The sequence below is a fragment of the Mesoplodon densirostris genome, chromosome 5 (genome assembly GCF_025265405.1).
Source record: "Mesoplodon densirostris isolate mMesDen1 chromosome 5, mMesDen1 primary haplotype, whole genome shotgun sequence".
Taxonomy (NCBI): domain Eukaryota; kingdom Metazoa; phylum Chordata; class Mammalia; order Artiodactyla; family Ziphiidae; genus Mesoplodon; species Mesoplodon densirostris.
This window is the reverse complement of record NC_082665.1, coordinates 108,230,351-108,352,246: the sequence shown is the minus strand read 5'-3', so window position 1 is coordinate 108,352,246 and position 121,896 is coordinate 108,230,351. Positions and strand designations below refer to the sequence as shown.

Sequence of the window (121,896 nt, the reverse complement as noted above, 5' to 3'; positions counted from 1 at the left end):
AAGCACTGCAGCAGAGGGTCCCAGATCCCAGCCTGTGTCAGTTAGTAGTGATGGAGGTGAGCTAAGAAGTGGGCGTTTGGCTTCATGTCCACCCTCCATTCACCACACAAGGAGTGCAGATGTAACTTAGTAACTGCAAGAGAAGGCTGTGAATCCGGGAAGCAGGGGGAGGTAGTTTAACCCACTGAAGATCTTTGAATAAATCAAGAACTGGTTCCAGAAGGGAGTCTATAAGAGCTATTACCATATTACCATATGGATTACCTCATTACCATTTACATTTGCAAGGTGTACACATAGTTGTAAATGAATGCTGCCTGCATTCCAGTCAGGATGCGTGGGCTGGAAAGGATAAAACATGGATCCCGTAATGAGAAAGTACATCTTGTCATTGAAGGCAGTTTAACATATAGGGAGGAAGAGGAAGACCATATTTAGCTTTTATATTCTATTGTGGCTGAGACAACCTTGTCAGGACAAACCCTGAGATCAGTTTCCTGGTTCAAGATGAACATTCCTTGTGAAGCAATTATACTCCAATAAAGTTGTAAAAAAAAAAAAAAAGATGAACATTCCTAGGTGGGAAGGTCAAGCTAAAACCCAGATAAATATCTGAAGCAATTAGGTTATGGAGAAAGGAGCAACAAGAGTGAGGAAAGATTTCAAAGGTAGTTCAAGTCAAAAGGCACATGAAATCCTCCCAACCAGGATGTTACCTGATGAAGAAAATTCCTCAGTGGTCAGACTGAAATGTTGATCTTTCTTGCCTGCCTAAAGGAGATGGTCTAGGTGCCCTGGAGTCTATCCCAGAAAGCTGGCCACACTTAGGAGGAGCAGGCAGGCCCAAGGAGAAATGGAAAGCTGTTCAAGATTGCCAGCCCAATGGGCAAGGGGGCACCTGTCGGGGAGGATGTGGGTTGAACAAGTCGATGAGGAGGCTGATCCCCTCCTTCTGAACAAGGCCTGGATTTCCAAAATACAAATGGGATATTGGGGCGTTCTGGTGCAGTATGAATTGCTCTGGGTTGCTAAGGGCCGTGACGAGGCTGTAGGGTCCCACCAATTTCCATGCCCCCCCAGATCTGGCTGAAATGAAAGGCAGTGTCCCAGGGCCTAGGTGTTGCTGCTAAGAAAATGCAGCACCTCTCTCAGCCCACAACCTGAGCTATGGCGGAGCCCAGGTCACTGGCTTCTCAGTCTTCACCTACCAGGTGGGCAGGCCGAAGCAGGCCATGCATAAAAAGAAATCCACCAAGAGAGGGTAAGCCAGCCACCCCCTTTCTCGAGCAGAGGGTTTGCTGTTCAGTAGAAATCGCTTGCATACTCACATGTTCATTCATCCTTTGGTGACCTCTTGCTAAGTGCCAGGTGCTATGTTTGGGGCTGGGTAATTCAGACAGGCATCCAAAGGGTCCCTATTAGAGGAATTTGCCCCATGGGTGACTCGGACACATGAACAATGTGATATATACTGTAATGGAGGGCAATACAGAGGTATGATGTTGGAAGCAGTCTTCGTGTGCCTTTTGGTTGATATCTGTAAGCATCTATGAGGTGTATCCCATGATTCCAAAGTGTGAATGATCGCCCCTCGAATGACTATATAAGACGCCTGACACCCTGTCCCCAAGTATCCATTCTAGCCCCCTCTCAGTCACATCTCCTTCCGGCCTGAACATCTACAGTTTAGCCACACATGAACAGCTGCCAGTCCCTGGACCCTCCACGGACCGCGAGGCCTCGGTGTGTGTGAACACTGTTCTCTCTGCCTGGAAGGCCCTTCCCTCCTCACTCTGCCCAGCAAAGCCCTAGTAATTAATCACTCAAGGGTTGGCCCAAATGTCAAGCCTCTCTGGTGCCTTCCTTGACCCGAACAGGATGTACTCACTGCTCCTTCGTTTGTACTCCCAGAACCCATTTACAGGCCTCGGTTACGACACCTGTAAACATTGTATAATAGCTATTTGTTCCTGTGCCTTTCACCCACCTCCCACCAGACTGGGAGCTCTTCTCGGACAAGCCCCACGCCAAGGACACCGGCCACTCAACCAATGTTTTTGGACGTGGAAATGAAATTTACGACTGTGTAAACTCCCGTGCGTCTTACCTTAATAAGGTAAGGGCCTATTAAAAGTGATAGCCCAGCCTAGTCTAACAGGTGGGAAGGGCCGTTTGCCTTTCATGGCCAAACACTCTCATCCACTTATTACCTGGCCTCTACAGTGCTATGGATGGCGGGAGCAAGGGCGGGGGGCAGAAAAACAGTGTGGTAAAGTCCAATTTGTGTTTTTTTAAAGGCTATAATGCATATACTTAGATATGATTGTCTAGGCAGTAGAACATATTGAGAAACTGTTAATAGTGCATGATTCTGAAGAATGGGTAGGGCTAGGAGGTGATGTGGGGTGTTTATTTTCCGCTCTGTACCTTTCTGTGATCTTGAGATTTTTGTCATGAGTCTCTGCCACTTTTCAAAGAAAAGTGAGACAAGAAAATGAATTCTGTGACTATATCTTAAATGAACAATGAAAATCAGGTTGCAGTTTACCAAAGGACATATACTAGAGTCTCACTAGAGTGTTCAAAGCAACGTCATTAATAATAGCAAAAAACTGGAAACTGCCCAAATGTCCATTAACAATTAAATGGAAAAATCAGTTGTAATATATTCATACAGTGGGACACTGTACAGCGAAGAGAATAAACAAAACACAAGTACACACTACAAAATGGATGTCTTCCAAACATAATGTTGAAGAAGCCAGATACAAAAGAGTATGTAGCTGGTGGGAATGTGAATTGGTACAGCCACTATGGAGAACAGTATGGAGGTTCCTTAAAAAACTACAAATAGAACTACCATATGACCCAGCAATCCCACTACTAGGCATATACCCTGAGAAAACCATAATTCAAAAAGAGACATGTACCAAAATGTTCATTGCAGCTCTATTCACAATAGCCCGGAGATGGAAACAACCTAAGTGTCCATCATCGGATGAATGGATAAAGAAGATGTGGCACATATATACAATGGAATATTACTCAGCCATAAAAAGAAACGAAACTGAGCTATTTGTAATGAGGTGGATAGACCTAGAGTCTGTCATACAGAGTGAGGTAACTCAGAAAGAGAAAGACAAATACCGTATGCTAACACATATATATGGAATTTAAGAAAAAAAAAAATGTCATGAAGAACCTAGGGGTAAAACAGGAATAAAGACACAGACCTACTAGAGAATGGACTTGAGGATATGGGGAGGGGGAAGGGTAAGCTGTGACAAAGCAAAAGAGAGGCATGGACATATATACACTACCAAACGTAAGGTAGATAGATAGTGGGAAGCAGCTGCATAGCACGGGGAGATCAGCTCGGTGCTTTGTGACCGCCTGGAGGGGTGGGATAGGGAGGGTGGGAGGGAAGGAGACACAAGAGGGAAGGGATGCGGGAACAGATGTATATGTATGACTGATTCACTTTGTTATAAAGCAGAAACTAAAAAAAAAAAAAAAAAAAAAAAAAGAGTATGTACTGTATGATTCCATCTGTATAATGTACAAAACCAGGCAAAATTGATCTGTGATGCTGGAAGCCCGGAAGGTGGCTACCCTTGTAGAGCACGGGGAGGAGCAGTCACTAGACTAGAGGAGGGGATGAGGGGTCCTTCGGGGGGGTGAGCTGAAAATGTTCTGTAATCTGGATGCTAGATGCACAGAGGTGCTTGCTTTGTGAAAATTCTTCAAGCTCCACACTTATGATTTGTGTACTTTCCTGTATGTATGTTATACTTCAGTAAAAAGTAAACAAACACAAGAAATAAGCCACAAATGAGATGCCTGAGCATTCGCTTACATCAAGCTGATAATCCCTTTTAAGAGTCAGATGCCGAACTTCTAGCCTCCTAGATATCCAGCGATGGCACAGCAGCAGGAGATGGCATCTAAACCATGGTCCCTAATGGTTTTACGAGCACCTGCGTCCTGCCCGAGGCAGAGCCTGACTGCAGAGCACCCGGCGCCTCAGTGCTGCTGAGCAGCCAGAGCTTTCCTGGGATGAGATGCGGTGCTCAAACTCTACCTTTCCAGCCAAGTAGTTTGGCTTTTTAATGAGCGAGAAGGCAAAAAAGGGAGAGGAACAGGGGTGCGGAGAGGTTTTCAGGTGGGCTCTGGTTTAAATGGAAGCTGCCCTACGTCCCAGAGGTTGGGGGCCAGAGACAGACTATTAGCAAGAATCTAGGTGGGGAAGGGTCAGCAGAAGCCACCTACTTGTTTTAAACACGCTGATTGTTTGGCTTCAGGTGGCAATAGGCGGGAAGACTGCTGCAGGGTGAACGGGCAGGCTGGACGCGCCATCTGAAGCCTTGTGATAGAATCCACACTGGTGGAGCATTTCACCTGAGGGCTCTATTACCAGTTGGGCAGAGTTGATCTTCCCTTTGTCCAACTCCAAATAAATACAGCCCCCTTCACAGGCCTGACAGAGCCCGAGCTGGGGTGGGCACTCACAAACCAAGCCAAGAGCTGAAAGAGCCACCACCCGCTCTCCAGCTGCCACGGTGAAGCAGGCCCATGAGATAATGCACCTCCCAGCCCCACCATCCCCTCAGCCTGCTGGCCCAGTAGGATGGTGGGGCAACGCCACAAGCCTTTCACAGCTGGAGGAGGGCAAGTTCTAGGTTACCCTGCTACTCAGATTTCAGGGGCTCAAATCTGAGCACATCCAAGCAAGGGTTAACCCCTGGCCATAGGAAACTCTCCACTAAAGGCACGGAAGGAAGCAAAAAGAGGACTCCGAAAGGTCAAAATAGATTTTGTCAAGTCTACACATTCAAGTTCATCCACTTCCTCATTGGAGGAGGCCCTTTAGCTCTCACTCAGAACCCGTGGACGCCCGTTTCAAACTCCCTTGGTTTGTTGATTTCCAAGCACATGGTACATCGGAGGCAGAAAATCCCAGCGAACATGAGGGGTTGCTGGAAAAGCGTGTTCTTAATGTATTGAGAAGCTCCGCTTGACAACCTACTATGGAAAAGGAGCAGGAAAACTCTAAAGATCAGACATGGGATCCCCCAGAAGCCCAGCAACCTGAGGCTCTTTCATGCAGGGACCCTTCACGGGCCTCAGAGGTAGAACAGGATGCTGATGAGTGACGTGCTCAAGGAACAGGCAGCTCTGTCCTGCATGGCCAGACCCAAGGTCTAGGAGGCTCGGGAGAGGCTGCAGAGTCACCAGGGAGCAGTAAAGATCCTGTTCTGGAGCTGGACTCCTTTCTGAAGGCAATAAGAAGCCATGGGAAGTTTCCAAAGATTTTCACCCTACAGTTCTGGTAAGGGTTGGGGCTTAAGGAAGAAATTCCTCAGCAGTCAGGAATCTAAATATAACATGTGCCCCCAAGTTTTCTTGATAGTGGATGTTTTATAAAATGTAAGAATTGAGAATTAGGAGAAAGAGGTAGGAGAGAGGGTGTCCTCAAGCTCAGGAAGTGAGCCGGGAAAGGAATGAGGCCCCACTAGGCCAGTGGGTCACAGGGTCAGCCTATTGGATCAGAGGCCTGGCTTGTTCCTTCCTGACTGTGAAGGCTCAGACATGGTTTTTAAAATCTCACTTTGACCCTCTGTTTTCACATCTGCAAACTGGGTATTATCACCACCTCCAAGAAGGAATGGAAGCACTAAATGAAAATGTATGCGAAGTGTCTTAGCACAGAGCCTGGCATCTAGGGGATGCTCAGTGCAGGTAATTTCTAGTCTCTTTCTGACATGGCTCTAATGAAGACAGATTTGAGCTGGCCCAAGATAATAATTCAGAAGTCTGCCTGGATTTGCTGGAGCACATTCCCAAGGAAGCACAGTGACTCTCAGGAGAATGGCAAGGAAGCAGCCAGAGCCCCAAAGGCAAGATGAGGGAAACCGACAGAGTTGGAAGATGGCTGGAGCTAAGACTTCATGGTAAAGTGTTCCGGAGCAAGGACTCTGTACAAGATCTGTGATGGGCTCCTGACTCCACCTCTTACTGGCTATGCGATCTTCAGCAAGTTACTTAACTTCTCTGTGCCTCAGTTTCTTCATGCATGAAATAGGGATAATAATGATATCTACATCACAGGGTTGTTAGGAAAATCAAGGGGGTTAGTATAGGCAAAGCCCCTAAATGGCCTGGTGCAGTAACATGATTTTTTGGTGTCAGATACTGTCACTAAGCACACACACCTTCTCTGGAGCTGAGACAGCCCAGCAGAGTGGTTACTGGCCGGGCTCTGGAGGGGGTCCCGTGGGTACAGTCTCCCTCTGACTGTGTGCTAGCCATGTAGCGATTTATGTAACCTCCCTGCACCTAACCTTCCTCATCTGTGAAAAGTGTAGGTGATAATAATAGTACCTCCCTCAGAGGGCTGTTGTTGGGACTAAACGTGCTAATACATGTGAAGTGTTTGGAAAAGTGTCTGGCTCATATTAAGCACTCAGTAAATGTCAGCTATTATTATTCCCTGACTACAAAGAACCCTGAAGACAATATGGCACCTATTCGTTTAAATAGACTTTGAATCGAAAAGATTTTCTTTTCTTGCCTCAGTTTTTAGGGTATTTATATCTGAATTTTACAAAGGAAGGTGTGCCAACCAGATAGAATCCTTTATCCCTTGAAGACAAGAAAAACGTTGCTGCACCTTTTTGACGCAGTCCTCCAGTCCCTTCCCCTGTATTATACAAGAATGGGAAAGGACCACCCCCACCAGGGTCACGTAGCCCACACCCTCACCTCCAGACAGGGCCACACTTCCGGCAGCATTTCGATCAGAGGAAGGGGAGGCACTGTCCCACTGTGAGAGAGACTGAGATCACCATGCTGCCACATTTCCCACTGCTATCTTGCTGATCGGCTCAAGGCAGGGTTACCTGCATTATACTTTAACTCGCTTTTGGGGTTTTAGGGGAAGACTTTAAAAGCAGTCCTCTAAAGGGAAACAGAAGCTTTCAGGATGGGGGCAAGGGACTTGTTTTTCTATCCTTCTGTGTTATTCCTCTGAAAACACATTGCAAATCGAAGAACAAGGGGCTAGTTATCCTACTGTGATTGAGTTTTGCTGTTGCCAGAGAACAAAGGATAGATTGACACTAGATGAATGTTCCAGAGGGCTGGTCTCTCTTTTTCTTGTCTTTTCCAGTCCCGTTTCTCTCCTGAAGGAGAGGGAATGATACATCAGAACACAGGCTGGACAAATCCTCCAATGTAAGTAATGTTCTTAGGAGGAAAGACTCGGTGTACTAAACAAAGAACTTCTAAATACCGACCCTTAACTCTTTTTAAAGGCAAAGATAATTCAAGAAGACGGGGAGTGGGATGGGGACGGGAGCGGGGGAGGTAAGTCACTAAGAAGGAGAAGCAGAAGAAAAGAAGGAAGAAGTGTAGAAAAAAAAAACATCATAAACACTTAACAGTAAGGAACAAACTCTGGGCCCAGGCATCAGTCTGGCAAGGTAGTTCATCATGAGTTACACCCTCACATGTCACAGCAGAGGCAAGGTGCCTGGGCCCAGGGCCTGAACCCCTGTCAAACACGAGTCATATTCTCAGAGCTGGAGCAATCCTCTGAGTTCATCTACGCCACCCAGTGCAGTAGTATCTCTGCACTAAATCTTTCTGCCTAAATGCCTCTTGTCACAGGAGACTCATTACCAGCAGCAGTATTCCTTTTGGGGCCACTCCAAACATTCCAAAGCTCTTCCGAACCCGATACTGAGCTCAAAATCTGCCTCCCTGTGACTTCAACCAGTTCTGCCCTCTACCATTTGGGGTTCAAATGATATTTCCTGGTGGTTTCCTGAGCAACAAAGGCACATGCTAAGTCGGCCACTTATGGGCTCTGGAGCCTGCCTGCCTTAGTGCTTATCCAGGTTCAGAAACCTACAAGCTGTGCAACTATTGGCAAGTTACTTAATCTCTCTGTGCCTCCGTTTCTTGTCTATAAAGTGCAGATATTAACAGTAGAGACCACTTCAGTTCTATTCTTATGAGGACTAGATGAGATAATCTGTAGAGAATTGTACCTGGCATGAACAGGTTATACATTAAGTAAACTTCAGCCGTTGAAATGGTTCAATAGATGGTGGACTCCTCCAAGACAAAGACTGGATCTTACTCATCTCTGTAACTTTTTTGCTGAGCACAGGGTTTGGCCGAGTATTGAGTACAAAATAAATGTTTACCGAATGACTAAATAATTAATTGGCAAGAGCTTTACTCTGATGTAAATCCCTCCATGATCTCGTGTCTGTGACAATCTTCTCATAAAAATCCCTCCCTCAACTCCTCCCCTCCCCCCAACTAAGCTGCTATTTATTACTACTTAATCCAGAAATATCAGCTTTTCTTCCCAAGGTGGGATGGAGAGCCTTGGCTCGAGGCAAAGGTCATCCAAGTCACACTCCAGGCCTCAAGTTCAATCCCATGGAGGAAGTCGCTGTGAAGCATACTGCACTGTTTCCCTATAGCCAGTGTGATGATGCACCAAGGTTTATGTGGCCCCATGGGCTGCAGGCCTACCAGGCTGAGGCCTGAAGACAGATTGAAGCGAAGAGGAATTCAAAACCTCTTCTGGAGAAACTAGATCAGAGAGCAGGATGAGATGGGATGAGGTGTGGCAGGATGGGGGCAGACTGGGGAGGAGCTGGGGAGGAGGAGGACTAGGGAGCTAATCTGGGCCCTGAGTCTAGCCAGGGAGACAGCCCTCAGCAACACACTGGGAGCACAGCTGGGCTAGGGCTGTACTTTAGCTGCCAAACAGAAATGGCACTACCTGGAGAGGCACTAAGGGAAAACTCCACTGGAGCTGGGGTAGGTAGCAAATTGCTCTCCTAGGAAATTAAATATCATGGAACTGCGTGTTAAAAGTTCAGAGCGCTTTCCCACCCACCCGCTCACGCCCACCCCACTCTCTTGCAAAGTCTCATGCCTGGTCAGCACTGGGCCTCCGAACTCCTGGTTTCCTTTGGTGAATTCCAACATTTCTTGGCTATAAACGACAGACCAAGAACCCATAAGTGGAAGCAGAAAAGAAAGTGGGCAAATTTTTACTTAAAATTTTTTTCCCAGAAAGCCACACTGCATTCCCCATGGTGGTGGTATGAGGCAGCCCCAGAGTTGCCTGGGGCTCCCTTTTCTAGGCGCACTCCCCTGATACTTGGCGTCTTTCTTCCCCACCGCCGGCACGCGGGGGTGAAAGGCAGGGCACACGAACAGAACGAGAACAGAAGAGCTCCCTCACAAGCCCCGGAATCCTGGGGGAGAGCACAGAGCCGCCCCACGGCCTTGCAGGAGGGGGCAGAGGGGGCGGAGAGGGGAGAGGACTGCTTATTTGTTTCCTGGAACACCCTGTTAAGAATCTCAGCAATTGCAGTTAGTGCCCGGTCGTTTGGCAAGCGGAGTAGCTTCTCGTCGTTCCCAGCTGCACGGGATCTAATTCGCAAACACACCATCTTGCATTCAACACTTAAATGGAAAACAGCAGCCCCGGGAGGGAGGCAGGCGATCGAACTCTGCAAGCCCGTTTCGGAGGGCCTTATGTTTCTATTTCTAGGTCTGCGGACTGGTTGGTGCAGTCCTCGGAGAGGATTTCTTTGAGCGCCGACCCTCCCTCATTTCGGATCCAAAACCCACTCTGGCGGTTATAAACCGCAATTAGACGTGGGGAGAAAACGGGATTTGGTTGGGTCTTGGCCGGCCAGTATAAAATAGTAACTAAAATCTGTTTGAGAGCTCAGATTTTAAACGGAGATGCTGCTAATTCTTCCCCCACTGGAAACCTAGTTAAAGGAAAGTAAGGCCTCTCTTAAAGGTAACTAAGATTAGAGCGCTCGGTTTCCGTTTTCTGTGTTTCTATGGGCCGAACGCCCAGGTCGGTCAGCGAGTTTCTCTCCTGGTGGAATGACGGATTCCTGTCGCCCGAATTCTAAAATGATAAATTCGCTTGGTGCTGCAGCTGCAAACGACTGGCGCCCAGCGGCCCAGTCCTGGCAGTGGTGTTGCTGGGGGGCGTTGGGGGGAGAGAAGTAGGGGTAAATGGGGAAGGGAAAAGAGCCAAGCCTCGGTAAAAAGTTGGGAGAGCTGCAGGGAAGGAAGGAACTGCGGCTCTTCGAGGCCCTCGGCCCCTTTAAGTTCTTCACTGACTCAGCTAAGCTTCCCCCTCAGGTCGCGTTTTTTATGAATGAAAAACGTCCTTACATTCATTATATAAACAAGCCTGTGCTGATTGGCCAATGGCCCCCGGTGCATAAATTATGTAAAACAGACCCCTGAGAGGTGGGGAAGGACGCGCTGTTGACCAATGGGGGCCGGAGTTGATGGGGCGGCTTGGCTGGATTTGCCCGCAGACAGGGTAAACAAGAGGTGATGGACAGCCGCTGGAGCGGCCTCGGGCCAATGGGAACGCTACTGGGCTATAGCCGCGGGCCAATAGCAGAGGGCGGAGCGGCAGGCCGCTGGGGGCCGGGCCAGCGCTCCAGCCTGGTTGGCAGCTGCGGCGCAGAGTCCAGCGGCTGGTGCGCGGAGCGGTTCAGCGTCCCCGGAGCGGTTCGGCCCAGCCATTAGCCTAGGCGCTCAGGCCCGGTGCGCGCGTGCGTGAGCGCGCCTGCGCCCCGGGGCCGCTGCAAGGGGAGGAGAGCCGCTGCCTCAGGTGAGGGGGCGTCGAGGAGACAAGGGGGCTTAGGAGGGGGTGTCCAGGAAGGGCCCTGCCGGCGAGAGTTCACTGGCTGATTGAGAATCCTCAGAGTCGGGGTGCACTTTCCATTGGGGCTGGGTCCCCTTCCCTCCCGAGGCTGACCACCCCCTCCTCCCGTGGCCGGGTCCGGTTCGGTTCCTGGGAGGCGTCGGGCGGGGGCGGTTAACGGTTCCGGAGCTAGCGGAGAGCGGCTTTCCGCACGTCGCGGGGGAGGCGAGCGGGAGCGCGAGGTGCGGAGGCTCCCGGTTGGAGACGGAGGGGCGGGGAGTTGCGGGCTTTTCAGTCTCTGGAGACCTGAGAGCCCCGAGGGGACTTGGAGGCTCGCGAGAAGAGGCACTCGGCAGATCTTTGCAGGGGGAAGGAGGGGGCTGAAGGAGCTTAGGGGGAATGTTTGAGAGTGATGCACCCCCACCCCAGCACCTGGAGGGGTTAAGTGACATAGGCATGTGCAGCCTCCGGGGTTGGGGGTCGGCCAGGAACTTATGAAGGCCTTGCAAGTTTCAGGTTGTGGAAAGCGGACACCCAATCCCCCACTCCCACCCCCAGCAGACTGAGGGCGTCAGGCTGCATGGCGATTCTCGAGAAATAGGAGAGCATCAGAACCGCGGCCTGGGGATGGTGGAAAAGAAAAAAAATGGGTGCGGAGGGCGGGGGATGGAGAGAGATGCTGGAGCCTCGCGCTGGATTTGGGATCTGACCGCGTTTTCAGGGGGGAGGGGACCTCTGGGGGAGCCGAAGTCCTGATTGAGGAGGGGTGCCAAAGAGAGATGTTTGGAAGGGTGTTTTTTTGGGGGGGGGCGATTGGAGGCGGTTGGTAGCGCCTGGCGCCGCAGCTCGTTTTTATGAATGTGGGTGACTTTATGAATGAAGCGGGTTTCTTTCGTTGGCTCGCCGCTCCCTGCGGCTTTTTTTTCTTTCCCTTTTTGTGAATGAAGCATTGAGCTTTCTTCCTAGGACGCTGGGGTGAGGGGCCTGCGTCGGAGGCTGGGCGAGCTTTGGGAGTGGGGGCGGGGGCGCATCTGAAGGAGTTTTCTTGAATGGAGAAGGCTGGGAATTGGGTGGAAGTGTGTCTTGTTTTGTGAATGGGGCCCAGTGAGAGGGATCCAGTTACAGTCTTTACCTGATGTGGCGGCCGCGGCTCTCTCTCATTCATAAAACCGGGCCCGCTGCGCGCCGCGGGGGAGGGGCCTCGATCGCGCCGCTGCGCTGTGTTAAAGTTTTTCCTGGGGGCCCCGGGAAGCGGGGGGGGCACAAAGGAAGTGGTTTAAACTCCTGGATGAACTCGAGCCTTCCCTTCAGGCTTTAAAAAAAATTACACTTTGAACACTATTTTTCTAGCCCTTGAACTTTGAGAGCTGCGTTAAAGATCCTTGATCCCTCTTTTGGGTTCGCTTCTTTCTTTCATTTAATTTTTTTAAAGGTATTTTTGCTCTTCATGGTGAAGTATTTTTGCAACGTATTTCATCGTGAGACTCTGAAAATATCTCCCTCTCCGATCTCCTACCCGTTGTCCCCTTCTCCCAATAGATATTTACAGAATTTCTAAGGCCACAATTTATTTAATCTGACAGATTTTTGAAGGCTGCAGAGAACTCATTTTCTTGCCCCTCAACTCACTGTTGATGCCCCTCAGATTTTGTTTACGAGTTGGTGACATTTGGGAAAGAAGCTTTATTCTGAACGTTTTAGCGCTGTTTGGAAGGCACGCGGGCAGGCTAGCCGAAGTGTTTTTCTAGGAAGTTATGAAGTGTGCAGTTTTGTTCCTCTCCCTCTTTCTCTTTGACTTGGAAAATATCTTATTACTTGGACCAAAGTGCTGAGAGGAGGCTGGCCGTGAAGGGTTTCCTCGTATCCTGCTAACTTAGAAAAATAGGATATGTTTCACACAGTGTGAAAAACAAATTGGATGGAATTGCCCACTGAGGAAAAGTTCCCTATCTAAAATTTGTATACAAGTTAAAGAAAGATTTATCCTGAAGTGTTTCGCATTGCTTAGAGCTGGGATGAGTGAAATTAATGTTCCCCCATTTTGTTGAATTAACTGCGTTTTTGTTTGAAGAATAAAACAGTGTTCGGGAAAATGGCACTTTCCTAAAATTGTTAGTTTATACCTCTCAAATTAGAAAAAGTTCCTCCTCTCCATTCTGACCCCCAACCTCCCTTCCCAGCCCCAACACTTGACAGTGCTGAAACAAGTTTAATTTTATTTTTTGGTCATGTTTGAGAAAAAATGATTTCATTATAATAAACTCATTTTTCTTTCCATGGATCTTTTGCTTTTAATGCTTTTTAAAGATCTGTGGTAGAGATGCATTTAAAATATGTGCAGTGGAATTTAGTTAACTTTATGCGTTACTTTTCATAGCTACTTTATTCTTTAAGAAGTTGGAGATATCACAGACATCTCTGTAAGTTGCCACGGAGATATCTGTGACATTACAGACACTACAGCTGTTTGGACAGAAGGTTTAAGTTTTAATAAAAAGTTGTGTATGAAGATAAGTATAACACTGATCGTTGTATTCCTGGAACTATTTTTAGTGTTTTACCACTGACCTACAAAATACTTTTAGAAACAGTATGTATGTCAGATTCTTAATTGCAAATAATTTGGAATGCTTAAACCCAGTTTTTCTCCTTCCTGTCACTGTACTGTCAAAAATTAAATTATGTCTAAAAAAAAAAAAAAAAACCTAACACTACAAACGCCCTGGGGAATATTCTTATGGAGAGAATCTTGAAATCGCCCTTTTTAATGAAAATAAGGGGTTTTTTTTTTTTGGTAGGGGACAGGTAGTAATGATTAAATAAAAAGAGAGAGAGAAAAAGATTAAAAGACTGACTAGGTGAATGGATTTGGCACTAAGTACACCATGAATCTTTGATGCCCTTAATCAAGCCCAGCGTTAGTCTGTAAAGCTTACACCTTGAAGTGGGCTTTAATTACCTCAGAGAAAGGTAGTGATTTTGCACAGGCCCTAAAAGGACAAGCAATATAAAATTACTTCATTTCTCTTTCTTCCCCCCTCTCGGTTAAAATCTCCCAAATTCGTATTACAGGAGGACCCCTTTCCCCCCAGAAATTACTCAATGCTGAGACCTTCCAAAGTGACATTAGAGACATTGGAAGCACCATGGATGGTTTTTATGATCAACAAGTCCCTTTTATGGTCCCAGGGGTAAGTTTATGTGGCTTTTGGTTTGTTTTGTTTTCCCTCTTCGAACATGAGTCTTCTCCTTATTGGTTTATGGCACAACCCCCTTTGGACCCCTTTATTACACTTGAGTCTTCACTGTCTGTTGGCCTCTTTCAGAAATCTCGGTCAGAGGAGAGTAGAGGGCGGCCTGTGATTGACAGAAAGAGGAAGTTTTTGGACACAGATCTGGCTCATGATTCTGAAGGTAGTGAAGCTTTCCCCTCTGTTGTGGCTTGTTCACATGGCTCCCCGCAAAAGCTGCATGCAGCCAGCTCTTCCCTCTTCTCCCTAGCAGAAGAATTCTCCTCATTCTGGTGTCTTCTGTTTTCAATTCCAGAGTTGTTTCAGGATCTCAGTCAACTTCAAGAGGCTTGGTTAGCTGAAGGCAAGTTTCTTGGCTGTCCTATTTTCCACATAAAACATTTTACTGTGCTTTTTAATAAAACTTAAAGGTCTAAAATAAAAATCTCTTTTCCAGCACAAGTTCCTGATGACGAACAGTTTGTCCCAGATTTTCAGTCTGATAACTGTAAGTACCTTTCTGGTGGTGGCACATGTGTTCTGAAATTGTCTGGTCTTGGATCATCCAAGTCTAGAATACTCTTTCCAGTTGTAGCCAGCATATTTGGACAGTGGAATGTGTTTGGTTTCTTTTAATAATTCAAAGTTAACCCCCCTCCGAATTTGTTTCATTCCTTATTGAAATTATTTCTAAAGTGCATTTATTGTATTGCAGGTGAGATTTACTGAACATGATTTTATCTTAAAATGTCTTTTTGCCTAAGAATTTTGCAAGGCTTCAAGATCCAAATGATAAATTAATTGAAATATATAAGTTGTTGGAGCAAGCATCCATAAATCAGTCATCCTTTTACAGTGGTTTTTTGGGGTTTGTTTTATAAATTAAATCCTTGATGCAGATCATGAGCCTGACTTTTTTTTTCTTTTAAAGGTGCAGAAAATAGTTAATGGAAGATTCCAGTTAATTGTCGCTTCACCAAACATGTTGTCAGTGTTGTTTCTAGTTCAAAGTTGACAAAAGGTGGTCACAGAGTGACCTGATTTACACTTATTTTTCATGTAGTTGTCAGGACTTTATCATTCAGAGGAGAGTAAAAACTTTCTTAAAATGGTCTTTAAGTGCTCATATCACTGAGATAACAAATGCAGTGGGAGCTCAAAAGACGGCCCTCGGGGCTGGCACAGGCGCGGTTCGCATTACACTGATCTTTTGGGGCTGTCCTCAACAGGTCTGGGAGATTTTATGGTCCAGGAAGAGCTATCAAGGACAAAGCTGGCTGATGAAATTTGAGCAGCACAGGGCAGCTCTAGAGAGCATTAGTTACTGGCGAATGAGCAGGTTTAAGAGAGGCCTGGAGAAAAATGCTGCCTCTCTTGAGAGTTGCATCATAGAGAAATTCGTGTCTTAGTCATAGTTTATAATAGCAAGCACCTGAGGCAGGCAAGGATTCGATTTCTCATTTTGCACCAACACATTCTTCCCAGCTTTGTTTTATCTCGTGTGTGTGTGTGTGTGTGTGTGTGTGTGTGTGTAAAAATGCCACTGGGAGAGAGCATATCTTTTGGTCTAAGTAAAAGTTGGGTGTTCTAAATCAATAAATGAAAGACCAGAGGTACCTGCTAAACATTCTTTAATGATCGGCCTCGTATTCAAGGTGCAGTGCTGGGAAACTTTGAAAGGGAACAAACTGTAACCCACAGATGCATGGTTACCTTAGCTTTGTCACAGCTTGCTGTGAATGTTTTCTATAGGAGAGTAAATGCGTGTTAATTATTGCCCTCTGACTGCTTTCAAGTGATTGGGAAGCTTGCCACTAAAAGACTAAATAAAGATAACCTAAATCGTGTGTGTGTGTGTGTGTGTGTGTGTGTGTGTGTGTGTTTGCAAGATAAAAGACAGGATTTGTAATCCTACTTTGTTCCATGTTGACAATTTGGCCCAGCCTTTCCGGTTCTTGCTCAGAGCAGCATAAACTGCAGTCTGGGAGGTGGCTTTCTTGGCAGAGGTAATGCTTTTATGACACTTGTTTCTCTGTAACCCACAAGAGTTAAAAGGAAGGTGAGATGACTGCATACAGGTTGATTTCATGTGCTGAATCAAAGGTATGTTCTTTAGAGAAAGATGTCAGCAAACAGGATTTATATTTGGAGAGATATTTATCTGCAGGAAGAAGCTAAAGTGAAGGAATCAATAAATGTGTTTTGGCTCCTTAGAAATAATTCCTGCTCAGCAAATAGAATGTGCTAACTTCTTTAATTAAAGTGCCATACCTAAAATGGAGCTGCTTAGGGAGATGTTTCTGCTTACCAAGTGTGATGTGTTTCTTACTTTGTTTGCTTTTTGCTTTAACTTCTTAAGGTTGAGCTTTTCTGTCTTTTAAGGATAAAGCAGATGGTTGAGTAGCCTCAAAAAGTCTCTTAATAATTCTCTCCCCCTCTCTGACTCTTATTTCTGGAGATGGAGCTTCAAGAAGGATAGATTCAAATAGAAGTTAGGCAGGAACCCAAATGTGGGGAGGTGTATCCTTGAGCCATTTATCCTTGCTGTTACATGTGTAACTGCTTTGACTGCAGTTGAGACAGGCAGTGTAGACTCATGGGAGCTGGCAGAGCCCAGGGCTGGGCAGACTCTGTGAGTGCATCTCACAACCTCCTGCTGAGGATCAGCTTCCACTCCAGTCACCTTCTGGAAGAGCCCATGATTGTTCCAGGGGAGGGGGGGAAGCTCATTTAAATTTAATGAAATCTTATGAATTGGTTTGAATCACCCGATCAATGAACTATAAACCAAACTCACACTTGCTAGGTAAAGCAAACCTCTTCCCTAGGTTAGCAGAAACGTTTGTTTCTGCAAATATTCTTCTGTGGCCTGCCACGAGTAGTAGTCTGCCTTTCCTGTTGTTGATGATTTGATTAATTTTCCATCTTGTATGTGTGAGAGTTTTTGTGTATGTGTGAGAGAGAGAAAAAGAAATACCAAGTAATGTAGGCAACGTTTTATTTTAGAACGTCAGGTTTGAAGATTATGGCTTACCTTTTTTTGATAAACACTGTAAGCTCAACTTCTAAAGAGATTATATTTTGTAAATTTTCTAGATTTGGGTTTCTACCCATAGGCATCCATCTGTAAGTGTGATTTAAATAAATGAAACCACTATTCTTATAAGTCTTATAGAAATGCCTAGCCTACTTCTAGTTGTATAGATTTCCCCTTACGTCACAAAGTCAGACATTAGTAAAGTATCCCCCACCTGGAAACTCCTAAAGGTCACATTCAAGGGAATAGAAAGTTTAACCTATAGACATAGGGGTTCTGCCAATGCCATGCATCATCCCTTGATCCTGATGAATAATCCTGAAGATCCCAAATTGTTTGAGCTAGAGGTCCCTTGTAGAGGTGGTCTTGCCTAACCCTTTCATTTTACTTATGACAAGGTCCGGATAGCTGGGGAGACTGACTAGTGATTGGGGGCAAATGGGAGGGGTTAAGTGAAATGAGGGGGGAAAATGTATAAAATCATATCCTTGAAGAAGCTCTCACAAAGCTGCAGAGCCAGGGAGCACTGTCATGCTCAGGGCTGCTCAGGGCTCTCCCTCATTATTTCAGATACCTGGAGCTGGCCCTCAGGAAGGCCTGGGAGAGTGCTGGCTGCCCAGTCTAACCCACAGTTCTCTTCATTCTACAATCCCAAGAAACCAGTTCAATATCTTGGTGTTTTGAGTTTTTTCATGTAGGATTTGGAAGAAAGAGAAATTATAAAACAGAAAAATTATGAAACAGACATGTTTCCTAGAAGACATTAGTGTGTATACAGATAAAACTATGAATATATATCTTGTATATTATAAATGTGTGTGTAGCTACATGTGCCTTAACACACAGAACTACCAAACCACGGAATCTGGGTCAGTAGATAGATGTGTACTACACATTTTTACTACACATTTTCACAGAATTAGCTGCAAATCAAAACCATGGATAAGAATGGAACTCAAAGTGCTTAGATTTGGGGTAGGTATGGGTAGTCGACATTCATTTTTTCTGAGCTGACTGTTTGGGCACCTTAGGGTAATTACTAGATTTTAGCATATATAAATGGGTTTTTTTAAATGCAGATTTCAGTTCTGATTTTTAAAAATCTCATTTGTTTGAATTGTGACTGTTTTACCTGTCGGCATGTTGAATAACTAAAATATTTTATGCTGGGGAGAAGGTGTGGTAAAATCTTATTTTAAAAGATGGTCTCTGTACCAAATATAATTTGAAGAATTGTTTTAAAATCCAAATGACCTTATTTTCCCCTGGAAGTGTTCTTTTTAGATCTGTGCTTCAAAAAGAATGGGCCGACTGGAGGAAGTAAGGGTAATTTCCTAAGGACTGGCTAATTAACTGATAAAAATCGACATTTCATAAATACATTGCAGTAGATGACTGGGGAAACAGGATTAACTGTTAAGGCAGCCCTTGAGCCTAAAATACATTGATCTTAATCCTGTTTCTATATGATATTATTCATCTGTTTTTTTTTTGTTTGTTTGTTTACTGCATAGGAGGTTGATATGGTAGAGGGAGTGCCTTCCTTTGGGAGAGGGCACATGATTTTGGCCCCAGACATGATGTAGCAAAACTGTACATTTACTTGCTCTGTGTCCTTGGGCCATTTCTGTATGAAAGGAGCATCCTAAAGTCTTTTTGTTACAAAAGGTAAGAGAGAAAACAGTAGGCACTTTAAAAATAAGAGGCTCGAGGGAGTCAAGCCTATCATTTTATCCTTATCCAGAGCCGGTAGCTCTGAAGGTAGGGAGAAGAAACAAGTGTGCTAAAGCAAGAGGATGAAAACTGGAGGTTATTTGACTCCAAGTTTTACAAACCTTTCAAAGTCTTTGTTAGCTATCCCACTCACCACCTTACCACTGAGAAGGGACTAAATGATTTGAAATCCTTCCTGTTTTGATAGCCTCCAAGATCCCTAAGATGCTGGACTCCTAAGGACCCAAGACCTAGTGTTCCCATTTATCAAACAGAGCCATATGTTTACACGAAATCCCTTTTCATCTGACTTTAACTCAGTTAGGCTTATTAAAAACAATAGATTTTTTTTCTCTTCCTCTTCTATGTCTCTTTGCTCTCAGTCTTCTAATAAAACCCAGTATCCTTTCCAATCATTTGTGTTTGGCGCAAAAGACTTGGAATGGGGAATTACATCTGTGTCTGCTGGGCAGATCACTTTTGTAGATTCCAGAGGTAACAAAATCCTGGCATCAATCAAGAAATTACAGTCTATCCCCTGTTTTTCAGCATGCTTCGGCTTTATAATATTAAGACATGGGTAGACTGATAAAGCTGAGGATTTGTACTATCTGCCATTTCAACCATCTAGTAGTATCATTGTTTTAATTTCAATCCTAGAAAAAAATATTAACGCTGGTAGGGTAGGGTGTGTAATTCTCTCCCCAGAGACTGTTCCCTCCACGTGTTTCTGCAGTTTTCATGGTGGTAAAGCACATCCAGGCCCAGAGGCTGACAGCCCCCTCTCGGGCACATGGCTGCCCTTGAGGCAGCTTGGGCCCCATCTGTGCCCTGGCACACAGTGCTTCTCCACTTGGAATCCAAGGAGCTCAGAGTCTTGTCATGTTGCAGCTCCCAGCTCTTGGACAAGTGCCAGGCATGTTGATGCCAGTACCGGATTAGGTTTCTTTTTTAAAAATTCATTTTGTGAACTCATCAAGCTCATTTAACAGAGGCTTTTGTCATCAGTTTCTATCATTGTCCCATCCCTCTAAGAGGCTCAGCTTAAAATAAAGGAGAGGCAAGACACTAAGCCCCGAGTGTGTCTGTGGGTGGATGCCCGCACAGGGGTGTGTGTGTGTGTGTGTGTGTAATCACAAGGTAAGTACACCTTTGGGCTTGGCAGGTAAATGACAGATGTTAGCAACTCAGATGTTAAAGTTGAGAAGAGCCCCCTCATGAAGGAGGCTCCCTTGCCTAACAGAAAGAAACATCTAGAGGAAAGTTGCGGCCAAGGGTGAAGATTCCAGGGAGCACGATAAGATCTAGCTATTAAAAGGCCAGGAGTTTGAGTCTGATCTGCAGAGTACTCCAGGCACTGAATGGAGAGTCTGTAGTTAGAAAGATGCCGAGAAATGCTTCCGGTGTCACTATCTGAGTTCACTGGCTGTGGGAATGGGGGCAGGCAGTGAGAAGAGGTCCACATAAGACATTTTAAAATAGTCCAATATGTTTCGAAAAAGAAGAAAAACCCATGTGCTAAAATTTATCTTTCCTAAAGTAGTATATTCTTCCTTGAAATAAAGTCTAGTTGTCACACTGGCTTCATAAGATCTCCCTTAGGGTGACTATTGAAGGTCTGAGAAGAATAGAAACCCAACCAGTTTTTAGCGTTGTACTTTGCGTTGTCCTTAGAGTAGATTTCACTCCCACCCCCGCCCCCAGGTCTCCTGCCGTTCTCTTTTGATGTCTCCTGAGCATGCCCGGTGGGTATTATAAACTTTTCAGGCCGGATGCAAAGCCAGGAAAAGGAACTGTGAAACTGTTCATAATAGGTAGCTCGACCCCTCCCCCTCTGCAGCCAGAATCTAGTAGTGGGTGTCTCCAGAGACCCACTCCCTTGGGGAGGAAGCCAGGTGGCTCCCGTTACAGCCATTGGCAATGAATGGAAAAGCAAGGAGTCTGGAAAGGCTGGCTTCCATAGGGAGCTGTCCTCTAATGCAAACCAGTTCGTCCCTGAGGGCAGGAGAAATACCGCTGAAGTCTGTTTCTCTCAGCTGGTAGCTACAGTCAGAGTCTGAAGTGGGCCGCACAAGACAGATTTCTTTTGCCAGAGGGCACTTGCCGACCTCACTTGGAGCTGACTTGCACACCCTTGCGGATTTCAGCCAGCGTCTCGGCCATCTGAATCTTAGGGAGTGCAGAGCACGCCTGCAGGGTCTGAATTTCTTACATAAACACAGCGCGCTGGGCGAGCAAGCGTCCCTGCGGCGACAGCTGGGCTCTGCTCGTCGGCCCCAGCGAGCTGAGCGGCTCAGTCCCCCCACCCCCCACCCCGGCCTGAATGGAGCATTCCAAATTGGTTGTGAATGGAGGGCCGGGCTCCCTTGCAGACTTTTTCAATGAATAACCAGACCCCATTGTGCAGGCTGTGGAAAAACAACCAACTCAAACAACACTGGGACTGTTAGAAATATGCTGGTGATTGGCAGTTTGGAGAACCTCCAAAATTAGTTTCCTTTGGCTTCCCTGTTGCTCCCTGTTCTCCAAGCCTGGGCTTAATGGGGTTTGAGTTTTCTTTTAAGTGCTGACTTTAACCCTCCAACTGCCAGGCTGGGGGCCTGGGCTTAGGCAAAGGGCTGCTACTGACCCATGGGCCCGCCCCCCGCTTCTTTGTCTCCCATTTTAGACTGTAGCTGTCTAAAGGGAGTGATAATAGGAGAGGGTGGTTTAGCTTCCCTGGAGAGAGAGGTGTTGAGACTTGATCTGAGGATATTACCCTTTTATCTCTTGGTTCCCTTGGGGCTGTGGCTTTATCTCCCCACTGAAGAGTCCTGCCTCTCTTCTACGCCAGGCTTTACTCCAGGCCTGAAGAACGGGTGTTTTTCTGCTATAGCACTTCTACTTAACATTTTAACGTGGGAGGGACCTAGCTGTAATTTCTCGACTCCTTGGCCTTCTCTCTCCCGTTTAATTTCCCACTGTGGTCAGATACCTGTCATTTTAAAGTGACCCTTCCCAGACTGGTCCTTAGCTATGGGGGAGCCTCACTACGGCAGCAAGCCTCCCACGGGGTACTCATCAAATGCCTTTTCTCCTCAACATCCCAGGAAGTACCAGGAGGAACCCCAACACCAGAGTGGCCTCCTCACCCCCAAACTAGGCCAGGTTCTAGGGGTACACTTGCCTCAGTATTGCCCACCCTAAACATCTTCCAGCCTCTTGGCTAACTGCTCGCAGACATACCCCCCCTCCTCCCCCACCTCAAAGGGCTGTGTGGGCTAGACCAGGGCTGTATGATAAGCATAAAAAGGACAATCCGTTAAAAAAAAAAAAAACTTAATAGTAATGATCCGGTGCCATTTCCTCAGGGTTTTAAATTAAGAGTTCTTCGTTCCTGCTCGTCATCCTCACCACCTAACAAGGCTGTTTGCATTTGTGCTTTTGCTGTAAGGATTTTTTTTTTCCTGAAATGTTTCCCTTGCTGTAAATTGGTCTTGCAAGAATGTCTTCCCTTCCCTATTAAAAAAAGAACAGGCCTGGGCAGATTGTCCTTTTGTGAGAGAGTTTGAAACCTCTCAGGAGGTAACCCTAGATATGGGCTGTGTAAGAGGATGCTGATACTTGTGCTTCTCCAGAGGGGCTGAGGAGGACTTAGCTTACATAAACACTTCTCAGCTGAGTGCCTGGAAATGCTTTGTAATTGCCTGAAAGGGCACTTAACGAGGGTCTTTTATACTTTTCCCATAGAAAAGGTAGAATAGAAGAGGGGGGATGTCTCTTCTACTTGGCTGCCCACAGTAAAGACCAGATCCTGGAAGGCCTACCCCAAGTTTCCTAATCTGAATTTTAATAGAGAATAATTCAGTAGAGATAATGTCACTGTGCTGAGGGTACCTCAGCAGAGTCAGAACATTTCTGCTCCCCCTCAGCTTCATTCTCTTTCCTTTCCTTCCCCACCAGCCTGGGATCTTATTTCTTGGGGAATAAAGAGAAAACAGCATAGGGCTTTAATGTATTCTGTATTTTGACATATTAAACAAGGTTCCTGCTTCCCAATTTCCATTCCTGTCGAAACAAGAAGCAAACTGTTTCTCTTAGGCTCTAAATGTGTCCAAAAGCAGAGAACCCCTGTCATGTGTTTCTTCACGTCTGCCTGAGCAGTAGCATGGTGCTCTGTGCGCAGCTGACACTTGGGGGGGTGTGTTTTGCACACCACCGCTCTCTGTTCTGTTCCCTCCCCGCCCTGTTCAGCAGGCCCCAACACCAGCCTCCAGCCTGCAGGGAAGTAAGTTTGTAACATGAGTTCTGAAAGCCCCTGTGATGACCTTAGTGATAGATAGAAAAAAACTAGCTCGGGCTATTTCTCATTTTCTGATTCCTCTTTCAAACACATACACTAGCCAGGTCTTCCCGGGCTGCATCTAGACTTTGTGTGGCTAATGCTGTTCCCCAGTAAGACTGAATGTGTGAGGGGACAAGTCATAGTTTAGGTACCCTTGACACACTTGGTGCGTTTCTGCTCTTAGGAGCGTCGGGGTTATAAATAGAAGGGAATGGTTCTCTCGTATGAGAAGCCTATTTCTCTAGGGTTTGAGTTTTCTCCCGTAAGACTTTTAAGATGAACTTTAAACTTGAAGGTAAAATTTTCCACAGTGATTAAATCCCACTTCAAATATTGTTGATGCTTTAATGCCAGTTTAGACGAAAATCAAATAAACTGGGAATAAATTATAGAAGGGGTGTAAGGTTTGGTCTTGCATTTTTTTCCATTCAGGAGGAATGCGCTGTTTCCCCCTTTCCTGATGGGGTGTTCCGCTGTGAGCAGCCCTTCATGGTAGAATTTGCTGTGGCTGACGGAAAGCCCACAGTGGGGGGAGCCAGCCTTTCACCTCTAACCGAACCCGAGTTGGGAGAACAGGGCTCTATTTAGGCCTCTTTCTCAATGGTAAAAGTTAAGCAAATAAGTTGTCTATCATATTAGTTTCTCTGTGGCCTAGAGTTTTGGTATGTGGCACTGATGCAATTAGAAATATTGGTTCTGTACAAAATATTTTCACGGCAGAGCCCTGTATTGTAATACACAAGCCCTACCTCAGTCAGAGTTGGGCCAGATCTTTTCTAAGCTCCTTTTTCTCCCTTTCATTTCTAACTCTAATATTCAAGGCCTCCGGGTTTCCATTTTTGGAATTCTAAAATAACAATCCTAAATTGTTAGGATGGATGAGTCCCTGAAAGAAAATGAACTGCACAAATCCAAGCTGTTTCAAGAATAATACTAAAGTGTGGAGAGAGTGTGAACTTGAAGTAAATCTGAAACTAGTTCATCTGGGTCAAAGAAAAAAAAAAAAACCCCAAAAACCTCTCTACTACCATTGGCATTAAATTATCTTCCTTATTTGAGAAACCAGTTTTCTATTTAGAAATGACTGTTGGAAAGATGCAGTTTCAATGAGAGGCAGCTGTTCCGTGATAGGCCCTCTTTCTGACCTGCAGTTCCCCTCCCGAGTCAGGACATTCCTGATTTAGTACATTCAGCCAAGGTGGGTTCCTCTTACTAACATGACCACTTCTTTTGGGAGGAGAAAGAAAGCATTAATACAAAGAATCTTTTTCCTTCTATTTTAGCCAGACTTAGAATAGAAGCCCTTAAAAAAATCACCTGTCATTATTGTTAGTACTGGTAGAGGTGAAGAAGGGATAAGGCCAATGTCCTATAAATTCCATTTAGCAACTGCTCTTCCTAGTTGATGACCAGGGACATGGCCAGCCAACCTCTTTACCCTGGCAAACTTGCCACTGGGCCATAGGTCCCCCTTGAGGACTCTTTGACCCCTAAGCCCTCCCTGTGTATAGGCCCATCACCCTGACCTCTTCCCAGCACCCGCCCAGCCTTTCCAGCCCCTTGCTGCAGAAGAGGCAAATAGATGGCCTCGAGGACCACTTCTCTTCCTAGCCAAAGCTATCCTCGCTCTGTCTGCACTTTAGGACCTGGGCATCACCCTTGTCTTGGGTCACGGTCTCTCCGGAGGCAGAGTAAAGAGGTAGGGGAAGCCTGGAGCACCCCCTGGAGGCTAGAGTGCCCCCCACATTTTGAGTGGTCAGCCTGGGTGGTACTGTTCTACCTTTTGGGTTGCAAGTGTACATTATACAGTGACCTGCCAAACTGACTCCCATGGGCAAAATTTAGTTTTTCATCTTCTGCCCAAATTGTAGCTGGTGATTTGATTTTGAGGTACCGTGTCCTGGTTGTGCCACCAGTGGCTGCCATTGGTGGAAGAGGCAGTGGAAGAGGGGGCAGGGGAGGGAGGAAACTTGTTGTGGGATGATATCATGGAGCTGGGCCTAGCAGAAGCAAACCTCTAAATCACCCACCACCCCTCCCCATTCTATGAAGTTACTAGGTAATATAAACATTCTAGTTCGTATAAGAGCCCAGCAGTGTAAGAATGCCCCCAATAAAGCCCTTTCCTATAAAGTATAACCCCCTTGTCCAGTCAGTCCCTCTTTTCCACAGAGAAATTTAAATCCCTTTATAAGTGTAAAACCACCATTTTCATCTCTTCCTGCTTTTACCCTAGACAGAAGGGCTTTGTTTGGGGGTCTCAAGGAAGCTACAACCTCAGGGCCCCTTAAGCTGGAGCTTTGGCTTCTTCGGAGCTGGATTTCTCCATTGTTGAATCTATCTTGCGTCATATATTCCACATTCCAGGGAGCAGTAAGAGCATAAAATACCATAACACCAGGCCCATCCAAACAAAATGTAGCAACATTTCACTTTCCAGAGCCAGTGTGAACACTGCAGCTTCTTGTCATCGAAGCACCAATCTCACATACAGCCAGCCTTTCCCCCTGAGAAAGCAGCATTCTACAAGCCCAATACTTGATCTGGGACACAACCTAGACCCATGTTGCTTTTGTCAGCTCGAGTCCATAACAGAGATTTAGGGTCATCCAAGGTAAACAAAATGGAAGAGAGGCCTACAGAGCGTGGCCTCATGGTTTTAACTTCTTCATGGTATCAATTCTATTGTCTAATTTAAAACCCAGGTGGGAGACATTCTATCAATAACTCTAATTCCTGTCTCCTGGGAGAAATTCCACTGCCTTTGCAGGTGACCTCAGAAGTTTCAGATACCACTCTCTACTAATGCTATTTATACCTTTTCAAAGTTGGGCCAGTTTTTTTTAAGCTCCTTTTCCTCCCTTTAATTTCTAACTCTTGTATTCAAGACCTCTTGGGTTCCATTTTCAGAATTCTGAAGTGATCGTCTCATGTCCCTGCTAACCCTGTTTTTCTGCCACCCCATTTGTGAATTGAGAGGGGTCTCTCTGGAGACAGTCTCCATACCACCTTTTAAAAAATTTTTTATTTTATATTGGAGCATAGTTGATTAACAGTGTTGTATTAGTTTCAGGTGTACAGCAGAGTGATTCAGTTATACATATACATGCATCTATTCTTTTTCAGATTCTTTTCCCATTTAGGCTGTTACAGAGTATTGAGCAGAGTTCCCTGTGCTATGTAGTAGGTCCTTATTGGTTATCCATTTTAAATATGGCAGTGTGTACATGTCAATCCCAAACTCCCAATCCACACCATCTTTAAAGTAAGTGCCTATCATTTTTTACAGGAACTCACCAACAAAATATTCCTGGGCTTGCATCCCCCAAAGTTTCCAGCTGTAGAATTCCAAATACTTGATATAACCTCATTTACTCTTATGAGTAAGAAAGGTGTTTTCTTCCCTCGCCTCTTTTCCCACTGTAGCAAGACCTGGCTCTAGTTTTGTAGGTTATTATTTCACACTCCAGCCATCTTCATGCAGGGTCATCAAGATTTGAATCTCGCTCTTGGGCTGGTCCTGTTCCAATACCAATGTAATTATAACCCTATTTGTTGGATCTGACGGTCTTTTCCCATAGTCCATGTCATGATAAGTTCAAAGGCTTTTTTCTTGAGCTGATTATGTTACCCCAAGTTTCTAGCTCTAAATCATGAAAAACAGAGTGGGTTTTTTTGTCCACACACCAATTCCTGAAGCCTCTCTTCTGCTGACTGTAGGTTTTTCACACTGCTTGGGAGAAATCTGATTCCTGGAGCCAGATGTTCCAGGAACTAGTTTTATCAGTTCCTAATTTGGCTCTTGTGTTATTTATTGTACAGAAGATGATATTGGCCATCCATATAGGGAAGACTTCTTTAATTGTTAATTGATTAATTCTGCTACTTCGTGGTTGATCTTACATCCTGGGGCCCTGAAATATATCACCAGGGTGATAGTCAGTCCTTTGGTCCTTACTGAGAAACAGGACAAGTAAGGAAAGAATAAGCTGGAAAAATCAACATATCCCCCCCACCACCATGATTAATCTCTAATCTAAAACCCTGAGTACTACCACTGTTACTCATTATCATAAACCTTGTAGTTCTATTTGATTTCTTAAACTATGTGAATTTATTAGTGTGATGAAAACAAAAGTTACTTTAAATAAATAATATCTTGAATACTGCCACTGTGACCATTGTGAAGAGATCTTTCCCTATACCTACTGATACCAGATTCTGTCCCAGAACAGAAGCCTTGCTTTCTCCATGTAGGACTTTGCCCAGGACAAATGCAGCTATTCTTGCCATTTGAGATTCAGAATGAACCTACCCTGAAATCTCAGCCCCTGTATATGGTATGCTCACCCAGATGTTGGCTGTACCAGATGTTTGTCATATTTCCCATTAGTTATGTGGAGAGCCTGTTTCCATACCAGAGTCCTGCTGCCATTCTTGATTCCCAAAACATAAATGCACAGGGGATTCTCCAAGCCAACAGACTTGAACACAGTTTAGGTCTCCAGCTCCACACTCCTTTCTGATCTCTTAGCCTAATAAGCTAGGTTGGACCAGTTGTAGCTCCCAGAAACTCTTGTGCCTTTTTCCCCCAAGGCTCAGGGCACCAAAAGTCCAGGCCACCCATTTCAAGCTTCCTCTCCTGGCCTTGGCCCTGCTCAGGCTTTATGGGCAGAAGGAGCCAAACCAGCTACTTGGAGAGAAGAATGAAGGAGAACCTCGAGGAAGAGAACTTTGATTCCTTTTAATTCTGCCAGCTTTCACAGCTTGATGATGGCTGCATTGTGCCCTTCTGAGGACTCGGGATGAAATCTAATGAGTTGTTCATCTGTTCTGGTAGTGTTCTAAATCTGTTGTGCATATACATTCACAAGGAGTGGACATTCTCCATTTTTTTTTTCCAAAAATGCTTTGTGATCTTGAGTTGAGCTTATATTTTAGTTCCTGTTATATGTGTTATTAATATGTATATGGAACTACTGATCAATTTTACTTTTGTTAATATTTTGTACTTGTGTAATTGCTGTCTTTTTACCCAGGCCATAGTAGAGGTGGCACTGGGCAGTAGTCATGGTGATAGCAGTGGCAGTTTTCATTTTGCCCTCTCTTGGGTGTTCCCTTCTCCTTTCTAAGTGGGCCAGGGCCAAAAAAATATTTGAGAATCACTGGCTTAGATGTTAGAGTATGACAACATTTGTCCTTGTGTAATTTTAGATTCCCAGGGCTGTATTATCCAAACATGGTAAAGGTACAGTATAAACAGGGCTGTCTCCTTCCAGTTTGGTAATAGGCCAGGGGTGACTTCCGTCATGTGTAAATGCATGGTTTTGAAGTTCTTAGCACGTCTACTGACCTGTTAGTCAACCATAAGATAATTTTTTTCTCCAAGTATCTTGGAGGAGATGAGATATAATAGCTGTTTTATCGATTTATTTTTAAAACATATTGCTACATTTTCTTCATTTCTCTGTGTATAAATATTTTTTTCCAAGTTATTGGAAAGTAAGTTGCAGGCATTATGAAATTTCACCCCCAGATACTTTAGTGGGCATCTCCAAAGGACATTCTTCTACATAGTCAAGAAAATTAACTTTTATTCAGTAATATTCCCCAGCTGTCTTTTATAACTGATATTGACATTGTTATTGATATAGTATTTGATTAAGAATCACACATTATGTTTATTGTTATGCCTCTTTTATCTTCAATCTATAACAATCTGCCTACCTTGCCCCCTCCCCCCAATAACATTGACCTTTTTTAAGAAATGAAATTGAGTTATTTGTAGTGAGGTGGATGGACCCAGAGGCTGTTACACAGAGTGAAGTAAGTCAGAAAGAGAAAAACAAATACAGTATGCTAACGCATATATATGGAACATAAAAACAAACAAACAAAACAAAAAAAACGGTACTGGGCTTCCCTGGTGGCGCAGTGGTTGAGAGTCCGCCTGCCGATGCAGGGGACACGGGTTCGTGCCCCGGTCCGGGAAGATCTCACATGCCGTGGAGTGGCTGGGCCCGTGAGCCATGGCCGCTGAGCCTGCGCATCTGGAGCCTGTGCTCCGCAATGGGAGAGGCCACAACAGTGAGAGGCCCGTGTACCGAAAAAAAAAAAAAAAAAAGCGGTACTGATGAACCTAGTTGCAAGGCAGGAATAAAGAGGTAGACCTAGAAAATGGACTTGAGGACATGGGATGGGAGGGCAAAGCTGGGGCGAAGTGAGAGTAGCATCGACATATATACACTACCGAATGTAAAATAGTTGGCTGGTGGGAAGCAGCAGCATAGCACAGGGAGATCTGCTCGGTGCTTTGCGATGACCTAGAGGCAGGGAGGATAAGAGGGGAGGCTCAAGAGGGAGGGGATATGGGGACGTGTATGCCTATGCCTGATTCGCTTTGTTGTGCAACAGAAACTAACACAGTATTGTGAAGCAATTATACTCCAATACAGATTTTTTTAAAAAAACTGACTTTTTTTGAAGGGTCCTGGACAGTTATTTTGTAGTTGTTGACTTTTTTAGGGTATATTTTTAAAGGATATGTAGAAATGCAAACAACATACAGAAATGCTGGCCTTAGGCCTGTAAATTCCCTATGTTTTGGGTTTTCTCACCTCTCATATCCATGTTATTACGTTGACCTCTAAACACTGGTAGAAGAACAGAGTGAGTCAGATGGAGAGAGTTTGTGCATGTTTACTTAGTTACATGCATGTTTAGTTCCTGGAGAGAACTAAACATGCATATAACTAAGTAAATGAATCCCTCAAAAGGAGAGGGCTTTTGAGGGATTCATTACAATTTTTTAGCAAAGCTTACTAAATAGTTGATTTTACTATTTATGGATGATTTTTTGCTGTGTTCAATTTTTGAATTTATGTTTACAAAGGTTAGCTGTATCAGATATTAAAGAAAATGGCACAGTCCCCCATATCTCCACCAATTCTGCCTTTAGTACTTGTGCCCCTTAACTAAATTTGATAACATTTCAAGTTTTTATTTTTGGAAACTGTCGCCAGGCAGAATCAATGTTAACCATCCATTCAAACGGGCTTGAGCATGTCTCTTATTTGGTTTAGAAATCTAAAAGGCATCTCCTTTTCCAGACACTTTTTTTAAGTGCCAGAACCTGTCCACTTATCTCATCTCCCTTAAACCTCTTTGGTTCCCAGAACAGGGTATTATCTCCTGTCCTTGTCATTTGTTATAGCAATTGCAAAGAATATTGAGATTAGGAATATATTTTATGCTTGAAATGAATTTCTAATCTACTCAGGCCTAAAATAAAGACCTATTTCTGACCCCTTCTAGTAGTATGGTAGAACTTAAAGTAAGCCTCAGCCTGTCTACCCCTTTTTTCTTACTCACTGGCTATCTATGCTTTGTCTCAGAATTTGTCCAAAACAGGCCAGCACTAAGGAAAGGCAGCAGTATGTTGGAAAGTAAGCCTTTTGGTTTTGTTGTGCACAGAACTCAAGGGACACTGCACCTGCTGACTTAAAGCCCTCTGGTCTTTGCCAACTGGGTACCCTGACAAGTTAAGAGTAATCAGGGGAGAAGTGGCCACACCTGCTCCTTCCAGACGGCTTCTGCATTTCTGTTTTGCCAGTGTCATTTTTAAGTTCATATGTCCCTCTGCCCTCTTTCCTTGAGTTCTACTGACAGCCACAGCCAAAGAGCAGTACAGGCAGGTGTCTCGGGCTCCCCCCACCATCATTCTTTTTTTTTTTTTTTGCGGTACGCGGGCCTCTCACTGTTGTGGGCTCTCCCATCGCGGAGCACAGGCTCCGGACGCGCAGGCTCAGCGGCCATGGCTCACGGGCCCAGCCGCTCCACAGCATGTGGGATCTTCCCGGACCATGGCACGAACCCGTGTCCCCTGCATCGGCAGGCGGACTCTCAACCACTGTGCCACCAGGGAAGCACCCCCCACCATCATTCTTGAACTAAACAGTATGTATTCCATACTATGGAGGGAAATGAAGCAGGATGAGTGGCCTGAGAGAGGAGCAATGACCCAAAGCTGGTGGCCCAGGGAGTAGTAAGCTTAGGAATGGACCTTCCCTTTAGGATTATGGCTCTGGAATCCTGAGAAGTCTCTCAGCCATGACTGTACATCCACACCACGTTTGTTCATGAGTGCTGTGAGAGGCTCTGGAGACACGGGCTGGCCACCTGGGACATAGCCTCATGGACGTGCCATTTGGAGGCAGGTGTTGGTGTTCTGGTCAACCTTCCATGTACGGTAAGAAGATCGTGCCTGTCAATCGTGACCAAATAAGGTCCTATCCTGAGGTCATGCCTGCACAGCTGATTTGGGAAAGATGACTCTGTTCCAGATGCAAGTAATGAAACTGAAGAAGGTGGAGAGGAAAACCCCAAAACAAAATCAGAATGGCGGCACCCAACAGAAAGCAGGCAGAGCCTGTGTGTGATGCAGGAGAAGTAGGATGGTCTTAGTCTCTCTCCCGCGCAGACCGCAGTATAACTGACTGGCAATTTCTTTAACACTCAGCGACTACATAAATGCTGTATGTATTCACAACAAAGGCTGTGGTGAATTGAAATTTTGATGATCACGAAACACCAAAGGAAAGGCTTATTGACAAGGTGGTTTTTGTCTTTCTGAAAAAAATTCCTTTTGACTCAAACTGTCGTGCATCATAACATTCAACAAAAGTGTTTTCCTTTGTTTTGATCCTCTGTGCTGTAATAGTGAAGTTCACTGCCAGCACTGGCATGGGGTAGCTGCCTTGGACAGAATCCACAGGCCTGTACTTGTGGGCAGGAAACAGATTTTGTCAGCAGAGGGAATTATTATTTCTCTTGAATAGACTAGTTTGTCTATTTTTTTTCTATTTTGAAACAGTTGGGTTATATCTTTGAAAGACTGCTTCTACACCATCACAGAAGGAAGATTTTCTAAAGTTTGAGAAATCTAGTATTAACTCAGTGATGCTATTTGACCAGGACAGGGCTGTTTTTTTTTTTTTTTTTTTTAATAGGAACAATTGGGGCTTCCCTGGTGGCGCAGTGGTTGAGAGTCCGCCTGCCGATGCAGGGAACACGGGTTCATGCCCCGGTTTGGGAAGATGCCACATGCCGCGGAGCGGCTGGTCCCGTGAGCTATGGCTGCTGGGCCTCTGCATCCGGAGCCTGTGCACTGCAACAGGAGGGGCCACGGCAGTGAGAGGCCCATGTACCGCAAAAAAAAAAAAATAGGAACAATTGAAATAACACATAGCAATCATAAGAGTACAGCTTGATAAATTTTCAAACTATATAAGCCTTTAGATCAAGACCTAGAACTTATCAAACTACAAGGAGACTCCATGTGCCCCCTGAACAGGCACCACCCCCAGACTCAGTAGTAACCTCCATCCTGACTTTAAACACCGTAGATTATTTTTGTTTCCTTTTGAATGTTATTGTAAATGGGCTCATGTAGTGTCTGGCTTTTATTTATGAGCCCGTGTTGTTAAGTGTGATTGTAATTTCTTCATTCTTATTTCTGTGTAGTATTGAAATTTTGTTTGGGATTACATTGAGCCTATACATAAATTTGGGAAGAACTGATATCTTTACAGTATCAACCTTCCAACCTATGAACATAATATATTCTTCTATTTATTGAGAGTTCTTTGATTTTCCTCAGGGTTTTATAGTTTTCAGTTTAGATATCTTGCATATCTTTTATTAGGTGTGTTCCTAGGTATTTGATGTTATCTGTTGCTATTGTAAATGTATTTTTTGAATGTCACATTGTTTTAGTTACTGTGTATATAAATTATTCTTTTTATGTATTGGCCTTGTAGCCAATGATCTTGGTAAATTAGCTTATTGATTATTATACTTTGTGGATTCTTTAATATTTTCTGTGTACCCAACCAGGCCATCTGTGGATAATGAGAGTTATATTTTTCTTTCTGATCTTTTCACCTTTTATTCATTTTTCTTAACTTACTGCATTGGCTAGGATCAGGCTTGATTTTTGATCACTGTGTCAGATAGAAAAATATTCCAAGGAGTTCCCTAGTAAGAAAAGCAACTGTGAAGTTATTAACTTGGTTGATCTGTGAACATCGTATCTAAATTTTAGGTGGTGTTATGGTCGTCTACAAAGCAGCACTTTGTACTTTGTAATGCATGCCCACAGATATGGATTTATATCTTGTCAGCCAGCCACCCTTGTCTTTCCTACCCCTGACAAGCAGAGACTCTCATATATTTGTGCATGGATCTTTAACAGAGTTCTTATAGTCAAATAGGGGTCCAGACAGCTCACTCAAAGTGTTCTTGCCTCAGAGGTGGCATTAAGAGGGAATGTCAAGAAGCAGTTTCAGGAGTGGTGGGGCATTTGGGGTGCGAGATGGTATCCATGGCAACAGTGTGGCATCTGGCTGGTCAGTGACTGGCTGTCAAGATGCCAGGCCTTCCAAAGTGCCTGCAGCTATCTGAATGAGAAGATTTTTTTTTTTTTTTTTTTTTTTTTTTTTTTGCGTTACGCGGGCCTCTCACCATTGTGGCCTCTTCCATTGCAGAGCATAGGCTCTGGACGCGCAGGCTCAGCGGCCATGGCTCACAGGCCCAGCTGCTCCGCGGCATGTGGGATCTTCCCGGACCGGGGCACGAACCCGTGTCCCCTGCATCGGCAGGCGGACTCTCAACCACTGCACCACCAGGGAAGCCCTGAATGAGAAGATTTTGATCAGCAGGATATAGAAGGGAGAATGAGATCTTCTAGATGGAATACTAGGTTGGGAGTCAAGGACTGTAAGAAGTAGAGGCCACTGGAGTCAAGAGATGTTAGTTGCCAGTAGGAGTGAGGCAGGGATCCTGGGTATTTTGGTGGCCTAGAGATGGGGAAGGTGTAAGCCCTTGAGTGGATTCAGGTGTATCAGGTGTGCCTCCAGCTGGCGAGTGCAGAGTAAACATGAGGACATGGACCCTGATAATTGGCAAATAGTATTCCTTCATCTTCTTCTCTGGTGTTGTCTTCTTTCTCGACCTCTTTCTGTATTTCTTTTAATCCCTTTTTTTTTTTTTTTTTTCTTTTTGCGGTATGCGGGCCTCTCACTGTTGTGGCCTCTCCCGTTGCGGAGCACAGGCTCCGGACGCGCAGGCCCAGCGGCCATGGCCCACGGGCCCAGCCGCTCTGCGGCATATGGGATCCTCCCAGACCGGGGCACGAACCCGTATCCCCTGCATCGGCAGGCGGACTCCCAACCACTGCGCCACCAGGGAGGCCCTTAATCCCTTTTTGATGTAGTCTTTTTCTCTCAGATTCCCTCTAGGAAGCAATATGATGGAATGACTAACAACTGTTTAGGACAGTATCCTGATCACTTACAGCTATGAGACAGTGGCAGATTACTTACCTTTTGAGCCTTGATCTTCTCATCTCTAAAATGGAGACAGTGAAAGTAGCTTTCTCACTGGGTTGGGAAGATTGAATAATATAATGTATATAAACAAACTGGCCAAAGCCAGTGATAGGGGGTCTGTCTGGCTGCCTCTCTCTTGGTCTACCTGGTTCTTTTCCAGAGGTGTTAGTTCTTATCCATTGTTCCTTTGTTCTACAGCACTTTCTCTCAACCAGATGTAATGTGGTATTTTTGTTGTTTTTATTGAAAACAAAGTCTGTGTCCTCTATTTTTGATGTACAAAGTGGGTGAGTGCAGTATCTCCCATTCCTGTCAATGTGGTAGATCACTGAAATGACAGTGGGGGGCTCTTGCCTCCTTTCCCCTCCAATATCAGAAGCTCCAAGACCTTGAGCAATTCCTTTAACTCCTCTGGGCCTCAGGGTCCTTATCTATAAATGTAAGGGCCTGAATTAAGTGGATCGTGAGGCCCCAGTCCAACTCTAATTACATCTGTGGGAAGATGCTGAAAGTCAGACCTCTCACTAAATTATGCATGCCCTGAAGAAATGACTGCCATGTCTGTTTTGTTTACCGTCATATCCCCAACACCTTCAGGATGCCTGACCCATGGAAGACGTTCAATGAATGAATGATTGGATGAATGAATGAAAGAAATTTTTACAACAAGGAAGGCGGCCCACGTTTGCCAGGAATTGTTCTCAGGGCACTGTTGGCTTCATGGGCCCATCTTCTATAACTGAGCTTAAACTCAAATTTTCTAATTGTAGAAAATGTTTATCAACTCAAATAGTCAAGTAGCATCTCTTTTCAAACTTCCTAAGGAGTTCATGCTCCTCTTTTAATTGCAATTCATTGCCGTGCTTTATAGTCCTCAGTCTCTGTCAGCGTTTAGTAAGTTGCCCATGCGAAGGTGAATACTCTGTTTTTGAAAGCACAGTGTATAATTACACAAAATCATAGCACCATCTGCAAGGTGCTGTGCCATTTTATTTATTTCTGAAGGCAGCATCACATATCTCATTTTACAAAGAGGGAACGGGCTGAAAGCAAGGAGCATTCCTTGGACTTCTAAGTTCCTGCTTAAAATACACGACTAGGGCTTCCCTGGTGGCGCAGTGGTTGAGAGTCCGCCTGCTGATGCGGGGGACACGGGTTCGTGCCCCGGTCCGGGAAGATCCCACATGCCGCGGAGCGGCTGGGCCCGTGAGCCATGGCCTCTGAGCCTGCGCGTCCAGAGCCTGTGCTCTGCAATGGGAGAGGCCACAACAGTGAGAGGCCCGCGTAACCGAAAATAAATAAATAAATAAATAAATAAATAAATAAATAAATAAATACACGACTAGCTCTGAGTAGTGCATACCACCGTCAGGCTCCTTCATACGTCCTCTGGCCCAGCAGTCCCTTTGGAGACCAAGCCTTCGTCGTAACCCCTCACAGGGCCCCTACTGGCTTTCCTGTCAGTGATCTGTGAAACTTCCAATTCTCGCTCCTGCTCTGTACCACTCTCCTCTCCCTCCTTCGAATGGTTGATTCCTGAGGGAAAGAATACTTATGACTAACATCGTGTCTAGCCTTGAAGGGTAAATGTGGTCCCTGCCTTCAAGGTTAAGAATTCATTGGAAATATAACCCATTCAATCACTTATTATTGTAGTTGATTCAGGCTGCTATGGTACCACAGCCTGGGGAGCTAACAAACAACAGAAATTTATTTCTCACTGTTCTGGAGGCTGGAAGTTTGAGATCATGATGCCAGCATGGTTGGGTGAGGGCTCCCCTCCAGGTCACAGACTTGTGTCGTCAGATAGCTGCGCCCTTGTGACCTAATCACCTCCAAAAGGCCCTCCCCCTAATATCACATAGGGCATTAGGATTTCAACATGAATTTTGGGGATCACAAACATTCAGACCGTAGCACTCATCAGCTATTTCTTGAACTCCTCCTTTGGTTAGAGAACATAAGATTCCAGGTATAGGACAGTTTGGTGTGGTGGAAGATACTGTACAATCAAGAGCCAAAATGGTATAGTACACACTAAGAATACTGTGTAGATTTGAGGGAATCAGGACATCCAGTTAGCCAAAAGCTTAGATTCTCTTTCAAAATGGGTATATACTATTCCTGAAGACATTACGAAAGTTTGTTTTCTGGAAAACTTTGGTTTACCCTCTGGTGTTAGTCCTGTCAGCAGAGCTGGTAACTTTTATAACAATATTGTGAAAACGTCAAAACATTTCTAAAACCTGAAGTGAGAAAATTGAATAATGCCATAACTTGTTTACTCTCCAAACTTCGGTAAAACAGTGATTATAAATGATTTTCTTTAGATAAGTACTTTCCAGGACATGTAACTTCTGTTTACGCTGGGGCATCATCACCTTCCCTCATTACCTTGCCAAAACTTTTATGGCAGAAGACTGGTAAGAGGAGAAGCAATGACACGGGGGCAGTGCCGAGAACCACCAGAGCATCCACTGCGTTGGAGAAATGGTTTTCTGTGTCGAGTCGTCGATTCTCCCTTCTCGTTTACTAACAACATTCTAACAACAACAAGCTTAGCCGTTTTCTGTGTCTGAATGTCTGAAAACATTTGATAGCAATTGAGGGTTGGCTGCCATGATGTCACCATCAAAAAATCACAAGAGAGACTCTAATGACTTCTAAATATAATCTGCCAGTTCTGAACTTATTTTGCGTGTTCGGGAAAAGCAGTTGGCATTATGTAGGAAAGGAATAATGAAAACCTGCCCTTGCCAGTCAGTCCCTGGCAGGACTTTGCTTTATAAACTTGTCATCTGTGATCTAGTCCTCAGTCTCATTTGTTCACTTCTGAGTCCAGAATTCAGGGGTTGGAGGAGGCACCTGAGAAACCAGTTGGTGGGAAGATTGTTCAGTCTTACCAGACAGGAAAGGGATGATCCTTTAGCTAATTCTCCCTAATAGAATCACTAAGAAAACCAAGCTCCTGGAAGATGGCTTAGAAGTAAAGATTGAGTGGAACAGAAAACTTTAGTGGGTCACCAGAGCACTAAGCTCTGTTAGCTATTTAATGAGAATTTGGATCCAGTGGAGAACAGCTGGCAGGAAAGCTTAACTCATTCCCCTCCCTCTCCTTCCCAGATGCTGGACAGAGAGTAGCAATTCTAGCCCCTAGCTAGAAGACAACCCTTACGATGCAGCATCTTTAGAGTTTGCCCTTCTACTTTGGGTAAAACGCCCTCTCTGAAATGAGTTAGCTCCTAGATACGGCAGAAAAGACAAAACTGGTTGGGTTTTGCCACTGCATGTGAATCACCTTGGTTTGAAAAACTCACTCCTCTGCCCTCTCAGAATCACGTATGGAATGTGCAGTCGACTTCTAAACATAAAGCAACAGCTCTGTATGCTATCAATTTAGGAAAAGTAATTGGCACCATCTGTGAAAGGATTGGTTATGAGAGCCTGCCCTTTGTGGCCAGGTACTAGGAGAGGCATGGAGCCGACACGAGCACAGAGGTTTCCAGGCCTCCTTCCTGTATGCAGTTAACCTCTCCTCGGTTGTGGTTTGGTCCATCATTGTATTCCTTTGCTTTTAAAAATTTTGAAATGCCCCTAAAATTGAGTATCTCTTACTCAGAGCTAATATTGAGTTGCTTGAGGAAGGACTTTGAAAAATCATGTATTTTCTTTAAAGTCATATATTTAATTCGTATATATGCCTCTGTATTTTGCCACAGGAATTTTAAGACTTTGATAAGCTAATGTGTAATGTCTACCAGTATATTTTTGGTGTTGTTTTGTCCTTTTCAGAAACAAAATTGTTCTTATCTGCAGTCCTTGCTATTCTATCACACCTGCATTTTTCTTGAAGAACCATCACCTACAGGATCTTTAAGGGCCTCAGAGCTGCTAGGAAGCAGACCCAACACCAAAGAAGTTTGGTGAAAACAGACTTGGCTAATGTAAAGTGTCAGATGATGATTTCTGACTTTAAAGAACATTTCATTGGTTTTAGATGGTAGGCTCTGTGTTAAGGGTTGGGCTTTCTCTGGCATGTGATTTGACACGAGTTCCAAGAACAATCAGCTAGTATAGGGTTTGCATAAGGAAGCATTGTGCTCCCTGTTAATCAGCTGTCCTCTGTTCCTCCCTCATCCCTCTTCTGATTTTAGTGGTGCTTCATGCCCCACCTCCAACCAAGATCAAACGGGAGCTGCACAGCCCCTCCTCTGAGCTGTCGTCCTGTAGCCATGAACAGGCTCTCGGTGCTAATTATGGAGAAAAGTGCCTCTACAACTATTGGTAAGTGGAGCCAGAGGAAGGCTGGCCAGGAAGTGGCCGGCATGCTGATTGCTTACAGTATTATTCAGCAGATGCTCAGTGTAGCACACCCCATCTTTCGTGGCAGTGTAATGATCCTCTAGGTGTAGCCAGTCCAAATGCGGCTTTGTCTGCACGTAAAATGCAAAACTGTTAAATCGGCTCTCCGGGGGGACTGAGTTCATGGGGTACTGAGCCCTCCTAAGGGAAAGAACCTTGAATGCTGGGATATTTGATCTGTGGCTTCGAGGGAGGGAATATATGCTTCTTCATGTCTATCATATGTTAATGTGAACTTTAAGCACCAAAGAAGTAATCTTCAAATCAGAATATATGAAAAAGTCCCCATGCTTGTGCCCTTTACTTAAGACTACCCAGGCCCCAGGAATGAAGCTTTAATTTTAAATCATTCTTTGCTCTGGAAGATAAACACAGACCTGCCTGAAGGGGGGAGGAGAAGAGTTGTTAAGTGATGTTACAGCAGAAATTTATCCTCAATAAAGGTTCTAATTCCTGGGAACCCTGGAATTCTTGGAGGGGGCTGGAAAACTCCTCCCAAGGCATACTTTCTCCCCTCATCTATCCATCCCTGCCCATGCATACATGGAGAATTCTTTTAGAAAAGGGGAAAAAGGAAACCGGAAGCAGAGGCTAAAATTATCTTTGAGAAGAATCACTAGAAGTGTTAAAGTCCCTGTGACGCAGTGTGTTTGTCACTTTTCAGAGGTACAAATATTCCCTCGGGCTGCCAGCAATTTAACTATGTTAATGCTGTCATTTCCTGGCAACCACGGGCTGCAGGCTGGACCTGGTGACCATGCTAATGGCTTCATTGCAGCTAAATGGTTCCTTCTCTTTTTCTGTTTACAGTGCCTATGATAGGAAGCCTCCCTCTGGGTTCAAGCCATTAACCCCTCCTACCACCCCCCTGTCGCCTACCCATCAGAATTCCCTATTTCCCCCGCCTCAGGCAACTCTGCCCACCTCGGCACATGCCCCTGCAGCTGGCCCAGTACCAGGTGTGGGCCCCACCCCCAGCCCTCATTCACTTCCAGAACCTGGACCACAGCAGCAAACCTTTGCGGTCCCCCGGCCGCCACATCAGCCCCTGCAGATGCCAAAGATGATGCCTGAAAACCAGTATCCATCAGAACAGAGGTGGGTGCATATCTGGGCTTCCTTTACTGCCTCCTTCCCCCTCTCCTTTACCTCCCAGGGAGAGGGGAAGCAGTTAGTCATATTTACCAGGTACCTATAAAGTTCTCATTCCATTGAGGCATCTTGTGAGGTAAGACTACTAATAATATGAATAGGACCTGTTTATATATCACCCTGTACCTGAGGTACTGCAGATGGGTTATAGACATTACAACATCTTTGTGAAGTAGGTAGGGGAGAGGTAGCTGGTACTCTCCCCATTGCAGAGGCAGAGGAAGAGGGGCCTGCTCAGGATGCACAGTCCGTTGACCATGGCTCCTCATTGGATGCTGCCTGCTAGAATTGCACTTTGGTTTATGCTACCCATAAATACTTTATTACCATTTTACTTATATATTAGGGAAGATTGCTGAGTTATAGGAGATATTATTACTCATTAGATTTTTACCACATTTTTACAGTAGGGGATTACCCAAGGACCTTATTTAATAATTTTTCACTTTTGAGATAGAGATCTTGACTTCACTCCAGGTAGTTCTACATTCTTAATAAGGAAGTTGAGGCATCAGGAATAACTTGTCCGAAGACATTCATTCTCAGAAAAACTAAGATGTAAAAGGAATCTACTCTGCAAACACCAAACTTAACCTCTTAGGTCCCAGCCTTCAAAGTCCATTATCTGCAGTATTCTAGAACTTTGGATGCTTGTCACCTTCCTTTATACAGGATATTCTGCAGACCTGTCTTTTTTTTATTTCAAGTCCCTCTGGGATGAGGAGATAACATAGCGGGTAGTTGTCTGTGGTTACCAAGGGCTGCCAGGTGGTGACCGTTGTTTGCCCTTTCTGTCTTTCTTGCTCTGCATAGGTGGGTGTGGGGGAGGAGGACAGGAGAGGAAGGATGTATGAGTGTTTCTTCCCCTGGCCTGGTCCAACCCAGATGCCTGCTGGTATTTAATTGGAGGTCACTTTATTTCTAGATGAAATGCAGAAAAGTAAGCACTCTTGTCTGGTTCCAATTCCCTTCCCCCTTTGCTGTGAAAGTCACTATAAAGAACTATATAACTTGTTTGGTTAGTGTTTGTTCACCTGCTGAAGCCAGGGGCCCACAAAGGCCAATGATATAGGGGGCCTGAGGGGAGAGTGTTGACTGGGGGCTGGCTCAGTGGTGGGCCTTGGTTTCCACAGGGAGCTCATCTGAAGGAGACAGATACCACGAAGCTTTTGCTAGTTCTTGCCTTGTATTAATAGTCTTATAGTTTTTCAAAATTTGGAAATTTGGATTTTTATGTAGAAATTCCAGGTTTGTTTGAGGTTTTTTTGTTTTGTTTTGTTTTGTTTTAAGCTGGCAACTAATTCAAACTTAAAACAGCAGTAACACTTTGCAGACTAAACAAAACCTCGCTGTGGGCAGAATCACCCTCAGGCCTGCAAGCTTGTGAACTTGAGCCTGGATGCCATTTTTATTTCAATAATTTTTCTGGTTTTATGTTTTTAAACAGTATCTTTCTGATTTTCTGCAGGGATTATTAATTGAAGAGGAGGGTTGGGGTGGGGTATATGTTTGGTATTTGAAATAATTAGCAAACTTTATATTTATTACACCATATAGAAAGGAAAATTACTTCGTGTTCAGTCTGTTTTATTTCTATTTCCTCCTAATCTCTGTTTCTTATCCAGGGGCCTGTGTAAATAGATAGTGTCAATGGCTAACTAAATTGAGGGAGAAATCCCCTAGTTCTGCTGTGATTATTCATCCCCTTGCAGCCCTGGCAGACAGGAAGCCTTAGTCTCAGTGATGAAGTAGGTTTGCCTCCTCCCAAAAGGAGGACATTTGATCCCTGAGATTTGAGTGTCTGTCCTCAGGTGTCCAAAGGCAGGAGCCAGAAAGTAGGTATTTCTTATGGGGGGTGATTCCTCCCTGAAATCTGCTTGTCCACCTTGCACTCACTTCACCTTACCCTCTGCCTTTAGGAATGGTGGGTCTGAAATAAAAAGACCTCACACACACGAGAGTGATAGAGATCCTTGAGAGAATTGGGGCTGAGGGCAGGCGCCTGGAGAGGTAAAATACAAGCAAGACTGGGTGCTTAGGCTTCTACCCCAGACCACTATAGTCTCCAAGCTGAGGAGTCCCCATGGGGGGCTATTAATAATGCAGATTTCTTGCTGTACCCCAGAGATGGAGTTGTGGTTCTGGGGCAGGACCTGGAAATATTGTCACATTTTGGGACATCATGGTGCCACCCTCTCTTCTACCCCCACGCCTACTCCAACCCATCTTTTTAAGCAGCAAGTACCCAATACTCTGAGTTTTGTTCTTATTGCCCTTGTCTGTTATTAATGAGATTTGATATCTGTGTGATGCAGAATACATCAAAAACATGACAACTGATTTTGAATGTAGATACTGGATAGCGCACAGAAAATGAGACAAACTAAAATCCCTAGTCTGATTTTGTAAAAGTAATAGGAATTGTAGTCATGTATGATTACAGGCTTAATAATTACATATTCAATAACTTATGCCTTCCTGAAAGTGGGGCAGATTACTTTAGTTTGTAACTGTAGCTTGTTCTTTGCAGACTTGTAATTTAAATTAGAGGGAATATTGCTTCAAAACTAACCCCATAACAAAAATGTGATATTTTGCAGGATAGAAGGAAATATAGTCTTATTTGAGCTTTTCTTTTTTTTAACAGCTCTGTAACCAAGGCAGAGTAAAAAAAAAAAAAAAACCCATTTTACAGATAAGGAAAAAAAAATCAGACCTCAGAGCATCTAAAGGACTTCCTAAAGGTCACATAGCCAAATACAGGGTCCTACATTTAGAAGCCAAAACATTAACATATAAGTACACCATTTTGGTTATGCTTGCAGGAGGGAGGCTGCTAACAATCTACTGAAAGCTGAGTAAGGGACCTTGAGAAATCCATTTCGACCTTGAATTTTATCCATCTCTTTATCTCCTAAACTACCAGAACTTTATCCATCTCTTAAACTACAAAATCCTAGTTAATTCCCACATCACTTATCTAAGTCCACATTGTAACACCTATATTTTCTGTTTTGCTCACAGAGTGCCTTATTTCTTCAGTTGAATAGAGCAAACTCTTTCAGGTTTAAAAATCATGGCTTAGACCCCTTTCTTTAGACCACATTTAGCTCAGTATCTTGTCTTCAATGTTTATTGATAGCGATTGTTTGCTAAGATTATACTTTAAACAAGTAAAATATAATCCAGTCAAGAGTACATTCTTAATGTTTTGTATAATCTCAGTATATAATTCTTTACAACTCAAAATTCGTTTTTGGAAGATAAATACTGTGTTTGAAAGCCGTGATTTATGTTCGTTATTTCCTCCCCTCAAGGAGGAAGAAAAAAAAAAAACATGTAATTTGGCATGTTCAGACATGTTCCATTTATCCTTAAAGAGCAGCTGCTCCTTGAAAAGGAGAAGTGCTTCTCATGCAGCTTTTCCACTCTCACAGGAGTTTTCACTGTGCTGTTTACGATGTTTACATGTGCTGGGTGGAGGAACTTAGAAAATATTCCTATGTTATGCCCATAGTCCTGGCCAGATATGTTTTCATCTTTACTATTCCATTTGTCATTCCATCTCGAGTCCCCACAATTCATCTGAAGAGGCTCCACTAAGAAAAGCATCATCTAAGAATTTTGGAATACACCGCTGTCGCACTAACGTGGCATCAAGAAGCAAAAACTCAAGAAAAGACAAAATTTAAGGAGATACCCCTGATGGTGGAAAAATCCTCTGCTTCTTGATGCTTCCTAAGGGCATCAGTATCACAATAGGCTATCACACTGAAATCGATAGTCAGAACCGAGTCCCCAGAGTCATCAAGAAAGGGTCTGTTGTGTGCCACACAATCTAAAGGAGTGAATGGCCTGGTTGAGAAGGTTCCCTCAGTGGTTATGATCGAAACTTCAGAGCTTAAAGGATGAGCCTACGTTTTCTAGAATTGTGATTTAATAGAAAACTATTTATTCCCTAAAGATGCTAGATTAAGAGGTGTAATATATGCAAGGTTTTCTCTTGCTTCTACTTCCTCTCTTAAAGTCCATCCCTAATAAATTGCTGTTTATTTTTGTCCTTCGTATTTTGTAGTTTTTAGAGAGGGAAGAACTTGACAGTCACACTTGTAGCCTGTCTGACGCATGCCTCTCCATGCACTCCTATTAACAGCGTGTTATGTGTGGCAGCACAAATTCACTTTAGGATCCAAAACTGAGTTTCATAGATGCTTAATGGAACCTTCTTGGACGGACTGAATAATGTACTTCTAAATGGTTCGAGTATGGGGTTTTTTTTTTGGTTCTGAATCTTAAAAGGGCTTGTTTTCTGCATTTCCCCATGTTTACTATAGGTTTTTTTGGGGGGTGGGGGGTTGTTTTTGGTTTTGTTTTTTCTTTTTTACCTTTTATCAAGCTAAAGGAAATTTCCTTCTTTCCCTAGTGTACTGACATTTTTTAATATGACTACATACTGAGTCTTATCAAACACGTCTGCCTCTATTGAGAGGATCAAACAAATTTTCTCCTTTAATTTTTCAGTGTTATGAATTACATTGAGTTTTATGAAGCCAACCTCATATACTTGTGATAAGGCAAAATTATTTGTTATGTATTATCATTTATACATTGCTGGGCTAGGTTTTCCAGTATATATTTAGGACTTCTGCATTTGTATTTATGATTGAGAATAATGTATACTTTCCCTTTCTTATATTGTCTTTGTTGGGTTTTAGCATTGAGGTTACACTCACCAAATGAGTAGAGGTATTCTCCTTTCTACATATTCCAGAATAGCTTGTGTGAATTTGGGGTTTTTCATTCCTTGAATTTTTGGAAGAATTTACCAGTAAAACCATTTGGGCCTGATGTTTTCTTTGTGGGAAGATTTTTAAATTACTGGTTGCTTCAGTGTCTTCACCTTTTATGGTCTTGCTCTGGGGATTCCTATTTAATTGAGTGAATTTAATAAATTATTTTTCTAGGAATTTTTCTGTTTTACAGGTTGTAAAATTAATTGTCATAAAGCTGTTCGTAATGTCCTTTTAACAACCTCTATAGCATCTGTTTATCCATTTTTCATTTTTGATACTATTTATCTAGACCTTCTTAGTCTTAGCAGATTATATCACTCATCTTTTCAACAAATCAACTCTGGCTTTGCTCGTTCTTTCTATTAGATGTTTTCTATTTCATTGATTTCTGCTCCTACTAAAATGTTTTACTCTATTTTCTTTGCTTATTCTGTTTTTTCTAACTTCTTTGGTTGGATGATTTGCTCATTATTTTTTTTAGCTTTCTTTCTTTATACTATAACCATATAACCAAATAAAGGTTCTCCTAAGGCTGGGGTGACCATACATTCAGTTTTTCCTGGGTCACTTATGGTTTATGAAAGTAATTGCTAACAGCTTTCCTTTTCACTCCTCCAAATATCATGGTTGGGACAATCAATTATTTGATCTCCCTTCCCAAGTCCTGCTTTAGCTGTATCCCACAGGTTCTGATTTGTGGTATTTAAAAAATTCAGTTCCAAGTGTTTTCTATTATTTCTTCAATCCTGGAGTTCTTAAAATATATATTTCTTGATTTCCAAACATATGGGAGTTTTCTAGCTTCCTGGACTATATGACTGTTATTTAAATGTCATCAAGAGGGTATTTAAAAACAATTATAGAAACAATTGTACAAATAGTATAGGCCAATGGCTCTGGAGTTGGACAGACTAACAGCCTAAGATTGAAGCCCAGCTCTGCTACTTCCTATCTAAGAATTTTGGAATACACTGCTCTCTCACTTACATCTCTCCTATCTATGTGACCTCAGGCAGGCATTTAACTTTTCTAAGCTTTGGTTTCTTCATCTGAAAATGGGAGAATACTAGATCATTGGGTGAATTAGATGAAGTCACATTGGCACAGGGAAAGTACTCAATAAATGTTTCCATGACAATTTTATTTCAAAAATCACTTCTATGGGGCTTCCCTGGTGGCGCAGTGGTTGAGAGTCTGCCTGCCGGTGCAGGGGACCATGGGTTCGTGCCCCAGTCTGGGAAGATCCCACATGCCGCGGAGCGGCTGGGCCTGTGAGCCATGGCCGCTGAGCCTGCGCGTCCGGAGCCTGTGCTCCGCAACGGGAGAGGCCACAGCAGTGAGAGGCCCGCATACTGCAAAAAAAAAAAAAAAAAAAAAAAAATCACTTTTATGTTCCATAAAGAAAACTATCCTAAAGGAATCTTTCTTAAATGATGTAGATACTACAACAGAAACTTTAGTTGGTTCACTGTTTAATGTTAAGTTTTAAAAATGTAAAGCTCCCTGTATCCCTAAATCTTTTCATCATTAGACTTACTAATGTTGTACATGTAAAACTAATACTTTCACCATCTAATCTCCTGGTAACATCTTGTATTTACATCACCTTTTTTCTTCCATGTTAGATCTTGAGAAATCAGATAAATACCTAGGCCTTTAAAGGACATATGTTGTTCGTCATCTCTTTATGTTTTACCATAGTTTAGATAGGCCAATTTGAGTTTAGGCCAATATGAGTTTAAGCAATGCCAACAGGCCTCACAGAGTCCTGAGAGCTGTTTCAGAGTTCTTTGGTGGGCTTTTTAAGGACAATGTGTGGGTTTTGTTTTGCAGCAGTGCCTGGCTCTGGGTATATGTCTAGGAAAATCAATATTATGTGAAGTTAGGTGGTACGTTACCACCCGGAATAAAAGTCAGTATTCTCTTTCTGAGACAGGAGACTGAGTAGGCAGCTAGGAGACTCTTATTTTGTGTGGAGGAAAGTCTTCTCCCAGTTCCTTAAGATCTTCCCTTACATTTGCATACCTGCTGAATTTAGCTTACTGTAGGGGTCAGGGTGGCATGGGGAGTTGATGGTGACATTTGAAGGTAACATAAAATCAAAAACTCAGCAGCGAGCATGCTGGGCCCTGTCTCACACAGTATCTTATGTAATCTTTACGACAGATCTTTGGGACAAGTAACCCGACTGTCCTTATTTTCCTGATGAGGAAACTGAGGCTCAGAGCATTTACATAACTAACCCAAGGTCAAACAGCTAGTAAGGGGTAGAGATTGGATTTCAGCCCAATGTGTTCTGACTTCGCAGCCAGAGCCTCTCACCCAGCTATGCTGCTTCTCTGTTTTCTATCTTCTCTTAGCTTTAACGGAAATATTAAGCACGTGGTGGTGGTTTCTTAGCCAATTTTCTGTATCATCTCTCGGCTAGCCTCTGAACTGTCACTCTGCTTCACCTGGCACCCATAGCCAGCCACTGTGTAGCCTTCGTTGAATCCACACTTTTCTCCTTTTTTCTCTAAGGATTGTGTTTACTCTATGTGTTGGCAGCAGAAGCCGAAAAGGAAATGCAGAAAAAGCATCTAACGGTTTTCATAATGTAAACCAAATGTTGGTAGCGTGGGTGAGCTCTTGGGAGGAAAGGCGCTATATAAATCTGACAAATAAATAAATAACTGATTCTTTAAATAAACTGGCACTGAAAAAAGCCTTAATCTGTAACCTATTGAATTTAGGCTTGCTCAGTAGCCAGAAGTCTCCTTTTGCTCACCAACTGTGAGCTCACTATGGCCTGAAATCTGTTGTGATCACGGGGTGAGGGGGTGGTGGAAGGGGGGAGTGGTTATCAGGAGGAAGAAAGAGGTCTGTTAGGAACCAAGCCACCCCTCCATTGAAAATGATTGCCTGCCTCAGTAAACAAGAGGCATCTCTGTCATAGCTGTGCTATGTATACAACACATTCTTAGATACTTCAGAAGGATTGCAGAAAGGGGAAGGAGGTTCAAATGAAGGTCAGTGAGTAAAGTTCACAGAATGTATCTGAGGACAAGAACGGAATTACTTTACTAATCTCTGCAAATAAAAGCCATTATCGGCAGCAAGCTCTGAGAGAATCTTTCTTCCAAATATGTTGGTTTTGTGACCTACCCTTAAGCTCCCCTTTGCCACTCCCACTCCCTCAAAACAAACTAGGACAAAACAATCCCAGTTATAGAATCTGTTCTGCAGATCCCAGGCCTGTAAGCTTCATGCATCCTTAAAGTTATGCTGGGGCGGGAGGGGATGAGGGTTGCTGGCTGGTGCCCACCTGGAAGTACCTTGTCCTGAGGGGGCCATAGCAGGCCAACTCTAGAGTTTCATTCTGGAAAGTGAGAAGATGAGCGCTGAGCGGAAGTGCCGTGATTGGACCTACCAGCTGCACAGGCTCTGGTTACAGAACTGAGCGGTTCGGTGCTGCTCAGAGCCATCAAGGAAGTGATTTGTGGAGGTTACTTTGGAAGGTGCTAGGAAAGTTGCAGAGCGGGGAAGGGAGAGAACATGGAAAGTGGTGCCCTCGTTACTGTTCCTGCTAGCATAAACTTTGGGTACTTTATTTTAAAAAGCCCTAGAGAGTATCTTCACTTTCTTTTCTGCCCACTTGTTCAGAATTTGCGTTAAAAAAAAAATCAGGTGCAGCATGCTTCTGGTGCCTGTATTCTAAATGTCAAGCCTAAACCCAAGTTTCAAATTTACACTTCAAAGACCACAGAAGGGTTTCCTTAAATAACAGCAACCTTGAAAATTGCGCTCCTGGTGACAATCCACTGTAATGCATTCAGTGCCCACTGAACCTTACAGAGTTCATAAAACTTGTTTAAATAATTGGCCAGGCAGATTCTGATGCTTTTGGTGTCTGGGATAAAAGGATAAATATATATAAAATAGTTTGGTGATCTTCATGTTATACAATGGTCTTGTGCTTCTTTTAGTAAGATAGTAAAGACTCACAGAGTGAGAGCCACGCTATACCCTGATCTAAACAGTGTTTTATCTGCACACAAATCTCTTCAGTTTAAGATTTTACGTCTTGATGTTCTAGAAATCTATTGGCCACCTGTTGTCACAGATCGATTCAGATCAAATTCAAATTATTTGATTGAAACTATTAATAGGATCAAACTAAAAGTAGAGTAAGACCTTAGTATTATAGGGTTACATTGTTGACTTTTAAAACTTACTTTTTTGATTACTAATGAAGTTAAACTTTTTGTCTATGACCATTTACATCCCTTCTTTAGTGATTTCCCCATTTATGTTCTTTACCCATTTTTTCTGTTGGCGTGTCCATCTTTTATTGATTTTTTAAAAGCTCTTTATATCAGCAGTATTAACATTACTGTATCTGTTAGAGATTTTTCCTCAGTTTGTTTAATTTGGGGTCTTGTTTCTGGTATTTTCTGACTATTATAGATTTTTTTCCCCAGTTTATTGTTTTTCTTTAGGTTTCTGGTGTTTATTGACTTACAGAAATTTATAAAAGGAGATATATCCACATTTATCTTCATGATTTCTGCTGTTGGTATGATGTATTGAAAGGTTTTTCCTCACTCCAAGATACGTTTTCGCATATATTTACTATCGTGGTTTCACGTTGAAATCTTTATATAAAAATTTTGGCATGGTGTATAAAACAGGGATCTTTTTCCCCTCTTATTTGAAATGCTAACCTTAACAAGTAGCATATTCTGGACTATGCTTGACAGTTTGTGACTTCTCGTTGGATTCCTTTGACATGCCTATCTTTCATTCTTTGTATTCCTATTATTGTGGCTTTATAATGTTTGTCAGTCTAATAGATCATTCTTTCTTAATCTTTTAAAGTTTAGAATCATTTTGTCAAGTTGGTTGGGAAGGAATTGCTTTTACAGAATAATTTTCAGTGAGTGAACACCTTCCAAGTCCTAAATATTTTCTTTCATTAGATTGGTTGCTTAGAAAATAGTTTTAAGATTTTATTCTTGTATAGCCTACACATTTCCTGATTTTTTCCTAGGGATTTTATGGCTTTGATTGCTATTACATATAGGCATTTTTTTTTTTAAACTACGTTTTCTAACTGGTTAACTTCTGGTTAAATACTCCTCTGTCTTTAAAAATTAATTCTGTCTACAGGTTAGAGAATGAATGAACCAGTGAACAAACATAACATGTTAGTGATATTTGCAAATAGTTGGTTTTATATATTCAGATACATAATCTGGCCCAACTATACACATAGACTGTGCATGAAATAAAAATGCATGGAAAATAAGATGCTACCATGTCATTCATTGTTTTATTTATTTATTTATTTGGCCAGTCCCTGACTCAGGAGGTTTGAAATGTGCAATATAATTTTGGGAAGAGGGTAAGATGTCCAGAAATAAGCATTAATAAGTACTTTGCAAATAATTCCATTAATCTGGACTTCTAATTCTCAGTGCTATACCACAGTAGGTATTCATCTTGTTCTTACTTAACAATGCAACTACTACTTTCTTCTTGCAGATTTCAGAGACAACTGTCTGAACCCTGCCACCCCTTCCCTCCTCAGTCAGGAGTTCCTGGAGATAATCGCCCCAATTACCACCGGCAAATGTCAGAACCTATCGTCCCTGCACCTCCCCCACCCCCTCAGGGATTCAAACAAGAATACCATGACCCACTCTATGAACATGGGGTCCCAGGCATGCCGGGCCCCCCAGCACATGGATTCCAGTCACCAATGGGAATCAAGCAGGAGCCCCGGGATTACTGCGTTGATTCAGGTAAGCATAAAATCATGCCGTTCCTTTCTTCAGTCTCTCGTTCATCTATCCGGTTGTTTCTGACTGTCTTCTATGTGTGGGGCTTTGGGGAGTAGTTTTATAAAATTTGCCCTCAAAGAACTTAGGAGCTAGTAAAGCAAACATGTCTATGCATAACTGAATACAAAACAAAACAGAAAAGCCATGCAAATGGTAGGAAGAGCAGTAGGCATTCAGAAGTGGTGCACAGTACATCTGAGTCCAAGCCTGAAGATTGCCGCCATCCAGTCTTGGTGATGTCCTTTCTTAAGACCGGTTATCTTTCGAGTCACTGCACAGGGGATATTATTTCTGCATTTTAGCCCTGCCTCTAGTCTTGTGGCTTTCTTTTTGAATACAGTGACCCATTAAACTCCCAATACAAATATAAGAGAGTCCACATGTAGGATGGGATTCTTTCTATTGAAATGAGTGGTGTTCTGAGAAATTGCCTGGTCTGTCATGGCTGTATAGGGTGCTGGGTACGCCATGGAAAAGTTTGTCCTGTTAGTTGCTTCATAGGAGTCGCTGCTCTGTTGCAGTACTTTCATCTGGGAAAATTCCTGTGTCCTTCAGCATTGCCAGTGTACACAGGGAGAGGTATAACATGTTAGAACATGTATGGTTTGCTTTTGGGTTACCTCTTATCTAGAAACTTGAACGTAAAGAAGTTTAAGCTGGCCTTGGGAGTCCTCTCCACCCTCACCCAAACACTCATTCACTGACTACATATCTTATAGGCCAGGCTTATTAAATGAGAACATTATGGGAAAGGAGAGTGGGAATTTTGCAGCTTGCACATTTAGGAACTCTTTCCTCTTCTTCATTTACCCTTATTTTAAAAATGACACTTTTTTGCTCCTTTTTTTTTTTGCACTTGGTGCTAAAGGAATGTGAGGGTGGTGGGTCAGTTATCAACCTTTCCTGTGCGTGCTTTCCTTGAAGATCCTGGGGAGGGGGTGAGGCAGTATGTACTCAATGGCTTTTGCAAATGGAATAGGATATAGAATTTTCTCTTGGCCTTCTGAGATAATACATAGATTGCTCAATTCAGGCAGAAATTGGTTATGGGAAAGGCTGGGGAGGTAGGCAGAAGGGAGACATCTGTTGCTTTATGATGGAAAAATTACCAAGTATAGGTATCGATAGCTTATAAAATGTCCACTGGCATTCCTCCTGAAGGCTCTGATGTATTTTTCTCAGGAGCAGGCATGACCAGCAGCATTTTTCCTTTGGGACTGACATTTTAATCGGTCCTGTGAGTCTTTCACCCCATCCCACTCCCTTAAAGCAAGACACCCAGCAGATATATTACCGTATCTACAATGCTTTGATCTGAGAGGTGTTCCCAGGGTGAAGCCTCATCCCACATGGGCACAGCTCAGCTCACTGTCTTTTGTCTCAATGGACACCTTGATAACATGGTGTCTGAAGAAGAGATCGCTTCAGCATGGGTTCCATTCTAACAGTAATAACGTGGTCGAAATGTGCTTGCCAAGCTGCAGTTCCTCACTCCTGCCCATTCTTGTCCTAGCTTCATCACTTCCAATCCCTTCATCTCTTTGACCTAAAAATACCCTCACTTCTTGGAGCAGAAATGGATATGACCATCAGCAGTAAAGGAGAGCAAACTGGGAAAGATCTAAAGTGACCTTCCTGCCCCTCCAAACCCCAAAGCCCCTGAGTCACTACAGGCAGAAGGCCAAGTTGGCCTTTTGAAAGCCAGTTTCTTTTTCTGCCATTAACTCTCTCACAAGGTTCGACGCTAACTAGTTTCTAAAATGAGCAAGTTACAAGAGTGAGTATTTTTTCCTCCCAGTTCTCTTGATTGCAAGTCGAGTCCTCCGTTCAGATGGTGGGTCATGGTGTTTCCCACGCTGCTTGCTAGAGTGGTACCCCTTTTCCAAGACAAGGCCAAAAAGACATGACCTTGGAGCAGGAGAAGGTTTAGGGGCTTTCCTGCAGTGCTGCAGTTGGACTGATGTGCTGATTCAGCTGCAGAGACTATTGACAGGAGTGTGTGTGTCTGTTTCTCTTTCAGAAGTGCCTAACTGCCAGTCGTCCTACATGAGAGGGGGCTACTTCTCCAGTAGCCATGAAGGTAAGTAGCTCTTTAAAAAATAATAATATTCAAGGAGCTTAAAGTTGTACAGTTTCCAGGCTAAGATGTGAGATCGTAGTTTAAACCTTCCTTAGCTTGTGAACACGAGAGTTCATTTATCGTGATCCCCAAGTTATCTCGCACAGAGGATTTGAGTCATGCTCTTGACCTGTGAGGGCTGCCATCCTTTTCCATAGTAATGACCCCAACTTTTAAAAGGAAAACACGAACCATCTGGTTTCCACCCTTCCATACAAGGAGGTTATGTATATATAGCTGTAGATAACACTATCACCTAAACTGGCACTTAGGAACTATGTCACGACTTAAGATGGTACCTTCAAGAGTTCTCTTCTGAACGCTGAAACAGGGAAGGATTTCTCTCTTAGAACACGTTCCCCAGAAGTATGTCCTATTTTCTGTCCTATACATCTCTCCATAAATACCTAGAGCAGTGTGATTCCCCAAACCTACAGCATCAGTCAGCTTCACCTGGGACTTGTTAGAAAAGTAGATTCTCGGGCCTCCCTGGTGGCGCAGTGGTTGAGAGTCCACCTGCCGATGCAGGGGATACGGGTTCGTGCCCCGGTCTGGGAGGATCCCATATGCCGCGGAGCGGCTGGGCCCGTGAACCATGGCCGCTGGGCCTGCGCATCCGGAGCCTGTGCTCCGCAACGGGAGAGGCCACAACAGTGAGAGGCCCACATAACGCAAAAAGGAAAAAAAAAAAAAAAAAAAAAAAGAAAAGTAGATTCTCAGGGCCCGCCCCAGACCTGCTGAATCAAAGTCTCCAGGGGAGGGGCCCAGCACTGTGTTCCAACAAGCCCTCCAGGCAATCGTGATGCACACTAACATGAGAACTACTACTGCAGAGTCCTGAGGCTCAGCTTTGGCTGCACATTAGAATCCCCTGGGGAACTGTTAAAACTTCTGGTGTCCAGGCTTCACCCAGAGCAATTAAATCAGAAATTCTCAGGTAGGACTCCGGCGTTAGTAGATTGTAAAGCTTCCTGGGTGATTCTCATGTGTCCCAGGGTGACAACCACTGTTCTAGAGTTTTAGAGAAAGGTTGAAAGAGCCGGTAAGATAGCACTGTGAAGCATTGGCTGGTTATTGTGAGTGATTGGTTCACAAGAGTGGTCTCTATGGGTGGCTGCCTCCCACTGACTTGGTTAGAGGGGAGACCCAGTGTGGCTGCCACGGGCACCCGGGGATATTCCGAGTGAGTGTCCAGCCCTGGGAAGGAAGGGCTGTCTACTGGACCTCTGGCCATGATCGGCACAGCTGTGTGGGGCTCTCTTCCAGGTTCCCGAATATTTCTACAGCAGCAGGCGAACTAGAAGAGAGTGAGGGAAGAGAGGGAGGAAAACACTTTGCATGATTACAACATTTAGAAAGGAGCATGCTCTTAAAGGAAATATTTTTAGTAAGGCATCGGGCTGCTTACTACACACAGAATATCTGCGAGCTTGTGTTTTCCCCCCACTTCTTCCCTGACCCCATACACATTGAAGAAATTAGTTTCAAAGAGATCTGCATTCTTAATTGCTCTCAATTACCCTGACATGGTTTTTCTCTCCTCCTTATACGGGCTTGACCACAGATGCCTGTGAAATAGTGAGACAAGTGTTTCTGATTGGCATCTGTGATTACTAAGACAGCCATCCTGCTTTAGTGTTCACCTGGAATCTTTGCATACTGTTTTGAATCTTTCATTTCCACTTTGTCCCTCAAACAGGTTCTTCCTTCCTGCCACCTTTATTTGAGTGATTAGATGGTTGTGGCCACAACTGATGTAACTGCTGTGCAAATTCAACTGACTTAAATTTCACTTAAACCAACAGCATCTTCCAGATGTTTTAGAGAACCACACGTGGCAATGACTAGAAACCACAAAGTACACCAAAACGATACTCGGGGCAGGGCTTCATCTGATTAGTTTGAAAAACCAAACATAGAATTTAATCTAGATTTACATTTTTTCCCTATATACTGTGAACTGTGAATGTATTTTCTTTACCTTAGAGGAAGAAAAGCTCTAAAAATAACATGGCAATTTTGACAGGTGTGTAAACTTTGTAGTTTATTTATAATGACTTTATAATAAGGCTGTTAAAACATCACTGGAATAGCAAAATCCATGTGGAAAGTCAGGAAATACATAGCTTCCTGGTAGCCAAGGCAAAAAGCATGAAGCATGATGGATTATGTAATTCTTGTTAATATAAAGTATAATAGTTTGTCAAAAGTCAGTTTCCTAGTACCAAATTGGAAAATAAATTATAGGAGTCCCTGAGTCCCTAACTTAAAAGTTAGTATTGCATTCTTAAATCTTTTAATGGAAACTATAGATTCCCTCATATTTATTCAAATATTTATTGAGCACTTATGTACCAGGTGCTATAAGGAGGCTAAGATATTCAGGATATGTTCTTTTCCTAAAGGAATTTAGAATCCATGACAGAATATAAAATAAAGCTCTCACATTATCCAGTTAATCTCTTAATAGCACTTATCACAATGTACAAGTACTTACTGTCTTAATTTCTTATAATTATCATGTATTGCACACTTATGTACCAGGAGCTATTCTTAGCTCTCTATTGTAAAGATAAATCGGTCAATGGAACAGAATATGTATCAACTCATTAAATTCTCACAAGCCTATAAGGTGGGAATTATTATCTTCCCCAATCTTCAGATGAGGAAATTAACTTGAGAGAAATGAATTAACTTGTTCAAGGTCACACAGTTAACCTAGGTCTATCAGTCTGGCTCCGGGGCCCACACTCTCCACACTACACCATGTCTCTTTTTTCCCTACTTTGTTGTCTGTCTCCACCAGTTGGGATGCAAGCTCCACGAGAGCAAGCACCGAGTCTGTATTCTTCTATCTACCCCCTTCTAGCACAGTGCCTGGCATAAATATTTATTGGATTAAATACTAAATAAAATATACTTCCTTTGTAGTTAAGCAGAGAAATAATGCTTGGGGCTGAGGAAACAAAAATGAATAATACAGAACCTTAAGACAGTCTGTTTCCTCCAGGTTGGGCAGCGTTTTCCCAACCCCAGGCCTCTTTAAAATTGTGCTGATCCTGCCAAGGAGAACTTGACCCGGGCTGATTGTGAAGAAAAAGAACAGATTCTTTCTTGGCACCTTTACCCAGGGATTTTAAGTCAGAGCAAATCCCTCTCAAAATCTAATTCTAGCCCTTCACTGCAGAGCAGCCTCCTCTGCCCTCCCCCTACCACGTACCTGACGCTCATATGCCTGGACCCTACGCCAGACTAACTGATCAGAGAACCGAGCACAGGGAGCACCACTGAGCAGACAGGAGCTCCTGGTGCTTCCTCTTGAGAAGTGTGCGGGTAGAGGAGAGTACGCTGGAGCACTCGCCCCCTGAAACAGGCTGGACCACAGGCAAGGGTGTGGTCCCATCACGCCTGTCTACTAACTGGCTTTGGCTAGAGCCGCTGGCCTTGTCAGGGTGCCTGGTGACCTGGTGGTCAGCGTTGAATGCATATTAAGGGTTGGTGAGTTTGGGATGCCAGGCCATCCTTCTCCTTGACACCTTCCACTTTTTGCCCTGCCTTCCTTTCATTTCCACTTACATGTGTTGTTGGACCAGTCAGTTCCCCTTTGTTTTCTTGTCTATACAGTGAATAAGTTTTATTGACAGAAAGTCTCTTCAGATTCCTTCCACAGTGTCTGGAGGTGATAATATCTCCAACTTTTAAAAATTATTGCTTGTCACAATCCTCCACAGGCCCAAGTCTTTACTCATTTGGCATTGTTCTCTACCCTCCAAGCTTTTTCATAACTGAATGAGGTGTGTGGGCAGCCTAGACAAGCAGTAAGAAAGGTTGAAATTAATATTTGCTAAAAGGAAAACGGCTAGACCACATATAGATCAACCAAATCCACCCGGTAAGGCCAACTGAAATAGATGAGATGTCTTTTCAGATACAAAGGCTTAGTCACAGGCACACTGCTCCATGCAGAACTCGTAAGCAAGATGTGAAGGAACGTGCTGGCGACTCAGTGCCTCCCTACAGTCTCAGCTCTAATAGCAGGAACTGATGCTGCTCTGACTGAAGTGCAGGTGATTGCATCAGAACAGAACACCTAAGTCCTGGTGAAGTTGAAGTTCCCCCCAAAATTCAGTCTGGCATAGATAGAGCAGTTCATCAGGCTGAGGACCTGAAATGGTAGAATCCTGTTTTAGTCCTTAAATCCAGAGTTTTCAGAGAACACAATTTGTTAAGCAACACGTTCTTTCTAAATTCTCCTTCAGGTTTTGCATATGAGAAGGATCCCCGGTTGTACTTTGACGACACCTGTGTTGTTCCTGAGAGACTGGAAGGTAAGTAGCCACATCCAGTTTGTTGGGAAGCTGGAAGGTTCAAGATGTCAGAGTACGTTCATCGGTCTTGATGCCAAATTAGGATTTGCCCAAATCAGCTGAGAAACTTGAGACTAAAGTACCACATATGTGTCTTTGTCCCAAACAGGCAAAGTCAAACAAGAGCCCACCATGTATCGGGAGGGGCCCCCTTACCAGAGGCGAGGTTCCCTTCAGCTGTGGCAGTTCCTGGTTACCCTTCTTGACGACCCAGCCAATGCCCACTTCATTGCCTGGACAGGCCGAGGCATGGAGTTCAAGCTGATAGAACCAGAGGAGGTAAGCACTGGAAGCTGGGATCGGGTGATTTGATTTGTTGATGTTTGTTCCTGTTCTCCATTGAGCCTTTTTACGGTGTTAAATACGCTCTTCCTTCTCATTCAGATTCTAGCCCGGCCAATGGGCTTGGCAGTGCCTTTTCTATTAATAGCACAACTTAAAATTCACAGACAGAGTTCTCCACTGCAGAATATATAAAAAGTATTAGTAACACTTCTGCAAACTCTGGGGAGGGAGGCCATGAAGACTTACATTCTAATAGGGTCTGCTCTCTCTGTTGGAAAGTCTTTTTCAAGTGTTCTTTCAGTGATACCAACTTGTTTTGGTGTCAGCCCTCATATGTCATAGCCTATACCAGAGGTTACATGAACAGGTTGTAAGACATTTAGGTAATATTATAGGTTGCAACTACCCCACTGTGTATTTCAAACGGCTCTAACCTAGAGAAATAAAATTATCAGAGATGGGTCAATCTTAGGAAGTTAGATTTTTTTTTTTAATGTAGTATCACAGTGGTTGAGGACACAAACCTTCATTATTTTGTTAATAGAAAGAAGAAACATTGTTACTGTTTGCCCAGACTATTGACAGAAAGGCCAATGGACAGAACCAATACCATTTCTTCAAAAGGGGAGGACATCATAGAACTCCTCCTTTCCTGAATATTACAAAGTAAATTAAATCAGGCTCTGAGTTTGGCATATTTCAAAAGGTGTTGTTTTTTGTTTGTTTGGTTTGGTTTTATGGCCACGCCACACAACTTATGGGATCTTAGTTCCCCGACCAGGGATTAAACCGGGTCCCTCAGCAGTGAGAGCTCGGAATCCTAACCCTTGGACCGCCAGGGAATTCCCAAAGGGGTTGATTTGATGTTTATTTGATTTAGAATCTAGAGAGATTATAAATAGAAAAGAAATAACTTCCCTGAAAATCCGACATATGCTTCTTTTGGTAGCATGTACTTAGGTGTTACATATTAAACCAGCAGAGCAAAATGTATCTTTGGGTTGGGTGTGATTGGAATGGGACCAATGCTCTCGGAAGGAGTTTGAACAGGGACTGCAGTTGTAGATGTTGTTCCATCAATTCCAGGGCCCACTTTAGCACACCAAGGGGACAGGTGGGTATGGGGGTTAACAGCAGGAGATTTGGAAGAAGAAAGTGGCCTGAAAGTTAAGATGAGCAAAGGAGAATGTGTGGATTGGAGACTTAAGGAGAATCCTGACTGATAGGAGAGGAAGGCAGGCTTCATTAAAGGCAGTTAGAGAAGATATATGTATGGTGTTCCCGATCTTGCATCATTCACCAAAAAATAGAAATATGTCAACACCTCATATTGTAAACGGTTTCTGTTAAGAGTCAGTCTACCTTCAAAGCCAGGGTTTGGTACTGCTGTGTTTTTCTAAGGGTGTCTTTTTGGCTAAGTCGTGTTTAGAAGTGGAGCTGTGTTTGCGGCTTCCAGCCACACTGGAGAGCATCCGCCCTGCATTCTTTTCCTCATAACGTGGCCTGGTTTATGTGAGGCTTGAGGAAAGCATTTCGCCCAGACTCACTAAGGCTTTTTGAAAGTCAGTCTGTCATGTGGGCAGCCCTTATTGATTTATCTCATTTCAAACAGGAGCTCTTATTACTTTATTGCCACTGCCTCTGGCCTAAGCACAGGCTGTATAGCTGCAGGTAAACCTGGTTATGACCCTTTGTTATTGAATCTGCTGCTCTCCTACCAGCGGTAAAGAAAATGATGAACAGATGGCAAAGGGCCCTGGCTTTCTTAATAACGAAGCTAATACTAAGCCAGAATGCTCACATAAATGCCAAGCAGCCAAGTCACAGGGGAGGCCTATGGTGGCCTTGAGCCTCCCTCAGCTGGTTGGACAGCTTTGTTCCTTCAGGAAGTACTTCTTTCCGCTGCACCTTGAAATCCCCGAGCATTCCATGAACTCCGAATATTCCATTCTCTTAACCCAGGATCAGCTCTGCGCCACATGTGCACTTTGGCCTCGGGACATGCGGCATTTGAATTTTTTCGCTCTCTAATCCTTGTATAACTTGGAGGGCCCTACTCTTGTTACTGTCAGGAAGATACCAACTCCTCGAAAAAGCTGTAAGAAGTTGTCATGGGGGAAGCTTGAAGGGTGAAGCGGAGGAGGAAGCTGTTTGGGCCGTAATTGTAGGCAGCTGTGTGGCTGAGTAGTGCACTCTGGGTAATTATCCATAATATCCATTACACTGTGCATGGAAATTGTGGTTTTGGAACTGCTTTTGGCAGGCCTCCTAATCAAATGTCTTTTGATTGTCATCCAGCTTAGCACCCTCTCAATTATGACTGACTCGGCTTTAATCTGGAGCCATTTTAACTGTGAATCTGCATTAATGAATATTTTGGGGGGTAGGGTTGTTTGTTGAACATGTGGCAGATAACTGATGCCATGGGGAGGTTTAAAAGGACGGGCTGCTAGAAAGAGCCGCTCCCTGCGCCGCGGCTGCTGTCTCTTAAAAAGGGAGGAAGAGACGTGAGGTTTTTTTGTTTGTTTGTTTGTTTTTAAAACTCCTTCGGCCTCCATCCTCAAGATGCATGCTGTCAAAGTAACGAATGTGAAAGATGAAAGAAAGGAGGAGCTGGTAGCAAGCTATTGCCTGCTCCCCTCCCCCCAGAAATGGGACAGCCCTAATTCCCAGCTGCTCTGCAGTTGTGCTGCATCATGATTACTGCAGAAGGAGCAGCCCCGGTGAGGGCTACTGAATCAGAGGGCCCTGGCCCAAGAGGATGAGTCAGTAACTATGGCTACCAGAGCTGCTTTGAAGTCTGTGCATATATAAAACCTCTCTCCAGCAAGCTACTGCATATGCACGTGACAGCAAAGAGAGGTCACGGCTGAAGTTGAAAAATATTCACGAATTGTTTTCCACCACTGACTATAGTAAAATGATGAGGCTGGGCTTCTTTTAAGGGTCCCTGCATCACTTGTGTCTGACAGCAGTTCAAGTACAGTTTCATGGTGTCATTTCTTCTGAACAGGTAAAAGAACATGTATTGATTTAACAGGTTCTTTCTTACCCCTATTTCTATTGGTTTAAAAATAGAAATTGGTTAAAAATAGAAGTTGGTTAAAAATTGAAATTGGTTAAAAACTGGTTAAAAATAGAAATTGATTAAAAATTAGTTTTATCTTCTCGGGACTTCCCTGGCGGTCCAATAGTTAAGACTCCACGCTTCCACTGCAGGGGACACGCATTTGATCCCTGGTCGGGGAACTAAGATCCTGCATGCTGCTTAGTGCAGCCAAAAATAATAATAGTAAAATAAAATGTTTGTCTTCTTTAACCAGGGGATGTATTTTTGGTTCATTTTGCCTTTTGGGCCATTTCAAAGAGTTGAACGGGTACAATGTGGAGAAAGGGGGAGAGCCAGGGATAATCGTGCGCGCCGTGGGGCACAAAACAAACGAATGGAAATTTAACTTTCACACAGTTTCTTGCAAGGCAGAGTGGAACCTGGCTATTGAATTACTGTAATATAATTAGGACAGATGCATTCTTCCTTACTTACCAGATTATTTTTGGTATTTATTAAAGGTCATCTTAGAAGACTGAATTCAGAAGACTGCTTTCATTCTGCCCCAAATACTTTTGAAGAATACTTCAAGTGAAATGTGGTTTTATGATCCACCTTTTCCACTTGCAGTCTCCCTACTTCTCATTCCATGTTTGTCATCTTTTTTTTTTAATAAAAAGGAATGTAGTTATTTTGGTTTTTTAAGTTTCTAAAACTGACCCAAAATGTTCAAAACATGATCCCTGGTTTGCATACATTTAAAGACCTCATATTTCCAAGGTTATTCTTCTCTTACCTCGACAGTCATCCTTGTAAGTAGGATTTGGGATGTTGAGATACTTGAGAACAGAGATTGCTTGCCTGTCCTGCTGACCTCCACTAGGAAGTTTTCTTGCTATAAGGCCTCTTTGCCCAAAGCTCCAATTACACCCCCCCATCACTGCACCTCAGAGGTGGACCAAGTTGGATATAATGCACTTCAGGACTGTTTGGGAAGCCCTGTTAATTTTTCATTAAGTGGATAATGGTGCTACATGTTTTAATGTCCATTCTGCAAGTCTGCTGGGAGCAGGGGATTGGATGGCAGCAGGCTGAAATGATTCGATTCCCCTTTACTCCATGAGCTGCTATAAGTAAACATCTACCAGCCCCTCTCCAACCTTATTAGAATTGAACTTTTGCTCTGCTGGCCCATTAGCAACTCACCAGTGTGTTTCTAATGTTTCAGGAATGACCATTCTAATTATTCCTTATTGACTGCTACAGAAACCATAGCACTTAATGGCAACATGCTAATGGTCTATGGGTATTGGTCGATAATTCATATGTGGAGAAACAGTAGAGAGCCTGCTTCCTCTGGGACGCTAGCCAAGCCCTCTGCAATCTTAAAGTGCTAGGATTTTTCCACCTCTAGGTCTCACCTCTTAGCATTTGACTGAATCATCACCTTTGCTGAATGTTTGGTCTTGAGGGAATTCAGCGCTTTTCCTTCCAGGTCAGAGAAATGCGTCACTGACCAAAGCAGTCAGGTTCTAGAACTGGCTCTCCTGGGATTGGGAGAAAACCACTAAGCCCAGGGAATGAGTTTCCATTGCTTTCCTGTCTCTTCAGGTCGCTCGGCGTTGGGGCATTCAGAAGAACCGGCCAGCCATGAACTACGACAAGCTCAGCCGATCTCTACGCTATTACTATGAAAAGGGCATCATGCAGAAGGTGAGCGATTACTAGAGACGCTTAGACCACTCTGACCACTCTCAAAGAAAATGTCAAGGGCTTCTGAAATAAAACTGTATGTGATGACTGGGAGGAAATGTTAGCCTTGTAAGTAATTCTGTGATAGGAAAAACATCTTGGAAAAAGTTGAGTTAAATGAGATAATAAAGAGCACCTTTAATGCTGTTGGGTACATGAAAGCCAAAGGTTGTGTATGGAAGACACTGTAGGAAAATTAGCCTCCTCTGCTTTAGACTGTCTCTACTTACAAAAACGTCCAGACATTTAGGCTAACTATTATATCCATAAAGGAGCAAGTGAGGGAATCGACTGGAAGGTCTCCCCTCCCATGAGAGCTTAGGCGAAGTCTTTAGTTGAAACACCGAGACCTCCAAATATGTTGGTTTAATACTCCCAAAAGTGTTAGGGCAGTAAAAAAAATCTTATTTCTCTTTTAGGACCTTAGAAACTGGAACTCAAGTTAAAAACCCAAGGTTTGCAAAATGGCAGAATCACCTGGTAGCAGGTAGCAGAAAAAAGGATGAAGTGTAATTTTGAGGAAGCCAGTACAAAATCCTTATTGCTATAGGTGGTGAAGATCCACAGTCTTAAAATCCTGTGGATAGGCAGAAGATGAGAATGGAAAATCTTTGATTGGTTTTTCTTAGCCATCAGATTTTATACTGTACTGTTGCCCAGATTCTAGCATTTACACATTTAAGCAGTCTACATGGTAGATGCCAAGATGCACTCAGAAGTATATGGTCATTGCTGCTGAGAACTTGTCTACACTGAAGCCAGGTTTATCTTTCTCAGAGGCAGGTGGTAATACGACCCCATATTCCTCTCATCTCCTTAAAAAATATTAAAACGGCTTTTCATGGATGGTCTTCTGGATAAGATCCAGACTTTAATGCTTCATACAGGCTCAAGGCACCATTAAACCCTCATTTCCTCACTTGTACTTGGCTGCTTTCACTAGCATAGCCATCTTTCTCTTAATATATTTGTTTACCGAACAATACATATCACATTCATGTAAGTTATCAAGCATACTATAAAATGAAAAAAATACCTATTAAACTACCGTCCTACTTAAGAACACTAACGCCTTCATTGCCTGGCCAGCCCGTACTTGTTTTCTCAGTAAATCACCTCTTTACTCCAAGAATCTGAAGTTCTCAGGCTGAGTTACATGGTCCCTCTTCTGCTTCTGAGAGCACCCGGGCTCATCTCCGTCACTTCCCCTACTGTCTGTATTGTAAGTTACTCCCTGGCTTGTCAGTATCTGCCACAGGAGTATCAGCTCCTTTGGGGCAGGAATGAGGGTTTGACTTCAGTGCTTGGCACAGAGTGAATAGATACTCTAGGATGGGTGGTCACCCCACCCAACTTCCCCCCCGCCTTTTTTTTTTTTTTTGCGGTACGCGGGCCTCTCACCGCTGTGGCCTCTCCCGTTGCGGAGCACAGGCTCCGGACGCGCAGGCTCAGCGGCCCAGCCGCTCCGCGGCATGTGGGATCCTCCCGGACCGGGGCACGAACCCGTGTCCCCTGCATCGGCAGGCGGACTCTCAACCACTGCGCCACCAGGGAAGCCCCCCCCCCTTTTTTAAAGGGTTAAATTCAGTGGGGTTTTAATATGTGCACAGAGTAGTGCAGCCGTCACCACAATCAATTTTAGAACATTTTATCACCTTAAAAAGAAACCCTGAACCCATTATCAGTCACTGCCTTTTTCCCCTCAAACTTCACACACACACTCTCCCCTTTTAGTTTTAACATTATCAGGTAGAATCCTAAACTCAGGAAGGAGGGCCATTACTCCTTTGCTGTTCCCAACTCCAGATCCAATCTGAGGGAATGTAATCAAGACACAGTTAACTTGAACTAATGGCAACGAGTTGTCCCTATGAACTTGTTCCTAGGTTTTCTAAGGAAGTAGAAGAGAATTTTCTGAGAATAAAACAGGCAAAAAGTACAGCAAGGCACAGGAATGAGACTTGGGGGGCTCAGATCCAGTACTCCATTTATGCTTTAAGGAAAATCAACCTTCCAAAGCCTGTTTCCAATAAAAATGTAGATAAAAGTCCCTAATCTAATCTCAAAGGGTAATATATGTGAAAACATTCTAGAAATAGTAATGTGCTATCCAGTGTAAGAGATCATTGTTATATTTATTACATGACCCATGAGTAAATGAGAACTAAATAAAAGAGGAGTAGTAGCATGCCCGTCTGGGGAGGGACTTAGAACAGCAGTAGTCCATACCCTCGGTTTTTGAAAGGGAAGATTGAGGTTCAGAGGTTGAGACTTGTTAGCGACTGAGCCAAGGCTGGGAGCCATCCACTCCTGGCTTATGAGCTGGTGTCATTGCCACTGTGTCCTCCTACTTCCCTCTTCCACATACGTGAGCTGACTTTTGGGCCAGGGAACGAGAGATTTAACAACCCAAATAGGGATGATTGATTGTATACATCTGCCACCCTTAATCAAGACCATTTGGTTCTCGTAATATTATAATGCATAAAATTCATATAAAGGTAGTTATCAGTTCCTTCAGTGTAGCAGAACCACGGAATGAGTAATGTAAAACTGCAGGTAAGCCAAAACACAGTTCTGTTTGGTTTTGGAACAAACTTAAAATTCCCACACAGCTCTCTGAATTCCTAGCCCTTCAGAGCAAAGCTGTCCTGGGAAGACTGTAAACTTTGGAGGGAACTGAACACATGGTCTGACTCCTGCATCTTTCAATCCTTGTATCTTCTTGTAATATCAGGCACCAACCTCAGCATAACCATTGTTTCTAGGCTGTGAGTATAACACAGTGAGGATTTTCTTTTAAAAGAACCTAATATGAGTTTGAAATTCAGATATTCTTTTCAACTGCTAAGCTGTGGTGTCAACAAAACACTTGGCAGGTAACAGGTTCCCACAGTTTATCAAAATAAATCTGAATGATTTGGATAATCAGCTACCAATGAGCCTCTTGGTCCCTGGCTCCCTAAGAGCTTGGTGACTTACAAATATCTCATTCTTCCCTTGGTGCCCTGGCCCCAGCCCACGCCCTGTTCCAGCTGGGCCTCATAAGGTGTGTTTTCTCTCTCAGGTGGCCGGGGAACGATACGTCTACAAGTTTGTCTGCGACCCCGATGCCCTTTTCTCCATGGCCTTCCCCGACAACCAACGTCCGTTCCTGAAAGCGGAGTCTGAGTGCCACCTCAGCGAGGAGGACACCCTGCCACTGACCCACTTTGAAGACAACCCTGCTTACCTCCTGGATGTGGACCGCTGCAGCAGCCTCCCCTATGCCGAAGGCTTTGCTTACTAAGTTTCCGAGCGGCTGAGCGGCCAAACCCTAGAGCTAGCAGTTCCCATTCAGGCAAACGAGGGCAGTGGTTTTGTTTGTGTTTCTGGCTGTTCCCAAAGCTTGCCCTTTGAGTATTATCTGGAGAACCCAAGCTGTCTCTGGATCGGCACCCTTAAAGACAGATACCTTGGCGGGGGAGTGGGAACAGGGAGGGGCAGAAAACCACCAAAAGGCTGGTGCCTCAGCTCTGAACCTGACAAGGTTTCTGGGAAAGCAGTTGAAATGGAGCCTCCTTCCCATGGACAATATATGCAAAGCAATACCTTGTTCAGGTTAGTACCCACAAACCAGGACAGAGTGTGTGACAATCTGCATTGATCATGGACTACTAAATGCCTTTACGTAGAAGGGCTCTGATTTGCACAATTTATTGAAAAACATGTCACAAACCCATAGAAGAGGAGGTAGGCAAAGTTGGGGAGGCTCAAACCATGAAGGGTTACAAATATATCTTAAAACTCAGAGAGCTCTTCCAGCTTAATCTGAAATGTTTCCTCTTGGTCTGGAAAGAAGGGGGAAAGGATGAACGGCTGTTACCCACTCCATGGTTCTCAAATAATAAACCATTGCTACCCTTGGGAACCTTCTGGCCATGTGGTCACCAAGTAGAGCAAGCCCCCTTTCTCTTCCCAGTCACATGGCTGTGTGTGTGGATGGCTTTAATTTTAGGAGAAGGGTGATTAACACTTTTGACAGTATTTTGTTTTGCTTTGATTCGGGGGATTGTTTTGTTTTGGTGGTTGTTTTGGAAAAACAGTTTATAAACTGATTTTTGTAGTTTTGGTATTTAAAGCAAAAAAAACAAACCTTTTGGTAACTGTGCACTGCGCCCTTTAAACAGGGCAGTGCCAACTTATGAAGACGCTGCAGCTTGAAAGGGGCTTTGCTGGGGGCGTCCCCTTAGCCGAGTACAAGCCCTCTTTTATTGCCTGCTTTGTGCTTTCTGCACCAGACAGCCTGATGGAACATTTGCACCTGAGTTGTACATTTTTGAGGTGTGCAGGGCAGCCTGGACACACCGTTTAGATTCTATGTGTATAGTCCCCCATGTTCCCTCACATGCCCTCTCTGGAAAGCATATGTACATAATACATGTCATGTCCATTTGAAACCTGGTCACCTGGTGGAAACCCTAGGTAGGGATTCTTCCCTGGGCATGACTGATGACAATTTCCATTTCAGTTTGTTTTGTTTTCCTTTTTCTTTAATTTTTGGACTTTAAACCCTGCATATGATTCAATAGGGTTTGAGACTTATGTGCGACACTGACAGGTAAAGCAGTACTAGCATCTTAGTTTCCTGCCACTTTTAAAAAGGTTTTCTCTGATTGCTGTATTATATTGGGAAAGTTTTAAATAACCCAGCTAAAGCTATATGAAAGTTAAGCTCAAAGTAGTGGAAAAAGAATTAGAAAGTGGTAGCACCTTGCTGCCTGCTGATAGGATTCTGTGCTTCCCCTGACACCTAGCACACAAAGAATGATTATGCTACTCTTCATATGCGAAGGACAGTGCTTTGAGTTGTTTTTCTATTGATGGAACTGCTCTGTAGTCTCAAACAGTCCCCCTGGTGACCAGGAGCACATTTGTGAAGAGGGTCACAGAGATAAGGGGTGCATTTTATAGCTATGGAAATACAAGATTTTCCTCTCCTGGAAGCTAATTAGCCCACAAAGGTATTGAACCTGTAGCTTGGGCCTTAATTAGCATTGTATTCTAATCAAAGGACTTTCCAAACTGGTATTTATAGCTTTCTAACCTACACATAGTCTATACATAGATGCATATTTTACCCCCAGCTGGCTAGAGGTTAATTTGTTGTAAATGCTGTATAGGATTTGTTTTTTCCTTTCTTTACTTATCTGGGTTTGGGTTTTGTTGGGTGGTTTTTTTTTTTTTTTTTTTTTTTTTGACGGATTTATGCTGTCTTAGCAAGTACTGAAAAGAATCCTCTGTAGCCTGAGCTCCCCTCCCCTGCTGTAGCCACGTGGCCTGTGCTGTCACGGGACACAGGATGGCACCATCACCGTTGCATTCCCATCGGACTCATGCACCTCCCTGATGGTTTTGTTTCTTTGTTCTTGTTTTTGCTTCTTTCCAGAGTGTGGAAAGTCTACAGTGCAGAAAGGCTTTAACCTGCCAGTTGATTTGAAATACTTTCCCCTGCGCAGGGCCGTTTGCATCCTGCCAAGCTGCGTTATATTCTGTACTGTGTACAATAAAGAAGTTTGCTTTCAGTTTACCAAGTGCCTGAAACCCGCCTCTTTCTTGCCCTCAGTGGTCTAATCTTGAAGCAAGCAGAAGCCACCTGGCATCTTTCTCTCCCCCTCTCAGCTATTTAGCCTTACGACTGTGGAAGTTGATAGATTATGTACAACTGCTCCATCGCCTCATCTCTTAAGTTCTGGCTAAACATTTGACCCAAGAGAGTAGGAGAGTAGAAAGCCGAGAGGGTTTCCCAGCCAATGGTGAGCAGACACCACCCCCTCTCCTTGAACCCACCTACTTGCCAACTTTTAGTCAACTTTTTTTTAAAGCATAGCTCACCGCTTGGGCCCTGGGTTGCGTGAAAAGATCACTAACTAGGCTAGGACTTTGAGTTCCAAGATACATCCAGCTCAGCCCCTTAGATGGATTCTTGGAAAAACCAGACAGAAGTTAAGAAGACCACACATTCCCTAGTTTTCCCCCCAAAAGGTTTGACCTTAAGGAGTAGAAATTTTACTAATAGTTGTTCCCTCAAAAACAACAACTTAGGAAGGTTTTGGCTGTTTGTTTTTTCCAGCCATAGAGCAGTAAAAACCTTTCTTCCGAGTTTGAACCATGTTACCGAACCAGGTTCATTCTAACGCTCAGCAAACCAAAATGCTGAGACACCAAGGTTTGCAGCAGAAAGAGGGCTTAATGGGAAAGCAGCGAAGAGAGGAGACGGGAAAACAAGTCTGAAAACTGCCTCCTACAAGGTAAGGGGCGGGGGTATTTATAGGTTTAGGAATAAAGCGTCAGGGCCGACTGAGGCGTGCGTGGGGAGCACGGGGAAAGGTGACTGGAAAAAGGTGCAGGAATAGAGGTTCTGCACTAGGCTATAAGCCTCTGCACATCCTGAGGGTGGAGTTTTCAGCCCTCTGTGTCGGAAGGTCACCCAGCGGACACCACGCATGCCCAGTTGGAGGGTCCGTGCTCCAGTCTTAACCAGCCCAGCTCCAACTAGATACACACAGCTGACTCCAAGTTCCCGAAAATATCTCAGGCAAACATTGTTTAGGCCACATGCTCCTTAGAGGACATGGCAAGTCTTAAAACAACGTTGATTAGTGAATGCAGGTGAAATGAATTTAACTCATGATTTCGGGAATATATATATCACTTGGGAAAAGTTTGCAGGGCTCTCTGCAGTATTCGGCCTTTTAGTGTTCTCATTTCACCCTTTTTCTGCACCTTAATTTGGGCTTTTCAAGACTCTTGTTACAGTAGAGAAATAAGTAGATCCTTTTTTCAAGCCGATAACAGAAGGCTTTCTGTGAATTTATCTGCTATATTTCTTTCACTGTTTTACAAGCCCTAAGTGTAGAAACATCTGAGCCTGAATCGGTGCACAGCCGCTTGAATCGAAGCTTGTGAGGAATGAATGTCTGCCACATAAACCCATTGGCTTCGACAGATTAAGAGATGCTTGGGGAGAAGGCAAGGGAGCCAGGACAAAGCAAGCTCTGCCGCTCAGCTTCACCATGATAAGACTGTGACAATCAGCTCCCTATTATTCATGGGCTCATTATCCCCCTGGGCCCATATCCAGATAGTTAACCTAACGCAGGAGGTCACCAAACACTGGGCCTCCCTTCTCCTGTTGGGCACTAGGATAAGAAAGTCCAGAAAATGTGAAGTTTACTCTTCATCGAGGTCCCCTTTCTCGAGCCAAGTCAAGGAAACAATGCTTTTTCAGTTGTTAGATGACAAAGAAGTAGTGTGAGGGCAAAAGAATGTGGTTTTGAGAGCCAGACTATGTGCAGAATCTAAATTGTAGTGCAGCTGGGACAAATGTAAACTAATGTGGGAGAAAAACACTCACGTACCCAGACAGTTGGAAACCTTGGAGAGACAGTCCATTGCCCGGTGGTACAGGTGGCTGGAGCTTAGTGTGTGGCTTCTAAAACACAAGCAAAAGGAAAAGAAGCTGGAAAATCATCAGTTTTATCACATATACAATGTAAGCATTGATCTAATTCAGCACAAGTGTATTATACTTAGCGGGATGGGGGTGAAAGAGGCACACAGACAAGCCACTGTGTCCTGATTCCAGCAAAGACACCAGTGTCCCATTCGGAAGGGGCCCCTTGAATGAGCAGCCTTTACTTATCTCCTCCAATTTAAGAGCTGGCTCTACACCCAGGCCTTGTTGACCTTGGCAGTGGACCTCAGATAGCTAACGTTTGGATAGCACTTTACAGTTTACACAGTACATTTTCATCTGCATTATCTTTTTGGCAGACTTCCTTAAATGGTAACACTTTGCTGAAATTGAATCTGAAAATATTCACGGCTGTTAGCCTCCAAAATTACTTTTTTGGAATGTCCTCAGTGGCTACTGTGGAAAGAGGACTGGACACTGGGAGGTGGAACATTGGGGCTCTGGCCCCAGTTCAGGGATTGATTGGATTTGACTAGATGATCTCAGAGGGCCATCCTGGCCTAACCTCCTACATCAGTGAGGGCACTGATGAACTGTTACTTCCCAAATCTCTTAGGAGGTAAAGGGGAAAGGAGTGTGTGTGTGTGCATGTGTGTGTGTGTGTGTGTAGGCAGATTTAACAGTTAACATCATTCTCACCTTTGAGCAAGCTCTGAAGATTGCTCAGTCCCACCATTAAAGGCATATGTTTGTTCATTCCCTAAGCATCCACAGAGCACCTACTAGATGCCAGACACTGCTGGATACTGAAAATAAAGGTTTAGGATGGCATTTTCGGATAAATCCCTGTTCTTGACCTTGTAAGTGTTTAAAGGCTCTGCTCTCCAGCTCCTACTTCAACACTACTGACATTGTCTTATTCTGACCACATTAACCAGAGGCCAAGGAGGCTGGGGCATTTACCTACCAATTCTTGCCCCTACTGGTTGAGGGTCAACCCCAGGGAGGCTAACACTCCAATGTACTTCCTACCAGGAAGAAAAGAAGAGCAGGTATCAGTGTGCTGGGCACTGCTGGCAGATACAGTAACTCAGGGGGGCCAAGGAGACCTGGAGTAGACATCATGGTGTTCGCAATGCCCACCTTTAACACTAGCAGGGCTCTCCTGCATGACCTGGCTTCTTTGTCTCCATACTTAAGGTGGGTGATTCTTTGCTTCCATCATTCCATTAACAAACGTATATCAAACATCTATTGTTTGTGAGACACCATGATAGACATTTCCGCAGGGGGTGGGGAGAGGGACCTCGCGGTGAAACCCACCCTCCCCTTAGACAGCTCACAGGCTAGTGGGGGAAACATTTGTCTGCATGAAACTAGAATACAAGTGATAGCATACTGAGTATTACTCACCCAATAAATAGTGCCTGTTCTATGCCAGGTACTGCTCTAGGATTAGTGCAGGGGAAAAAATAGATATAAATCTTTGCTGAGGATCTTACATCTGGGGAAGGGAGCAAAAAAACAAATGAAACAAATAAATGATAGTATTCATTAGATGATGTTAAGTACCACGGAGAAAAATTAAGCAGGGAAGGGATATGATGAGTGATGGGGATGGGGGTTGCAATTTTAAATAGGAAGGTCAGGGAAGACCTCACAGTTGAGCAAAGACTTGACAGTAAATACAGAAGTAGCCAGATGGTTATCTGAAGGAAAAGCGTGTAGCCAGAGGGAAGAGCAAGGCTGTGAGACTTTGAACATGCTTGGACTGTTTATGGAATAGCAAGGCCTGTGACAATGGGTCAGAGGGAGTGAGACAGGACACAGTAAGAGATAAAGTCAGAAAAGTAACTGGAGACATGTCATCTAGGGCCCTGTAGGTTTTTTAAGGACTCTGGCATTTACTCTGTCAGTGTTTAGCTGTTAGAGGTCTTGAGCAGAGAAGTGACATAATCTGATTTATATTTTAAAGGATCACTGGCTGCTGAGTTGAAATCGATTGCAGGGGAGTAAGGAAGGAAGCAAGACCAAGGAGTAGGCTATTGCAGTAATCCAGGTGGGGCGAGATGGTGGTCTGGACCAGGGCACGAGGAGGTCATATTCTGGATATATTTTTAGGTAGAGCCAATAGGTTTTGAATTGTAGAGTGAGAGGAAGAAAGGAGTCAGTTACGACTCCAAGGTTTTTGGCCCGAGTACAGGGAAGTGTGAGGTTGCCATTTACTGAGATAGAAAAGCCTGAGGAAGACAAATGGAGGGTGGGAGTAGGGGAAGAAGAGACACTGTGTTTTAGACAAAATAACTTTGAGATGCCTATTAGAAATCCAAATGGGAATGTCGACTTGGATATACAAGTCTGGAGTTTAGGGGAGAGATCCAGACTGGAGAGAGAAATTAGGAGTCATCAGTATGTAAGAGAGTATTTAAAGCTGAGACTGGATGAGATCACTAAGGGAATAGATCTAGGGAGAAAAAAGAAAGCCCTGAGATGCTCCAAGATTAAGAGGTTGGGGAGATGAAGAACAGAGGAGACTGCAAAAGAGTGTCTGGTGAAGTAGGGATAACCAGGAGGATATTTCCAGGAGACAGATCAACAGGTGCTTCTGATGTGTCAAGTAGGGTGAGGATGGGGACAGAGTTGGCAACAATGGAGGTCACGGGTAACTCGCACAAGCCATTTCCATGGAGTGAGAGAGATAATAGATAGAACTGATTGATACTATTGGAATCCAAAGGAGGTTTGCGTTTACTCTCAGCTGGGGAGAGGGATCAGAGAAAGCTCCATGGATTCCAAAATCCTGAGTTTGAGTTCAGCCCAGTCTCTCTCACTAAGCTCTTCCATTCTCAGATTCTCAAAATCTGAGAGAGGCTTAGGAATCCCGGCCAGGTATCCTGCCCAGAAGGTATAGGGTGAGCCATTTGAGGATAAAGGAGAAGAGGTGAGGATGCTGTTACCAACACCTTTCCCATCCCTATGAGATTCTATTCTTGTTTTGTGCTCTTAACTTTCTTTTTTTGAAATGCTAAGTGTTTTTTAAATAACTTTTTTTCATATTACACAATTAGCATATGTTCTTTGTAGAAAAACAGAAAAAGACATAGCCCAAATTTAAAACTACTCTGAGAACTCAACATGGAGATCACAGTTAACACTTTACTTCGTTTCAGATGTCTTTTCTCTGTACTGTTATTCAAATGGAAAATGTGGTTATACTATATATTGTACGTAGTTTTGAAATTCATTTTTTAACTATATTTTGAACATCTTTCCATATCATGAAATATTCTCCTACAATACCTGCCTGCATGCTATCCCAAAGTACGTATGTAATATGACATATTTAAGCAGTCCCCTTTACTGGAGATTAAGGCACCACAAATATATATCCAAAACCAAGCCAAGTGATCTTCATCCCCCAAAATCAAATAAACAAAAAATAACAATTTGCGCTTTTCCTAGTGTTCCCAATTAGCAGCCAACTCCTATTAATTTTACCTTCTAAATATTTCTCAGACCCATCTCCGTCATCGCTGCCATAACCAATTCGCCATCATCTCTCACCTGGACTGTTGCAATCACCACCTAACAGGTCTCACCACGTCCACTCTTATCCCACTCCCACCCCTTCTCCATATTGTAGTCAGAGTGATTCTTTATTTATTTTATTTATTTTTTTTTTTTGCGGTACACGGGCCTCTCACTGCTGTGGCCTCTCCCTTTGCGGAGCACAGGCTCCGGACGCGCAGGCTCAGCGGCCATGGCTCACGGACCCAGCCGCTCCGCGGCATGTGGGATCCTCGCGGACCGGGGGACGAACCCGCGTCCCCTGCACCGGCAGGCGGACTCTCAACCACTGCGCCACCAGGGAAGCCCAGAGTGATTCTTTTTTAAGCCCAAGTCATTCCCCTTCTTGAGACTTTAATGATACCCACCGGAACACCTAAAATTTAAAAAGACTAACAATACCAAATGTTGGCAAGGATACAATGCTTGTGGGACTATAAAACGGTACAACCACTCTGGAAAACTGTTTGACAATTTCTCTTTTTTCTAGAAATAAGTAATATTTTGAGTTGGTAAAATGCTTTTCTGAACACACATTTCTGGTATCTGGTACAGTGAACCAAATGTCCATGTTTGTGTAACTCATGAAGTACTGGTTTCATTTATGCCATCTCTCTCGCCAAAGTATTAAAACCATTTGACATTGTTCTTCTAAGTCTTCACAACAACCCTGTGAGGTAGGTGGTATTGACTCCGTTCTAAAGATGGGGAGGTCTAGGCACAGAAAGTTTTAGTGGCTCCTCAAAAGCCACATGGTGTGACACAGTGTGGCAGTGCTCCAGTGTTTGGCAATTTCTTATCAAAGTAAATACATATACTCTATGATCCAGCAATTTCAATTTTAAGTATTTATGCATGAGGGAGGTAAACATGTGTTCACAAAAAGACTTCTGCAAGAACATTTGTACAAGCTTTATTCACATTAGCCACCAAAACAACCCAAATGTCCATCAACAGGAGATCAGATAAACAAGGTGTGGTAACCATAGAACAGAATACTACTCAGCAATAAAAAAAAGAATGAACTATGGTGATAGAGATCAGAAAGTGGTAGCAAGGGTTGGGTAGGCATTTTATTTTACATTAATTATTCCTCCAAAAAATACGTATAGTCATTTCTTGGGATAAAACCAAAATCCTTAACTTGGACTTACAAGGCAATTCCTTGCCTATCTCTTCAGCTTCACCCTGCACAATTCTCTCCCTTATTTGTTCCAGTGCCCCTGGCCTTCTTCTGGTGTCTCAACTGTATGTTGCTCCCACCCTGAGACAGACTGTTCCCTGGACCTGAAATGTTACACTGCCTCCAAGTCCATCCCTGACCTCCAACCAGCTCAACCTCCACACATACTTTAATCCCAATTCCAAGGTCTCCACAGGTGAAGACAATCTACTAATCCAGCAAGTAAGTGAATAATTTTTTTAAATTAATTTATTATTTTTTATTTTTGGTTGCATTTGGTCTTCCTTGCTGCGTGCGGGCTTTCTCTAGTTGTGGCGAGCCTGCGCACTCTTCCTTGCGGTGCATGGGCTTCAGTAGTTGTGGCACATGGGCTCAGTAGTTGTGGTTTGTGGGCTCTAGAGCGCAGGCTCAGTAGTTGTGGTGCACGGGCTTAGTTGCTCCACGGCAGGTGGGATCCTCCTGGACCAGGGCTTGAACCCTTGTCCCCTGCATTGGCAGGCAGATTCTTAACCACTGTGCCACCAGGGAAGTCCTAAGTGAATAATTTTAATTGCCTGATCTTCCTAGATATGTTCTTTTCTACTATTGTATAACTTTCTACTATTGTATACTTTTTCAGCACTCACTATCTTTTTTCATAGCACGTCTCACAGTTCTGAATTATTCACTTATTTGAAAGATTAGTTGATTGTCTTCCCCAATAGACTATAAATTCCATGAAGGCAGGACCATATCTATTTTGCTACTGCTTTCTCTCCAACACAGAGTAGATGATTGTAAAATATCTATTGAACAAGTAAATACAGTAATATGCTTCCTTATTCATATATGACTTTCAGGATAAATTCCTAGAAGATAGATTGTTTGGGCAAAGGGTAGGCACATTTTAAGGTTATTTATGTGAACTGCAAAAGGCCCACCAAAAAGATTGTATTAATTTGTACCTGTATCAGTAGGGGACTACCTGGTTCTTACAACCTCTGTCTACACTGGGCATTATTTACATTTACACACCTATTTACCATTCCCGTCTCATCTTTCTTTATTCAAATGTTATTTATTGAGCACCTGTTATATACCATGTACCAAGGTGAATGAATTAGATCAGTAGTTTTCACATTTTTTGCTTACATACCCTCCAAAAGAATTTTGAAAAGCAAGGCACCCTTTAGCACTATTTTAAGTTGACATTTAATATTTTCCATCACATTGTTAAAAGTTGAAAAGTATATAATTTCCAATATATTGCAAATTATGACATTTTAAACTATAATTATTCCAATTTCACAATGGATTCTATATACACCAGCAATGTAATTACCATCATCACTAAATTATCACCATTAACTATCACCAAAATACACAATCTCTTCCTTAACAGAATTTTGTCATTCCTTTTTATTCTTGAATCCATATTTCCATGTGTACCCACCCCCCAAATTTTATCCCAATATATTTATTTGTTTTTTGTTTTTGTTTTTGCGGTATGCGGGCCTCTCACTGTTGTGGCCTCTCCCGTTGCGGAGCACAGGCTCCGGACGCGCAGGCTCAGCGGCCATGGCTCACGGGCCCAGCCGCTCCACGGCATGTGGGATCTTTCCGGACCGGGGCATGAACCCGTTTTGCCTGCATCGGCAGGCAGACTCTCAACCACTGCGCCACCAGGGAAGCCCCCCCAATATATTTTTATGCTTGGAAGTCTTTATCCTGCTTTTATATCTTACTTATCATACTTGTACACAACAAATTATTTTAAATAATTTCCTTTGATGATAAGGCTTTACAAGTTAAATATTATTCTGTATTGAGTGATTATTATAACTATTAGTTCATAATTGATCAAGACAACATAAATATATAGCCAAATCTGATGTATAATTATGAAACAGAAAAAGTAAAAATTTATCAGAAATAAATCTCTCAATGGTCTCATCAGAATGGGAGTGTTATTGTTTTTTCCATTTGTTCATTGCAAGAATGAGATAGGGTTTAGCATCAATTCTATTCCGGACTTTCAATTTCAAGTAAGTGCTAAGAAATATCATGTGACAGAGTGCTAGCTGTCCACCAAAGTCATTTTCTTCTTCTCTCTTGGTAATAAAATTGCAGCCAGATATCTGGCTGGACTACATTCCCCAGCATCCCTTGTAGTTGGCTGTGCCGGTTGTCAATTTATTGCCTCTCAGCTCAAATTCGTCCTTTTTGTTTGCTCTGTGAAATGGATCTGGGCCCTTTAAACATCTTTCCTTTGCTAGTTGGCACTGAAGCTTTGTCAGTAGAGGGCACTGGTGTGACATTAAAGGAGAAGAGGGTTTACTTCCTAGACCCTGTGTGCAGACTGCTGATGTGACCACAGCTTCTCCAGTGTCCAGCTACTGCAGTGCACAGCAGTCAGCTTCCAGCAGTTTTCTCTGGCACCACTTATCTTGGGTGATTTTGTAGCAGAGTGCCTCTGCCCCCTGCCATGCTCATAGCTTCTCCAGTGCCTGTGAGGGCTCCTGCAATGCACAGTAGCCAACAGCACCCAGAAATGAGCAGTTCCCCTGGCATCATACCCTCCCAGGCAGTTTTGTAGCAAAGTGCCTTGAGCAGCTTTCTCTGGCATCCAAAAGGGTGGGTTTCCATCAAGTTCCACCAGCCAGACATTCCTCTGCCTTTCAATGAGCTATAGCCATGACCTCTACTGCAGTTTTACATTGTCCAAACCCTGCACATTCCAAAAAAAGCTTGGCCTTTGCCTGGCTCCTGGGAATTAACCTCTAAGTCCTCGGAATATTCTGCTTGAGAAGGGTAACTTCATTTAACTAGGACCTTGGGCCATGCTGGCAGTCTATGCTAACAATGTGATTTATGTGGAGAGTGAGGGGAGGCCTTGGACCTCACAGTATCAACTGACCTCTGGAAGGGCTGGAGACTGAGTAAGTAAGGTCACACATGTGGGCAGTAAGCCTTGGACAGCAAGGCTCAGGTGAGGTTCCCTCATTGGCAGTACTTTATAAATGTTTTCACACATCGCTGCTGGGAGAATTAAATGCTGTCCATATGACTCCATTAGGAGAGGACAAGTGGAAGCTTGTATCTGGTCTCCCCTGGACTCTACCCTAGTGCCTTTTTCCTTGCTGATTTTAATCTATATACTTTCACTCTCATAAACCATAACCCTGAGTACAACAGCTTTTCTGAGTTCTTTGAGTCCTTCTCACAAATCATTGCACCTGAGTGTGATTTTGAGGGCCCTCAAATACACCTCTCCAACAAGGGTGACTCAGCCCTGAGGGTGGAGGAGAAGGAAGGACCCTTCCATAGGCACCCGATCTCAGCTCTGTGAGTAGTATCTGTTCTTTATCTGCTATTTCTTTACTTCTGAACTGCCAATCTCTCTCTTTTTTTTTTTTTTTTTTTTTTTTTTTTTTTTTTTTTTTGCAGTACGCAGGCCTCTCACTGTTGTGGCCTCTCCCGTTGTGGAGCACAGGCTCCGGACGCACAGGCTCAGCGGCCATGGCTCACGGGCCCAGCCACTGCATGGCATGTGGGATCCTCCAGGACCGGGGCACGAACCCGTGTCGCCTGCATCGGCAGGCGGACTCTCAACCACTGTGCCACCAGGGAAGCCCTGAACTGCCAATCTCTTGTTATTCCAATCTCCTGTTACAGTTAATAAATTCTTCCTATTCAGATTACTTCATGGTTTGTCTCTTGACTGGACCCAGATAGTTACAGTGGTCATGTCACTTAGTTCTCACTGAGGGACAATAACATGTGCTATTTCTGGGCTAGGGCTATTAAGAAAGCATGTGTACTTCCTCCATGCTCTCCTCCAGTTGGAGAAGCCAGGGTCTCTGATTCACCACATGCAGAACACCTGCCAATTAAGAAATAACATTGGCGATGTTTGAACCATGTTTGAGTCCATTTGTAACAGCACTTTAACCTACCCCAACCAATATACCTTGTTCACTTAAACTTAAGAATGGAAGGAATTGGAAGGAGTTGTGTGTATGTGTTTTTTAATAGAAATGCCATTCCATTCTTGGAAGTCTTTCCACGTTATATGCCAAAATTCACATACTGATCACATACTGATGTTTCATCAGAAATTATTTTAAATGATCTATCAACTAACAGCTCGTTAGGTCTATTGAAAACAAGTTAACGTACAAAAGTAAAAGTTACCAGTTACTAGAATCTAATCATTTTCTCAATTTCTGATGAGTATACCAAAAAAGTTTTACCAAGACTTAGCTACCAAATGCCTCTACATCAGTAGTTTTCAAAGTGTGGATTTCAGACAAGCTTCATTAGCATCGTCTGGCAACTTGTTAGAAATGCAAAGCTTCAGGCCCCACCCCAGGCCTGCTGAATCAGAAACTCTGGGGGTGGGACAAGTGGTCTGTGTTTTACCAGCAAGCCCTCCAGGTGTTTCTGATGCATGCTCATGTTTGAGAATCACTGCTGCCCATTATGTCTGTAATTCTTTCACCTGGACTTGTACTTAATCTGATAGTTTGCTAAAGTTTAAATATTGAAATATGGATTTCAACATATCTTTGCCATTTGTTTTAGGTATCTGTTAGTGCACAACACTATTACCACAAACACAGTGGCTTAAAACAGCACACATTTATTTTCTCCCAATTTCTGCGGGTCCGGAGTCCAGGCATGACTTAACTGGGTCTTCTACTTCAGGGTCTCCCACGGCGCAATCAAGGTGTCAGCTGGGACAGCAGTCTCATCTGAGGCACAACGGGGACAGGATACACTTATAAATTCACGTGGTTGTTGGCAGCATTTAGTTCTTTGCTGTCTGCCAGCTAGGGGCCACCCTCAGCTCCTTGCCACATGGGTCTTCCCAGCATGGCCACTTGCTTCTTCAACACAAGGGAAAGAGTTTCTCCTAACAAATCTAGGGTTTCCCTGGTGGCGCGGTGGTTGAGAGTCCACCTGCCGATGCAGGAGAAACGGGTTCATGCCCCCGTCCAGGAAGATCCCACATGCCGTGGAGCGGCTGGGCCCATGAGCCATGGCCACTGAGCCTGCGCGTCCGGAGCCTGTGCTCCGCAGCAACGGGAGAGGCCACAACAGTGAGAGGCCCGCGTACCACAAACAAACAAACAAACAAACAAAACTGGTGCTACAACCTCATCTAACAATCACATTAACACAATCACTCAATCCCATCATCTTTGCTGTGTTCTCTTGGTCAGAAGCAATCCCAAGGTCCCACACCCACTCAAGGGAGGGGTGGGGGGCAGGATGACACACAGGCCTGAATCCTAGGAAACAGGGATCATGGGTGCCACTTCATACTCTGCCACATTACTCAATATGTTTTGTTTAAATGCTTTTGTTTTATCACATGCTTTACCTCTATTTGATCAAAACTTCAGAGGTTCCATTTAGATCATTCAGTACTAAACATTCTGAAAAATGTTTACTAGAACACCTCTGGCAAAGCTGGGCCTCATGTTCAAACCTATCAGCCAAACCTGACTATGTACTACTTTTTGTCAGAGTCTGATATCATGTTTCAAATCAAATAATGTGTTAGGAAAAATTTTAAGAAACAATATAAAAGCTTGGAATAATATATTTTGTAGCACATAATGTAAGAAAGATGACTAAAAGCAGTCAGGTCAAGATCAAACTGATGCAGAGTGAATATAATTAATCATATTGGAGTTATCAAAACAGGATGATAATGGTAGTATTCATTATCTTCTAATTACCCAGTGTGATATGTGGCTAAAGTTATCAATTATTATTAACGGGATGACTATTACTGAAGGCAAGTAATGTGTACTTCACACTTCAGTAAATGTGTGTTCGTGTGAATATTGAACTCTAGTGGAAAGCTTTTGGGGATGATGCAATAAAATAATGCATTAAAAAGCCAAAATAGCTCCATTTATTTCATTAGACATTATGATTAAATTTCCCATGTATTTAATTAAAAAGAAAGGTATATATGTTGCAAAACTAACTGGTCTGGCAGCTAGCATATAATTTTACTTTTTGTTAATAGGAGCTGGAAAATCTTATAAGGTGAAATAAGATGAGGATTGACTATAATCATAATGCACATTTCACAATATGATTTGACAAAATAGGTTTTAACTATTTAATTGAATGATGCACCAAATTTGCAAGCACCTGAGATTTTTACATAGAATACATTTTTGTGTGCTTATATGAAAGATACTTTATTTCCTTTGCAAATTTATTTTTTTATTTCAAGTCTATGAAAAGCTGTAAGAATAATATAATGAACACATGTGAATATTTAAATTCATCTATCCTCCTACCTATGTATGTACTTTTCAATGAAAAGTGAAAAGTGCAAGCTCTTGAGTGAAAGGACATTCTCTGAGCCTATTGTCTAGTAGAAAGTCTCACAAGCTGAATTTGATGATTTCTCATGATTGAATTCAGGTTAAACATTTTTGGCAGGACTGCTACTTAATGTGTTATTGTGTGCTTCCTATCACATCACCTCAAGAGGCACATGATGTCAATTTGCCCTGATGTAACTGATGCTGAGTTCGGTCACTTGGTTAACTCAGAGATGCCAAAAAGTACTTTTTCCCTACTCATAATTAATAAGCAGCCCATTCCTCAACTAAATTTCTCCTAATTGTTTTATCATCCTCTGAAAATCTTGCCTGAATAAACAAATATACCCCTTGTCCGTTGTCCAATGTTGATTTTCTGGTATGCCTTGAAAGATGAGTAGATCCAGAAAACTTTGCAGATACATTTTTAAAAATTAACATCCTTAATCTGCATTGCTTCAGTTGTTAGAGAGGCTACTCCTTCCAGTTAGTGAGTGTTGAGAATAGAAATGAGTGTTGACCATGAAAAGAATTCCCTCTTTCTTAGGTCAGCTCCCCCAGAAGTAGAGCCTGAGATTGGGATTCTGCACAAGTGACTTATTGGGAAGTATTCTCAGGAGAGGAGGAGTAAAGGCAGTAGGAAAGGGCAAGGGAGAAAGCTAAGCAAGAATGCTCTAGAACACAGTCTCACTTTGAGAAAAGAGAATTGGCCTTTTTTTATGCCACGCCCACCAGTCAGTCATTAGCAGCGTCTGGGGTGGTCAGGGAGCATAGCCTCCATGGTGGGAGTGCTCCTATTTGGTCAAGAATGATTCTCTGAAGAAGGGGGCAGCCAAAAACAGTTACCAGCCAACACTCACAGCAACATTCAAATTCAAAATGTTTTTAAACATTGAGCTAACTAAACAAAAGTTATCTGAAAACAAATTTCCTCTAATTTATGAATCTTAGAACAGATAAATAGGTCAATGGAACAGATTAGAGGGATATGCTCATATCAGAATTTTATATATGATAAAAAACATTATTTCAAGTTAGCGGATTTTTTTTCATTTAGAGGGTCTTCTGTTAGCAAGTGAAAACTCCAGCTGTATATGTATACATTGGCTCAGATCACTGACAAGTACAGGGGTAAGATACAGTTGGATCCACAGGCTCAGATAATTTCATCAGTACCTAGTCTCCATCACACAGACTCTGCTTTTCATTGGGTTAGTTTCATTCTTGGGCTACACATGGTGGTAGTCCCTGAAAGCCCAGACTTACACTTTTACAGGTTCAAGTCCAACAGTAAAAGACTATCTCTTCTGAAATAATACCAATAAAAGTCTTAATGCTGAGTCATCTTGACTCTGATCATCTTAGCTTGGGTCATGCCCCAGCCCTGAACCAATAACCATGGCCAGGGAAATGATACCAAGGTTGATTTATATACCCAACCCTGGAGCAGGAGCTAATGTGAGTTCCAAACAAATCGTATGGACTGAAAGCTGGTTCCCCGAGGAAAATCGAGGGCCTGTTATTAAAGGAAGAGTCAAAGGACTCTGGGCAGGAGGCAGAAACAACAGATGTTTCCTATAAACTGATTATTCAGTAAAGATGCTTAGACATCTGATAAGCCATCTGAAAAGACTAAGGTTGGGGAGTGAAGGGAGGCACCTACTTACTCTTTACATCAAAATAAATTCCAGATGATTTAAAAAAACTTTAATGTAAAAAACAAAACCACAAAACTACTGGAAGAAAGCATGACTAAATAATTTTAAAAGCTGAGAGTAAAGGTAGCCTATTTAAGCATGACTCAAAACACAGAAACCATAGTGGATAATATTGATAAAATTTGACCACGTAAAACCATAATAGCTTTTGTACATCAAAAATATCATACTGGGGCTTCCCTGGTGGCGCAGTGGTTGGGAGTCCACCTGCCGATGCAGGGGACACGGGTTCGTGCCCCGGTCTGGGAGGATCCCACGTGCTGCGGAGCGGCTGGGCCCGTGAGCCATGGCCGCTGAGCCTGCGCGTCCGGAGCCTGTGCTCTGCAAGGGGAGAGGCCACAACAGTGAGAGGCCAGCGTACCGCAAAAAAAAAAAAAAAAAAAAAAATCATACTGAATGAGATAAGAAAGGTCCACAATGAAGATATAATAGTTATGAAAATCTATACACCAAGTAATATAACAACAACCATTACATACCATAAATTATAAAAGATACAAGAAGAAATAGACACCAACACATTAGTAGGAAAATTTACCTCTCAGTGATGACAGGTCAAGTGGATAAACAATGATAGATAAGATCATATATATACATAATTATTAGTAAGGAAGTCTGATAGATAAAATTTCAACTCTGTACCCTGAAAAAAAAAGAATACTTTCTCCAGCCCCCTCAAGGGCCCATGAAACATTCACAAAACTCAACTAAGTGTTAGGCTGTAAGAAAGCATTCTCAGATCAATGTACAATAAAACCAGTAACAATAAGAAAATCAGAAAATAAAAAAACACTTCCACCTTCAGAAAATAAAAAGAATGTTAAAATTCTGTCTTAAACATTTCTTAGGCTTAAGGGAGAATAACAACTAAATGTGTAATCTATCTAGAAACAATAATAATGAAAACAACATATCAGAACCTAGAGTTAAAGCAATGTGCAGAGGAGATTCCATATCTTTATTTGTACTGATAGAGAAGATAGAAGAGAAATTAATTTAAGCATATGACTCCAAAATTATAAAAAGAACAACAAAATAAAGAATAGAAAAGTAGAAAGAAAAAGAATAAACCAATGTGTTAGGAAACTGAAAATAGTAGAAATAAGAATAAATCAAGATGAAATGAATAAAAGAAAAAAGTAATAAAGTAGCTTAAAATTTAACCGATCTTATTAAGAAAAAAAAGTGTATGGCACATAGAATGACCTCCCAAAGATGTCCACACTCTAATCCCTAGAACCTGTGAATATGTTACTTTCCATGGCAAAAGGAACTTTGCAGATGTGATTGGGGTGAAGGACATGAGGATGGGGGGAGTTTCCTGCATTATCCAGGTGGATTCAACCTAACCCATGAGTCCTTAAAATCAGAGAACCTTTCCTGGTTGAGGACAGAGAGAGAGAGGTAACAATGGGTGATGGATCAGAGAGACTTGTGAGACTTTGTCCTGCCATTACTGGCTTGAAGATGGAAAGAGGAGACCATAAGCCAAGGAATGCAGGCGGCCGCTAGAAAGTGGAAAAGGCAAAGAATCTGCTTCTCTCCTAGAGCCTCCAGAAAGGAACATAGCCCTGTGGACATCCTTATTTTTAGCCTGGTGATGCCCAAATTGGACTTCTGACCTACTGAAATATAATAAGCCCCTATGTTTGTGGTAATTTGTTACAGCAGAAAAACAACAACAACAACAAAACTGATACAATGAGAAAGTGAAACTTCACAAAATAAGAAATGACAAGGGAGAAATCAAGCATTAGAGAAAATTTAAAAATCATGAAACTAATTTGTTAATTCTATACAGATAACTTTGGAAACCTGAATGAAATGAATACATTTCTAGGAGAATACAATTCTCTAAAATCAACCCCAGAACAGATATAAGATAAAAATAGACCAATTTCCAGAAAAGGAGGTGAGAAATTTATCAGAGAGCTACTCCCTCAAAAAGCAGCACACTCAGAGAATTTCACAGGGAATTTTTACCAGCCGTTCTAGTTGATAATGCCAATGTTATTTAAACTGTTCCACAGCTTAGAAAAAAAAAAAGAAACCTTGTAAATGTTTTTCATAATAAGAATATAATATCGATACACATAAATAACAAACTGAATACACAAAAGATATAAATAAATCTAATTTATAAATATGGGTGCAAAAATCATAAATAAAATATTAACAAAGAGACCCAGCAGCAGTTTTTTTAAAAATTATTTATTTATTATTTTTGGCTGTATTGGGTCTTCGTTTCTGTGCGAGGGCTTTCTCTAGTTGCGGCGAGTGGGGGCCACTCTTCATCGCGGTGCGCAGGTCTCTCACTGTCGCGGCCTCTTGTGTTGCAGAGCACAGGCTCCAGACACACAGGCTCCAGCCGTGTGCTCAGTAGTTGTGGCTCACGGGTCCAGTTGCTCTGTGGCATGTGGGATCTTCCCGGACCAGGGCTTGAACCCGTGTCCCCTGCATTGGCAAGCAGATTCTCAACCACTGCGCCACCAGGGAAGCCCCCAGCAGCAGTTTAAAAAAATAATAATAAAGCCTGGGACTTCCCTGGTGGCACAGTGGTTAAGAATCCGCCTGCCAATGCAGGGGACACGGGTTCGAGCCCTGGTCCAGGATGATCCCACATGCCGCCACAGAGCAGCTAAGCCCGTGCACCACAACTACTGAGCCTGTGCTCTAGAGCCTGTGTGCCACAAGTGCTGAGCCCACATACCGCAACTACTGAAGCCCATGTGTCTAGAGCCCGTGCTCCACAACAAGAGAAGCCACCGCAATGAGAAGCCTGCGCACCACAACAAAGAGTAGCTCCCAGGGCCTCCCTGGTGGCGCAGTGGTTGAGAGTCCGCCTGCCGATGCAGGGGATATGGGTTCGTGCCCCGGTCTGGGAGGATCCCATATGCCGCGGAGTGGCTGGGCCCGTGAGCCATGGCCACTGAGCCTGCGCATCCGGAGCCTGTGCTCCGCAACGGGAGAGGCCACAACAGTGAGAGGCCCGCGTACGGCAAAAAAAAAAAAAAAAGAGTAGCTCCCGTTCGCCACAGCTAGAGAGAGCCCACGTGCAGCAACGAAGACCCATTGCAGCCAAAAATTAATTAATTAATTAATTAATTATAAAAAATAATAATAAAGCCTATGTGAGTTTTACTCTGTGAATGCATGGATGGTTCAATACTAGCAAATTTATCAGTATAATTTATATTAATAGACCTAAGAGGAAAAATAATATGATAGACACTGAAAAGATATTTGACAAAAGTGAAAGAGCATGCATTTAAATCACTAATGTAGAAGGAATGAAGGAATTAGAAAATCATCATTTGGCAACCATTATGGTAATGTAATTAATTCAAGCTAAGAATCATCAGTGGGTACTAAAATTAGTATGTGAAAAGTTTGAGGGCTAACAGGATATTTGCAAAGTCTCAGGGTATCTCCCCAAAGATTCTTACTAATTACAATGGAAAAAGTAGAAACTTTATAGTGGAAAAACCTGTTAACGCCACCAAGTGATGAACATTAATATCACCAATAATAGGACAAATCAGCATCCTGTGCCTCTTGGTATGATGCACTGAGAAAACACAGCATCACTTTTGTGGTATTTCTCCCAAAGAATTATAACCTTATTCAAATCATAAGGAAACGTCAGACAAACTTAAATTGAGGGATTTTCTACAAAAACAACCAAACCAAAAACAAACAAACAAACAAAAACCCCTGGCCACTACAGTTTTTAAAATGTCAGTGTCATGAAACACAAAGAAAAAACTGAGTAACTGTTCGATTTAAACAAACAAACAAACAAACAAAAAAACTTCTAAAGAAGCATGACAGATGAATGCAAAGCATGATCCAGAGTTTTCCTTTGCTGTAAAGGACATTATTGGGACAGTGGGTAAATCTGAATAAGGTCTATAGATTAAATAATATGTTAATATTAATTTTCTTATGTTGATAATTGTACTTATGTTTATAGAAAATTAAGTATTTAAGGGTAAAGGAGCATCCTATGTGCAACAGTTCAAGAAAATATATATAAGAATAAATCCATGTGTTAGAAAACACATTGGCAAAATAGTGGAAATAAGAAGAAATCAAAGACGTAATGAAAGAAAGGGAAAAAGAAAACATTTATAAATATAAACATGTTTATGCATTCATATTAAATTAGAGAGAGGAAGCAAATATAAAATGCAACCATTTGGGAAATCTGGGTGAAGCGTATGTGGGAATTCTTTGTACTATTTTTGTAATTCTTAAACAGCTTTGATTGTGATGAGGAAAGAGAGAGAAGTTGGTCAAAGGTTGGGGTTTTTTGGGGGGCTGTTTTTTTGGTTTTTTGAATGACAGAAACTTGAGCATACTTAAATACCAATGGGAAGATGTCAGTGGAGGGGACAGCATGAAGAATGGGGGAGAGAGAGCAAGAGGGTGAGAAAGAGCAAAAATGAAAGAGAATAGAAAGAATGAGGAAATGACTGTGACTGTGAAAATAATACACATTCCATACGTGTAGAATACATGTAGAATGCAGAACGGTTTATATAAATACAAACACAAATCACTCATGCTGTTAAGACCTAACCACCAAGGCTCACTGATGGAGGCATTTCAGGTGCAGGCATTTCAGGTGCAGGCAGGCTAAGCGGAGGCCGGAAGCACAGAGGCATGCAGGAGACTCCAGAGGGCCTCTAGGCCTACTCCCTCTTTTCTTAGATGAGGAAACTAAGGCTTGGAGACATGAAGTTCTTTAGATTACAGAGTTAGTTAATGGCAAACATCATTTTCTAACCCCCAATTCAATGTCTTATAGAACCTATCACTGAAGTTGTCAACCAGGGGAGGTACTGTCCCCTCGAAGCCATAGCAGATGTGTAGGAGCCTTTTTGATTGTCATAAGACAAGGGGATGCTATTGCCATTTAATGGATGGGGAACAGATGTTAAACTTGCTACAGTGGCCAGGAAGACCTGAACGATGAAAAGATCACTGTCCAAAACACCAAATGCCCTTCTGTCAGGAAAACTTCCAGGAGCTGTGCCTAGAAATCTGACTTCTGGGATCAAGGTCCAGCCCACGATTATTGAGCTATGTGACTGGGCAAGTCACCAATCCTTCTCATTCATCTTGAAAATAAGCATTTTATACCTGATGGAAATTCACATCCTTCAGTCTTTGACTTGCCCAAATTCTGTCATCACATGTGCTTGGCCCCTCAGAGAAGGCCAACAGTGGCCATGAGCTGATTCTGCCAATGACACACAGGTATAGGCAGAGTAAATCCCAAAACCCTCCACTTTGTAACCTCCTTGGGCTGGACTGGTTCACAGATTCACTAAGCTAGGCATCTAGCATCTTAGATGGTAACTGTGCTCTTGTTTGTAAAACTCTTTTTAGGTACAAAGCATTTTCACCTGCATGATTTCATTCAATCCTCCCATTAACCTCTTGACATCATTATTTCTACAACTCCACTTTTATAAATGAGAGAAACTAGATTCAGAATACAAATGACTTGTCCGAGATAACTAGGTCAGTAGTTGAAAGATAGAGCTGGGACAAAGCCTTGTCTCCTGAGGCCAAATTCAGAGCTCTTTTCAGGTCCCCTCCCCACTGCCCCCCATTGCCTTGTGGACAAGTGCCACTCTTGGACCCGCTCCCTTTGGTCAGGCTGGGCAACAACCTCTCTTCTCCATCCTCCTCCTCTCAGACCAGCTCAGAAATCAACTAAAGAACAAACAAGAGGACCATAGGCTTGCTCTCAGCTTCCTTACAAAACAGCTTTCTGACACCAACGATGGGATGGACAACTGATTTAAAAAGTAGTCATCTCTGTCACTAGGGGTGTTTAAGGAGACATTGGAGGACTCTCCGGCAAAGATGTGGTAGAGGAAATTCCTGATTTGCAAACTAAAAAGGTCTCTGAGGTCCCTCCAAATTTGAAGCTGCGGCCTCTGTGCTTAGGAAGACAGCATGGTTCGGAAGCTGGTTGGGCAAAGACCCAGGCTGTGGAATAGAGACAAGTCTGGAGAAGGAGAGAAAGAAAAAAATCTGAGAGAGACTGTGAAGATGAAAGCAGATTCTTATCTTCCAAAAAAGAGCCTGGAGCCCCAACAGGGATGGGGAGACAAACTGGGTTGATGCCTAAGGAGAAAGCTAGGGGAAATGTCAGTATTTCTCAAATAGTCTTGCCCAGAAAATGTGTCCACAAACACCCAGCCAGACATCACTGCCTACAACTCAGGCAACACAGACCAGAAACAGAGGAGCAGTCTCTTGAGAGAAAAGCACTTGAATTGAGTTAAAAATATATTAAATTCACAATCAATCAAAAATGCTAACAGCTCAGGGAATATCTTTGTATTAGACTTCTTCCATTTCCCTGAGAATAAGTGGTAAGGGATTTTTTGTAAAGCATTACCTGAATCAACATGCAGGGGTGGAGGGTGGGGTGGACTGGCCTTCAGTGGGAAATTTGCATTTCATCTTTCAGCTGGAGCCATGTTTTGAATGCAATTCTAGGAGGAGTTCTGGGGACTACTGCTTTTCTTACAATGGAAACCAGGTCCAGAATGTATCTTGGCTGACCAAAGTAATAAACAGTTTCAGGTGAAAAAAGAATTCACATTTACAGTATACTATAGAATGCCCTTTTCCCAAAATCCTTTAGAAATCTCGTTCAAGTCCTCTTTTCAACCAAGGGTACAAAGACTTTAATAAGTTTAGAAGAAATGGTTTTAAAATAACTCCTTTTCTTACACATGTAAAACACTGAGAAAATACAAATGTACCAAGAGAAGAAAATAAACATTACATGTTTCTGCACCACCCAAAAATATGCATTTTGGTATGTTTACTAGGTTTTTTAAATTTTAGGTTTTTGAATAGTTCAAAATCAAAGTGGTATTAAAAAGATATTCCTTAAGAAGTGTTGTCTCCACCCCTCCTCCCTCTATCATGTTTCTCTCCCACTCCCACCCTCTTAAGTGAACACTTTTGGTCGTTTGTGTATCCTTCTGTTGTTCCTTAATGAAGATACAAATACAAACATGAATTCTTATTTTACACCTTTCTTACTGTAAAAGGCAGCATATTACATGTAATGCATCTAGCATTTTGCACTTGACAATATATCCTAGTTCAAGTTTATTCATGTGTTTATGCAAACATTTTAGTTTTTTACTAAAATGGGATCATACTTTTGTAATTTGCTTTTTTCACTTAGGAATTTTTATGGAAATGTTTGCATATCATCAAATATTCTACAGCATGATTTTTAAGGGCTATGATGTCAGGAAAAAGTCCTGGCTTACTAATATGGCTATTTTTTGCCTCTCCCAGGATGATCTCTAGAATAATAAAGAAAAATGTTCTGGCCCCTGGAGTCAAGAAGCTTATGGATGTGTTCCAGCTCAACCAGTTACCAGCTGTGTGCACACAGGTAAGATTGAGGCTGTGAGCATCAGTTACCAACAGTTACTCCTTCTCACCCACAATAATGCCATCCTGGCCTCTAACCCAGGCATGTAGTGAAGATTAAATGAGACGATGCGTAGGAAAAGACCATTCAATGTGAGGCAACAAGGTTTTAAAATATTAATATAGCTACACCGTATACACATGCATACACCCGTGCCTGCACAAGTATCAGCATTTTTTTTTTTTCGGTACGTGGGCCTCTCACTGTTGTGGCCTCTCCCGCTGCGGAGCACTGGCTCCGGACGCGCAGGCCCAGCGGCCATGGCTCAGGGGCCCAGCCGCTCTGCGGCATGTGAGATTTTCCCGGACCAGGGCACGAGCCCGTGTCCCCTGCATCGGCAGGCGGACTCTCAACCACTGCGCCACCAGGGAAGCCCAGTATCAGCATTTTAATAGGGAACTCTTTCAGTTACTATTTTATGTTTTTTCAATAAACATGTTTTGCCAAAATGTGAGTCTTCGAAAAACATTTTTCTTTTTACATATTTAATGTATATACATTATAGAGAAATTGGGGGGAAAAGGAGAAAATTGAAATCTATAATTTATTTATAAAAATCCTTCCAAATTTTTCATATATAGACATGCATGAATGCATATGTACAAACACACAGACACACACACACACATAATTTACAAAACGGGGCTCATATTGTTTATTTTGTTTTGTAATCTCCTCTTCCCACTCAATAATATACTATAACTACTGTTTCATATTACCAAATATAACTTTATTGTTATTATTAGCTACTTTGAATTCTATTGTATTAATGAATATACCACACTTTGTCTAACCAATCCACTTTGCCTGGAAATTTAGATTCTTTTGAAATTTTTATTATTATATATGATGTATACTGGACATTTTTATAGCCAAATACTCACATTCATTGAAGAAGTCAATTTAGAACAAGTGTTGCATGTTTTCTTTTATTCACTGAACAACTGTTCTTGAGCACCTACTATTCACTGTAAACTGTCAAGATGCTAGAGTTACAAAGATGAATCTGGCACAGGAACTGTTAATCTAGGAAAGGATACTGAAAGAATCACAATTACATTTTTGGCCTCGTTGAATCCCCTAGATGTCCTGATGTCCCTGGCAGGCCCTTTCACAACCCTGTCTTACTAATACAGCCACCCTACTCCCTTACCAGAAATGACCCTTTCTCTGCCTGGCATACTTCTACTCATATGTCAAGACCCAATCCAAATATCCCTTTCTCTATGAAGCCTTCCCTGACCCCTCAAGAAAGAATAAGTCTCTCCTGAAGAATTTTATGGCCCCAGAGCTCCTGTCGCATTCCATTGGTAATCATCCATGTACCTCCCTATCTTATCACTTTCTCTGCAGTGTAGGTTCCTTGGAGTTGAAGACTTTATCTTACTATTTCCAGCTATGCCCAACAAGATGCCTAACACATAGACAGTGTTGTCACTGAATGTTTATTGAATGAATCACTAGTACCATGTGCTTAGTAAAATAACAAATACAACAACTGAAGTTACATTATTGGCAAAGCAGGGATCTTATCTTTTTTTTTTTTTTTTTTTTTTTCTTTTTGCGGTATGTGGGCCTCTCACTGTTGTGGCCTCTCCCGTTGCGGAGCACAGGCTCCGGATGCGCAGGCCCAGCGGCCATGGCTCACGGGCCCAGCCGCTCCACGGCATATGGGATCCTCCCAGACCGGGGCACGAACCCGTATCCCCTGCATCGGCAGGCGGACTCTTAACCACTTGCGCCACCAGGGAGGCCCAGGGATCTTATCTTAACAAAGGCCCGTGGTCAGCAACCTGTTTAAGGGAAGGCTCAGCTGTCCTCACCCGTGGGACAGCCAGCTTTTCCCATGTCCATATTTCGGCATTCTTTTTCTTGACCCTGACTGTTGAAGACCTAGACTTCATTCCTAAGTGTCTTGGCTCGCTTATGCAGCCAAGGGGCAGCATGGGCTCACCAGGGTCTAAAATTTCTATAATTAGGGGAATGTTTAAAAAGAAAAATATGCAAAATTATGAATATCAAATTAGGTATAAAAATTATATTTATTTCAACCAAGGAAAGAAATCACAAGTTACGAGTTTTAAAACCTGACCAACATCACAAAATCTGTAACTGCCTGACACACCTCTGTAATACTTTTTTAAAAATCTTTGAATATTATTTATTTTTTATCCAGCAGGTTCTTATTATTTATCTATTTTATACATATTAGTGTATATATGTCAATCCCAATCTCCCAATTCCTCCCACCACCACCCCTGCCGCTTTCCCCCCTTGCTGGCCATATGTTTGTTCTCTACATCTGTGTCTCTATTTCTGCCCTGCAAAGCAGTTTATTTGTACCATTTTTCTAGGTTCCACATATATGCGTTAATATACGATATTTGTTTTCCTCTTTCTGACTTACTTCACTCTATATGACAGTCGCTAAATCCATCCACGTCTCTACAAATGACCCAATTTCATTCCTTTTTATGGCTGTGCAATATTCCATTGTATATATGTACCACATCTTCTTTATCCATTCTGTTGATGGGCATTTAGGTTGCCTCCATGACCTGGCTATTGTAAATAGTGCTGCAATGAACATTGGGGTGCATGTGTCTTTTTGAATTATGGTTTTCTCTGGGTATATGTCCAGTAGTGGGATTGCTGGGTCATATGGTAATTCTATTTTTAGTTTTTTACGGAACCTCCATACTATTCTCCATAGTGACTGTATCATTTTACATTCCCACCAACGGTGCAAGAGGGTTCCCTTTTCTCCACATCCTCTCCAGCATTTGTTGTTTGTATATTTTCTGATGATGCCCATTCTAACTGGTGTGAGGTGATACCTCATTGTAGTTTTGATTTGTATTTCTCTTATAATTAGTGACATTGAGCAGCTTTTCATGTGCTTCTTGGCCATCTGTATGTCTTCTTTGGAGAAATGTCTATTTAGGTCTTCTGCCCATTTTTGGATTGGGTTGTTTGTTTTTTTGATATTGAGCTGCATGAGCAGTTTATATATTTTGGAGATTCATCCTTTGTCCATTGATTCGTTTGCAAATATTTTCTCCCATTCCGAGGTTTGTCTTTTCGGCTTGTTTGTAGTTTCCTTTGCTGTGCAAAAGCTTTTAAGTTTCATTAGGTCCCATTTGTTTATTTTTGTTTTTATTTCCATTACTGTAGGAGGTGGACCAAAAAAGATCTTGCTGTGATTTATGTCAAAGAGTGTTCTTCCTATGTTTTCCTCTAAGAGTTTTATAGTGTCCGGTCTTACATTTAGGTCTTTAATCCATTTTGAGTTTATTTCTGTGTATGGTGTTAGGGAGTGTTCTAATTTCATTCTTTTCCATGTAGCTGTCCAGTTTTCCCAGCACCACTTATTGAAGAGACTGCCTTTTCTCCATTGTATATCCTTGCCTCCTTTGTCATAGATTAATTGACCATAGGTGTGTGGGTTTATCTCTGGGCCTTCTATCCTGTTCCATTGATATATATTTCTGTTTTTGTGCCAGTACCATATGTCTTGATTGCTGTAGCTTTGTAGTATAGTCTGAAGTCAGGGAGGCTGATTCCTCCAGCTCCGTTTTTTTCCCTCAAGACTGTTTTGGCTATTCGGGGTCTTTTGTGTCTCCATACGAATTTTATGATTTTTTGCTCTAGTTCTGTAAAAAAAGCCACTGGTAATTTGATAGGGATTGCATTGAATCTGTAGCTGGCTTTGGGTAATATAGTCATTTTCACAATATTGAGTCTTCCAATCCAAGAACATGGTATATCTCTCCATCTGTTTGTGTCATCTTTGATTTCTTTCATCAGTGTTTTATAGTTTTCTGAGTACTGGTCTTTTACCTCCTTAGGTAGGTTTATTCCTAGGTATTTTATTCTTTCTGTTGCAATGGTAAATGGGACTGTTTCCTTAATTTCTCTTTCTGATCTTTCATTGTTAGTGTATAGGAATGCAAGAGATTTCTGTGCATTAATTTTGTATCCTGCACTTTACCAGATTCATTGATTAGCTCTAGTAGTTTTCTGGTGGCATCTTTAGGATTCTCTATGTATAGTATCATGTCATCTGCAAAGAGTGACAGCTTTACTTCTTCTTTTCCTATTTGTATTCCTTTTATTTCTTTTTCTTCTCTGATTGCCGTGGCTAGGACTTCCAAAACTGTGTTGAATAATAGTGGTGAGTGTGGACATCCTTATCTTGTTCCTGATCTTAGAGAAAATGCTTTCAGTTTTTCACCATTGAGAATGATGTTTCCTGTGGGTTTGTTGTATATGGCCTTTATTTTGTTGAGGTAGGTTCCCTCTATGCCCACTTTCTGGAGAGTTTTTACCATACATGGGTATTGAATTTTGTCAGAAGCTTTTTCTGCATCTATTAAGATGATCATATGGGTTTTATTCTTCAATGTGTTACTATGGTGTATCACATTGATTGATTTTCGTATATTGAAGAATCATTGCATCACTGGGATAAATCCCATTTGATCTTGGTGTATGATCCTTTTAATGTGTTGTTGGATTCTGTTTGCTAGTATTTTTTTAGGGATTTTTGCATCTATATTCATCAATGATATTGGTCTGTAATTTTCTTTGTTTGTAGTACCTTTGTCTGGTTTTGGTATCAGGGTGATGGTGGCCTCATAGAATGAGTTTGGGAGTATTCCTTCTTCTGAGATTTTTTGGAAGAGTTTGAGAAGGATGGGTGTTAGCTCTTCTCTAAATGTTTGATAGAATTCACCTGTGAAGCCATCTGGTTCTGGACTTTTGATTGTTGGAAAATTTTTAATTACAGTTTCAATTTCATTACTTGTGATTGGTCTGTTCATATTTTCTATTTCTTCCTGGTTCAGTCTTGGAAGGTTATACCTTTCTAGGAATTTGTCCATTTCTTCCAGGTTGTCCATTTTATTGGTATAGAGTTGCTTATAGTAGTCTCTTAGAATGTTTTGTATTTCTGTGGTGTCCGCTGTAACTTCTCCTTTTTCATTTCTAATTTTATTGATTTGAGTCCTGTCCCTCTTTTTCTTGATGAGTCTGGCTAAAGGTTTATCAATTTTCTCAGAGAACCAGCTTTTAGCTTTATCATCTTTGCTATTGTTTCATTTCTATTTCATTTATTTCTGCTCTGATTTTATGATTTCTTTCCTTCTACTAACTTTGGGTTTTGTTTGTTCTTCTTTCTCTGGTTCCTTTAGGTGTAAGGTTAGGTTGTTTATTTGAGATGTTTCTTGTTTCCTGAGGTAGGCTTGTATTGCTAGAAACTTCCCTCTTAGAACTGTTTTTGCTGCCTCCCATAGATTTTGGGTCGTCGTGTTTTCATTGTCATTTGTCTCTAGGTATGTTTTTTGTTTTTTTTTTTTTGCTGTACGCGGGCCTCTCACCGCTGTGGCCTCTCCCGTTGCGGAGCACAGGCTCCGGACACACAGGCTCCGCGGCCATGGCTCGCGGGCCCAGCCGCTCCGCGGCATGTGGGATCCTCCGGGATCGGGGCACGAACCCGCGTCCCCTGCATCGGCAGGCGGACTCTCAACCACTGCGCCACCAGGGAAGCCCTCTAGGTATGTTTTGATTTCCTCTTTGATTTATTCAATGATCTCTTGGTTATTTAGTAGCATGTTGTTTAGCCTCCATGTGTTTGTGTTTTTTATGTTTTTTTCCCTGTAATTAATTTCCAGTCTCATAGCATTGTGGTCAGAAAAGATGATTGATATGATTTCAATTTTCTTAAATTTACTGAGGCTTCATTTGTGACCCAAGATGTGATCTATTCTGGAGAATGTTCCAAGTGCACTTGAGAAGAAAGTGTAATCTGTGGTTTTTGGATGGAATGTCCTATAAATATCAATAAAATCTATCTGGTCTACTGTGTCATTTAAAGCTTGTATTTCCTTATTAATTTTCTGTCTGGATGATCTGTCCATTGATGTAAGTGAGGTGTTAAATTCCCCCACTATTATTGTGTTACCATCAATTTCCTCTTTTATAGCTGTTAGCAGTTGCCTTATGTATTGAGGTCCTCCTATGTTGGGTGCATATATATTTATAATTGTTATATCTTCTTCTTGGATTGATCCCTTGATCATTATGTAGTTTCCTTCCTTGTCTCTTTTAACATTCTTTATTTTAAAGTCTATTTTATCTGATATGAGTATTACTACTCCAGCTTTATTTTGATTTCCATTTGCATGGAATATCTTTTTCCATCCCTTCACTTTCAGTCTGTATGTGTCCCTACATCTGAAGTGGGTCTCTTGTAGACAGCATATATATGGGTCTTGTTTTTGTATCCATTCAGTGAGTCTGTGTCTTTTGGGTGGAGCATTTAATCCATTCACGTTTAAGGTAATTATTGATATGTATGTTCCTATTACCATTTACTTAATTGTTATGGATTTGTTTTTTGTAGGTCCTTTTCTTCTCTTGTCTCCCACTTAAAGAAGTTCCTTTAGCATTTGTTGTAGAGTTGGTTTGGTAGTGCTGAATTCTCTTAACTTTTGCTTGTCTGTAAAGCTTTTGATTTCTCCATCGAATCTGAATGAGATCCTTGCCGGGTAGAGTCATCTTGGTTGGAGGTTCTTCCCTTTCATCACTTTAAGTATATCATGGCACTCCCTTTTGGCTTGTAGAGTTTCTGCTGAGAAATCAGCTGTTAACCTTATGGGAGTTCCCTTGTATGTTTTTTGTCATTTTTCCCTTGCTGCTTTCAATAATTTTTCTTTGTCTTTAATTTTTGTCAATTTGATTACTATGTGTCTCGGCATGTTTCTCCTTGGATTTATCCTGCCTGGGACTCTCTGTGCTTCCTGGACTTGGGTGGCTATTTCCTTTCCCATGTTAGGGAAGTTTTCGACTATAATCTCTTCAAATATTTTCTCGGGTCCTTTCTCTCTTTTCCTTCTGGGACCCCTATAATGCGAATATTGTTGCATTTAATGTTGTCCCAGAGGTCTCTTAGGCTGTCTTCATTTCTTTTCATTCTTTTTTCTTTATTCTGTTCCTCGGCAGTGAATTCCACCATTCTGTCTTCCAGGTCACTTATCTGTTCCTCTGCCTCAGTTATTCTGCTACTGATTCCTTCTAGTGTATTTTTCATTTCAGTTATTGTATTGTTCATCTCTGTGTGTTTGTTCTTTAATTCTTCTAGGTGTTTGTTCCTTAATTCTTCTAGGCCTTTGTTAAACATTTCTTGCATCTTCTCCATCTTTGCCTCCATTCTTTTTCTGAGGTCCTGAATCATCTTCACTATTATTATTCTGAATTATTTTTCTGGAAGGCTGCCTATCTCCACTTACTTTAGTTGTTTTTCTTGGGTTTTATCTTGTTCCTTCATTTGGTACAAAGTCCTCTGCCTTTTCATTTTGTCTATCGTTCTGTGAATGTGGTTTTCCTTCCACAGGCTGCAGAATTGTAGTTCTTCTTGCTTCTGCTGTCTGCCCTCTGGTGGATGAGGCTATCTAAGAGGCTTGTGCAAGCTTCCTGATGGAAGGGACTGGTGGTGGGTAGAGCTGGGTGTTGCTCTGGTGGGCAGAGCTCAGTAAAACTTTAATCTGCTTGTCTTCTGATGGGTGGGGCTGGGTTCCCTCCCTGTTGGTTGTTTGGCCTGAGGCAACCCAACACTGGAGCCTACCCGGGCTCTTTGGTGGGGTTAATGGCAGACTCTGGGAGCGCGCATGCCAAGGAGTACTTCCCAGAATCTCTGCTGCCAGTGTCCTTGTCCCCATGGTGAGCCAAAGCCACCCCCCACCTCTGCAGGAGATCCTCCAACACTAGCAGGTAGGTCTGGTTCAGTCTCCTATGGGGTCACTGCTCCTTCCCCTGGGTCCCGATGTGCACACTACTTTGTGTGTGTCCTCCAAGAGTGGAGTCTCTGTTTCCCTCAGTCCTGTCGAAGTCCTGCAATCAAATCCCACTAGACTTCAAAGTCTGATTCTCTAGGAATTCTTCCTCCCATTGCCATACCCCCAGGTTGGGAAATCTGACATGGGGCTCAGAACTTTCCCTCCAGTGGGTGGGCTTCTGTGGTATAAGTTTTCTCTAGTTTGTGAGTCACCCACCCAGCTGTTATGAGATTTGATTTTATTGTGATTGTGCCCCTCCTACTGTCTCTTTGCAGCTTCTCCTTTGTCTTTAGATGTGCGTTATCTTTTTTGGTGAGTTCCAGGTGTCTTCCTGTCAATGATTGTTCAGCACTTACTTGTGATTCCAGTGCTCTCACAACAGGGAGTGAACACACATCCTTCTACTCTGCTGTCTTGAACCAATCTCCCTGTAATACTTTTTAAATTTTTTAATTATTCTGAGAAAAATATACATTAACCTGAAATTAAGGGGTACACAAGAACGATTCAAATACACTTTAAATGGCTACAATCTGGCAGGAAATATGCACGATGAGCCTGTAGCATGTTGTTATGCCAGAGAGTAAAGAAGTACTAAAAAAAAAGATGGTCATCTATCAGAGCCGACAGGAAAATCTCCCAATGGCCAAAGCTGGAACAATTTGAGTAAAAATAAATAAAGAAGTGTTGGATTATAACCTAAAGTGTAAAATATATATCCAGAGTCCATATTGATAAAAATAAATGATTGAATAAGTAGAAAGGAAGGAAGGGAGGGAGGGAGGGAAGAAGGGAGGAAGGAAAGAAAGAACAAAGAAAAGAGAGAGAAATCTTCCAAGCAGAAGAATTCCAAATAATTTATGTAGATAACACTCCCTCAAACAAGGTTACCTAACTACCCATCCCTCAAGGGTGGGCTGCACATAGCAATTCCTTTCCAAAGAATACAGTAGGAAAAGGGCAGGGGTGGAAAGAGTAACCATACAGTGGAGGAACGTAACAAACACTACTTCAGCCAGATGACCTCGGTCAACATCAACAGTGATAAGTCATGTTGATAGTACATACCCTTGATATGATGTGATGAGAATGGCACTTTACGTCTGTGGCTTTCCTCCCCCGAACTCATAACCCCAACTTAACCATGAGAAAAACAGACAAATTCCAATAGAGGGGAATCCTATAAAAATCTGACTCGTACTCCTCAAAACTGGTCAAAGCCTTCAAAAGAAGGAAAATTTGAGAAACTGTCACAACCATGAAGAGTGTTAAGGCTACATGACAACAAATGTAATGTGTCCTGGATGGGATCCTGAAACAGAAAAAGGACATTAGGTAAAAACTAAGGAAATCTGAATAAAGTATGAATTTTAGTTAATGATAATGTATCAATACTGGTTCATTAATTATAATAAATATACCTTACTCATGTAAAAAATTAATAGTAGGGGAAAACTGGGTACAGGGGATGTGGGAACTCTGTACTGTCTTAACAACTTTTCTGTAAATCTAAAACTGTTCTAAAAAATAAAGTCTAGTAGGAAAAATGCCTATAGTGTTGTATTGAACTCCATTAATGTATAATTAAATTATTCTTAAACTTAAATTATTCTTATTAATGAACATGTGTTGGAGTTTTATCATAAGAACGCATGTTCTTAGGCCATCTTGCCACATCAGGAGAAATTTTCCATTTTTTTTTGTCTACAACAAGCAGACTTGATAGTAAATGACAAGTTTCCATATCCTACCTGGAAGTATATATTTAAAAATTAACAGATAAAAATGAGGGCCTGGAGCCCAGTAAATTGGCCCTCATCTCCCCAACCGGCCACAGCATCCAAGGGACTGCCCAGGGCTCCAAGGAGTAAGTTTGATCATTCGTTCAACAAATATTTGTGTTGCTAGGGGATACAGTGGTAAACAAGAGAGACAAGACCTCTGCCTTCAGCAAGAGGTGGCCTGAAACCCTGGGCTGGTCCTCAATCCTGGCTGGACTTTAGAATCACCTGGGGAGTTTTTTTTTTTTAATGCCAATGCCTTGGCTTCTCCCCAGCATCTCCGATTGTGGGACCCAGGAGTGTGTATGCTTTAAAAGCTCCACCAAGAGACTCCAAAGTATAACCAGGATTGAGAAACGTTGACTAAATGATCTAAGAACAACCTGCTCTAAAATGAGTGTTCTGTGATCTTAGTCATCATGGAAAAAGGCGGAGAAAAGGGCTGAAGTCCAGACCCTGGGAGTGTCCCCTCCCGCTGAGGGAGTCCGGGGGAAAAGGAGCGGGGGTGGCAGAGGTTCCTCAGCTGAAAGCAAGACTGGCGCTGGCAGAAGTGGGGGCGGTGCGGTGCCGAGGAGCAGTGGTGCGTAGCAGCCCACGCATTTGCTCGTTTTAGAACAAATCAGCTCTTCTCAGACATATATACTGAAGAAGCCTCCTCCTGGAATTTTCCAGGCAGAGGTGAGGACTACTCCCAGCATAAAAGCATCAAGCCTGGATTTGGCTTATCTTGGTAGGTACAAAGAATCTCAAGACTGGAAGGTCCTTAGGGGGGCGCCATTCTCCCTCTCCCACCCCCGACCCGACATGCACACATGTCAACACTGTTAGTGCCGCAAGCTGTGTGTCTCACAGCAAGTTTTCCTGGTGCATCCTAACATACCATGTAGATATTTGATCTGCCTTTTGGCATTTTTGCCACCGCAACAAAGTACTCTAAGAAAAAGCCTAGAAAACATGTCTGAGGGATAAAGAACGGGAAAAACCAAGACCCCGTGGCCTAGAGTTAAACAACTCCGCACGCTCTTATAAACTTATAGGGAAGGTGTGACTCTCCCCACTTTACAGAGGAGGAAACTGTGCCTTAAAGAGTCAGATGTCTTCTCCAGGGTCGTTTAGCACCGGATAAGCTAGGATTTACTTCATCTGCACAACGACTCTATGAGGGAGGTATTATCATCCCTGTTTTCAGATGAGGAAACAGAGGTAGGAAGATGGTGAGCAGCTGCATTAGACATTCACGTTGGTCTCCTACTCCAAGGTCAGTGCTCGGGGCTGTCAAGCTGCCTGTTGATCTGGGAGGCACTGTGCTCTCCCACCCACCCGGTCCACACCAGGAGGGGCTCTGGAGAGCTTGCTGTACTATCGTTGCAATTTTTCTGAAAATGTAAACATATTCCAAAACAAGTTAATTTTAAAACAGCAAATATTCGGTCTTACTGCTCTCAAACTTTTTGCATGCAGGAAACAAGATAAAGTTGTTTTCAAATATTAGTTTTTTTTTATTTTTACCCATTTTCAATATCTATTTCTATATATGTTTTATAATGTGCATAAGATACCAATACAGTAGCACATATCCAAGTTGTATTTGTTTATTGGAGCTGCTGTAACAAAGTACCACAAATTGCATAGCTTAAAACAACAGAAATTTATTGTCTCACAGTTCTGAATGCTGGAAATGTGAAGTCAAGGCATGGGCAGGGCCATGCTGTCTTTAAAGGCTGGAGGGGAGAACCCATTCCATGCCTTTTCTCTTTGTTTCTGGTGTCTCGTCTTTGGTGGTCTTCGGCTTCTAGACGCATACCTCCAATCTCTGCCTCCTTTGTCACATGGCCTTTTCCCTGTGTGTCTCTCTGTGTATCTTCTCTTTTTATAAGGACACCAGTCATATTGGATTATGGGCCCACCCTACTCCTACATGAGCTTAGCTTAACTTACATCTTTTTTTAAAAAAATAAATAAATTTATTTATTTATTTATTTGGCTGCGTTGGGTCTTTCGTTGCTGCACGCAGGCTTTCTCTAGTTGCAGTGAGCGGGGGCTACTCTTTGTTGTGGAGCGTGGGCTTATTGCAGTGGCTTCTATTTGTTGTGGAGTACGAACTCTAGGCTTCAGTAGTTGCGGCACTCGGGCTCTAGAGCTCAGGCTCAGTAGTTGTGGCGCATGGGCTTAGTTGCTCGGTGGCATGTGGGATCTTTCCGGACCAGGGCTCAAACCCGTGTCTCCTGCATTGGCAGGAGGATTCTTTTTTTTTTTTTTTTAACATCTTTATTGGAGTATAATTGCTTTACAATGGTGTGTTATTTTCTGCTTTATAACAAAGTGAATCAGCTATACGTATACATATATCCCCATATCCCCTCTCTCTTGCATCTCCCTCCCACCCTCCCTATCCCACCCCTCTAGGTGGTCACAAACCACCTAGCTGATCTCCCTGTGCTATGCGGCTGCTTCCCACTAGCTATCTATTTTACGTTTGGTAGTGTATATATGTCCATGCCACTTTCTCACTTTGTCACAGCTTACCCTTCCCCCTCCCCATATCCTCAAGTCCATTCTCTAGTAGGTCTGTGTCTTTATTCCTGTCTTACCCCTAGGTAAGATTAGATTCCATATATATGTGCTAGCATACGGTATTTGTTTTTCTCCTTCTGACTTACTTCACTCTGTATGACAGAGTCTAGGTCTATCCACCTCACTACAAATAACTCAACTTCGTTTCTTTTTATGGCTGAGTAATATTCCATTGTATATATGTGCCACATCTTCTTTATCCATTCATCTGTTTATGGACACTTAGGTTGCTTCCATGTCCTGGCTATTGTAAATAGAGCTGCAATGAACATTCTGGTACATGACTCTTTTTGAATTATGTTTTTCTCAGGGTATATGCCCAGTAGTGGGATTGCTGGGTCGTATGGTAGTTCTATTTGTAGTTTTTTAAGGAACCTCCATACTGTTCTCCATAGTGGCTGTATCAATTTACATTCCCACCAACAATGCAAGAGTGTTCCTTGGCAGGAGGATTCTTAACCACTGCGCCACCAGGGAAGTCCCTTAACTTATATCTTAACTACATCTGCAACAACCCTATTTCCAAATAAGGTCAAATTCTGAGGTTCCAGGAAAGACATGAATTTCGGCAGACTCTAGCCAACCCAATATAGTCTGCCCTCTGGCCTCCCCAAATTCACATCTGTCCCATGTACAAAATATATTCACCTGATCCCAACATCCCCCAAAGTTATAAGTCATTCCAGCATCTAAGTCCAATATCTCATGTAAATATCATCAATTCAAAAAGTCAAAAATTTCATCATCTAAATCACTTATGGCTGAGACTTGGGATATGGTACCTCCTGGAGCAAAATTCCTCTCTATCTGTGGACATGTGAAACCAGAAAACAAGTTATGTCCTTCCAAAATACAACGGTAGGTCAGGCATGGGATGGATATTCCCAGTCCAAAAGGAGAAAGAGGAAGGGAAAAAGGGGCTCACGGGTCCCAAGCAAGCCTGAAACCCAGTGCACAAGTCTAGGTGATGGCCTAGGTATACTAATCTAGTCTTGCTATTTTTATTTTTTTTTTAATTTTCCAAAATTAAAAAAAAAAAGGGAAAAGTAGCTCCTTTTTTCCTGCTATTAAAAAGTGCAGGCTTATTGCAGCAAAAAAATATGCAAGCAAGCAAACAATAAATAAATCACTCCTAATTCCATGACCCAGAAGTAACCCAATGTTCACATTTGGTATGTTTCCACATATACATCGAACTTATTTTTCATATTTTATCACTTTTCTACATTGTATCTGTGCTACACTTGTGAGAAAAGAAAAACGATATTTGTTACATATAGGATCTAACTACTTTGGCCAAGCAGTCTGTGACCCATGCCACATATTTCCTAGCCGTTGTTACAAATAGCCTTGTTGGAAGAGGTGGTTGCAATTTCAGGTGATATCCAGCCACCAGCCACCAGCCACTGATCACCGCTAATGAGATCTGTTGGGATGGGGAAGATTTTTTGGAATGAAAAGTTACCTTTTTCAGATCAAAGTCCTGGGTTTTTTAAGCTTTCAGTACAGTGACTTGCATTCTTTCTTTTGTTCTCTGGCTGACTATGATGGAGGCTCTAAAGAAATTAAACTCTGAAATATATCATCACAAAATATTGTGGGGGGAGAGGATCACAGAAATAATTCTTTGAGCTAAGGTATCCACAGCTGTCAGAATCTGTAGAGCTGTTTATTTTTGTTTTCAAGTATTGACTAAACTTCTAGGACTGTGCATCAATTCTGGGAGGGATATTACTCCGACAAATAAATGTAAATTAAAAAGAAACATCCCAACCCTGACTAGACACAAACTAGGATTGGATTAAACTGGCTGATAATACAATGTGGAAAATTATTCAAGACACCTCATAAAATTCCATCTGCATATTTGTATCTCCAAACACTCAATAAATTCCCTGTTTTGAGTTAGGGTTTGGTAATAACACTGAAGTTCAACTATTTAATAAATTGTTTTATTTTTCTTTAAAAATAAATAAAATCACAGTTAAATGTAACAGTCCCAGCAACCTAGCATCAATCACCTCCCCTTCTGTCAGACCATGCACCCTTCACCCACAACTGTTTTTATTAACTGGGATACCATCCACCTCTGGGTAACTTTATGAAACATGTTTTGGCTTGGAGCACAGAAAATCCATTTAGACATTAATAGTGTAGCTGCAAGTTATGTGATTCATTCACAAGAGTAACAACAGTGCGCTGTGATTTTTTTTTTCCCAGCATTTTTCCCTTAATTTTATTGGCTAATAAAATCCAAACACTGGAATCTTTTGCCCAGAAAGTGGCGCCAAAGGAAATCATCTCCCCAACCAGACCCCTAGGGACTCTCCACATAGGACCTGAGTCTTGGGTGAGGCCCCAGGGGAGAGAGGGAAACCCGCACTCCCACAGATAGGCCTCCCCAAGGGTCAGCCAGAGGTTTGCCTTCTGCCTTCCTGACTGAAGGAGGAAAACTCGGGACTCCCTCTGGTTCTAGAAATTCAAAAGGGCAGTATCAAATTCAAAAGGGCTATGGAGCATTCCCTCAATTCTTTCACTCAAACATTCTTTTTCTTCCAAACCTCAACAAGCAATTTTGAGCAAATATTATGTAACAGATTCTATCTAAGGTATTGGGCATATAGAAAGGAGCTCGCAGTTTAATAGGAGAGAGAGACATGTAAACCAGTAATTGCAGCGCAACCTGGTAGATACCAGAATGAGATAGAAAGAAAGTACACAGAAGCTCAGGGTGAATTTGGCACACACTCAGTTAAACTAAGATTTAAAAAGGAAAACACCTGGCCAGTATAACTGTTTGTAAAAGTGATTATCAAAGGGCTATTTGTTATACTATATAAAAGTGGGTAAAATATATATAAGAACATCACCTCAACCGCATTAGACAAATGGGAACAGACAAAAATAGGCAATTAACACAACAAAAGTAATGAACAAGCAGTTTGAAAAGATCCTCTATTTTATTACTCTTCAGAGACACAAAAACTAAAACAAAAATCTATAAAATCCAGTTCTCAGAAGTCTACAGAAACACTGAAACTTCATTTAATCCAGTAGCAATGCAAATGTATACAAACCTCTTGGAAGACAGTTGGGCAATATGACACAAGTCAAAATAATAACTATATTTTTAAAACCAAGGCTCTCAATTCCACAGAATTTATCCTAAGGAAATAATTATAATGAAGGAAAAAACTATATGCATATAGATGTTTGTCACTGTTACTTGTATCGTTATTACATATTATTGTCACTGTTATTTACCTTAGGGATAAACTGGTTGTAACATACATACCTAATGTAAGGGGACTGTTTTAGTAGAGTACACAAAATAATTATAAAGGCTCTGTAGTAACATGAGAAATGGTTTACTTCTTGATATAAAACTTAATAAAAGGAAAACACAACACTGTATATAATAATAAATATAACTCCAGCCTCCAGATCCAGCTAGACTCCAGCATCAAAAACCCTCAGCTAAAACAGGTTTCAAAATGGTTTAGGAAACTTTCAGATAGATTACCCCATAGTCAGAGTTAATGAGCCCTTCTCTTTTACGCTTCTTTCTTCCTTAGCCACCTCCCACTCTTGTCATCCCCTGATTGCTTTGTTCCATTTTAAGATTCTTTTTTACCTCTCTGTCTCCCTCCCTTTGAGGGTAAAAACTATGTCCTAGTCGTTTTTGTAACCGCCTACCCCTTCACCAGCCACCAACAAATTCAATAAAGTCATGATTGTCTAATTTACTTAACAATGTACAGACGTGTATGAGAGAGAAGGCAGAGAAACGACAATCATTTTGTTAGGCTGGTGGAACTGAGCATTTAAAATTTTTTTCTTTTATATTTTGTTTTACAACTTTTTTTTTTAATGATAGAACCCCAATTTCCTGGGCGGGGTTTCACTGTGCTATCTGAAATCAGGCTCTAGACATTTATGTCCCATATGAGCAAGCAAGCTTGTCTGGAAAAATAAGTTGATAAACAAGCCAAGACATTTCTGATAAAAAGTAAGGAAGGGGCCTATTTCTGTAGAGATGATAACTTCTTTAAAGCTACAGTGATCATGTGACTGAGAAAGACGTCAGCGATCTGGGCACCTATCTGAGTGTGACTGTGGTTGTATCATCACTGGAATAGGCCTGACTTTAAGACACACACAGAGCACGTACATCTAAGTGTGCAGTAGTGCTGGACGCCAACACACTTCACTGTGAAACTTGATGAGGCTGAAGGGCAAAGCTTGGCAGAGTACTGTAGGACAGACCTTGGACATGACTCAAGTTCATAGAGAGGCATCATTTATTTCCTTTTTCCTCTTGTCAGTAATTCTCCAAAATGCTCCAGTTTTATGATATGGCTTTTAAAGGAATTAAACTTGAATAGCACAAAATTGTATAATTATGTTAGAATTCAATTGCAATTACTAACAGATCCAAGTCTGCCACATCATTATTAAGTAATAATGATGATGTTGATAATAATGATAGCTAACATCTGTAGTCTGGTTACCATGTGCCAAATACGGTGCCAAAACAATTGGGAAGATGATTAGGCCTACCAGACTGATAGTTCATGTGTGCCACTCTTTAGCGTAAAAAAAATTCTAGGAAATTCAGGTGAGCCACAGTTTGGAGGCAGATGAGTCACATGCAGGTCCCAGAATATATATTGGATGCATAGGCCCTAGAGAGGTGCCCACATCCTCACAGGCAACAATGGGAAGGAGCTGAATTTCCGAGGTTCCCTTCAGACAAGGCATGCACTTTCTAGTTCACCATAATCCCCACAGCTCCCTATTGGGCTGACACCCAGCCTCCTTCTTTCATTTACATAGCTTACCTGTCTCCTGTGCATTTCATTTTTCAATCCCTCCATTTAGATATTATGACTGCAAGTCAGGCATCGGCCACAAAATGGTACAATGCTTTTAGGTAGACATAAAGCTAAAAGGGACACTAACAATCATATAGCCTGATTGTTTTTCCAAACTTTTTATAGTAGTGAAGTACTTCTTCTAACAAAGTCTTACACAAAGACCTGATCTCTAAAACAGGAGCTGTTCTGGCTGAGGGTGGGGAAAACCCCAAGAAGGAGCCAAACTGCTTGGCTATTTCTATTCCCTACCCTTCTCCCCTGTACCCTTGGGGGGCCACTTGACACTTTAGGGGTGCTGGCAACAGTCCAGTCTCCTCATTACAAAGCAGAGGGCACAAATAAGTGAAGCCACCTGTCCTCAGCCACACAGCTAGTTAGTGGTAGAGAACCCAGGTCTCTGTTAAATGATTCATGGTTTGGCAGTTTCTTCCATTAAAAAGTTGTTGAATTTGAACAAAGTACAATGATGATTGAATAATGATTATCCATCTGCTTCTTTTTTCAAGCCTTCTTGTTACTCCATGTCACATACCAACAGTTACCTTTATTAGCAAAGTTTTAAATTAAATAGTCAAGCATAGAATTGTGAAAGCACGTGGTCTTAGAGCTGAAAGAAATATTGGAAGTTTTTTTTCATCCCACCCCCTCATCTTACAGACCAGGAAAATGAGGAATTGCTTGAAACCAATTCCCCCTCTTAAGTGTTCCAAGTTACCATCCTGTTCAATATATCCAGGACTGTTATATCTTGACTTGATGGTAGAAGCTCGAACTTCCTATTTTAACCAGTTTCTCTATGAAAATAATGAAGTTAAGATATAAAGTTGTGATTTCTTTCTCTTTGTAATTTTCTTCAATCTTTGAAACACACTCTTCCCAGCTGGGTATTCAAATATCTCTTTACTCCAGAAAATGCATTTACAAACTCATGGGAAGATTGTTTCAGACTGAACTTTTCCAAGAGAATTCAAGTCACACTATCTGTGGTCAAAGGGCTTTTATTTTTAAATTTCCAATTCAGCACATTGTAGACCAGTAATTTTAAAATACAATAAAATTCAATTAATAGACAAGATAAATTTTTGACTCACAAAATACAAACTTTTTATGATTAGATGCTAAACATAAAATTAGTCTATCAAATTTCTATAACAGTTTCTAAAGGCCTACTTTCTATTCCTGTACTCACCCCATCATGAATCAGTAACAAATATTTCATGGACATGTCTTGGAGCTACTTTGAGGAGCTCCAGAGTAAATCACCATCCAAGTGTTGCCGGATACAGGGCATGTCAGTAAGGCTGCTCATGTGAACCAGGTATTGCTTCCTATCTTTTAATCCCAGCCCCAGTCAGCCACTTTGAGAATGTGGTTATGGTCCTCAAAGGTCTGGGTCATGGTCTCTGTACACCTCAGGGGGAAAGACAAGTACACAACCTTCTGATTGCACCACCTGGGAAAGAGTAGGGCAGGGTTCAGGTCATGGCAGGCTTCCAAAATGGACTAAGGAATCTGGGGATTTCATCCCCAAAGTAATGGGAAGCTAACACACTTGAGTCATATTTGGGTATAAGAAAGATAGTTTTGCCTGCAATGTGGAGCATGTTTTAGAGGGAAACGAGACCAATTAGAAGGCTTCTGCAGTCGTTTTGGGAAGAGTTGATATGGCCTGAACTCAGGTAATAGCAGTAGGGTTTCAAGAGCAATTTAGGGACTTGGTTATTGATTGAATGTAGGTGATGAAGGGCAGGTGTAACTGAGCAGGACCCCATGGGGCCTTCCCAGGGCAGACCCCTCCCCATATCGTCTTCTTTAGCTCTTCTCTGAAGTACCTAAATAATAGTATCTGATACACATTTCCTGAGTTGTTTTACAGCTGCAAAAACTCCCACCAAAAGGAAGACGTAAACTACTTGATGACCATGAACACTTAGCTCCCAGGCCTATGGGAACCTGAGGATTGATAATGTTAACCCCTGTGACACCGCCCTGTTACCAGTCAGAGAATTGTGCACAAGCTGATCACATACCCTGGGACTCCCCTCCTTCATCTTGCCTTTAAAAATACTTTGCTAAAACCCATCAGAGAGTTTGAGCGTTTTGAGCACTAGCTGCCCTGGACTCCTTGCTTGGTGACCTGCAATAAACGCTGCACTTTCCTTTACCACAACCCAGGGTCAGTAGGTTGGCTTTACTGCACACGGGCAAGCAGACCCAAGTTCGGTTCCGTAACACAGAGAGAAGTCAAAAATGACACTCAGGGGGAGGGATGGGGAGGGTGGGAGGGAGGGAGATGCATGAGGGAAGGGATGTGGGAACAGATGTATATGTATGACTGATTCACTTTGTTATAAAGCAGAAACTAATAAAAAAAATAGAAAAAAGAAAAGAAAAAAAAAAAAATGACACTCAGGCTTTGGCTTGAATGACCTGATGGTTGGTGGTGCTATTCACTAAGATGGAAAGCCCAAAAGGAGGAGGGTGTTGAAAACAATGAGTTCAGCTCCTGACAGCCTGTGTGGGAGATTTCCTGACCCTCTGCTATGGCTCCTGGTGGTCCCTAAACTGAAATGCCCTACACTTATATTCAGTAATCAAATCTCAACCATAAAAAGGCTTTGCGACCATAAAAGAGCTTATTAAGAACGTTGAAGCGGGGCCTCCCTGGTGGCGCAAGTGGTTGAGAGTCCGTCTGCCGATGCAGGGGATATGGGTTCGTGCCCCGGTCTGGGAGGGTCCCATATGCCGCGGAGCGGCTGGGCCCGTGAGCCATGGCCGCTGAGCCTGCGCGTCCGGAGCCTGTGCTCCGCAACGGGGGAGGCCACAACAGTGAGAGGCCCGCATACCGCAAAAAAAAAAAAAAAAAAAAAAACGTTGAAGCGACATGGGAAACATTTATTAAGTAATGTTAGGTAAAGTTTTAAAAAATGCAAATTAAGACAACGTAAAGTTCTTCCCCTATTAAACTGGCAAAAAAAATTTTTTTAATTAAAATGCCCAAAGCTGCCAAGGATGTGGGAAAACTGGCACTCTTACACATTACTGGTGGCAGTATAAATTGGTACAAACCTTTTAAAAGAAATTTGGCAAAATGCATCAAAAACCATAAAAGAGTTTGTATCCTGTGATCCTGTAATTCCACTTCTGGAAATCTATTCCAACGAAATAACTCAAAATGTGGGAGAAAGCGCTTCATACACAGAGATGTTTACCACAGCAGAAACTGGAAAGAACCAAAATGTCTAATAACAGGAAATTGGTTAACTAAGTTATGATAAATTTCTTTGTTGACCTCTTGTACATAATGAAACTGTTCTATAATGAAGATGAATGCTTGTGCTATAATGTAAAGTATATATGTATAAAATATATCTGCTATTATCCCAGTTAGGTAAATAATTTCCGTAGGAAAAAGTACTAGAAGGAAATGATCATAATGATTGGGTTAGGGTGGTGAATCCATGGATAACTTCTAAAGTTTTTTTAAATGCATTTCCTCAAAGCTATTGTAAATGGTCAAAATGTTTACATAATAGAAACCATAGTGTACTAGGAATAAAACTGTTAAGTGAGAAAAGCAAAATAGAAATTTTTTGTGTTAGTACAAAAAGAAGAATATGTATGCTTTCTCATGAACCAAGAATGAAAAAGACCATAGGTAAAAGCAAACAGTTGATTTGTTTGGGTGAAGGATTTTTTAATTTCTTTATTGTAATTACAGTATTATTTGTGAACTTATATTCATTTCAACCAATCTAACCAATCTTCAAGATTCATCTCAAAGACCTCCTCTTTTCTTAAGGCTTTCCTCATCTTCTGATCAAACATTATTGTTTCTTCTTTGAACCACCATGGTGTTTGGTTTTAGTCGTTGTGTGATTGTGGCCCAATAGTTCTCAAACTTGTATGTGCATCAAAACAGCTGGTGGTCATTGCTGGGCCTCACCCCCAGAGTTTCTGATTCAGGAGATCTGTGTGAAGTCTAAGACTTTGCATTTCTGACAATTTCCCTGAGATGTGCATACTGCTAGTCTGGGGACCACACTTTGAGAAACCTTATAGGAGTAGATACAGATGTAATAGCATCCCCACCCCCAGGAGCATTGCCTATTCTATTCCTAACTCAACCACTACCCCAGACTGATTAATCCAAGACTAGATAGAGACAATTCACACAAGCTGTGCCCTTCAGACTATATCATGCCCCTGGGAACAGAATTGGTCCAAAGGGCAGACCAGCTGCTCATGCCAGACCAATCAGAACCCTCCACCATGATTTTTCGAACATAGAACCATTAAGATGTATGTGTGGAGCCTTCCTACAATGGAGTATAGCCAGCATTGGAAAGAAACCCAGATGAAATACAGAGTCCGAAAGGTGTTTGTCTGAGCCTATACTAATTTGGACACTTTTAGCTGAAAGTAGTAGACATTGAACTCAAACCATGAACAAAATAAAAATCAAAATTAAAAAAATTAATTGTCTCATATAACCTAATATAAGGTGGGCTCTAGGACTGGCTGATCCAGTCACAGAACAATTTCACCAAAACCTGGGTTTTTTCCATCACTCTGCTCTTACTACTTGGATATTATGATTGGCATAGACTAATCATGGGGGTAGAAGATTAAAGAATGTAATGTAAAGTTAGACGGGCAAAAGCAGTGAGTACAGCCAGCACAGCCTCAAGCCATGTCATGGAGTCATTCACAAAGATCTCCACAGAACCCAGGAGCTCTCCTTCTAGAAAATTTATTGTTCAACTCTTCCTTTGATCCTGTGACCCCTACCCCAGTACACTTCCACTTATTATTAGGTTTGTTTTTGGGTTTGTTTTTTGCTTTATTTGCCTTGGGTTGCTGTTCATTCCAATCAGATCACTAACTATTATCTAAGTCTACCTTGGAGTATCTCATTTTTTGTCACCAGTTCCCATTCACCCTCTAGGTAACCATAGCCCTATTCCCCTCTCCAATTTGCAAGCCTATGGCTTCAGCTGAGGTCCTACCTTTGGCTCAGAGATGGAGCATGTAACCTAGACAGAAGCTCATCAGCATGCCATCTCTTCTCCCTGACCTTCAATGGGTACAGAAATGGGCATGTTTCCTGTTTATAGCCAGTGATGCATTATGAGGCTTTTGCTAGGAGTCCTAGTAAGGAAATTTTCCTCTATTTCCCATTAGACATGAGCCAGATAGGTAGCCCCAGTAGCTGCTAGGAACCATCTTGCAACCATAAGGGTAAAGCTTGTCTGAGAAGGGAGTCAACCCAGAAAGAGAAAAACTGGACCCTGAGCCCCTCACCCCTGTTGTGCCTACTCTTTCTCTTTGCTTAAGTCAGATGGAAGCAGCATTCTCATCACTTACAAACAAAAGTGTCCTAACTGATAAATCCTCTTCCCCACTCCTCCTGCTGCAAGTAGATCGTGTGAGAGCAGAGACTGGATCTTATCTGCAGTTGTGTTCCTGGCAGCTGTATTAGTGTGAGGCACACAGCAAGTACTGAAGGAGAGTTTCTTGGATGGGCTTGAGGCTGCCTTCACAAGACATTTCTAATAGAATCCCAGGGCTCAGAGTAACTAGAAGAGCCTTTTTCCCTTCCCTTGGCAGGTACTAATGCAAGGCTAGGACCCTTCCTGAGTCATCAGCAGAGATGCACAGGTTTTAGTCACAAGGGAAGCTACAGTGTGGGTTATGACTGCGTGGTCAACTTGGAGGCTCCAGTTGGAACAATAGAGGCCAGTTTCACCCATCTCACTGCTCCACTCCCACCCAAAGTAGACCCTGAAATACAGAGCTTTACACAAGAGCTGTTTATTTTGCAGCTAAGCAAGAGGCGCTGCTTATATATTTTGCATGAGGGTCCTGAGGGTCAAGGACCCCAGGACTGCCATGCACCTAAAAAAAAGGTAGTTTCTTCCATTTAAGCCAGACTCCTGTTGTTTCCCAGAACCTGTCAGGATTCCCACTGTCCAACAGACCTGCATTCTGGCAGAGCCTGGAGCTAAGAGCAGAGAGAATTATTGGAACAAGCTTGATCTCTCTTGGATGTCAATGAACAATCTCACAGCCCTCTCCTTTGGGCTCTGACCTAAGACTCTCCCAGACTGTTTGCAAGAGGCTAAGGGCCTCTCAATTTCCAACATGTCCCTGACCCATCTGAAATGCACAACACCCGAAGAACTTAACTTTCTAAAAACACACTAGCCTGGAAGGAAGAGCTCAGCCTCTTCTTTCGGGGAGGGACGTTTAGGTGACTATTCTTGAGAGAGCAGAACAGCAAGCTTTGTCCTCAGCATCTTAGCACTGTGGGGCCCTGGGTTGCTTTAATTCCTGCCTTTGCTGCTAGGAGATGGGTCAGCTTGATCATACCAATATGGTAATTGAGAAGATGAGAACAGAAGTGATGAACTTGCTGCAGTTTTGCTGGTTGGTATTAGAGCTGATTGAACCCCAGGCCCCCTGTGTCCCGCTTCTGCAGATCCCACTGTTAGCAGGAGATGATCAGAATATACAAGTCTCACCATTTAGACCCTCTGTGACCTGGACCCTTTTCTCTCTTCAGCCCCATCTCTCCCTATGACCCCATGGTCCATACTCTAGTGATAATTTTCTTTTTTTCATTAAAGTATAATTGATTTACAGTATTGTGTTAGTTTCAGGTACACAGCAAAGTGATTTGTTTATACACATATATTCTTTTTTTTCAATTCTTTTCTTATAATTAGTTTATTGTAAGATATTGAATATAGTTCCCTGTGCTGTAACAGTAAATCCTTGTTGTTTATTTTATATATGGTAGTGTGCATCTGTTAATTTCATACTCCTAATTTATCCCTCCCCCTGCTTTGGTAAGCATAAATTTGTTCTCTATGTCTGTGAGACTGTTTCTGTTTTGTAAATCAGTTCATTTGTACTATTTTTTAGATTCCACATATAAGTGGTATCATGTAATATTTGTCTTTGTCTGACTTACTTCACTTAGTATGATAATCTCTAGGTCCATCCATGTTGGCATTATTTCATTCTTTTTATGACTGAGTAATATTCCATTGTGTATATATATATATTATATTATATATATATATACCACATCTTCTTTATCCACTCATCTGTGGATGGACACAGGTTGCTTCCATGTTTTGGCTATTGTAAATAGTGCTGCTATGAACATTGGGATGCATGCATCTTTTCGAATTAGAGCTTTCATCTTTTCCAGTGATAACCTTCTTGGAGTTGACCACTTAAAGCAAGTTGCATCACTGTTCCATGCCTTTCCTCATGCTGTTCCTCTGCCCAGATTGTCCTCCAACCTCTATCCTATTCAGATCTCTATGCATCCAAAACTCTCATCTTTCAAAGTCCAGCTCAAATGCCTTCATCTTCTCTGTCAATATCTCTCTCTCTTTCTTCATCTGACCCCTTTCCCCACCCTACCAGTAATCTGCAGTCCTGAATGCTCATGGTAGCTTGAGGCTGTGTTATTTAGACTCATTGTCTTTGCATAACTCCTATACATTCTTTAATGTTCAGTCCAGGTATCACCTCCTTTAAGAAGCCTACCCTGATGCTCCAAGGCTTGACTGAGAGCCCCATCGAGCTTCTGCCTGGTCTTGAAATTATGTGTGTGTCTCTCCCCCACTATCCGCGAGGACCCCCATGGCAGGGACAGTCACCGTCATGTGCGTGTGCCCAGAGTCCAGCACAGGGTTTGCAACATAATGGGGATCACTTCCAGGAGATTAACTGGGCTGGAGTATCTGCCAGCTGGGACACTGTCTTGGAGACAGACACATTCTCAGTGAGCAGTAATCCAGGGTAAACGAGAAGGCATTTACCCAGTAAACGGCACTGCTCTGGAGATTAGGGCAGGCAGAATCTGTGAGCCTGACACAGCCAAAAACTCAGTCTACTGCTCTGGCTCCTCCCTGGCATCATGGGAGTTTGTCCCATCAGCTTTCAAAAATTCAAATAAAGTAGCATACGCTGAACAAGGCACTAGGTGGGGGTGCAGGAGACATAAACAAGGCTTAGTCCAGTCCCAAGGTCACCTAGTGGCACACACGAACAAGTGCAGTGCACAGGTCCACGGAGCAGAGATGAGGTGGTGTCAGCTCTGCCTGGAGGAGCTGAGAAAGGCTTTGCAGAAGGAGGCGTCTTTGAACTGGGTGCTGGAGGCTGAGGGGGGAATCCAGGCAAAGGTGGGAACTAGGGTAGAGCCATCCAGGCAGAGGTGCCAGCCCAGGCAAAGGCTGGAAGGCTGGAAGGTACGGTACTGGCAAGTCGGTGGGGTAGCACATATCTACCTGGCTGGTGTAGGTAGAGGCTCCGTGGAGGATGAGGGATGAGAGGAGGACAGGGGGTAGTTTGGGGCCTGCTTGGGGGAAGGAGGGGGGCCTTGAACACTCACCTAAAGGTGAGGCTTTTGTTTGATAAGCACTTGGGGGGGGGCTTGACTGTTTTTAAGCAGAGGAATAGAAACTGGCAGCCGTGTTTAGAGTGAACAAGAGGGACAAGGAGGCGTATTAGAAAGTATCGCTGTTGTTGGTAAGGATGATGAGGACGAGGACGGGGCCTGTGCTAGAGAAGGAGAGGAAGGGATGGTTTAAGAGATGTCATGGGGGTGGAATCACAGGGAGCCAAGCCCGTTCAGCATCCTGAATCCTTCCAAATCCTTTCTACACACCTACCCCCTCAGCCCCCCACTCCTAGCTCCCCGGCATCCTTCTTCCCTCCTTGGCTGTGAGATTCTAAGGCAAGGAGATTCCAAATGCTGACTACATCTTCCTTGGCCCATCTCAGCTTTTGGCAAATAAACTGGTGTCGTTCCCCAGAAAGCTTTTCTCGAACTTCGTAAAGTTAGCAAAGAGGAGAAGTGTTAACAGTATGATCTGTTGAGTCTCAAATTCTAAACCCAGCCCTAACACTAACCCAGCTTTTTCACTCCCTGAAGTTCTGCCAAAATCAAAAGAGAAGGTCTGTGCCAGGCACAAGTAATTTCAGCTGAACAAGCACTCGGAGGGTCACAGAGCGCTGCTGTGCTCGCAAAACGCTCTGCTGCTTCAGAACGGGCTTTGGGCAGCTGGTGGCGGTGCATGTGGGCGACATGGTCAAAAGGAGCATGAAAAGTATTTTTCTTTGGTAAATAAATATTCCACTGTTGATGCTGATTAAATCCGAAGCTCCAAGAAGACAGCTGCCTTTCATTTATTAAAAAGTAGAGGGAGAGAGAAGGCACGATTTTGGATGGCCTTCCTCTAGTGAGAGACAAAAACCATTTAGCCCCAGCAGCTGGAGAAAAGTCAAGGTTTGGGAGACAGGCAATGCACATTCTTGTGTGTCTAATCCTTTTAAAGCACTATTGCATTTAATCCCCACAGTCGTCCAATAAGGCTGATGGTATTATGCCCATTCACAGATGAGAGAGCTGAGGTTTAGAAAGATGAAGTCATGTGCCCAAGGGAATATAAAAGCAAATGTTGTTATAATGAAGTACAGGCTGTATAGAAATATTCTTACTTTGGGAAACACGAGGAAAAAATGATGTCAGTTCCCTTACATTTGCATAGGATTCTAGAGTTTGAAAAGCACACTCATATACAGTATTCTCACGTCATACTCAGAAAGGCCCTGGGAGGAGGACAGTAATATTCCCATTGTAGAGAAGAGGGAACCAAGTGTCAGGGAGAAGGGGGTTCACAGCTGGGAGCTGGGACTTGAACACAGAACTGAGTAGAGACTCAGCTCTTTTTCCGTAGAGGGAGGCTCTCTAAAAGATAAGGGGTTTGATAAGAAAGAGAAGGGCATTCCCAGGAGAGAGAGGACCAGGGGGAAAACCCCAAGGGAGAATTTAGGGCGTGAGGCAGAAAGTCCAAGATCCACAGAGTTACACTGACATGCAGTGGTGTTGTGGTCATGTGTCAGGCCTGGAGCCACACCCCTGGGATTTGAACCCAGATTCTGCCATTTAGGCCACCCATGCCTCTTATCTGTAAGAGGTGATAGTAATAGTGCCTCCCTCATGGAAAACGCTGTGAAAGTGGACATGGGAGAAGCACTCAGAAGAGGGCCTGAGGCATATATAATCATAATGAAGTTTTGCTATTGTGCTATTGTTATGAATACTGCCGTTACTACTTCTGCCATCAGAGAGTCCTGGGGATAAGGCTGGGCTGAAGAGGGAGGGCTTAGGATCTCAAGGTGCAGAGTTTGAACCTTGTTTTTTGAGGCTGCTACAACAAAGTACCGTAGCCTGGATGGCTTATAAACAACAGAAATTTATTTCTCACAGTTCCGGAGGCTAGACGTCTGAGATCAGGGTGCCAGCAGGGTCAGGCTTTGGTGAGAGCCCTCTTCTGGGTTGCAGACTGCTCTCTTCTCGTTGTGTCCTCACATAACAGAAATAGGGCAAGAGAGCTTTCTGGGGTCTCTTTTACAAAGGCACTAATCCCATTCCTGAGGGCTCCACCCTCATGACCTAATCACCTCCCAAAGGCCCCACCTCCTAATAATATCACATTGAGGGTTAGGGTTTCCACATATGAACTTTGTGGGGACATATTCAGCCCAATGTAAAATGCTCCTGAAGGAGCAAAAGTAATAGGAGGCCAATTGTAGTTAAAACAGGGTAAAAAGCATTGTTTTAGGAGGATGAGTCTGGCAGGAGTGTGCAGGCCTCCCTGACACCTTTCCACATCTGGACTAGGAGCCCCTCTGAGGACTTCTCTAGCAACCTGTGCCTTGTCCATCACCACACTCACCCCAAGGCACTGTAATTGCCTGACAATTACTTACCTCCCCAAAGGGACCACATCTGTCTTACTCACTGGTAGATCTTGTGTCCAATACATTGTCTGGCACTTAGTGGGTGCTCAATAAATACTTTTCTGGTGAGTGAATAATAAATGAATATGGGATGATAGTTTGAAGAGGAAAGAGTCTAGGTGAGACCAGCCAATGGCAGGTGCAAGAATCAGATGCAAGATGCTGTCTTAGGATGGAGGCAAAGGGAGTAAGAAATGCAAGAGGCAAGCGGGAAAAAGGACAGATAGGACTTTGTGAATGACAGACTATGGGAGTTTATGGGAAAAGAAGGGTCAATGTTGACCCCAATCCTGGACTCCTGGCAATGGCCCTTTAGAAATGGGAAGAAAGAAGGAGAAACTGGCTTGTAAGAGAAGATTTGGCAGTGACTTTGCCCTTGCTGAACTTCATAAAAGTTGCTGGTGAGGACTTCTCTGATGGTGCAGTGGTTAAGAATCCACCTGCCAATGCAGGAGAGGCCGGTTCGAGCCCTGGTCTGGGAAGATTCCACATGCTGCGGAGCAACTAAGCCCCTGCATCACAACTACTGAGCCTGCGCTCTAGAGCCCTCAAGTCACAACTACTGAGCCCGTGCACCACAACTATTGAAGCCCGCGTGCCTAGAGCCTGTGCTCTGCAACAGGAGAAGCCACCGCAGTGAGAAGCCCACGCACCACGATGAAGAGTAGCCCCCGCTCACCGCAACTAGAGAAAGCCCACGAGCAGCAACGAAGACCCAACGCAGCCAAAAAAAAAAAAAGTTGCTGGTGAGGAAAATGGAGTAACACAGTACTATTGTGAGAGGGACTGGCTGGAGATGGGAATTTGGGAAGAACCCGTTTGGTAACCCTCAATGAGTGCCTCTTCCCTGGGAAAGGAGTGAGCACCGGAGGCAGGCAGGATGGACAGTCAGAGGAGGCTTAGAGCAGAGAGGAAACAGGTAGATGGCAATAAGGCGCTTGGATGTAACGTCATTCCCAGCCTATCAGTTTTGCCTCAGGCAGCCCCATCCACCTGATGGAGCTGGCTTTCCAGCCAACGGGTGGCCCTGCTCCAACACTGACCTCCACCCTGCCTCCTCACGCTGCCCATCCTTGCTCTTCCCTTCCCTTGGGTGGTCACTCCACCTTTTCCCTGCTTCACAAAGGAAAACATAAACAAAATACAAGCAAGAAGAAGGCACATTCGCCAAGTGTCCTAAGAACAGAAAGGCAGCTCTTAGCTCTTGGGGAGCACTTAGTCCCCTCTTCCTTTCTTCCTCAATCCGTACTTCGCCCAAGACCTGCCAATGGAAGAATTACATCAGAAAGGAAGGCCATTTCATATCAGAAAGCCATCTTAGCTTAAAGTGAAGCACAAAAAGAACAACTATTTCATTTTTGTTTTGTTTTCTTGAAACATTTTATTACAGTCATGGCTACTGTGAACCCACAACTTCTCATTTCTTCACTTTTGCAGGAAAACTGCTGGGGCTCAAGAGCGCGAAAGCACGGAGCCATTTCTGCATGTTTCTGCCTCCCCCGGTAGGTAGAAAATCAGGGAAAAGAAAACTAATGCTCGTCTCACTATGGGACAATGGGGAAAATCTACTTTGGAGTCAAATAATCTTTTTTTTATTGAAGTGTAGTTGATTTACAATATTGTGTTAGTTTCAGGTATACAGCAAAGAGATTCAGTTATAATTTTTTTTCACATTACTTTCCATTATAGGTTATTATAATATATTGATTATAGTTCCCTGTGCTATACAATAAATTCTCATTGCTTACCTATTTTATGCATAGTAGTTTGTACATGTTAATCCCATACTCCTAACTTATCCCTCCACTCCCTCCGTTTCCCCTTTGGTAACCATAAGTTTTTTTCCTATGGCTATGAGTCTGTTTCTGTTTTGTGTATAGATTCATTTGTATTATTTTTTAGATTCCACATGAGTGATATCAAATAATATTTGTCTTTCTCTGTCTGACTTACTTCACTTAGTGTGATATCCTCTAAGTCTATCTATGTTGCTGCAAATGGAAATATTTCATTCTTTTTTTAATGGCTGAGTAATATTCCATTGTATACATATGCCATATCTTCTTAAGCCAATCAGCTGTTGATGTGCACTTGGGTTGTTTTCATGTCTTGGCTATTGTAAATAGTGCTGTTATGAACATGGGGATGCATGTATCTTTTTGAATTAGTGTTTTCATTTTTTCTGGCTATATACCCAGGAGTGGGATTGCTGGATCATATGGTAATTCTTTTTTTATTTTTTTAAGGAACCTCCACACTGTTCTCCACAGTGGCTGCACCAATTTACATTCCCACCAGTAATGTAGGAGGGTTCCCTTTCCTCCACACCCTCTCCAGCATTTATTATTTGTACACTTTTTGATGATAGCCATTCTGATTGGTGTGAGGTGATAGCTCATTGTAGTTTTGATTTGCATTTCTCTAATAATTAGCGATGTTGAGCAGCTTTTCATGTGCCTGTTGGTCATCTGTATGTCTTCTTTGGAGAAATGTCTATTTAAATCTTCTGCCAATTTTTTGATTGGGTTGTTTGTTTGTTTGTTTGTTTTTTGATATTGAGGTGTATGAGCTATTTGTGTATTTTATTTTATTTTTTTTTATTATTATTATTATTTTTTGGCATTACTTGGGCCTTCCACTGCTGTGGCCTCTCCCGTTGCGGAGCACAGGCTCCGGACGCACAGGCTCAGCGGCCTTGGCTCACGGGCCCAGCCACTCCGCGGCATGTGGGATCTTCCCAGACCGGGGCACGAACCCGCGTCCCCTGCATCGGCAGGTGGACTCCCAACCACTGCGCCACCAGGGAAGCCCTATTTGTGTATTTTAGATATTAACCTCTTGTTGGTTGCATCATTTGCAAATATTTTCTCCCATTCTGTACATTGTCTTTTTGTTTTGTTAATGATTTCCTTTGCCATGCAAAAGCTTTTAAGTTTGAGTAGGTCCCATTTGTTTATTTTTACTTTTATTTCTTTTGCCTTGGGAGACCCATCTAAGATAATATTGCTAAGATTTATGTCAGAGAATGTTTTACCTATATTCTCTCCTAGGAGTTTTATGGCATCATGTCTTGTATTTTGGTCTTTAAACCATCTTGAGTTTATTTTTGTATATCATATGAGGGTGTGTTCTAATTTCATTGATTTACACATAGCTGTCTAGCTTTCCCAACACCACTTGCTGAAGAGGCTGTCTTTTCAGTCATTGTATGTTCTTGCCTCCTTCCTTAATTGACCAAAGGTGAGTGAGTCTGGAGTCAAATAATCTTAGGTGTGCTCTGTAACTACTGGCCGACTCATTACCTCACAGAGCTGGTCCCCTCATTGATCAAACACAGCTGACAATGACTCTAACCTCCCAAGATGATATGATGAGGAGGTAACATAGTCAAGTACTTTGCTCCATGTAGGTGCTCCCTGAAGACCTACCCCTGGTGGTCCTCGATGTTTCTCACAGGAACCTCCCAGCCTCTAGGGGATCCACAGAGGAGGGATGAACTAGGGGCCCACTCCCAAGGGAGCTTTTCTTTCTTTCTTTTTTTTTTTTTGAGCAAAGACCCCCTTTCCTTTTTACTGCTCCTCATTCTTGAGGGGCACTGAAGGGCAAAGGTCTGACTTTTTTTTCAATAAATTTATTTGTTTATTTATTTATTTATTTATTTATGGCTGCGTTGGGTCTTTGTTGCTGCACATGGGCTTTCTCTAGTTGCGGCGAGCGGGGGCTACACTTCATTGTGGTGTGCGGGCTTCTCATTGCGGTGGCTTCTCTTGTTGCGGAGCACAGGCTCTAGAAGTACAGGCTTCAGTAGTTGTGGCTCGCGGGCTCAGTAGTTGTGGCTCACGGGCTTCATTAGTTGTGGCTCATGGGCTCTAGAGCACAGGCTCAGTAGTTGTGGCGCACGGGCTTAGTTGCTCTGCGGCATGTGGGATCTTCCCAGACCAGGGCTCGAACCTATGTCCTCTGCATTGGCAGGCGGATTCTTAACCACTGCACCACCAGGGAAGTCCCCAGGGGAGCTTTTCACCTAGTGATTTCCAAGAATTTTCACTTTATTACACATTTTTTTCAGGCTTCAGCCTGACTTGACTAAAATGTAAAGAAACCTCACATATTTGGGTGGCCAGAGCAGCATGCCTTCCTTCTTAGGCTTATCACATTCTGTCAGCCCAAGTTGA

At 42.8% G+C, this 121,896-nt stretch overlaps 1 protein-coding gene across 1 annotated transcript; it reads left to right on the top strand.

Annotated features, from left to right (window-relative positions):
• Positions 1-10,591: 10,591 nt before the first annotated feature.
• On the top strand, positions 10,592-67,634 carry ETV5 (ETS variant transcription factor 5). Its single transcript, XM_060099263.1, has 13 exons — positions 10,592-10,675; positions 13,781-13,899; positions 14,035-14,122; positions 14,255-14,302; positions 14,396-14,446; positions 38,554-38,683; positions 39,572-39,859; positions 50,230-50,489; positions 52,549-52,608; positions 56,907-56,975; positions 57,124-57,293; positions 61,960-62,061; positions 65,168-67,634. Exons 2-13 carry the CDS (start codon positions 13,855-13,857, stop codon positions 65,387-65,389), a joined length of 1,533 nt encoding a protein of 510 aa, XP_059955246.1. The 5' UTR covers positions 10,592-10,675; positions 13,781-13,854; the 3' UTR covers positions 65,390-67,634.
• Positions 67,635-121,896: the final 54,262 nt, after the last annotated feature.

Coding starts and splice junctions, on each gene's coding strand:
- ETV5 (XM_060099263.1), top strand. CDS start 13,855: ATGGATGGTTTTTATGATCAACAAGTCCCTTTTATGGTCCCAGGG. Junction 38,684..39,571: donor AAGTGCCTCTACAACTATTG/GTAAGTGGAGCC, acceptor TTCTGTTTACAG/TGCCTATGATAGGAAGCCTC. Junction 50,490..52,548: donor GGATTACTGCGTTGATTCAG/GTAAGCATAAAA, acceptor TTTCTCTTTCAG/AAGTGCCTAACTGCCAGTCG.